General features: G+C 44.1%; 2 protein-coding genes across 2 annotated transcripts; one reads left to right on the top strand and one right to left on the bottom strand.

Moving 5' to 3' along the window:
* Nucleotides 1-63186: 63186 nt before the first annotated feature.
* LOC147596808 (homer protein homolog 1-like) lies at nucleotides 63187-141139 on the bottom strand. The gene is made up of 7 exons (XM_086769552.1): nucleotides 141023-141139; nucleotides 121723-121815; nucleotides 113676-113818; nucleotides 86078-86234; nucleotides 72452-72562; nucleotides 70694-70774; nucleotides 63187-63375 (listed from the first exon to the last, which is right to left on the bottom strand). The coding sequence occupies exons 1-7, from the start codon at nucleotides 141122-141124 to the stop codon at nucleotides 63187-63189; spliced, it is 876 nt and encodes a 291-aa protein (XP_086625678.1). The 5' UTR covers nucleotides 141125-141139.
* LOC147596809 (uncharacterized) lies at nucleotides 128159-129742 on the top strand. The gene has a single exon (XM_086769449.1). It carries the CDS (start codon nucleotides 128159-128161, stop codon nucleotides 129740-129742), a length of 1584 nt encoding a protein of 527 aa, XP_086625575.1.
* Nucleotides 141140-144179: the final 3040 nt, after the last annotated feature.

The following is a 144179-nucleotide window of genomic DNA, read 5'->3' as shown; positions in this document are numbered from 1 at the left end:
CTGTTTGAGGGGTTTTTAACCTTTGTGGCGCAATTGTTCTTTCCATAATTCGCCAGCCAAAATATTGCCAAGGACATACCTTTTGAATTTTCTCTGGAGCAATAACCAATTCAAACTGGGATAATGCATTGGTAATATCATTAAGAACTCTGCCTACCAAGGAATCACTGGGTGCTGCAATTAGGATATCATCCTGAAGCCGAAAAAGCTAAAATAAAAGAAACTTAACAGTCCATGTAACTATTAAGCAGGTATTCTTTATTACAGCGCCGGGCACACGGGGGATCACTCCTCCAAACGTGTGCAATGCGTTAAGGAACAGGTACAGTATTTATGCATCATAGACAAGCATATTCATAGAATTCCCGCGGACTTGGTTATATATTCATTAGGTTTCTGAAAAATCATTATCATAAGTTTCCTCCCACGACAGGTTATTCCCCGGTCTCTGTGTCCATCTCGTGACTGTTCTCAGGAGTCACAGTCTCCCTGGTGGTCGTTCTCTCCTCCTTATCACTATGTCCAGCTGCATGGATTCAGACCTTTGTCCTGCTTTGTTCTTGCTGCCAGGGTGGTTTCTTGCTGACTTATCTTTGCTGGCTCCCAATTTCCTTGGTTATTCCACCCTATCAGTTGCTCCTAAACTCCTCAAGCCCCCTTATCTTGGTTTCAGCCAGCGTGTCTGTACCCCCTCAGGATGTTCCCATCTAACTTATCTTAGCTCCTGCTAGAGCATTCTGGAAGTATCTCATTATGTTAAGTTTATGACTCTTTCTCTCAAGGTTAGTAGTTTATATTTTCATACCAGCATTAAATTGTTAGGCAGGGTTCCTGCTAGTATATATATTTGATAATTTTATTATTATGATTAGTGTTCTATTCTTCTGAATCTCCTCTTCAATCCATATAATGATAAATGAGGCTATTCTTATATAAGTGCCTTACTGGTGCTATAGCCTGTGCGACATACCATTGGACTATTTTTCATACCTTGCAGAAGTACCATCCAATGATACTGCCAATTAGGTTCCCCCATATTGATTGAAGGCACAGAAAACGTGAATCGTGGAGCATCCTCAGGATGTAAAGGTACAGTGAAAAAACAATTTTTTAAATCAACTATGGTAATACTCCAATCTCGAGGTATCATTGAAGGAGATGGTAACCCTTGTTGCAAAGGTCCCATATCCTCAATTACCCTATTCACTGCCTTTAAATCCTGTAAGAGTCACCATTTACCTGATTTTTTCTGTATTACAAATACAGGTGTATTCCAGGGACTGTGTGTTGGCCTTATGTGTCCAAGTCGCAATTGCTCATCAACCAATTCATTCAAATGATGCAGCTTTTCTTTTGCCAATGGCCACTGGTCAACCCAGACAGGGGTATCTGTTAGCCATGTCAACTTTTGGGTAAGCTGCTTTTCACCAGTGGCCATTACAATAAATTTTTCAACGACATTCCCCACTGAGAAAGGAGATCCCTACCCCATAAGGTAACAGGAATGGGTAAAATCAAAGGCTGCACAGTGCCCACACGATTATCTGGGCCATTAACATGTACCAATGCCTCACTCTGTCCTGGTGCAGTAACTACTCCTCCTCCTACTCCCGTTACTGTAGTTACTGCCATCCCAGCCCCCCAAGTGGATGGCCAGTCCTGTGTAGCCACTATTGTTATGTCAGCTCCAGTGTCAATTAATCTGCTAATTACAGCTTGATCACTTCCTTTTGTAACAGTGGATTGCAGCATAGGGCAGCTACTCAGTATCTGTTGAGTCCAGTATATCTCAGGGCTACCTGTTGATCCAAACCCCTGCTTCCCACGCTCTTCCCTAGAAGCAGGCGTTTCAGTGTTCTAGGCTGTCCTTAAAAGGTATCAATTGCCCCAATTTAACTCCAGATGGTATGAAACATGGCAGCTGTGGTGTCCACAACATAATTTTTATTTCCCTTGTATAGTCAGAATCAATAACGCCTGGCAATATGAAGAGTCCTTGCATTGTAGCTGATCTTCCTAACAAGAGAGCATAACATCCATTCTCTATCGGGCCATACACACGAGTCAGTACAGCTATAGGTTTAGCGTTTTCTAAATATATGGGTTGGGAAATAGACAGGTCCAGCCCTGCACTTCCTGTGGTGCCAGAGTTGAGGGTTGTGACTTGCTTATGCCCATCCACAGGTGGGGTTCCTGAGGAGTGTTCCAGGGAGCATTTGTTGTCTGTGCGCACCTCCCTGTGGCGCTCAGCTTGTGGTTTCCCTGATTATGGGCAAATTTTGAGTTATGGTATTCCATATAATATCTCCCCTTGTTACAGGCAAGTAACAGTCCCTTTGCAAATGCCCCAGCTGCCCACAACTATAACACATTCAAGTTCAGGATGCACCCAGTTGACAAGCAGAAAACACTTGAGCCATTTTCCATCCGTGCATCCCTACCACATTACACGCCTCTACCATTTGAGCCATTGAAGCACCAGGATTTGTTGCCAGTAAAGATGACAATAGCCTTTTACAGTTTTGGTTTGCATTAGCAACTGCCAGGTGTTTTAACAATATAGATCAAGCTCCTGCATGATCTACCTGGCATTCGGAAGCCTCATTCAAACAATTTACGAACTTCATATAGGGCTCTGTTGCCTCTTGTTTTATGATTGCAAAGGACTTCATTGCAGTACCACTCTCATCAGGGAGGGTTAAAAGGGCCTGTAAAGCAGCATTCTGACTCTGTACTAAAGCTTCACAGATGATTCACAACTGTGCATCATGTGGCACAAATGCACCCTCTCCCATTAATGGATCAACCCTGACAGCATACAAAGGGTCGGCTGCTGGTTCAAATTCTCAAACAATGCTTGTTCACAGTGGTCTCTCCACAATTGTTGCCACAGCATTCTTTGGGTGGGGGTAAGGATAATTTGCACCAACATATAACAATCATTAGGTAGCAACACAGTCGTATTAAAGATTGATTGATGTCGTAGTTCAGCCCCGATCAGGACCAGACCACACAGTCTCTCTCTCACTCCCCCCACCCTCCAAGAGAACAGGGAGAGATAATATATGGGAAAACAGCTCGAGGTTTGAGATAAGGACAGGGAGAAATCCTTAAAGTTACTGTCACAGGCAAAACAGACTCGACTTGGGGAAAACTATTCATTTATTACTACAAACAGAAGGATAATGAGACAGAGAACAAGATACCCTCCCCCCACCCCTCCCTCTTCCCAAGCTTAACATTATCTCTACTACCTTCCCACCCCCTGAGCAGCACGGGGGGGGGGGGAAGAGGGAATGGGGGTTGCAGTCAGTTCATCACATGTTGTTTTACACCACTGTATCATCGTCAGGGGAAGAACTCCTCACATTCCTCCCCTGCTCCATCGTGGGGTCCCTCCCACGGGCCACAGTCCTTCGTGGAACTGCTCCGGCGTGGGTCATCTCTTCCACGGGGTGCAGTCCCTCTAGAACAGCTGTCCCAGCAGGCCCTCCACAGGCCACAGCTGCCTTCAGGCATCCACCTCCCCCGGTACAGGGTCCTCCATGGGCTGCAGGTGGATCTCTGCTCCTCCGTGGACCTCCATGAGCTGCAAGGGGACAACCTGCTCCACCATGGTAGTCACCACAGGCTGCAGGGGAATCTTGACCAGGAGCCACATTACTCCTCCCCCTCCTTCACTGACCATGGCATCTGCAGCCGTTCCTCACAACAGGCTGGTAGATGTCTCTCAGGATCTTTTTTTACATCTTATTCACTTCTCATCTCTCCACTTCTTGCAGCTGGGCTGGACCGACTCAGGCCCAGTCAGCTGCCTGGCAAGAGGCCATAGGGTGAGGCCTGCAAGGCCCATGAGGCCTGCGCCTCCCCCTCTGCACCTCTGCCCCTGCTCAGCTTCTTCACATCTTCTCCCTCTCTCTTTTTTCCTGTTTTCCCCTTCTTAAATACGTTATCGCAGAGGCATTATCATGGAACATTCTGCTACCAATCGGCTCGGCCTTGCCCAGCAGCAGGTCCACCCTAGGCCCGGCCGAGTCCACTGAACAAAGGGGAGCGACTTCTAGCAGTTTCCTACAGAAGCTACCACCTTAGGCCCCCCCTCACTAACAAAACCACGACAATTGAATTAACTCCCTCCTTTACACTACGCCAGATCTCTTTCATTAGCTGTCGTAGTTCAGGCCGGATCGGGACCAGACTACGCAGTCTCTCTCACTCCCCCACCCTCTAAGAGAATAGGGGGAAATAATATAAGAAAAAACAGCTCGAGGTTTGAGATAAGGATGGGGAGAAAATCCTTAAAATTACCGTTACGGGCAAAACAGACTCAACTTGAGGAAAAATACTCATTTATTTCTAAAGCCAGCAGGAGAATGAGACAGAGAACAAAACAACCTCCCTCCACCCTTCCCTCTTCCCAAGCTTCACATTATCTCTACTACCTTCTCCCCCCCCCCCAGCAGCACAGGGGGGGAAGAGGAAATGGGGGTTGCAGTCAGTTCATCATGCATTGTTTCATGCTGCTGCTTTGTCATTGGGGGAAGAACTCGTCACATTCCTCCCCTGCTCCATTGTGGGGTCCCTCCCATGGGCCACAGTCCTTCGTGAAACCGCTCCAGCATGGGTCATCTCTTCCACAGGCTGCAGTGCCTCCAGAACAGCTGCCCCAGCGGGCCATCCATGGGCCACAGCCTCCTTCAGGCATCCACCTGCTCCAGCATGGGGTCCTCCACAGGCTGCAGGTGGATCTCTGCCCCTCCGTGGACCTCCATGGACTGCAGGGGGACAGCCTGCTCCACCATGGTCGTCACCACAGGCTGCAGGGGTATCTTGGCCAGGAGCCACATTACTCCTCCCCCTCCTTCTTCACTGACCTTGGCATCTGCAGCCGTTCCTCACAACAGGCTGGCAGACACCGCTCAGGATCCTTTTTACATCTTATTCACTTCTGATCTCCTCTCCACTTCTTGCAGCCAGACTGGGCCGAGTGGGGCCCAGTCGGCTGCCCGGCAGGAGGCCAGAGGGTGAGGCCTACAAGGCCCACAAGGCTTATGCCTCCCCCTCTCTGCTCCCACTCAGCTTCTTCACATCTTCTCTCTTTTTTTTTTCTGTTTTCCCTTTTTTAAATACATTATCGCAGAGGCATTATCACAGGACATTCAGCTACCAATTGGCTCGGCCTTGGCCAGCAGCAGGTTCACCCTAGGCCTGGCCAAGTCCACTGAACAAAGGGGAACAATTTCTAGCAGCTTCTTACAGAAAATACCACTGTAGCCCCCCACTCACTAAATAAAACCAGAACACCCATGCCTGGAAAAATTCAAGGCCAGGTTGGATGGGGCTATGAGGACCTTGATCTAGTTGAATGTCTCTGCATCTTGCAGGGTGGTTGGACTAGATTGCTGACACAGAAGTCATGGACACTGCTCACAACTTTAGCCCCCCCAAACAAAACCAGAACACTAGCCCAAATTGAAACCCTTCCCACTGAGGGGGGCCATTGGGCTGCGGTATCATAGGCATGGCCAGAGCCTTCAACAATTCTATGTCCCCTTCCATAGCAGCTTGCTTCCAAACATCTTTCCACCAATTGACTGATTCTGTTGTCATCACTGGAGCTACTAAATTAGCTGAAAAGCAACCTTTTTGCAAATTATCAGGGCAGAGTAGGAAAAAACCCAGCTTCTTTTTCAGGCCTGGATCAAAGGAATTTTCCAACTCACTATCAGTCTCAAATGGAGGAACAAATAAAATAACAGGTGCTGTCACAACCCCTTTCTGCACATTATTCTCAGCCATTACCCACCATGCCAGTAATAAACTCTAAGCCTTTGAGGCTATGCTTCCCATTGACCCCAGTTGCTTACCTCCCTCAGTTGAGGTAACAAATTAGCTGTGCAGGCTTCAAACCTGTAATTATCTAGCAACAGAATGGTTCAATCCCACCTGTTCAAGCACCACTTGTCAGTGCACAGCTATTTAGAACAAATCCACCTGCAATCACAGACCCTCCCACAAGCTAAGCAGAGAGCCCACTACTGTTCCCATTTCCGTTCTTTTATACCCATAGGTCCTCTAACCACCACCAGGTGTCCCTTATCTTCTTCCCACCACCAGGTGTCCTCGATTTTACTTCTCTTAGAAAGTCCCTTATTTTTCAATCCCAGGGCTTCTGATATTCGTTGCCCCCAACAATACCTGAGCAAATTTAAACTTTGTGATTTGACTTTATGGTTTTAGTAAACCTAACTTTGGGGTCTTGTTTGCATTATTTAGCAAGAATACTTTTTAACACAATGGGTCATTTAAAAGAAAAAAAAAAAGAATTTATCCAAGAGTGACTTTGAATTTTTTTAAATGTAGTTGGTGGACTCCCTAAACATTTTCTATTGGAAGTATATTCTCTTAGAAGTCTTATGTGTACATTACTGTACAATATAAATACATGTGGTTTTCATTGTTATCTTTTGCAGTCCTTTAGAAGCAGTTCAGAGTGCAGGTTGAAAATCACTGCCATGCAGTCACTACCTGTATTGCACCAGTTGTTGTCTCCTTTTTAACAGTCTACAATTATGGCATTTTTCCCTTTTAAGGATGCACTCCTATCAAATGCTGAGGTCCCAGGAAATCACTTGAACTTAAAGCAGGATGCAGTGTCAGAATTCTGAGTGTGTGCTCCTTGCAGTTTTTTACACACTTGGGACCTGCTTTCTCTTGCCAATACCATATTTTACTATGAAAACAATCTTCTTGTAATGAGATGAGACTGTTTAACAGATAGTACAGATTTTATTTGAAAATGATTGTACAAAATAGTTAACAGCTCAAAAATGAAAAACGAGCCTCTGCTATGGAAGTGTGTGAAATAATCTGAGAGAATAGAGAGAGTGAAACAAAGCCCTTGTGTAATTCAGCTGAATAAATACTTTTAACATAGATGAGTGTACGTGCTTGAACATATATACTGGTTACCCAGTAATTACTACACAATCTAATAAAAATCTGTTGTAGAAATTGCAGGATAGTATTCTTCATTATAAGATTATCAGTTTAATAACGTGCTTTATTAAAAGGATTTATCTACTGATTTTTAACTGTAAGTTCTGCAAATCCAAAAAACAAGTTGCCATAGAGATTTTTAGGTTGAAAACAGATATACAAAATTATATTGGCACATATGTTACAAACTATGCTTAATACACATACATCCTTATAGGCTAAATGTAATGCAATTATTTGCCTTAGGAATGAATGCTAAATCTGATATAATTATGTATTTTTATCAAGTGCCAAAAAGTGTCTTAATTTATGTACAGCAGTAGTATTAAAATGCACACTGAAATGATTTCCTTAATAACTGAAGTTTCAAGAAAAACTAATAGTAACTAATTCCTGCAGGAGATCCAGTAGTCTCTTGTATTACCTGCTTTATGAGTGAACTTGTACATAAAGTTATGACTAACTTCTTTTTTTAAGAGCAGTTCCTTCCTTATGGACACTGTAACCCATGTACAAAAATGTTGAGGCATTCTGTGTATCTGAAGTGCAGCTGAACAAGCAGTATAAAGATACTGTAGCTTCTGTATGAAAAACCAGAAGATTATTGTTTATCAAAAGTATCTCAAGCCCATCTGCATGTATGTACAAAATGGTACATATAAATCACTACAGTGCATTTAGAGTACTGTAAGTAATGTGAAGTCTGGGTTCCTGGGAGTGACAGACAACGTAACCGGATGAAGAAGCGAGCTTTTGCTCTCCATAGTCTTCTAATCCAGTATTTCGGGCCTCTCCAAGCTCTAATCTGTGTTCATTGCAAATAATATCAAAAGGTAAAAAAAGACTTGGTCATACTCTGTGTGTCCTGGCTCCAGAGTTCAAGTATCATTACCCTGGGAGCAAAGAGATTTAAGGCTTTTAAAGACACTGCTATTGCATGTTGGAATTGGTGAATACATTGATCAGAGAGCATTTGTACAGCCATTTAGCTTTTCAGATGTCCCCCCCTCCCCAAACAGATGATTCACAGCCACTCAAGTGAGAAAAGAAACCCCAGCTGAAGATAACTTTTCCTCTTCATTTCTGAAAATTCAGAGCCAGCAGTTTTGACCATGAATTCCACAGGAGACTTTCTTTGGCAAATGATTCAGTATGTGGAAAAAAATTGCCTGAAATGTTAATTTTCAGGTCATTTCTTTTTTTTTAATTTGTTCCAAAAAATCTGTTTTGGGCAGAAAGCTAAGTGCATTTTATATAATCAAGAATGTGCGATTCTTAAGCACTTGTTATATTTGCATTATAATATGTGTCCAGTTAAGTGAGTGGGGGCATTTTGAGTTGGGAGAATACTTGCTGTTAGAGTAACTTTGGAGTTCAGTTGAGACATCAAACCAGCTATAAAACCTCCCTTTCACTGCACTGAATATATCATCTGTCTGAAAAAACAATTAAATAGCTCCCTGCAGAGAAGCTTTCTATATATCAGTGTAATGTTCCAGAATGAGCAGAATTCCTATTTGCACTACAGTAGCTGAAATTCAGTAATGTGCAACTAAGATTATTTTTGTCCTCTTCTTAGTTTGAAGAAGTGCATGTCAGTATGAAAAATAACAAGTGACTACAGCATAATGAGAAATAAGAGTTGAATTCAGTATATGTTCAAGAACGTCTTTGCTTCCAGCACGATACATTTAGCAAGACATATTACAGTATCTTTTTAGAAGGTTATTTATAGTCTTACAACTTTTTAAAGTAGACATTTTCATTCTTTTTAAAAATAATATTTAACTATGCTGAACCAAGTTCGTTATACTTTATCATTTGTTTTAAGAAGCAATATTTTGTAATTTCACACTTAAAATGAGAGTTACAACTTCCTCTGCAGTGAATACTTAGAAGTAATCTCAAACTTTGTGACTAATGGCTGCAGGCAGCTACTCTTATGATATCACAGTACTAAGTTATGTCAGTACAGAAATACAAATAGCCCTGTACCATCTAGAAACTCCATGTTATATTATGGTAAAGTCAGCCTATTACAATTCTAAGAAAAATGAATTTTTGCTAGCATGACATACATGTGTTTGAGAAATACACAATCCCTGTCCTTTGTGTAGCCTGTTCCATTCACCATTCCTCTCGTGAAAGACAAACTACTATGTGGATTTTTTTTTTTTTTTAAGTGGAGTTATACATTGCTGCTGTCATGTAATAGATCACATAATGTGTTAACTTTTATAACAGAAGATTTCATGTCTTGCCATTTACATTTATAAATAGGAACAGGAAAACTTCCCTTAGCAGTAGGCTATGTAACCTAAAGGAACCTCAGCTGTTGGATCCTTCATCTTTTTTTACTGTGACTGTCCTGAAATTAAAGCTCTATCAAATATCTCAAAAGGATGTCAGTTTACCCTTGCTATTGACAGGCACTTTCTTATCCTTGTTGCCTTATTCATAAAGTTAGTGAACAATCATTTTCAAAGCACCTGTGAGCCACATTATTGCAGAGTTGTATCCATTTTTCTGTATGTATTAGTTGTCAGGTCTATATTCTTCTGTCCCAAGAAGATCAGCTCTATGAAACACTTGATACTGGCTTTCTAAGGATCTAAAAGTACACCATGGTGTTGGATACCTGGAGTATCAGGGGCACTTAGTGAACAATCCAGACCAAATGGAATTGTTATGTTTGTGAGCAGCAGGCCTCAAGGACATCACTGAAGCCGCTTGTGAGAAAGTACTGAAGCTGCCTGTGAGAAAGTAAACGAAGCAACCTTGAGAAGAAGGAAAACAGCTGGCATACGTGACTGGGGGCTGAACATGAAGCAGGGTGCAGGTGGAGAGAACTGTGCGCAAAACACACTGGGATGTATCAACAATAAATCGGCATTTGCTTGATCATATTGGTCGTGTGCAGTGTCCGTGACTTCCGCGTCAGCACCATACCATAGGGTTTTTTTGTTTGTTGTTTTTTTTTTTCTTAAACCACTTCTCTGAACCCTGAGTTACATGGTGTGGCTGTAAGCTGTCTAATAGTGTGTTCATGCAGCAATAAAAGCAATTTCAAAGTTTAGCATAATCATTTGACATTGCCTGTACCGTAAGCTGTGGTGTATCCTTGTTCTACATTTGTCTGTACTTCCAGTCACACCACACTTTAAAACCAAGTTAATTAAATAAATTTTTGTCTGTAGCACAGTGCAAAACTATGATGTAGAATGGTAATTCAGATTATACAGTTCATCTGAAACTTAGTGCTAAATTAATAGTGGTAACTGAGCAACTTTTATGTCCATTTTTTCCTATTTTACAGCTTGCATTTTTATTCCTTACAGCATACATATGGAACAGTAGCAAAATTCCAAGATGAGGAAAAATAGTGTAATCTTAAAATATAGGTGTAATTGTCCTCTTGCACAATGTTTGTCTACAGTTTACCATTGTGTTGTAATTTATCTAAATAGCTCTAGTGTAGTGCACTACAGAGTTTTCAGATGTTTGCCACGTAATCTGTCAGTGTTGCCTTGAAAATACAGGCATGACTGAGAAAAATTACTGTCCTTAATCTGTTTTATATTTGGGTGAAATCTTTAACGAGCCCTGCCGCTGTCCTGGCTCGTGCTGGGGGGAGGGGGGTTCGAACCCCAGCAGGGACTGCAGGGACTGCAGCCACAGCCCCCATAACCATAGATATGCTGGCACAAAAAAAAAAAAAAAAAAAAAAGAAGAAGCCAGTGCAGGCCCGGCATTATGAGCCTCTTCGCTGGCGCCGACAGCTCCATTTTATCCCCTGTTAACACCTTCTTCCCCGCCGTCACGGTGTGAGGAGGAGGATGAACATTTATTCGGCTTAAAAGACGCACAGTTGCAGGAGACACTAAAAAGGCTGGAAGCTCTAGAGGCTCGCCTAGAAGCACCGCCGGAAAAGTTGTCAGCCCCTTTGCCTGTACCATACCTAGGACTGCCAGCGCCCAACCTGTTCGTTCTGAACGGAGCACCAGGTGAGATCAGTCCTCTTTGGAGATCGGTTCGCACCTTTGGCGGCATTTGGGCAAGGAATGTCGGCAGGAGGGGCTGGGGACCGACAATGCCAAGGAAAAAGTGGCGGGTAAAGAGCTGCGGTCCCCAAGACCAGAAGAACGAGAAGCACTGCTTCAAAGGAACATAAATCAGTTTTAACGATTCTAACAAAAATGTTAGAGGAACAGAACTGTGCTATTAATTGGGTGTCCGCTCAAGTATCAGACGCTAACATCTCTAATATATATATACGGTGGGCACCTGGGACACCATAGGTATTAGATTATGGGACTGTGTAATGTGGAGTGAGCCTGCTGTTCAAAAGTTATTACCAGCGTGGCATGTAATGTTTGAAGCCTTAAAGAATCACACGCAGAAAGGGGATCTGACAGCACCTGTTACCCCATCCGCTCCTCCGTCCGTGGAAACAAAGACTAACAGCGAGCCGGAAAATCCCTTTGATCCAGGTCCCATTGTTACTGTTCAGTGTTGTTGGTGTGGACGTAAACTTATTCCAGCTGATCTATATTTGTGCTATTGCTTAGTGTTTGGGTGTGTGCGGTGTCGCGGGTCGACCCCGTTAGAACAAGTGATACATCTAGATTGATACTATTGCGTACAAGGCACAGTGTTAAGTTATAAGATCTTTAAATAGAAATGGACAGGCAGTGCAAACAGAGAAATTAACAGATTAGAGTCCGGAGGCAAGTAAAAAATTTTCCTGGACAGGTCTAAGCAGTCTGTGTGTGCGTATAAGCATGAAGTAAATGGTATGAAATAAGGGGTGAATACTGTCTTGGTTTTAGCAGGGATGGAGTTAATTTTCCCCTCAGAAGCTCTGGATTTTGTATGTGAAGAATGTTGATAAAAACGGTCTGAAAAACGCTCTGATGATACGAGTTGTTGTTAATGAGACCAAGGACAATGGCTTTCCAAGACTCGTTAGCGAGCAGGTGCAGGGAGCTGGGTCAAAGACAGACAGAGTATCATTCATTTGGACATCGGGTGGTGAGAAATTGTACATTGTTCATTTTGTATATATTAATGTTCTTATATCTTGTTATTATTGTAGGTTTCCTCTTAGTAAACTGCAGCATAAAGCAACGTGTGATTAACTGACCGTGGCCCCCATTCCCTCTTCCCGCCTCCCCCGCCTCCCTGTCCTGCTCCGGGTGGGGGGGAAGGAGGTGGAGATGGTGTTAAGCCTGGGAAGAGGGAAGGGAAGGGAGGAGATTGTCTTGTTCCCTTTCTCATTATCCCGCTTTGGTTTTAGCGATGGGTGAGTGGTTTTCCCCAGGTCGGGTCTGTTTTGCCTGTAGCGGTGGCTTTAAGGATCCCTCCCTATTCTTGTCTTAAACCTCAGGTTTTAGTTTTCTCCTTGTATATGCCTGGGCCCATGGCCGCCGCCAGGTGCCCCCACCCCCCGACATGGTTAACAGATACTCCTGTCTGAGTCGGCCAGTGGCTTTTAGCAAGAGAAAACCTGCAACATTTGAATGAGTTAGGTGACGGGCAATTACAACTTGGACACATACAGCCAACAGACAGTCCCTGGAATACACCTGTGTTTGTAATACAGACAAATCGTGTAAATGACAACTCTTACAGGATTTAAGGGCAGTAAATTTGGTAATTGAGGATATGGGACATTTGCAATGAGGGTTACCATCTCCTTCAGTGATACCTCGAGATTGGAATGTTATCATTATTGATTTAAAAGATTGTTTTTTCACTATACCTTTACATCCTGAAGATGCTCCACGATTCGCATTTTCTGTGCCTTCAATCAATGTGGGAGAACCCAGTCAGTGATATCACTGGACGGTACTTCCGCAAGATGTCGTAGTTCAGCCCCGATTGGGACCAGACTACGCAGTCTCTCTCTCACTCCCCCCACCCTCCGAGAGAATAGGAGGAGATGATATAGAAAAAAACGGCTCAAGATTTGAGATAAGGACGGGGAAAAATCCTTAAAGTTACCGTTATGGGCAAAACTGACTCGACTTGGGGAAAAACACTCATTTATTTCTAAAATTATCAGGAGAATGAGACAGGGAACAAGATAACCTCCCCCCACCCCTCCCTCTTCCTGGGCTTAACATTATCTCTACTACCTTCCCCTCCCGAGAAGCACGGGGGGGGGGAAAGGGAATGGGGGTCGCGGTCAGTTCATCACACGTTGTTTTATGCCGCTGTATCATCGTCGGGGGAAGAACTCCTCGCATTCCTCCTCTGCTCCAGCGTGGGGTCTCTCCCACAGGCCACAGTCCTTTGTGAAACTGCTCTGGCGTGGGTCATCTCTTCCACGGGGTGCAGTCCCTCTAGAACAGCTGTCCCAGCAGGCCCTCCACGGGCCACAGCCTCCTTCAGGCCTCCACCTGCTCTGGCGTGGGGTCCTCCACGGGCTGCAGGTGGATCTCTGCCCCTCCGTGGACCTCCATGGGCTGCAGGGGGACAACCTGCTCCACCATGGTCTTCACCACGAGCTGCAGAGGAATCTTGGCCAGGAGCCGCGTTACTCCTCCCCCTCCTTCTTCACTGACCTTGGCATCTGCAGCTGTTCCTTACAACAGGCTGGCAGACGTCTCTCAGGATCCTTTTTACATCTTATTCACTTCAACTGCTCATCTCCTCTCCACTTCTTGCAGCCAGGCCGGGCCGAGTGGGGCCCAGTCAGCTGCCCGGCGGGAGGCCAGAGGGTGAGGCCTGCAAGGCCCACGAGGCTCGCGCCTCCCCCTCTCTGCCCCAGCTCAGCTGCTTCATATCTCCTTTTTTTTTTTTCCTGTTTTCCCCTTCTTAAATAAGTTATCGCAGAGACGTTATCACAGGACATTCTGCTACCAATCGGCTCGGCCTTGGCCAGCAGTGGGTCTGCCCTAGGCCCAGCCGAGTCCACTAAACAAAGGGGAGCAACTTCTAGCAGTTTCCTACAGAAGCTGCCACCTTAGGCCACCCCTCACTAACAAAACCAGAACAGAAGGTATGAAAAATAGTCCAACCATCTGCAATGGTACGTCACACAGGCCATAGCACCAGTAAGGCGCTTGCATAGGAATAGCCTCATTTATCATTATATGGATGATATCTTGATTGCATCACCCGATGATTCTCTGGTGGACAGAGTTCTTAATGATATCACCAGTGCATTATCCTGATTTAAATTGGTTATTGCTCAAGGGAAAATTCAAAAGGTATGTCCCTGGCAGTATCTTGGCTGGCAAATTATGGAAAGAACAATTATGCCGCAAAAGTTAAAAATCCCTCAAACATTGTTTACCTTAAATGATTTGCAGAAATTGCTGGGAGCTATCAACTGGGTACGCCCAGTATTAGGCCTCTCTACTGAATTGCTTTCTCCACTATTCCAAATACTTAAAGGAGACTCAGATTTAACCTGTCCTAGGAGACTAACTCCAGAAGCACAAACAGCATTACAAACAGTTTTGCTACAGATCTCCATTCATTGGCCTAAGCAACCGATGCTGAAATTTTTAGGAGAACTAATGTTGTATCCAGCAACTCATCTAAGTTACATTCCCATAGAAAACGCCTTAACAATATTTACAGATGGATCAGGAAAAACGCACAAGACCATGATTGTGTGGAATAAAAATGGTAAGTGTCATCATGACGTACAATTGGTAGAAGGTTCAACCCAAATTGTCCGTGACTTCCGCGTCAGCAATCTAGTCCAACCACCCTGCAAGATGCAGAGACATCTTCAACTAGATCAGGGTCCTCATAGCCCCATCCAACCTGGCCTTGAATTTTTCCAGGCATGGGTGTTCTGGTTTTATTTAGTGAGCGGGGGGCTACAGTGGTATTTTCTGTAAGAAGCTGCTAGAAATTGTTCCCCTTTGTTCAGTGGACTCAGCCGGGCCTAGGGTAGACCCACTGCTGGCCAAGGCCGAGCCAATTGGTAGCAGAATGTTCCCTGATAATGCGTCTGCGATAATGTATTTAAAAAGGGGAAAAACAGAAAAAAAAAAAAAAGAAAAAAAAAAAAAAGAAAAAAAAAGACAAGATGTGAAGAAGTTGAAGCGGGGGCAGAGAGGAGGAGACATAAGCCTTGTGGGCCTTGCAGCCCTCACCCTCTGGCCTCCCGCTGGGCAGCTGGCTGGGCCCAACTAGGCCCAGCCTGGCTGCAAGAAGTGGAGAGGAGATAAGATGAGAAGAGAACCTGAGAGGTGTCTGCCTGCCTGTTGTGAAGAATTTCTTGTGAGAGGAACGGCTGCAGATGCCAAGGTCAGTGAAGATGGAGGGGGAGGAGTAATGCTGCTCCTGGCCAGAATTCCCCTGCAGCCTGTAGTGAAGACCATGGTGGAGCAGGTTGTCCCCCTGCAGCCCATGGAGGTCCATGGAGGGGCAGAGATCCACCTGCAGCCCATGGAGGACCCCATGCTGGGGCAGGTGGATGCCTGAAGGAGGCTGTGGCCTGTGGAGGGCCCGCTGAGGCAGCCGTTCTGGAGGGACTGCACCTCGTGGAAGAGATGACCCACGCTGGAGCATTTTCACAAAGGACTGTGGCCCGTGGGTGATGTGGGGTAACGTTAGAAGGGATGCACGTACGCTGGAGGGGCAGTCCATGCGACTCACCCACTGGATGCGGATGAATTCAGGGGTGCAGGGGCAGGTGCGTGGCGGGCACAGATCGATTCATGGGCGCAGGGGGCGGGTGCGTTCGCCTGCGTAGCGGGTGTACGGGTATTTAACCCTGTGTTGCGCAGCATTAAATTGAAGGCTTGGCTTGACGGTATCCGTGTGATGCCCTGCTTTCCCCGGAGCGGGGCTCCGGTACGTGCGGGGTAGGTGAGCCGGCAAGAGAAGCCGGCATTCGGTGACCCCGACGTGTGACAGGTCCGGACGGTTTTGAGCTGGGGCCGCGCGGCGGTCGTGCCTGCCTGCTGTTAAGATGGCATCCATCTCTGATACAGTGAAGGTATTAAAGGCGTTGGGTAAAGATCTGAATTGTCCGGTGCATAGGGCACCGTTGACGGAGTTCATCCTATGGATGCAGGAAAGGGGCTTGATTAGCAAGCTGGGAGAGGTGATGGACATGGCGCGGTTACAGGCGGCGGGGAAAGAGTTACTGGAAGAAGGGGGGGTCGGAACGAAGGGTGTGGCGACGCGGCTGGAGACGATAGGGATAGGTTCGGTGAAAAGACTGCTGGCTAAGGCTCGAGAGGCACGCGAAGTGTGGGTTGCGGCTTTAACTGCAATCAAAGAAGGGTGGCCCTCGGAAGGCCTTTGACACGGTCTCTCACAGTATTCTCCTAGGGAAACTGGCTGCCTGTGGACTGGGTAGGTATACCCTTCTTTGGATAAAGAATTGGCTAGGGGGCTGTGCCCAGCGGGTGGTGGTTAATGGAGTCAAGTCCAGCTGGCAGCCTGTTACAAGTGGTGTCCCCCAGGGGTCGGTACTTGGGCCCATCTTGTTCAATATCTTTATTGATGACCTAGACGAGGGGATTGAGTGTACCCTCAGTAAGTTTGCAGATGACACCAAGTTGGGTGGCGGTGTTGATCTGCCTGAGGGTAGGGAGGCCCTTCAGAGGGATCTGGATAGGCTGGATCACTGGGCTGAGCTGAATGGCATGAGGTTCAACAAGGCCAAGTGTCGGGTCCTGCACTTTGGCCACAATAACCCCATGCAGCGCTATAGGCTCGGAGCTGAGTGGCTGGAGGACTGTGAAGAGGAAAGGGACCTGGGGGTGTTGGTTGATGCTCAGCTGAACATGAGCTGACAGTGTGCCCAGGTGGCCAAGAGGGCCAACGGCATCCTGGCCTGCATTAGAAATAGTGTGGCCAGCAGGAGCAGGAAGGTAATCATCCCCCTGTATTCAGCGCTGGTGAGGCCGCACCTCGAGTATTGTGTTCAGTTTTGGGCCCCTCACTACAAGACAGACATTGAAGCCCTGGAACGTGTCCAGAGAAGGGCAACAAAGCTGGTGAGGGGTCTGGAGCACAAGTCTTATGAGGAGCGGCTGAGAGAGTTGGGATTGTTTAGTCTGGAGAAAAGGAGGCTCAGGGGAGACCTCATTGCACTCTATAACTTCCAGAAGGCAGGTTGTGATGAGCAGGGGTTTGGCCTCTTCTCCCAGGCAACAAGCAGGACCCGAGGAAATGGCCACAAGTTGTACCAGAGGAGGTTTAGATTGGACTTGAGGAAAAACTTTTTCTCTCAAAGAGTGGTAAGGCACTGGAACGGCCTGCCCAGGGAGGTGGTGGAGTCTCCGTCCCTGGCAGTGTTCAAGAGGCGCCTTGATGAGGAGCTACAGGATATGGTTTAGTAGCTGTGGCAGCAATGGTAGTGGGAAGACGGTTGGACTAGATGATCTTATAGGTCCCATCCAACCATGTGATTCTATGATTCTGATTCTATGAAGGGGAGGGGGACGAACAGGGTCGAGACGGCGCGGAGGGGACAGGGGGTGGCGCTCCGGTGGTCTGCCTGGTTCGGCCGGGAGGCTCTGATGGTGGTAGAGGGGCGATGGAATTTGGGTGTACTCCCCCGTGTATCATGCCTTCCTTGCCGGAGGAGCCTGACCCGAAAGAACAACCCCCCAAATACGAGGACACAGAAATGCCCTCTGTCTCTCCTTCTGCCCCATCGGCTCCACCGCTTGTAAATTCGCGGAGGGGCGATAGTGAGGCGGGAGCCAGTTTTGAGGTGACGCGGAGCGGGGTCCTAGCGCTTTCCCGGTGGGGAAAAGAGCCGCGGTCCCCGAGACCAAGGATAAAGTGGCGGGTGATAGAGCCGCGGTCCTCCAGACCAGAACGACGAGAAGCACTGCTTCAAAGGAAGATAAATCAGTTTTAACGAGTCTAACAAAAATGTTAGAAGAACAGAACTGTGCTATTAATAACACTGACCTGAAGAGCTTGTTGACTTGGGTGTCCGCTCACGTATCAAACGCAAACCTCTGTAGTATCTATACAGTGGGCTCCTGGAACACCATAGGTATTAGACTGTGGGACTGTGTAATGCGGGGTGACCCTGCTGTTCAAAAGTTATTACCGGTGTGGCGTGTAATGTTTGAAGCCTTGAAGAATCACACGCAGAAAGGAGATTCAACAGCACCCGTTACCCCGTCCGCTCCTTAGTCCATGGAAACAAAGACTAACAGCGAGCCGGAAAAATCCCTTTGATCCAGGTCCCATAGATCCAGAAAAGGAGCCTTCAGTCTTTGGAGCTTCCTTGTTATAGAGGTGGCGTGTTTGTGTGCGTGTGTGTATAAGCATGAAGTAAATGGTGTGAAATAAGGGATGAATACTGTCTTGGTTTTAGCAGGGATGGAGTTAATTTTCCTCTTAGAAGCTTTGGATTTTGTATGTGAAGAATGTTGATAAAAATGCTCTGATGATAAGGGTTGTTGTTAATGAGACCAAGGACACTGTCTGGCTTTCCAAGTCTCATTAATGAGCAGGTGCAGGAAACTGAGCCAAAAAAAAAAACCAAAAACAAAAGTGAAAATAAGAATCTGGAAACAGGTAATTGGGAAGGACCATTCCCTCTTATGACATGGGGGAAAGGATATGCTTGTGTCTCTACAGGAGCAGTGAACAAGTGGATCCCTGCACGATGGGTACGACCAGCGCTCCAAGCCGCCTTGTGTTCGTCGGAGTGTTAACAAGCTGTGTGGCAGCTCCATGGACATCAGTTATGGAAAGAACAAATGTGTGGGTAATTATGGTTAATGCCACAGGACAGGACATCATTTGTTTGTCTATATCATCTTCAAATAAGCCTTTCAGAACATGCTTGGTCAATCTGCCAGATCAGATAGCAGTAGGACGGCAACTCTGTGTAAAACAACAGCAGCCGCGAGTGCTGAGTGCTAAATAACAAAAGATGGAACTTTTGGGATCAGTAAAGATGGACTTCTGCCTATTTTCTTTAACTATTCAGGAGCTAATGTTACTAGAGGGGTAATGATTGTAAATGCTTTAAGACCTATACATTGCAACGATACAGCATGGTGTAATCATGTGAGCACATATCGAAATCCAGACAGCATAAAAGACCTAAACGAAGTACACACAGCTTTGAATCTGATTGCCAAGATAATATAGAGTTTTGAAAACCAGGTGAAATTATTGCTGCTTCAATCTTTGAACTTGATGTGGCAAGTGTCTAGGCATTAGCTACGCTAAATAAATTGGGCTTTTGGCTTGCTAAGTAAACACATGTAATTATATCAGTACTATTAACACTGTTAATTGATATAGGTTCTATATAGGTTCTATACGCTATACTATTTTACAAAACAGAACTGCTGTTAGCCTGCAGAGCACATATTTGACAGACCTTGTTGCATGTGCTGGCCACGCGTGCAGCAATGTCTGGTCAGGCCTTGTTGTATGTGTTGGCCATGCGTGCAGCAACGTCTAGTGGCTACTCTTTCACTGAATCTGCTGAGGATAAAACAGGGGTGACTCGGGGCGGGGAGGGGGAGAGGATCTGGAGCACACTTTATTAATAGCAGGGGACACCCTGAAGGTGCTGTATCTGTCTCCTTTCTCTGCTCTGACCCAGCTGATAATTATCCTCTTGCTCGGCGGTGGTGTTGTTGGCATAGTAGGGTTGGTAACAGAGTAGATAACAAAATCATGATTGTCAGGATTTTGATAGGCTTTGCTGCATGAATATGTTCGATTGAAAAGAAAAAAAAACACCAAACAAAAAAAAACAAAAAACCCCCCAAAAAACGAAAGAGAAAGTTAGACTGATAGAAGCTTATTACAAATAGCTGTAAGATGTTTTACTCATTCATGCTTTTATATATGTTTTTTAATTTGTATTTTGTGTGTATTGAAATGTGTGCAGATTATAATAGATAAAGCGTTGAAACAAGCCTCTTCTCATAAACAAACAAGGGGAGATGTAGGTCAGTGAAAACACACTGACCTTGGGAGGGGGATACAATCATAGTCGTTGGGAGAAAGCCATGGAATGAGAAGGGAAGCTTTAAGGTACAAAACATTGTTAGCAGAATTTATGGCTTGTTTCAACAGAGGCCTGCAAAAATTAGTCACTGGCTTTGTAGATAAGAAAGTTACTGAAGTTATTATGTTTGTAGTAGTAGAGAATATCATAATAGAAAATTAGTAGAAAATAGTGAAATTTAGGGGTTTTATATATATATATATATAAGGTGTCATTAGTAATCTTATTAGCTTGTGTAGGGCATAGCTAGGTGGTTGCTATCCTTAGCTACAAAATTGTGATACTAGGCATCATACTAGGTATAATCATTAACATTCCGTGCGTGGTCACCTGTCTATAAAAGTGATACAGAGAATAATACATCAGAACGTGCATGCCATACGATGTCAGTTCCGACTGCCCATCTCACAGGCTCGGGCTGTGGTGGCAGCCTGTCCAGCATGTCAAGCAGCAAAGCCGAACCAGGCCTTATACTACCCAGGCATTAACCCCGGGGTATGCTCCGAACCAGGTATGGCAAGTGGATATCACAGAGTACGCGCCATTTGGCTGTCTCAAATACATTCATGTTGCGGTCGACACTTGCTCCCAAGCTCTCTTCGTGTCCATTCACGACGTCCACGACACAGAAATCCATCCTATACTGGAACCGGGCTTTTGCCTGCCTAGGGGTACCTCGGGAGATAAAGACTGACAATGGACCGAATTATCGATCACGGGTATTTCGCCACTTCCTGCAGACGTGGGGAGTCCGCCATACGTTTGGCATTCCTCTGAACAGCACCGGGCAAGCGATTGTAGAACGCGCACACAAAACCCTGAAAGCACAGCTAACGTGCTTAAGAGAGGGGGGAAAGAGGGGTTCGCCGGGGGTCTTGGTCGGTGAAGCGCTTGTGGTACTGAATCATATGTCCTTCGCTGACCCCCAATCCGTTTCCCCTATCCAAAACCTTTTTTTTTCACGTCAGCTGCTGTTTGGGGGCAAGGCACTCCCAAAGGTCTGGTTCCGCCTGCCAGAAAACCCAGGCTGGGAAGGTCCCGCTGATTTGCTAACATGGGGACGAGGGTATGCTTGTATCTCCACAGGTGTGGGGACCCGATGGATCCCAGCCTGGTTGGTACAGCTGTGACTGGAGGATCAGCAGGGTAACCGAGCGGCGTGGCACTCTCCAGCTCATCCTAGTGGGATTGATCCTGATTGTGAGTCTTCCAAGGCCAGTGATAACGACTAACTTTTGGGAGCAATTCACGCATTACACCAACTCAGGTTTGCATAGCGCGTGGTCTGTTGGGCTCTTGGGAATGCCAACCGCACAGCCCTCGCCATATCTGAACTGGCGACTGCCTTAGCAGCACACGACGAAGGACTGACACAAATGAAGTTGGCATTAGATTCTGCCCTTGCGAGGCCTGGCATCGGTTGCAGCAACCTAGAGGGAGTCCTAGGTCTCCAGGGTTACTGCTGTTTGGACTTCAGCAAGAACACCTCCTCGGCCTTGGAGAAGACGCATGCCCATGCTGCCCAGTCAGTATTCAACGTCAAAGCCCTAAAGGACTGGGGTAGTTTCCAGACCTCTTCAGTTTACCTAGATGGCTAAGAAATATTGTGTCCATAGGTTTGACGATCCTAGTAGTTGCTTTGATAACGCTTTGTTTGTTTCTGTTATTGTTACCTTTCTTGCATGCTATGATTGAGGGGTCACTAGGCGACTATCCATGATCAACTATGTTATGGCGGCATCCGCCCCAGAGTACCAGCCATTAGACTAGAGTGATTTAGCATAGAGGGGGGGAATTGTGGGGCGTTAGAAGGGATGCACGTATGCTGGAGGGGCGGTCCGTGGCGACTCACGCACTGGACGCGGATGAATCCATGAGTGCAGGGGTCAGGTGTGTCCATGTACGTGGTGGGCATGGATAAGTCCATGAGTGCAGGGGGCAGGTGCGTCCACGTACGTGGTGGGCACGGATAAGTCCATGGGCGCAGGGGCAGGTGCATGGCGGGCATGGATAGATTCATGGGCGCAGGGGGCGGGTGTGTTCGCGTGCGTAGCGGGTGTACGGGTATTTAACTCTGTGTTGCGCAGCATTAAATTGAAGGCTTGGCTTGACGGTATCCGTGTGATGCCCTGCTTTCCCCGGAGCGGGGCTTCGGTGCGTGCGGGGTAGGTGAGCCGGCAAGAGAAGCCTGCAGGTGAGACCTCACAATGGAGCATAGGGAGGAATGTGAGGAGGTCTTCCCCCTGACGATGAAGCAGTGGCGTAAAACAACACGTGATGAACTGACCATAACCCCCATTCCTTCTTCCTCCTTGTGCCGCTCGGGGGAGTGAAGGTGGTAGAGATAATATTAACCCCAGGAAGAGGGAGGGGTGGGGGGAGGTTGTCTTGTTCTCTGTCTCATTCTCCTGCTTTGGTTTTAGTAATAGATGAATCCTTTTGCCCAAGCCGAGTCTGTTTTGCCTGTAACGGTAACTTTAAGGATTTCTCCTTGTCCCTATCTCAAAACTGGAGCCTTTTTTTCTTATATTATCTCTCCCTATTCTCTCGGAGGGTGGGGAGAGTGAGAGCGAGAATGCGTAGTCTGGTCCCGATCGGGGCTAAACTACAACAAAGGAGCATCAACCACCTCTCTGGGCAACCTGTTCCAGTGTTCCACCACCCTCACTGTAAAAAATTTCTTCGTTATATCTAGTCTGAATCTGCCTCTCTCTATTTTAAAAGCATTACCCCTCATCCTACCACAACAGGCCCTACTGAACAGTCTCTCCTCATCTTTCTTGTAGGGCCCCTTTAGGTACCAGAAGGCTGCTATGAAGTCTCCCCAGAGCCTCCTCTTCTCCAGGCTGAACAGCCCCAACTCTCTCAGCCTGTCCTCATAGGAGAGGTGCTCCAGCCCTCTGATCATCTTCGTGGCCCTCCTCTGGACCTTCTCCAACTGGTCCATGTCCTTCTTATGTTGGGGGCTCCAGAACTGGACACAGTACTCCAGTTGGGGTCTCACAAGAGTGGAGCAGAGGGGCAGAATCACCTCCCTCAACCTGCTGGCCACGCTCCTCTTGATGCAGCCCAGGATGTGGTTAGCTTTCTGGGCTGCAAGGGCGCATTGCCGGCTCATGTTGAGCTTCTCGTCCACCAGCACTCCCAAGTCCTTCTCCTCAGGCCTGCTCTCAATCCATTCTCCGCCCAGCCTGTATTTGTGCCTGGGATTGCCATGACCCAGGTGCAGGACCTTGCACTTGGCCTGGTTGAACTTCATGAGGTTGGCACAGGCCCACCTCTCCAGCCTGTCAAGGTCCCTCTGGATGGCATCCCTTCCCTCCAGCGTGTCGAGGGCACCACACAGCTTGGTGTTATCAGCGAACTTGTTGAGGGTGCACTCTATCCCACTGTCCATGTCACTGACAAAAATGTTGAACAGTATCGGTCCCAATACTGACCCCTGAGGAACGTCACTCGTCACCAGTCTCCACCTGGACATTGAGCTGTTGACCACCACTCTCTGAGTGCGGCCATCCAGCCAATGCCTTATCCACCGGGTGGTCCGTCCATCAAACCCATGTCTCTCCAGTTTAGAGAAAAGGATGTCGTTGTGGGACAGTGTCCAATGCCTTGCACAAGTCCAGGTAGATGATGTCTATTGCTCATCCCTTGTCCACTGATGCTGTCACCCCGTCATAGAAGGCCACCAAATTGGTCAGGCATGATCTGCCCTTGGTGAAGTCATGTTGGCTGTCACCAATCACCTCCTTGCATTCCATGTGCTTTAGCATGGCTTCCTTGAGAATCTGCTCCATGACCTTGCCAGGCACAGAGGTGAGGCTGACTGAATGGTAGTTCCCCAGGTCTTCTTCCCTTTTTAAAAAAGGGGGTTTTGTTACCCCTCTTCCAGTCATTGACTGCTACGACTTCTCAAATACAATGGACAGCAGCTTAGCAACTTCATCCGCCAGTTCCCTCAGGACCCACGGATGCATCTCATCAAGTCCCATGGACTTGTGCACCTTCAAGTTCCTCAGATGATCCCGAACTTGCTCTTCCAGTACAGTGGGCAGTTTTTCATTCTTCCAGACCCTGCTTTTGCCTTCTGCAACTTGGATGACGTGACTGGATGTGCCCTTATCTGTGAATACTGAGGCAAAAAAGTCATTAAACACCTCAGCCTTCTCCATGTTCCGGGTAACCAGGTCACTTGTTTCCTTCCAGAGAGGGCCTATATTCTCCCTGGACTTCCTTTTTTCCCTGACGTACCTGTAGAAGCCTTTCTTGTTGCCCTTGATATCCCTGGCCAGATTCAATTCCATCAGGGCTTTAGCCTGCCTTACCTGATTCCTGGTTGCTTGGACAACCTCTCCGTATTCTTCCCAGTCTACCTGTCCTTGCTTCCACCCTCTGTAGGCGTCCTTTTTGTCTTTCAGTTGGTCCAGGAGCTCCTTGCTCATCCATGCAGGCCTCCTCACCTTTTTGCCCAATTTGCTCTTCATCGGGATGCACCGTTCCTGAACTTGGAGGAGATGATCCTTGAATATCAACCAACTGTGCTGGGCCCCTCTTCCCTCCAGGGCTGTTGTCGTAGTTCAGCCCCGATCGGGACCACACTACACAGTCTCTCTCTCACTCCCCCCACCCTCCGAGAGAATAGGGAGAGATAATATAAGGAAAAACGGCTCGAGGTTTGAGATAAGGACAGGGAGAAAATCCTTAAAGTTCCCATCACAGGCAAAACAGACTCGACTTGGGGAAAACTATTCATTTATTACTACAAACAGCAGGATAATGAGACAGAGACCAAGATAACCTCCCTCCACCCCTCCCTCTTCCCAAGCTTAGCATTACCTCTACTACCTTCCCCACCCTGGAGCAGCACAGGGGGGAAGAGGGAATGGGGGTCACGGTCAGTTCATCACACATTGTTTTACGCCACTGCTTCATGGTTGGGGGAAGAACTCCTCACATTCCTCCCCTACTCCACTGCGGGGTCCCACCCATATGCCACAGTCCTTCATGAAAGTGCTCTGGCGTGGTTCTTCCACGGGGTGCAGTCCCTCCAGAACGGCTGCCTCAGTGAGCCCTCCACGGGCCACAGCCTCCTTCAGGCATCCCCCTCCCCCGATGTGGGGTCCTTCACAGGCTCCAAGTGGATCTCTGCTCCTCCGTGGACCTCCATGGGCTGCAGGGGGACAACCTGCTCCACCATGGTCGTCACCACAGGCTGCAGGGGAATCTTGGCCAGGAGCCGCCTTACTCCTCCCCCTCCTTCTTCAATGACTGCCAGTGACGGAGGAACGTACGACAAAGACTCAATATGAGTAATAAACGTAGTTCAATTTATTAGTCCCGGATGCGCATATTTATATTGCTAAGATAAAATATGCCTACTAGTCATTGCGTGATTGGCTTAAGCTCTAATGGTTACATTTGCATATCCTTCCTACTTGCAGTTAGCTAACCTGGAAAGTCCCGTACTTTTCATGTTTTCACTTTCTCAAAGTTGTTTGCGATCTTCTTCAAGGTTGCTTCGTTTACTTTCTCACAGGAAGCTGCATTACTTTCTCACAGGCGGCCTCATTATTTTCTCACAGGTGGCTTCAGTACTTTCTTACAGGCAGCTTCATTACTTTCTCACAAGCGGCTTCAGTGATGTCCTTGAGGCCTGCTGCTCACAAACATAACAATTCCATTTGGTCTGGATTGTTCACTAAGTGTCCCTGATACTCCAGGTATCCAACAAATCCCCCTTTTTGTTTTGAACAATCCAGACCCACTTATGTGCTAATAACAAACAATCAATGGCTGCTAGATTCTGCAAAAATATCATGACGCATGCTATCCATGTCTTCTAATAATCCTGATAACATGCTAGAGGTTAAATTCGTTTGCTTTTGTGCCCAACAAGCTAATTTATTTAAGTTAGCTAAAGCTTTTTGCAGTTGCTGCCCAAGGAACAAATAAAGATAATGCTATCCGCTCAGCTGTACCCAACAGGGTTAAATTGCCATCACAATGGGGAGTCAATACTTTTAGCGATCTTCTTGCTTGAGTATGATTCCATAATGTTCTCATAGGTGGAGCAAACATTATCAATTTTCCAAAATAACATGGTCCTCCTATGGCCCTTTTTGGTACTCCTGACCTTATTTTACTACAATATCAACTAGGTTCATGTAGGCCTCTACTGAATCTTGCTTTTTTTTTTTTTTCAATAAGCCAGATTGTCTGTATTGAGTTGTCAATCATTTTTTGCAAGCATGGTATGTTATGCCTAGTATGATGCCTAGTATCACAGTTCCGATTTTAACCAAGGACAGCAACCACCCAGTTATGCCACACACAAGCTTAGTTAATAAAATTACTGATCACACGTTATACATATTCATGATTACGAAGCAAAGCTAAGTTTCACTACCTTCTAGTAATTTTCTACTATAACATTTTTCTACTATTATAGATATCACAACTCCAGTAACTTTCTTACCTACAAGAGCAATGACTAGTTTTCTGCAGGCCTCTGTTGAAACAAGCCATAAATTCTGCTAACAATGTTTTGTATCTTAAAGCTTCCCTTCTCATTCCATGGCTTTCTTCCTGAGAGCATGATTGCATTCCTCCCCCAAGGTCGGTGTGCTTTCACTGATCCCATACTGGCTCAGCGAAATACCACATCTCCCCCTTCTTTGTTTATGAGAAGAGGCTTGTTTCAATGCTTTATCTATTAAAGTCTGCACACATTTTAAGACACAGAATATAGCTCAAGATACATATATAAAAGGAATGAATAAGCATCCTACAGCTATTAGTAACAAGCTTATATCAAGTCACCAAAAGATTTGTGAATATATCAAAACCATCACTTTGTTGCTGTTTTTGTACTCCTTTTTGCAAGTTTTGAATACTTTTGTGAATAGATTCCAAATGATCAGACAGATTCATGCAGCAAAGCCCATCAAAATCCTGACAACCATGATTTTGTGCTAATAATAAAAAAAATCTATTGCTGATCTATTCTGTTACTAACCCAACTATGCCAAAGACACCGCTGAGCAAGAGGATAATTATCAGCCGGGTCAGAGCAGAAAAGGGAGGCAGGCGCAGCACCTTCAGGGCGTCCCCTGTTGTAAATAAAGTGTGCTCTGGGTCCGTCCTCTCCCTTTCGCTCTGAGCCACCTCTGTTTATACCCTCAGCAGATTCCGTGAAAGAGTACTAACTAGGTGTTGCTGCATGCGTGGCCAGCACATGCAACAAAGCCTGTCAAAATATGTGCTCTATAGGCTAACAGCGGTTCTGTTTTGTAAAGTAGCATAGTATATAGAATCTACATCAGTTAACAGCATTGATAGTGCCGATGCAGTTGTATTTATTTGCTTAGCAAGCCAACAGCCCAATTTATTTAGCATAGTTAATGCCTAGGCACTTGCCACACCAGGTGCAAAGACTGAAGCAGCAATAATTTTACTTAGTTTCCAAAACTCTGTATTATCTTGGCAACCAGATTCAATGCTATGTATGCTTCCTTTAGGTCTTCTATGCTGTCTGGATTTTGATATGTGCTCACATGATTACGTCATGCTGTGTCGTTGCAATGTATAGATCTTAAAGCATTTCAAATCATTACCCCTCTAGAAACATTAGCTCTTGAATAGTTAAAAAAAAATAGACAGAAGTCCATCTTTACTGATCCCAAAAAGTTCCATCTTTTGTAGGTTTAGCACTCAGCACTTGTGGTTGCTGCTGTTTTACACAGAGTTGCCGTCCTACCGGTATCTGGCAGGTCAACCAAACATGTTCTGAAAGGCTTACCCGCAGATGATACAGACAGGGATCCACTTGTTTACTGCTCCTGTAAAGACATAAGCGTATTCCTTCCCCCATGTTATAAGAGGGAACGGTCCTTCCACTTATACAAAGCTCGACTCGGACAGGAGTATCTGTTAACCATGTCAGGGGCAGGGGGGTGGGGGCGCCTGGCGGCGGCCGTGGCCCCAGGCATATAAGAGGAAAGAAAACTAAAACCCGAGGTTTAAGACAAGAATAGGGAGGGATCCTTAAAGCCACCGCTATAAGCAAAACAGACCATCACTAAAACCAAAGCAGCATAAGGAAAAAGGGAACAAGACAACCTCCCCCCACCCCTCCCTCTTCCCAGGCTTAACACCATCTCCACCTCCCTCCCCTGCCCCCTGAGCGGGACAGGGATGGGGGGCGGGGGGGGGCGGGAAGAGGGAATGGGGGTTACAGTCAGTTAATCACGCGCCGCTTTATTGATATCAACGGTTTAACTGCTGCACCTACAGCAGCAGCCATGACTGTAGCCTTTTCTTGTTCTAACATTCGCTCAGCAGCTTCCAGCAGTTGCCCTGTACTAGATCCTTTTGGCAGCACACTAAGGGCTCTCTTAGTTTTTTCATTAGCATTATTAAAGGCAAGCATATCTAAGAACTTTGCTTTCATGTCATCATCCAGATCAGGGTGAGCCATAATTGCAGTGTGCAACCGATCAATAAATTTCCCATATGGTTCTGTGGGACCTTGCCTTACTGACGTAAAGGCAGGTCCGGACTTTTCATCGTACACCCTAGCAAGCGCTCTATAAGCCAAATCTTGGCCCAGTTGTAACACTTCAGTAGCAAATTGCGCTTGCCAATCAGATCGTGTGTAGGGTCCCGCTCCCATCAGCATTTGAATTTGCACCCCAAATAATGGATCACCCTGTTGTCAAGGCGTTGCAGCTGCCCTATCACAAGCAGTCTGCCAGTACTGAAAGAACTGCAGCTGCTGTGACGATAGCAAAAGCATCTGGACAATCATTCTAATATCATAAGGAGCTAACAACTGTGACAAAAAAATATGCTGCAACACAGACTGAGCATATGATGATTTTAGCCCATACTGAGTAACTGCACTTTTAGCTTCCTTCAATATTTTCCAGTCTAATGCTTCCCACACACTTCTCCCAGTATTATCAGTCACAACTGGAAATGCCATGGGCAAAGGCTGTCCTTCTATCACGGCATCTCGAATCACCCCTTTCCACCACGCTGTTGGATTCGGATCCCCGGCCCCTCCTGCCGGCATCCCTTGGAAAGGTGCAAAAAGACTGATCTCACCCGATGCTCCATTCGGAACGAATAGGTTGGACGCTGGCAGGTCTCGATGTGGCACAGGTGAAGGAGTTGACGAATTTTCCAGTGACCCTTCTAGGCGAACCTCTAGGGCTTCCAGCCTTTTTAGTGTCTCTTGCAGCTGTGCATCCTTCAAGACGGATGAATGTTCATCCCCCTCTTCCTCACGCCGTGGTGGCAGGGAAGAAGGTGGTAATGGGGGATAAACCGGAGCTGTTGGCGCCGGCGAAAAGGCTCGTGACTGAGCCTGCACTGGCGCAGCGTGGCGGGGTGCCTGGCGGTGGTACAGCTGATGGTGGTGAAAGGCTTTCGGAAGTTTTTCCCTCTGGTGCCCGCATATCTATAGTTATAGGGGCTGTGGCTGCATTTCCTGGAGTCCTTGCTGGGGCTCGAACCCCCCCACCCTCAGCACAAGCCGGGGCGGCGGCAGGGCTCGTTAAACCCAAGAACAGCATGCTGGTAGCGGAGGTGGACCCGTCGGCTGGAGTTAAGGCCGCAAAAGCAGTACTGGATGCAGTACTCCAGGTGGGATCTCACGAGAGCGGAGTAGAGGGGCAGAATCACCTCCCTCGACCTGCTTCTTGCAGGGGGGTTGGACTAGATGACCTTTGAAGGTCCCTTCTAACCCTAACCATTCTATGATTCTGTGATTCTAATTTTTTCTGAGAGGGACAGCTGATGTCAGTGGGGAAGGAGGAGTCAAGTTGTTCCTGGCAGAGATTCCCCTGCAGCCCATGGTGATAACCATGGTGAAGCAGGCTGTTCCCCTGCAGCCCATGGAGGCTCACGGAACAGCAGAGACCCACCTGCAGCATGTGGAGTACCCCATGCTGGGGCAGGCGGATCCCCGAAGGAGGCTGTGGTGTGTGTAGAGCCCATGCTGAGGCAACCAGTTCCTGAGCGACTGCACCCTGTGGAAATGGACTCGTGCTGGAGCAGTTCATGAAAGATTGTAGCCTGTGGGAGGGACCCCACGCTGGAGCAGGGGAGCAATGTGAGGAGTTCTTACCCCGAGGAGGAAGGAGTGGCAGAAAATAATGTGTGATGAACAGACTACAATCCCCATTCCCTATTCTCCCCTGTACCACTTGGGGAGGGGAAGGAGGTAGAGATAATTGGAAATGAAGTTAAGCCTGGGAAGAGGCAGGGGTAGGGGGAAGATGTTTTTGTTCTCTCTCATTATCCTGCTTTGGTTTTGTTAATAAAATGAAGTAGTTTTCCCCAAGTTGAGTCTGTTTTGCTCATAACAGTAACTTGAATGATCTCTCCGTGTCCTTATCTCAGACCTCAAGCTTCTTGTTATATTCTCTCTCCCCCAATTGCCTCAGAGGGTGGGGAGAGCGAGTGAGGAACTGCATAGCTTGGTCCCAAGTGGGGCTAAACTACAACAGTTACAAAAAATAATCAGCTATTAATGAATGTAGCTACAAAGACATGGTTACTATTTCTCTAAACTGTAGTATCAGGTACAAGCTAAGTGACATGCTAAAAAATCCTATATTCTTTAATTGTTTTTTCCAATAAGAGTTTTTAAATAAGATTTTACTAAGAGAGTAACATCAAGAAAAAGGTATCTTCTACCAGAGGGCCTTGCCCATCTTGTCTGATTGGGTCTCCCCATGACAGGGCAGGCAAATAATTCAGCTGCTGTATTGTCTTAGCTCTGCAACAAAAGTTGTTAATATATTTTATTATGAAGAATACTACCTCATTATGTCCAAGTTTTAGCAATGAATTCTTCACTGTAAAACCTGAATCTGGTGATCAAATCCACCTGAACTTTTGTACTATAGTAATTATAATATGTTATAATTTAAATAATTTCATCAACTGTGACTATTATAATCTATTCACAAACTTGGAGCACAAGTTTGAAGGGTGAACTTCCACCCTTCCAGAGGAGAAGCTTAAATGAGCTGACCAAGTGAAAATCTTTCTCTGTACAGACACACATGACACACTTGGTCCTGACTGGAAAATTTCTGAAGCAAAGCAGTTTTGTCAGCAACTGCCAATTTATTGAAATTAAATCACTTTGCAAAAAGCACCAGTTTTAATTACACTTCATGCATTTTGTGCATCCAACTATGGCACACGCAGTTAACAGTCCGATGGAAATTGTCATTCTTCCCTATCAACTCATTTGGCTGGGACTTCAAGATCCTCATCTGCAAGTCAGTCTAGATATAGCACAGCCCCAACAACCTGCCATTTCCCCAGGTTTCTCAAGCTCAAGGGAATTCTTGCTGTTCTTCCAGACCTCCAGGTTAGATGCAGCCTGCTGAATTTCTCCTCAGATCAATATGATCCTTGTTCCTGGGACTACTAGCTTCCAGTTGGACAGATCCAGCACAGGTCTGAAAGAACTCTTCACAATTTGGAGGATTTGGCTAACTGTAATTGCCATACTTTATTTCATTTAAGAGAGTACAGCATATAAAATCAAACTGTCTGACATGTTTGCTACTTGACCTTTCCTTTCTGTCAGCATATTCATTAAACCAGTCTTCATGCAAAAAAAGCATATAGGGCTTTTTTTTTGTTTTTATTTTCTTAACTAAGTTAATCTCTTTGATTTTTTTTCTAAGTTAACTGTTATTAACAAAACTAGTACAGCTCCATCAAAGACATCTTTCCTCCATACATATGCTAATCTTGCCTTAATTTTGTACAAAAATATGTCCTAAACTATGATGACAAATTAAGATGAATAAAATATACAATATAGAGTTATGTGTGAAAAGAGAAGAGAAATAAAAATATTATATACTTGTTTTCATAACGCAGCCTTCAGCCTTGCATACACTTTATTCCTCTCTCAAACACTGGCATTTCTGCCCTCATTGTGCTCTAATTTCTGGTTAGTCAAATGATCTCTGCAAACAAAATTTACAGTGAAGGGAACAGGACCCTGCCCTTCCTGTATGAAAGCAGAGGCAGATTTCTAATTGTATATAATGAGTTTGAATCTACATTCAGTTTTCTTTAGGTGCAAAGATGAAAGGAAGCTGTTGGCTTTTGTTATATGTGGAAACTACAACAGGGTTCCTTTAACTTACAGATCTGATGTCAAGTTTCTATGGACTTAAATACAAGAGAGACTAAAGTGTAATGCTATGGAGAAGGTCCTGAAACAGATGTGATGCAGCTGGCAGCAAATGAAGAGTGCATGCTGGCAGACATGTCCGAAGTATCACAGGTTAGATAACTCATCCTGCAACAAAACTCTGCAGAAAAGGAGTTGCTACAAAAGAAATAATTTCCCAACTGAGGAACCCTATGTATTTTAAAGTCATCATTAATTTCTATCTCAAAGATTAGCCTAAAGCCCCCAAAATAAGCTTATTTTACTTCAAAATGAGCAAATACAGTCACCAGTACCTCCATCTCAAGGATCCTGACTGTTTGCCTTGACTTACCCGCTTATGAAGACGTTCTGCTTCCTCCTGATATGCAGCAAGCTGTTGCTTCCATTGTTTTACATTGGCCGTGGACTCCAGCAGGGCTGCTGTGAGCTTAGCATTATTACCCTTGAGTGTGGCCAGTTCTGCCTCCCAATGCTTGCTGATTGTCGAACTACACAGACAGAATGAGAATGGTCAGAGCCCTCAAATCTCTTCTTTCTCTTTTTTTTCTTAAAATGTCTTATAATTTTTTTTCAAAATATCCAGGAAAAATAGAATTATGCAAAAATCCTATGACTGGCTGTCCAAATGAGAATCCAAGTGCTCAAATAATCAAAACTTTAAATTCAGAAAATATTAATCAACAATTTTTTTAATATAGATATATCATTACTGGAAAACAACCTCTACCCTCCCAGTTCAACAAGGTACACTTTTAAAATAAAATTTTAAGGATGATGAAATCCACATCAGCTTCCCAAAAGCAACAGCGTGTAATTCTAGAATACGTATATGATTAGTCACCATTTTAAAATATACATATTGAGAGTAAGTGCTTTTTAAATCTACTACTTTATAAAATATATTGTAAAAAAAGATTTGTCACCAACTTGATTAAAAAGAGCTAATGTAGTGCTTTGGAACTACAGCTTAGTTGTCTTAATGCAAATCTTATATGCCTGAAATATACTTTCTTTATTAAATACCATATTTAATGTCTACTTACAGATTCAAAAGTTTTGAATTTCAACACCATAATACTGTTAATGTGCCTTTTTTCAGTAATATCAGCAAAGAGACCAAAGATCAAGATTCATAGACATATTTTTGCTTTATTGCACAGAGGAAGCTGATGTTTGGGTCTCTTGAAGTAGCCTATAGAGGAATAATCCTTGCTTACAGTTTAGATACTCTCTGAGGAAACATAGGGCTTTTGTGACAGGTGCGCTCGACCCCCTGACCAGACTGGCGGTGGTTTGGTGCAGGCTCCAGAGGAGGTCTGAGCCATAGCCAGGCCAACTCCTCTAGTTTCAATCTGTTATCTGAAAACCCATAAAGGAGCAGAGTGGCACAGTGAGCATTGATGAATAGAATCATAGAATAGTTTGGGTTGGAAGGGACCTTCAAAGGTCATCTAGTCCAACCTCCCTGCAAGGAGCAGGGACATCCCCGACTAGATCAGGTTGCTCAAAGCCTCATCCAGCCTGGCCTTGAACGTTTCCAGGGATGGGGCATCCACCACCTCCCGGGACAACCTGTTCCAGTGTTCTACCACCCTCACTGTAAAAAAAATTTTCCTAATATCCAATCTGAATCTACCGCCCTCTATTTTAAAACCATTACCCCTAGTCCTGTCACAACAGGCCCTATTGAACAGCCTCTCCCCATCTTTCCTGTAGGCCCCCTTGAGGTACTGGAAGGCCGCTATAAGGTCTCCCCGGAGCCTCCTCTTCTCCAGGCTGAACAGCCCCAACTCTCTCAGCCTGTCCTCATAGGAGAGGTGCTCCAGCCCTCTGATCATCTTTGTGGCCCTCCTCTGGACCCTCTCCAACTGGTCCATGTCCTCCTTATGTTGGGGGCTCCAGAACTGGATGCAGTACTCCAGGTGGGATCTCACGAGAGCGGAGTAGAGGGGCAGAATCACCTCCCTCGACCTGCTGGCCACGCTTCTTTTGATGCAGCCCAGGATGCGTTTGGCTTTCTGGCCTGCGAGCGCACATGTCAGCTCATGTTGAGCTTCTTGTCCACCATATGAGCTTGGAACACCGATCATGCAATTGACACATGAATAGCTGTTGGCTTTTACAAGACTCATTTATCAAGGAATAAAGTTGTGGGTACAAGAAGTCTCATGCATATCTTTCCCCATCACATGTAATTTGTCTACGAGCCAACCACTTTATTCCATAAATATGACAGCCTAAGTGGGCCTTCTTTGAGCTCTCCTTGCTAGGTAGCATTGTTGCATGGTGGTGATGTCCCCTTGAGCTGGGATGCCCCTCAAGATTGCTCCTCGAGGTAGAGAGACCTTTCATCAACAGATCATCTTTGGTAAATGACCGATAGCGCACATAATGTTGTAGTAGGATAACTTTGATTTTGCCTTGGTAATTTTGCATACTAAATTGATGCTAGTGCAACATTACACAAACCCTGCATATATAATCCCTCGGCATAAACTGCTGACCAAGTCTGAGGCCAAATCTGGACCTAGCCACACCTAGACTCCTCTCTGAGAAGGAGTTTAGAAATCAAGGGGGTCCATTCTGAACCTCTGACTCAATGGGAGGGCCCTCCCTCCCTACTCTCTTCGTCTTCGGTATCTCTCTCTGTGAAGCTTTCTAACTCGAATATAACTCAATTTTCCTTTCTATGCTTTTCCATGCAGTAATTAATAGAGTGAACCTTGCCATTGAACTTTGTTAAGTCGCACTTTAACAATATCATATTAAAACCACTTTTGCTAATACCTTTGACAGTGATTCTTTAAGAGTCTAAATCTCCCATTTGTGACAGCTTTATTTTTTCATGGATAATTAGTCTGCCATCATACACAGACCTTATCCTTGCACTCAGTATGCAAGGGAAAAACATCTCAGACACATCAGGTGAATGTATTACTATGCGAATAGTTAATTAATGTTTACTTGTATAATGTCCACAGCATGTGAGGTGCACATCTATATGGAAAATACATATAGAAAATAATTCATTTTGTCTAATTAGCTTACTATTAAAGGCATCATTGAAAATCAATGATCTGTAACTCTGGCCAAAATGATTTTGTATATAAGTTTATGGTGAATTACAAGTAACTTGTATAATATAATCATTTATTATAATAAATATGTTTTAACATGCTTAATTTAATTATAAATTATTATTATTTTGCATGTGAGTTTATAGGTTTATTTGAACTTTCTACATATGAATACTTAAACATTCTGTCACCATTCTGCCCATCAAGTTTCTTTCGTCCGCTTCATGCATATGCAGAGTCCATCCCATAAAAGCATATTTCAAAACCATTATGATTCCTACAAAAGCTCCTTAGGTGTTCAAAGTCAACCAGTCACTGAGGAACATTCATTACCAATTCAGATCACATCTACTATTTCACTAAAACGTGATGTCTGATTCTTCCACACTCCAGTATTTCCTTCCAAGTACACCACTTAATCCTCTTGAACAGGAATACAAGTTCCTTCAAAAGAAGAATACGTGTTCTTTCAAATTGCTCTAGCATTTCATGATCTATTCAACTAATTAGAAGTTCACCACTGGAAATTTTAAATCTTAAATGACTAAACTAAAATAACGATAATCCTATTTCATAAGGAACACTGACTCACATATGAAAGAAGATGAGAATTATTTTTTGTAACAATGTCTACTCTTCTGTTTCACTGATCAGATTTACTTTTTATTTACAGTAGCACAGAAGATAAAAAAATTCCATAAAAAACATGCTAAAAAATCTAGTTAATTATCATATTCACAATTCCTCTTTGATGTTCTGATCCAGCAAACAAATATCCACACCAGCAATTTCATGCAAGTGAGTAAGCCCATAACCAATCCTGGCAGTGCCAACTTACTTTTTTTCTAATACTTTCTTGACAAATGTCGTAGTTCAGCTTCGATTGGGACCAGACTATGCAGTCTCTTTCTCATTCCCCCCACCCTCCGAGAGAATAGGGAGAGAGAATATAAGAAAAAAGGCTCGAGGTTTGAGATAAGGACAGGGAGGAAATCCTGTTATGGGATTACCGTTATGGGCAAAACAGACTCGACTTGGGGAAAACTATTCATTTATTACTAAAACCAAAGCAGGATAATGAGACAGAGAACAAGATAACCTCCCCCTACCCCTCCCTCTTCCCAGGCTTAACATTATCTCTACCTCCTTCCCCCCTTGAGCGGCACAGGGGGAATGGGGGTTATGGTCAGTACATCACACGTTGTTTTACATCACTGCTTTGTCATCAGGTGAAGAACTCCTCACATTCCTCCTCTGCTCCAGCGTGGGGTCCTACCCACAGGCTGCAGTCCTTCTTCAAACTGCTCCAGCGTGGGTCGTTTTTCCACGGGGTGCAGTCCCTTCAGAACGGCTGCCGCAGCGGGCCCTCCACGAGACACAGCCGCCTTCAGGCATCCACCTGCCCCAGCATGGGGTCCTTCACGGGCTCCAAGTGGATCTCTGCCCCTCCGTGGACCTCCATGGGCTGCAGGGGGACAACCTGCTCCACCATGGTTGTCACCACAGGCTGCAGGGGAATTCTGGCCAGGAGCCATGTTACTCCTCCCCCTCCTTCTTCACTGACCTTGGTGTCTGCAGCTGTTCCTCTCACAAGAAATTCTTCACAACAGGCAGGCAGACGCCTCTCAGGTTCTCTTCACATCTCATGTCCTCTCCACTTCTTGCAGCCGGGTTGGGCCGAGTCAGGCCCAGTCGGCCACCCAGCGGGAGGCCAGAGGGTGAGGGCCACAAGGCCCACAAGGCTTGCACATCCCCCTCTCTGCCCCTGCTCAGCATCTTCACATCTTCTCTCCTTTTTTTTTTTCTGTTTTTCCCTTTCTTTAATACGTTATCGCAGAGGCATTATCAGGGAACATTCTGCTACCAATTGACTCAGCCCTGGCCAGCAGTGGGTCTGCCCTAGGCCCGGCCGAGTCCACTAGACAAAGAGGAAACTACTTCTAGAAGCTTCTTACAGGAACTACCACCGTAGCCCCCCCCCACTAAATAAAATCAGAACAGTAGTCTACACTTATGCTGCTGAAATAACACAGCCCCCAACTACTACACCAAGATATGCAAAGCATAGAGAAGAACAGTTGCAGAAGAAGATATACCTGGCCAGAGAAGATGTGTTATAACAAAGTGAAACTGAACATTTTTCAGCATGTGCAGATTAAAAATTACAAGTAGTAAGATGTACACTGAAGCATGACCTCCACACCTCTCATTTTGACCTTGTTAACTCCTGTCAGTCCCTTCCAGTTCATACAGACATGAATATCTCTTCCCTTGATCACTATCTTGACAACAACCCCCTTCAAACCTTTACCCCTGTCTTCTGTCACAGAGGTGCCCACACTTGTCTAAGCTCGCCAACCCTCTCGGCAGCAACGCAGTTCCCACTCCACCAGCCATCCTCGCTGTGCGATGCTGTGGCACCTCGTCCTGCGCATGAAGCTCCAACCTTTGCCCCATGGCTGCCAAGTGGCCCCACATGTGCCTTTCCCTGTGCTCCAGTCCACTCCTTTTGGACCTTCACAGTGTAAGTATGTACTATCACGTCAGAGCAGAATATAGCTTTCCTAATCGTGGAAGAAATGAACTTGTTATGCTAGTGTTATTTCAGTGAAGCATGGCCAGCTTCAGCAACTCTCATGTCCCCTATAGCTGAACTCATTGGAGATCACACCATCTTTTCTTTTGAAAAGCACCTAGTGATTGATCAACAGCGATTGATCAACAGCTCCAGGAGTAAAGGTATGCCTACCTAGTTGCCAATTTAACATTATGAAATGCCTCTACAAAAACATGTCCATTTAACCAGCACTAACACAATCCTGGATACTTCAGTTTCCATCTCTTTCATTTAAGTGTTACATAGTGCCTTCATAGTGCCTTAGAGAGCCTTCATTACAGCTAACAACTAAATCCAACCAAAGCAGTTGATTTCCAAACTAAGTTCTATCATCAACTTGAAAAACATAATGGTGCTTGGAAAATAACTGGAATCTTTTGGAATATACATTTTTAGAAATAGTAGTTTCCATCTGATTGAGACAGTGTTCCTTGACGCTCACACACACAAAAAGATTTTTTTCTTTCTATATGAAAAAAATTGTCAGAAAGCACCTGAAAGCATTTTCTGTCTGGGTTAAACAATAATATATATATGTCTTCACTCCAGCTTTTTAGTATTAAAAAAAAAGAGTAACCTATATGAATTTTTATTTATTTATAATAAAAACCTTATCTAGTACAAAATTCAATTAATTTCAAAGGGTTTGAAAAAATTTGCACTTTTTTGGTAATAGCTAACTAAGAAACTTGAAGCTACCGTTAGCAACACAAATGATTCTCATGAGAATCATCATGACAAGTGACCCTCAAAATGTAGAGTTATTCTAGCTAGTGGTATTTAGGAGGACAATAAACTAAAACTAGGCACTCACACTGCATACATGAAGTGGACAGAAAAAATGCAAAGCATGTAAAAATTTTGTAACCTCTACTCTACACCATCAAAAATTACAACAGGGTAGTTTCAAAAAATATCTTCAGTAATGGTCAATGCAGAGCAAAATGTAGTTACTATACTGGCATACTAGAAAATATATTTACATACGCAAAGCAAGGAGGTAGATCTTACAGCTGTCATTTTTAAAAAACAAAAAACCCTAATATCACTAGTCCTGTGGGGTCCTTATAACAACTTCTTTTCACAAAAACATTGATAGACAATTCCAACACACAAACAGTAGGTTTAAATGAACTTGTTACAGAACACTGAAATGCAACATTGGTAATACTCCTTCAACATGCACAGAGTGCTCTTAAAAAGCACGATGTCTTGTAAAACATGTAATAAATGCACTGGTGACAACTGAAGTATAAAAATAAACACAATCATTTGAAATTATTATTTCCAGATATAGAATCATAGAATGGTTTGGGTTGGAAAGGACTCGTTCCAATCCCCCTGCAAGGAGCAGGGACACCTTCCACTAGACCAGGTCGCTCAAAGCCCCATCCAACCTGGCCTTGAATGTTCCCAGGGACGGGGCATCCACCACCTCTCTGGGCAAGCTGTTCCAGTGCCTCACCACTCTCACTGTATAAAATTCCTTCCTTATGTCCAATCTAAATCTACACTCTTCCACTTTAAAGCCATTACCCCTTGTCCTTTGACTACATGACCTCATAAAAAGTCCCTCTACAGTTTTCTTGTGGGCCCCCTTGAGGTACTGGAAGACCGCTATCAGGTCTCCCCAGAGCCTCCTCTTCTCCAGGCTGAACAGCCCCAACTCTCTCAGCCTGTCCTCATAAGAGAGGTGCTCCAGCCCTCTGATCATCTTCATGGCCTTCCTCTGGAACCCCTCCAATGGGTCCATGTCCTTCTTATGCTGGGGGCTCCAGAACTGGACACAGTACTCCAGGTGGGGTCTCACCAGAGCAGAGTAGAGGGGCAGAATCACCTCCCTTGATCTGCTGGCCACACTTCTTTTGATGCAGCCCAGGATATGGCTGGCTTTCTGGGCTGCGAACGTGCATTATTGACCTTGACAGGCTGGAGAGGTGGGCCTGTGCCAATCTCATGAAGTTCAAAAAGGCCAAGTGCAAGGTCCTGCACCTGGGTCATGGCAATCCCAGGCACAAATACAGGCTGGGCGGGGAATGGATTGAGAGCAGCCCTGAGGAGAAGGACTTGGGAGTGCTGGTGGAGGAGAAGCTCAACATGAGCAGACAATGAGCCCTTGCGGCCCAGAAGGCCAACCGCATCCTGGGTTGCATCAAGAGAAGCGTGGTCAGCAGGTCGAGGGAGGTGATTCTGCCCCTCTACTCTGCCCTGGTGAGACCCCACCTGGAGTACTGTGTCCAGTTCTGGAGCCCCCAACATAAGAAGGACATGGACCAGTTGGAGCAATTCCAGAGGACGCCACGAAGATGATAAAAGGGCTGGAGCACCTCTCCTATGAGGACAGGCTGAGAGAGTTGGGGCTGTTCAGCCTGGAGAAGAGGAGGCTCCGGGGAGACCTGATAGCGGTCTTCCAGTACCTCAAGGGGGCCTACAAGAAAGATGGGGAGAGGCTGTTCAGTAGGGCCTGTTGTGACAGGATGAGGGATAATGGTTTTAAAATAGAGGGAGGTAGATTCAGATTGGATATTAGGAAAAAATTTTTTACAATGCGAGTTGTAGAACACTGGAACAGGTTGCCCAGAGAGGTGGTGGAAGCCCCATCCCTGGAAACATTCAAGGCCAGGCTGGATGAGGCTCTGAGCAACCTGATCTAGTTGGAGATGTCCCTGCTCCTTGCAGGGGGGTTGGACTAGATGACCTTTGAAGGTCCCTTCCAACCCTAACCATTCTATGATTCTATGATTCTATCATTATCAGCTCATGTTGAGCTTCTCATCCACCAGTACCCCCAAGCCCTTCTCCTCAGGGCTGCTCTCAATCCATTCTCTACCTAGCCTGTATTTGTGCCTGGGATTGCCCCAACCCAGGTGCAGGACCTTGCACTTGGCCTGGTTGAACTTCATGAGGTTCTCACGAGCCCACCTCTCCAGCCTGTCAAGGTCCCTCTGGATGGCATCCCTCCCCTTCAGCATGTCAACTGCACCACAAAGCATGGTGTCATCGGTGAACTTGCTGAGGGTGCACTCTATCCCACTGTCCATGTCGCTGACAAAGGTGTTGAATAGGGTCAGGCTCATCACGGACCCCTGAATAATGCCACTCATCACAGGTCTCTACCTGGACATCAGGCCATTGACCACTACTCTCTGAGTGCGGCCATCCAGTCAATGCCTTATCCACTGAGTGGTCTGTCCATCAAAGCCATGCCTCTCCACTTTAGAGAGAAGGATGTCATGTGGGACAGTGTCAAAAGCTTTGCACAAGTCCAGGTAGATGATATCCGTTGCTCGTCCCTTGTCCACCAATGCTGTCACCCTGTCATAAAAGGCAGGTGGTGAAAGCCTTTGGCAGTTTTTCCCTCTGGTGCCCACATATCTATAGTTATAGGGGCTGTGGCTGCACTTCCTGGAGTCCTTGCTGGGGCTCGAACCCCCCCACCCTCAGCACCAGCCGGGGCGGCGGCAGGGCTCGTTAAACCCAAGAACAGCATGCTGGTAGCGGAGGTGGACCCGTCGGCTGGAGTTAAGGCCACAAAAGCAGATGCGGCAACTGAACGCTCGGCTTTCATGCTTATCAATGTTTCGTTAATTAGCTTCCACACGGTGGAGATCCCTTACTTATTTCATCCCACAGCTTTTTTCCTATCTTTTCCCATGTCGGGAGTTCAAAAGGATCATCAACTGTGGGGATTAATTCCCTTTTCTTTGCCCACTGCAGCAAAGCTTCTAGGATGGCCAAGTCATAACTCAGTCCTCTCATAGAGAGCATAATAATTCTAGGGCTACCTCCTTTTCCATTACTGCCGGCAGTTTCACAATTGGCGCTCCCCGATTAAGGCGCCCCTTTTACTCCCTGATTAAGTATTCACAATTGGCGCTCCCTGATTAAGGCACCCCTTTTTCCCTGATTAAGTACTCACAATTGGTGCTCCCTGATTAAGGCACCCCTTTTTCCCTGATTAAGGCACCCCTTTTTCCCTGATTACATACTCACAATTGGTGCTCCCTGATTAAGGCACCCCTTTTTTGCAGCTTGTCCTGTAGCCCTGGCAGACGGCGAACCCCTGTTTCAACGGTTCAGGCTCCGGATCGTCGCATCTGAAGGACAAATACGTAGTCGATCTTGCCCCCTGGTCACTGCTCCCAGTGCTTCTCTGCCTCCGCTGCTCCGATAGCAGTGTCTTCTAGTAAGTCCCTGTTCGGGCGCCATTTGCGAGCGACGGAGGAACGTACGACAAAGACTCAATATGAGTAATAAGCGTAGCTCGATTTATTAGTCCCGGGTGCGCATATTTATATTGCTAAGATAAAATATGCCTACTAGTCATTGCGTGATTGGCTTAAGCTCTAACGGTTACATTTGCATATCCTTCCTACTTGCAGTTAGCTAACCTGGAAAGTCCCGTACTTTTCATGTTTTCACTTTCTCAAAGTTGTTTGCGATCTTCTTCAAGGTTGCTTCGTTTACTTTCTCACAGGAAGCTGCATTACTTTCTCACAGGCGGCCTCATTATTTTCTCACAGGTGGCTTCAGTACTTTCTTACAGGCAGCTTCATTACTTTCTCACAAGCGGCTTCAGTGATGTCCTTGAGGCCTGCTGCTCACAAACATAACAATTCCATTCGGTCTGGATTGTTCACTAAGTGTCCCTGATACTCCAGGTATCTAACAACTGACCTTGGCGTCTGCAGCCGTTCCTCTCACATGAAAAGTTCTTCATAACAGGCTGGCAGACACCTCTCAGAATCTCTTAACATCATCCAGCTCATCTCCTCTCCACTTCTTGCAGCCAGGCTGGGCCGAGTCAGGCCCAGTCGGTCGCCTGGCAAGAGGCCAGAGGGTGAGGCCTGCAAGGCCCATGAGGCCTGTGCCTCCCCCTCTGCGCCTCTGCCCCTGCTCAGCTTCTTCACATCTTTTCTTCTCTTTTTTTTTTCTGTTTTCCCTGTCTTAAATACGTTATCGCAGAGGCGTTATCATGGGACATTCTGCTACCAATCGGCTCGGCCTTGGCCAGCAGCAGGTCCGCCCTAGGCCCAGCCAAGTCCACTGAACAAAGGGGAGCAACTTCTAGCAGTTTCCTACAGAAGCTACCACCTTAGGCCCCCCCCCTCACTAAACAAAACCACAACAGCTGTATTCCATGGCACTTTACCCATAAGACCCCTGAAGAGGCCAAAGTCTGTTCTCCTGAAGTCGAGGGCAGAGAGCTTGCCGAGAATTTCATTCTGTCATTCACAGAGGTTCCAGATCCTTTAAAAATAAGCAATAGTCTAGTCCTAATTTATTCACTTTCTTGCTATGTTTTCCCATGTTAGTTAAGTTACCTGTCTAGAGTAGATGAAAAACTTTTCTATTTTTCTTAAATATCACTTTTAAGGTTGTTTGTTGTTTTGGAGTTGGTTTTTTTGTTTGTTTTTTTTTTTTTTTTTAAATCTGACAGTCTGCATCCTACACCAGACACATGCAAAATAAATTAGTATTATTATGTATTGTGTTCTTTTGTTGCTTCGTCAGGGAAAGAATTCAACATACTTCACTACATTATTTGTAAAGAATCATTTTGAGTATAAGTACTATATTCTGTAATGTCTAATATTTAAGTGATGACAGATGCATTATTGAAGATGCAACTTATTGACAAGAAGCAGTCATTAAGAGGCAACTTAAGAGGCAATATTGGTTAATGTTACCTTTATTCCATTTGTTGCACTGAATTTCAAGAGTGTAATTTGTAAATCAAGTCTGCTCATGTGTGTAATCAGATTTTATTTTCATTGTAATGCTTATGTAATTAACTTACCTGTAGATATTTCTAATAATGATTCCATAAGCATGGACAATATATTACATTTAGAACTATAGAGTTAATATACTAAGTTAAAAAGCAAAGCTCCTTGCAAAGAAAAGGAGTAAACAGAAGCACCTTACTGGGAGAATGTTGCATAGTTTCAATGCTACTGGAGATGACAGTCAGTAGGGCATCCTAAACTTGATTGCACATTGCTCTTTGGTGTCGTAAGCACATTGACATACTGCTGTCAGTGCTGTAAAAAGTACAGTAATGGCTGGTTTTAACCTATAAATATACTGTAATTTAAATTTTTCCTACAAAATAAATTTATATTTAATTGTTGCCTGATACATGTACTTAAAATTTGAAATTTTAGGAGAGTTGAAGGTGAGTGGGCATGCCAGTATATTTTGGGGCAGAGCTGTTGTATGTACGTTTCTTTGCACTTACCATTCAGTTTGACTATTAATCCAAAACTCCGAGCTCTGACTGTGGTGAATCTGCAACCTGATGTTTTTTTAATTGTGATTCAGGTCTTCTATATTCTGCGGCCCAGAGCTTCAAAATTTGACAGAAGTGGTCATTTTTTCAGTTCTCAAATATGAATGCTCTGATGTACCTCTAATATGGAAAATGACCAAGCAATGAGTTTTACTCTGCTGAGTTTCTAATATTAATGTAGAGTATTATTTGAAGCTGACATCTAAGGCTATTAACTAGTAGTGCATCCATTTGGAAAGAGTAAGAAGGATGATAGCTGTTTTGGTGAGTATAGTCCACGCTCTGCAGAGATTTTATTCCAGAGACTGTCACCTATTCAGTAATTTGTTTGCCATAGACCAGCTTGATTTCTCAGATTCTTTTAGGAACACTTTTTTGATTTCTGAATTGGGAAATAGATGCTGGGGATTAGGGACACTCACTTAACATCTCCCAGCTGTGTTACTGTGGTTGCTGTATGTTTTGGATTTCATCTTACGTATATATAAATACAGCATCATAAGATGAACACTCAATAAATATACACGGCTGCAGATTGTCTTACATGAATGAAGCCAGTAAAGGATAATGACACTAACTCTTTAAAGCCTGTGGAATAAATGAGAAATAATCAAAAGAAAACCAATTAGTCATTCACTAGCTTTGTGAAATATTATTGGTAGACTTACTTAAAGATTTTTCTTCAAGTCAAGCACAATGTGCTAGTGTTTAACTCCATTATATTCAAAAAGATATATTAAACACATATTTTATTGTAAAAAACTGTACAAGTTTACTATACCTAAAAATACTCTATATTAAAAAGTATTAACAAATATTTTTTAAAAAAGTAAAAAAAACCTAAACAAAATTTTCTAGCAATACCTAAAGACTAAAAGTTTTAACTGTCTGCCTTTTACTCTTTTTTTCTTTAGTGCAGCTTTTCTGCAATGCAAGTTTATTGCTGTACATTTAATATTTTTTAATATCATGAAACAGAACTTCAAAATATGTAGACAAAGTACTGAATTCACCTTCTTGTACATGCAATGTAGCATCATACTCACAGTCTTTGTCCTTTAAAATGATTCATTTTCTATTATTATTATTAAAGGATATTTAGAATCACAGAATAGTTAGGGACCTTCAAAGGTCATCTAGTCCAACCCCCCTGCAAGGAGCAGGGACATCTTCCACTAGATCAGGTTGCTCAGAGCCTCATCCAACCTGGCCTTGAATGTTCCCAGGGATGGGGCATCCACCACATCTCTGGGCAACCTGTTCCAGTGTTCTACCATCTTCAGTGTAAAAAAAATTTCTTCCTTATATTCAGTCTGAATCTACCGCTATTTTAAAACCATTACCTCTCACCCTATCAAAACAGGCCCTTTAGCAGGGTTTCTCCCCATCTTTCTTATAAGCCCCCTTTAGGTACTGGAAGACCGCTATCAGGTCTCCCCGGAGCCTCCTCTTCTCCAGGCTGAACAGCCCCAACTCTCTCAGCCTGTCCTCATAGGAGAGGTGCTCCAGCCCTCTGATCATCTTCATGGCCCTCCTCTGGACTCGGTCCAACAGGTCTACCTCTTTCTTATGTTGGGAGCTCCAGAGCTGGACACAGTACTCCAGGTGGGGTCTCACCAGGGCAGAGTAGAGGGGCAGAATCACCTCCCTCGACCTGCTGGCCACACTCCTTTTGATGCAGCTCAGGATATGGCAGGTTTTCTGGGCTGCGAGCGTGCATTATCAGCTCACGTTGAGCTTCTCATCCACCAGTACCCCCAAGCCCTTCTCCTCAGGGCTGCTCTCAATCCATTCTCTACCTAGCCTGTATTTGTGCCTGGGATTGCCATGACCCAGGTGCAGGACCTTGCACTTGACCTGGTTGAACTTCATGAGGTTCTCACGAGCCCACCTCTCCAGCCTGTCAAGGTCCCTCTGGATGGCTTCCCTCCCCTCCAGCATGTCGACCGCACCACACAGCATGGTGTCATCAGTGAACTTGCTGAGGGTGCGCTCTATCCCACTGTCCATGTCACCGACAAAGATGTTGAACAGGGCCGGGCCCAACACGGACCCCTGAGGGACGCCACTCGTCACTGGTCTCCACTTGGACATTGAGCCGTTGACCACCACTCTCTGAGTGTGGCCATCCAGTCAATGCCTTATCCACTGAGTGGTCTGTCCATCAAACCCATGCCTCTCCAGTTTAGAGAGAAGGATGTCATGTGGGACAGTGTCAAATGCCTTGCAGAAGTCCAGGTAGATTGTCAGTTGCTTGTCCCTTATTCACCAACGCTGTAACCCCGTCATAGAAGGCCACCAAATTGGTCAGGCACGATCTGCCCTTCGTGAAGCCATGTTGGCTGTCACCAACCACCTCCTTGCTCTCCATGTGCCTTAGCATTGTTTCCAGAAGGATCTGCTCCATGACCTTGCCAGGCACAGTGGTGAGGCTGACCGGCCTGTAGTTCCCCGGGTCTCCTTTGTTTCCCTTTTTAAAAATGAGGGTTATGTTTTCCCTTTTCCAGTCAGTGGGAACCTCATCGGACTGACACAACTTCTCAAATACGATGGCCAGCGGCTTGACAACTTCATCCGCCAGTTCCCTCAGGACCTGTGGATGCATCTCATTGGGTTCCATGGATTTGTGCACCTTCGGGTTCCTTAGATGGTCCTGAACCTGCTCCTCTCCTACAGTGGGTGATTCTTCATTCTACCAGTCCCTCCCTTTGCCTTCTGCGACTTGGGCAGTGAGGCTAGAACACATGCCAGTGAAGACTGAGGCCAAAAAGTCATTGAGTACCTCAGCCTTCTCCATGTCCTGGGGAACCAGGTCACCAGTTTCCTTCTGGAGAGGGCCTACATTCTCCCTGGACTTGCTTTTGTTCCCAATGTACCTATAGAAGCTTTTCTTGTTGTCCTTGATGTCCCTGATCAGATTTAATTCCTTCAGGGCTTTAGCCTTCCTTACCTGATGCCTGGTCACTTGGACAGTCTTTCTGTATTCCTCCCAGGCTACTCGTCCTTGCTTCCACCCTCTGCAGGCATCCTTCTTGTGTTCGAGTTTGTCCAGAAGCTCCTTGTTCATCCATGCAGGCCTCCTGGCGTTTCAGCCTGACGTTCTCTTTGTTGGGATGCATTGATCCTGAGCTTGGAGGAGGTGATTCTTGAATATCATCCAACTTTCCTGGGCCCCTCTTCCCTCCAGGGCTTTATCCCATGGTACTCTGCCAAGCAGATCCCTGAAGAGGCCAAAATCTGCTCTCCTGAACTCCAGGGCAGAGAGCTTGCTGTGTGCCCTCCTCACTGCCCCAAGGATCTTGAACTCCACCATCTCATGGTTACTGCAGCCAAGGCTGCCCTTGAGCTCCACTTTCCCCAACAGCCCCTCCTTGTGGGTGAGAACAAGGTCCACCATAGCACCTCTCCTCATTGGCTCCTCTGTCACTTGGAGAAGGAAGTTATCATCATTCCAGGAACCTCCTGGATTGCTTATGCCCTGCTGTGTTGTCCCTCCAACAGATATCGGGATGGTTGAAGCCCCCATGAGGACCAGGGCTTGTGCACATGAGGCTGCTCCTATCTGACTGCAGAGGGCCTCATCCGCTCAGTCCTTCTGGTCAGGTGGTCTGTAGCAGACCCCCCACTATAATGTCCTCTTTCCCTGCCCTCCCTTTAATCCTGACCCATAAACTCTCTGCCAGCTCCTCATCCATCCCCAGGTGGAGCTCCATGCACTCCAGCTGGCTGTTGACATTGAGGGCAACACCCTCTCCTCATCTCCTCTGCCTGTCCTTCCTAAAGAGCCTGTATCATTCCATTGCAATACTCCAGTCATAGGAGTCCTCCCACCACGTCTCCGTGATGCCAATATAGTTGCAGCCCTGCAGGCGTGCACACATCTCTAACTCTTCTTGTTTGTTCCCCATGCTACACACATTAGCATAGAGGCACTTAAGCTGGGACCTTTTTGAAGCCGACTTGCTGGCTTGGAGCAGCTGGCATTCCTTTGAGCTGCATTCTAAGTGCTCTCATACTTACCTGCGATCCTTCCCCGGGTTCTGGGCACATGTTCCTGGCACTGGCACCATACTGACAGTAGTGGGATGAATTGTGCTTCTCCTCCCCAGGCAATGTTAGTTTAAAGCCCTCTTTACCAGCTTGGCAAGCCTTTGGCTGAAGACAGTCTTCCCCTTCTCTGTCAGTTGGGCCCCATTAGCCCCCAGTAGACCAGGTTTCTCAAAATGAGTCCCGTGGTCTAATCAGTCAAACCCCTGGCTGTGGCACCATTCCTGTAGCCATTCGTTGACTTGTCAGATTCGACTGGCCCTTTCAGGCCCCTTCCCTTTGACCAGGAGGATTGATGAAAAGACTACCTGCGCCCAGAGTCCTTAACTGTTGCTCCCAGGGCTCTGTAATCCTTCTTGATGCTCCTCATGCTGCTCTTGGCTGTATCACTGGCACCCACATGAAACAGCAGCAGCTGATAATAGTCTGTGGGCAGTACTATGTTTGGTTGTCTCTTGGTAACATCCCTGATACAAGCCCCCAGTAAGCAGCACACCTCTCTAGAGAGCGCATCAGCTCAGCAAATGGGTGCCTCCATACCTCTCAGAAGGGAGTCACCCACTACTATCACCCATCGTCTCTTCTTGGTAGCACTGGTCATTATATGAGCAGGCCAGGCTGCCTTGCTCAACTCCAGCATCTCTCCTGATGTGCTGGGTCTTACTTCTTCAGCCTGCAGAGCAGCAAAGTGGTTTTGCAAGGGCACCTCAGGTTTCAGGGGAAGGCTCTTCCTCCTGCTTCCTCTTCCTCCTCCTCTTGCCTTTGCAAGCTTCCGCTCTTTAGCATCATTGTCCCCGCTCCCTTCTGCATGTGCCAGTGGGGAACTTTTTGGCTGTTTGGTCAGGGGCTGTGGTTCCAGTGCAAACTGCACTTGGAACCAGCTATTTAAGTCCTTCTCAGCCTCCCTGATGCTACACAGCCTTCTCATGGCCTCCTGCAGCTCAGCCACCTGCTGCAGGAGGTCCTCCACCTGGGCACACCTCTTGCAGGCAGGACTGCTGCCTGTCCCTGCCCCAGGAGAAAGGTCCAGGCACTTCCTGCAGTCCGAGGTCTGCACTGCAGCCTCTCCCATCAGCAGCTCCCTTTGCATGGATGCATCAGCCACCACTGAGGTAGATGGTGCAGACCCCCCAGCCAGAGCTGCAGCCTTTGCCCTCAGGCGAGTGCCTGCCATTCTGCCTTGAGAGTCAGGTAGGACCAGTGCCTTTGGCCAGTGCTGAGGTGCGTGTGCACTTCTCGGTTTCCTCTGAGATTCCCCGGTTTGAAAGAAAGGTACTTCTAAAATATCTGAGTTCTTCATATACAATCTAGTTTGGTTTTTTTAAAATATTATATTGTAAGTAGTGGAGAAGTCACATGTTTTTGATTTGTGCTTTTCCATTATCTTTTTTAAGTGATTGCAAGTGGAGGCCTGTTTTCTCCATGTAATAGTATAGCTATCATGATGCTTCATATGGAGTTGATTAATAAATCATCTGTTACATTGTTTAAATTGTGCAGTTTGAGCATGCATTGATGATTTTGTACACTAAGAGCTCACGTTCCTGCCGAAATTTAATGGGATCAAAATAATGTACTGAAGAAGATAAATTATAGTTAATATAAATGGTTTGTATGAAATGCATGATTCTTCATTTTTTTTCTTATTCCTGTGACTTTCAAACAGTAATATACAGAGGGAGTGTGATGCAAATTAGAGAAGTTTAAGGTAAAGGAATGACATAATCAATTATGTTTGAAAGACCATGAATGTGCTTGGCCTTATATAAGCAACATGGGGTATAGTGAGATGTCTCAGAGAAGTCTGCTGCCTTCTGTGATGAGTACTTCTTGTCCTGCCTACTGCCACTATCTGAACAAATTATTTCCACCCTCTCTGCAACAGCCTTTTTTGTGTCGCATCATCCCCCACCCGACCCTGCCTTGCTCTGTCACTCATCTTTAAATTAAACCACACTGAGTGGGTCAGCCCAGCACAGGCCATGTTGGACTGGGCTGCACTGTTGGGTTGCCTTTGCAAGGTCTGGTCATTCGTCCACTTCTTCCAGTGCTCATGGTCAGTAGATAGGATCAAGAAAAGCTGCATGCTAGAAAGTGACACTCACAGCATGTCTACTCTCATTTAATCCTTTCCTGGAAAAGATGGGAGAAGGGAAGATTGCAGGACTTCTCCTCAGTCAAAGGTAGCATTAGTTAAACATGCTTGATTATAGAATCACAGAATCATTAGGGTTGGAAGGGACCTTCAAAGGTCATCTAGTCCAACCCCCCTGCAAGGAGCAGGGACATCTCCACTAGATCAGGTTGCTCAGAGCCTCATCCAACCTGGCCTTGAACGTTTCCAGGGATGGGGCTTCCACCACCTCTCTGGGCAACCTGTTCCAGTGTTCCACCACCCTCAGTGTAAAATGTTTTTTCCAGATGTCTAATCTGAATCTACCTCCCTCTATTTTAAAACCATTACCCCTCGTCCTATCACAACAGGCCCTGCTAAAGAGTTTCTCCCAGTCTTTCCTATAAGCCCCCTTGAGGTACTGGAAGGCCGCTATAAGGTCTCCCTGGAGCCTCCTCTTCTCCTCATCCATCCCCAGGTGGAGCTCCATGCACTCCAGCTGGCTGTTGACATTGAGGGCAACACCCTCTCCTCATCTCCCCTGCCTGTCCTTCCTAAAGAGCCTGTATCCTTCCCTTGCAATACTCCAGTCATAGGAGCCATCCCACCATGTCTCCATTATACCAATAAGATCATAGCCCTGCAGGCATGGGTGCACATGCCTCTAACTCCCCTTGTTTATTCCACATGCTCCATGTATTTGTACAGAGGCATTTAAGTCGGGCCTCCAGTGAAGCCGACTTGCTGGCTGGAGCGGCTGGAATTCCTTTGTGCTGCTCTTCAGGTGCTCTCCTGCTGACCTGTGATCCTTCTCCAGGCTCTGGGCATCTATTGGTGGCACTGTCATCAAACTGGTAAGAGTGGGATGGACTGAGGTTCCCTTCCCCCAGCAGCTTTAGTTGAAAGCTCTCTTCATCAGTTTGGCAAAGCCTATGGCCGATGACGCTATTCCCCTTTGTTGGAGATTAAAATAAATGTACTTATAGAATGTTAGAAGTAATTGTGTGACTGCTTAGGGGTAAGCTAAATTAGAATCAAGTGTGGTTGAACTGTAGCTTGCTTATAGCTTAGCACGAGTAGGCCTTGTTTAAAACTTAGCATAAGTGAATTTTAAATGAACTCTGTTCCTTAGCATGGATGACTATGCAGAGGAGGTAACAAAGGAGTATGGGACATCCTAATCTACAAGATAAGGGAAACCAAACCCATGACTCAAGGAAAAAGATCACCTTCAAAATAGGTAGCAGAGAACTGACAAAGACCTTGATAACTGAGGGGCCTTGGAGGCTGACTCAAGCCAGGAGACAAGGAAATTAGTGACCACCTGCAAACTTTGAAGATAAAGGAGATGGCCTGACTAGAGATAAGGAGAGGACCCAATGAGGAGTGAGATCTCAGCCCTGAAATACCATCAGACTAACTGTTGGTGGACAGCATGTGAAGAGTGCATGGGGGGGTTTGGACTTAGATTGTAAAGGGTATAATTGCCCAGGAGTTTCTGTGTTGGGGGTCCCTCGCGGGAGGGGCCCAGCTTGAGCTGAAATAAACCAACTCTGTAACAGAAGCTAGAATCTGAACTCTTCACAGTTGGGGCTAAGTCTGGATCCAGCCACATCTAGGCTCCTTCCTGGGAAGGAGTTCAGAAAGCAAGGAGGTCCAGTCTGAATCCTGTGACTCGGTGAAAGGGTCGTCTTGGACTCTCCTTTAACATCCTTCTCTGAAAGACGGACCCCATCAGCCCCTAGTAGACCAGGTTTCTCAAAGCGAGTCCCATTGTCTAAGTGTTATATGACATAAAATGCTTAATCACTATAATTTTAGAATAATATGATTTTTGAAAATTAAATATCAACATGAAGTGATTCTTGCTAACTGTAAAACTGTAGTCACATAGGTTAAATTTTATATGAAATCTATTTATCCTTAGAGGGAAGAAGGAGTTTTAGAATTGTTAAGAAAATAGAACATCTCGTTTGTTAGAAGTTAGCCTAGCATGTCTGGGGTAATTAAGAAAGGTGGTAGAACAAAGGTAGGCCTCGAAAACCAGATGTGAAAATAGGCCCTGAGCCAACACTTCGGAGCCAGGAAATCAAGGAGCAACACGACCTGCTCTCAAGACTGTATATGGAGATTTTAAGGAGGGGACCCAGACCCCAGAAAACCCTTGACTCAAAAGACTGAGCATGCACAAGTGGGTGGGGAATATTATAATGATTTCTAGGAAAACTGATGATTATGTATTAGTATTCTGGGAATTATTAATGATTATGTATGAAATCACTAAATATATTCTGTTTGGATTTTCAGACCAGCATGCACGCTAGGTGGAAGGATCCCCCATGCATCTGGTGCCGCAATAAAGAATGCCTGTTTCTTAATGCTGATACAGGGAATTAACGGTCTGCTAAATATTGCTTGATTCAGGAGACTAACTGTCTGCTAGAGAATGCCTAACAATCCTGTTTGCCTTGAAACTCACTTAAGCTTATCAGGGACTGGTATGTGTCAAGAAACTGGTATTTGTCAAGGACTAATATGTCTAGCAAAGGACGGAATGTTAGTTCCACCGCAAATTCGGAATGTTAGTTCCACCACAAATTTGGTCAGAAGTCGGGAAACTGCTGAAATCACCAAGTGAAAGGAGAGCATGGGTGAATGACTGAAGTTCATCTAGAGGAAGATAAGACCCCTGAAGAAGTGAACAACCACCAGAGACAGATCTGAAATGCTAACGCAAGTAGGTTTTTTTAATAACCCTGCCTCACTTATGCATATGTATGTCTGTATTGTGCAATCCTATGAATATGTATACCTGCACCATATAAATTTTTGGTAAAATGTGCTGTCGGTGTGCGTGCTTTTGGAGGAGTGATCCCTCACACACCCGGCGTGAATAAACATGCCTGCTTTATAACTCTTTCCGAGTTGTAGAGTTTGATCCGCGCGTCAATTTGGCAACCCAGGTGGGACCCTCTCTGCTCGACCGCAGGACCGGCTGAGAGGGGGACGTCTTTGGCGCGCCCTGAGCCTTCCTCGGAAGAACTCCCTCCCTTGCCCGATCACTGCGGGAGTAGACAAGGACCATCATCAGCGGACCAGGTATGTCAGAGAAGGGGTACCTGTAAGTCGTGAGGAGACGTCCTACGCGAGGGAAAGGAGCTGTTGCTCACCCCCGTGTAGTCCGGACCGGGGGGGACTTTGCGGGAATCCCTGAGGGCAGTACGTGGGTCCCTGTGGTGAATTGGGTGCTTCTCACTGGAGTGTGGGAGCCCTGTGTGGGATAGCTATCGTTCATCTGTTGTAACCCATGGGAATTGGAATTTATATCATTGCAGCTGTAATTGATTTATGATAGTCGTTATAGGCTGTCTACTTAAGAAGATTTGTGTGTTCGGTACCGCGGGTTATGGGATGAGTGTTTTATTGTGTTGTTAACGTTTTATGTTGCTGTCTGAAGTAAGCTGGGTGAGTGTTTGGGTGAGTGAGAGACAGTCTGACTGCGGAGCGAGTGTGGAGTCCTGATCCGCAGTTCCGTGTTCTCTGTGAGGAGAGCGGCCGGAGACAGAGGAAGCGTATGATAGACTTTGAGACTGTGTTAGTCGAACCGATTGTTAACCCCTTATTGTCCTGTACATGTGCATAAGGATTTTTCATGCAACCCAATGTATATTTTTGAATGCTTTGGTTGTAAACAGAATGCTGAGGTACGGTTTGGGGACGATTTTTTGATTTTTGGTGTGGTGAATGTCAAGGGAACTGGTCTGACTGGGATAGGATTGAGCGTTCAGGCCAGCTTAAGCAGGTACTCGGTGGGAACTTAAAAGGTGTAAGGAATCAGTAAGAATGCCACTGGTATATGGGAGGAAGTGTAGAGCAGAGTAGTGCCGGGTTTATTTGGTGTGGAGCATGGACGAGTGCCTGCCCACTGTTGCTTGTTTGTTCGCACTAAGTGTTTGAAGTGTCATAAGTACGTTATTTCTTTTAACGGGAGACAGGAATTTCGTCTCGACAATTGTCTTGAATTGAGGTGTATTAGCTGTGGGGCGAGTACGCCCTTGCATCTTTGGCCTTGGATAAGGTATTATTGTTGTCAATTTAATCAGGTTGTATTCTTTGGCTGAAGAATAAGCAGAGTGTCTGTTACGGGAGGCAAACAAAGCGGCGGAGCAGTGAAAAGGAGCCCTCTGGGCTGCATTTTAGCTCACTGGAAGGAGATAGGAGAGCCGCAGGGGGAAGTGTAAACAAAAAGACTTTATTAAAGTATTGCAATTAATGGTGGCCTTTGTATAAATTAGATGATGAGGAGAAATGGTCCTTTAACGGAATAATATACCTTGTTGCAATTGATGTCGTTTTTGAGGAAAGAAGGGAAATGGGATGAGGTCTCGTATGCGGACACGTTTTTTTCACCCTCTGAAATCATCCCGAACATCAAACGGACTGTGGATTAGCACCCCCACAGGACCCAATATTGATGGCTTCAGAGAAGAAAAGGAAAGAGGTGTTGCTCGGCATGCAGCACAGGGCAGAGATGTACAAAGTTGGGGAAAATAAGGGGTCCCGGGATGGGAGACCTGCCGGAGCATTATAAACCACCGGTAGGAGCACAACAAGGAGGAAATGAAGGTTCCGATTCGGAAGCCCCTCCAGATAGTCCAGTATCCTCTCGCACCCGAAGTAAGAAAGAACAGATAGTGGTGCAGGCACCCCTCAGGGAGGGGGTGGGGCCAGAGGGAGGCGACACACTCCTCTGGACCCAGGGTCGGAAATAGGAGTACAGCAGTTAGTGTCTCTATTTATAGGACAGTCAGCAAGTAATATTCGAAGGAAGCTGCAGAAATTAAGACTGACAGAGAGCAGAAATTTGGAGACTCTGTTAGATGAAGCTTGAAGAGTGTTTAGCAATAGAGAAGAGGAGGATCGGAGGAAGGATAAATAGATGCTGGTAGCAGCATTACAAGAGAGTAAGGGATCTAGATGTGTGGGAGACCTTTGGAAAGGGACCAGTGTGCATGGTGTAAACAAAGGGGACATTGGAAAAGTGAATGTCCAAAGAGAAAAGGGAATGAAAGAATACAGGCCCACATCAAAGAAGATTGACGGGGACCTGGGGAATCCACCCTAGCAGATCCACTGGTTATATTGAAGCTAGGGAAACAACAACAGAATATAGAATTTCTAGTTGATACCGGGTGTCCTGGTTTTGTCAGGGATAGAGTTAATTTTCCTCTCAGTAGCTGGTGTGTTTTGGATTTGGTGTGTGAAGAATGTTGATAAACACCCTGATGATACCAGTTGTTGTGAAGGAGACCAAGGACACTGTCCTGCTTTCCAAGTCTCGCTAATGTGCAGATGCAGGAAGCTGGGAGAGAGAGAGACAGAATAATTGACCCAAACTGGCCAAAGAGAGTATTCCATGCCATAAATGTCATGCTCAGTATATAAGTGGGGACTGGCCAAGGCCTTCCTGGCATCCATCTTTCTCCCTCATTTGCTGGCATCATTCCCTCTACCTTGCTGGCTCCCTTTTGCTCCTTTGCTTGCTGCTCAGTTTTGTTTCCGTGATCACTGCTCAGGACGGGCTGTATCGATCATTGGGACATTGGGTGGTGAGAAAACATACATTGCTCATTTTGTATATTTTAATATCCTTATATTCTGTTATTATTGTAGTTTTCCCTTGTTATTTTAGTAAATTATCTTCTTGTCTTCATATCAACCCCCTTCCTTCCCAGTTCTCTCCCCCATCCCGCTGGGGAGGGGGAGGGTGAGCGAGAAACTGTGTGGTAATTCAGGCTAAACCATCACACCGGGTTTTAAACCAAGTTTTAACATGAATGGCTATGGATGATGACTTTGTAATGGTAAGGGGAGCTACTGGCCAAAGTGAGAAGGCGTACTTTTTGAAACCTCTTAAATTTAAATTGGGAAAACAATTGGGAATACACAAATTTTTATATATGCCTAACTCGCCAGAACCCCTATTAGAGCGAGACCTATTACCATTACCCCTCGTCCTATCACAACAGGCCCTGCTAAAGAGTTTCTCCCAGTCTTTCCTATAAGCCCCCTTTAGGTACTGGAAGACCGCTATCAGGTCTCCCCAGAGCCTCCTCTTCTCCAGGCTGAACAGCCCCAACTCTCTCAGCCTGTCCTCATAGGAGAGGTGCTCCAGCCCTTTTATCATCTTCGTGGCCCTCCTCTGGACCCTCTCCAACAGATGCATGTCCTTTTTGTGTTGGGGGCTCCAGAACTGGACACAGTACTCCAGGTGGGGTCTCACCAGAGCAGAGTAGAGGGGCAGAATCACCTCCCTCGACCTGCTGGCCACGCTCCTCTTGATGCAGCCCAGGATGTGGTTGGCCTTCTGGGCCGCAAGGGCGCATTGCCTGCTCATGTTAAGCTTCTCATCCACCATCACTCCCAAGTCCTTCTCCTCAGGGCTGCTCTCAATCCATTCTCCGCCCAGCCTGTATTTGTGCCTGGGATTGCCATGACCCAGGTGCAGGACCTTGAACTTGGCCTGGTTGAACTTCATGAGGTTGGCACGGGCCCACCTCTCCAGCCTGTCAAGGTCCCTCTGGATGGCATCCCTTCCCTCCAGCGTGTCGACAGCACCACACAGCTTGGTGTCAGCGGTGAACTTGCTGAGGGTGCACTCTATCCCACTGTCCATGTCACCGACAAAGATGTTGAACAGGGCTGGGCCCAACACTGACCCCTGAGGAACACCACTCATGACCAGTCTCCACTTGGACATCGAGCCGTTGACCACCACTCTCTGAGTGCGGCCATCCAGCCAACTCCTTACCCACGAGTGGTCCATCCATCAAACCCATGTCTCTCCAGTTTAGAGAGAAGGATGTCATGTGGGACAGTGTCAAATGCCTTGCAGAAGTCCAGGTAGATTGTCAGTTGCTTGTCCCTTATTCACCAACGCTGTAACCCCGTCATAGAAGGCCACCAAATTGGTCAAGCACGATCTGCCCTTCGTGAAGCCATGTTGGCTGTCACCAACCACCTCCTTGCTCTCCATCTGTCTTAGCATTGTTTCCAGGAGAATCTGCTCCATGACCTTGCCAGGCACAGAGATGAGGCTGACCTGCCTGTTCAGGAAAGTTTGTCACTTTTCAAAAAGAATCTGTCTATTCAGGCCACATTTCCAGGGAAAGCATTAGCTGCAGGCTGCCTACCATGACATGGTTTGCTTAGCTTTGTATACAACCTAACATCTATTACATCTGAAACACACTTAAATACTCAAAAGCAGTTACAGTCCCAAGTCAATACTTTGTTCTGTTTCACTTGGCCTGGTTGAACTTCATGAGGTTGGCACGGGCCCACCTCTCCAGCCTGTCAAGGTCCCTCTGGATGGCATCCCTCCCTTCCAGCGTGTCAACGGCACCACACAACTCCTTATCCACCGAGTGGTCTGTCCATCAAACCTATGTCTCTCTAGTGTAGAGAGACATCCCCTGCATGCAAATCAGCAAGTGTGCAGAATGCTCTGGAGCAAAAGGGCTACATAACAAACCGGCAGCTTCTGAACAAAGGACAACAAACCCTCTGGTGATGCCTCTGGGACAGACACCAAACGCAGACACAGTTGGGCTGAATTCCACACAGCTAGCAGGGTGTAGCAGTGAGGCTGAGCTGTAGGGACTTTGGTGCAGGATGCTCACACTAGATCAGTCGTTCACTGAACTAGTTAACACTAGTTCAGTCGCTCAACTACACATTACTATTCTGACTCCTTTCACTAAGTGAAAGTCGAAGAGAGAGCTGTGCCTTTCACTGCTTTTTAAGTCTTATTTCTGATTCCCGAGATACACTGCTGGAGTTATAAAAAAGAACTGTATATTCAGATGCAGACAAAGTAGATTTAATTTTCACATTTCCATTCATGGTTAAGTGCTGTGATATCTTTCTTGTAGGGAAGTACAAGATCATTTTGCTTCCTGTTCCCTTTGTTTTGTTTAGAGAAAATTCCTGTAATCATTTAACAAAATACAGTCCAAACTCAGAGAATTTCAAAGGTCTTGTTCCCTCTCTGAAAATTTAAGCTTGCAAATATATGCATGACCGTATTTAATTTAACTCAAAAGGGGGAAATCCATACATGCAGATTACACTTAAACATACCTTGTCAGTGTAGGTCTTCCCTGTCCCCTTAGCATCTGGATGCACGTATTGTTTGTGAAGGTCCATGTAAGGCAATTGTTTTGACAAGTCTACATTTTCCCAAAAAAAAATCTAAAACACCTTTGATGGTTACTACTCCTTCCCATGCCTGCATTTGAAAATGACACAAACTGTCAGATGTATTGTTGCAGCTGAGCTTTGCTTGTGCAAGACCAGACAATGAGGAGGAAAGTGGGTATAAATTACACTTGTGTTTCTTTGGTCCCAGGATGAACTGCCAACAGTGCAGAAGCAGTACGGGCAGCTACAAGTCCCTGAGAGTTTGTGGCAGGCAAGCTACGAGACCCCGTATGGTGTGAGAACCCATACTATCTAGAGATATTGCAGTTCTTTTGATATAAACATTTGCACCTGCTTTCCGGCTATGTTGCATGGCCAAAACAGTGGAGATGAGCTGAACTGACTCCAGGATCTAACACAAAACTCTGTTCATCATTCCCAAACATTTAACATAATGGAGAAAATTAATCCTACTTATCTGAGGTAAGTGGAGTATAACAAGGAACTAATGCTACTAAACAAAAATAGAGATTATAAAAAAACCCCAAACAATTATTCTGTGATATGTTCTCTGCTTAGCACCATTCAGATGTAGTGCACATATGCAGTATTATTAAGAAAATATAAACAAGACAATTTGAACATTTCTTTGCAGAGTCAGGTCCATTCCATGAAAAAAAATCAGTGTATAGCTGATGCACTTAACTGGCATGTCCAGTTACTGAGACTGAACTACATGCATTTGGATGGAGTTTCTTGACGGTTGATTATGGGTGTTGCTTTTTTTTTTTAATTGTCTTTTGACATTCGGACCTAATCTCTAATCAGATTTATATTTGGCCTCAAGATCCAAGATTTCTGTAATCAATTAAATTAAGTGCTTTTATCGACATCCACAGTTCTGCAGAGACTTAAGATCTGCAACAGCTTTCCATTCCTCTTTCCATGTGATATTTCTGAAAAAGGATTTGTTTTTGCCTTTGAAATGAACCTCCTAATGAATATGGTGTTCAGAGCGCACTGTTCAGTAGCCACTTCAGTACAGAATATAAATGATAAAACAAATTGAGGTTTAGCCCCTTATTGAAGATAAACATGAATTTAGTCCCTAATTGGTAGAAAAATGAGCAGAAATAAGAAACCTTCCACAACTGACAACTGAAAAGACACATCCCAAAATATTCATCTTTAATTGACGCATTGTTCATTCTTGCAGGGTTTTCTTTAAAGGAATTATCCTGGGAATGCCACTGATAGCATTAAACAATATTTATTTGTGTTACATCTGGTTTAGCCCTTTATATATTTATTATACCTGAAAATGTATTTTCTTAGAGACCTTATAACAGTATTTCTGCATTGTCTGTTCATTTTGTTCTCCTCTTTCTTGGATATATTAGCTAGGAAAAAGATTTCCCAGTCTGTAACAGACAGATTAATTTGCATCTTTTACTTTGTCCACATAGAAAAATTCAATTTCTGGATCATTGAGGCATATGGATTATGAACAAGACACTCCAAAAACTAACTATCCAGATGGGGATATACTTACAAAAATCTTTTATGTCAAAGTCAGGATTTCACAACATAACATGTTAATGCAAAATCCAGTAGCACCTGAAAGATTAAGGTGGCTGCTGCTATCACTTGCACATACTTGAAAAAGATTTAAGAAAAAAAAGAGTAAAAGTACATTCTCCAGAGAACAGTACATGTATTTAAAAATAAAAAGTATATTTTTTATTTTTCTTTTGTGTGGTTTTTTTTGTTGAGTATTTCTGATATTTTTTTAGGTTATTCTTTTTTTTTTTACAAGATTGTAGTTGCCATATATAGAAGTTATATATTATGTGACTGCTCTCCCCTCCTGTGTTCACAGTCATGTTTTCAGGTTATAGTACTCAACACTGTTTTCTGGTATACATAGTATCATCAAAGACAGATACAATGCATAATACCTGTCTCTGGGAAAAGTAATGTTTCAAACAGGCAAACTTTTATCTTAAAACACAAGTGGAGAGGCTCCAGTAGGTATAACCACCTAAGTATGAACTTTAGATTGCAATTTTTAAACACTCACCTACTGTAAATAAACATGAAAAATACTCTTAGCAATAGGATTTTATTTATATGTGCACGTATGTCCACCTTATGCCATATTTATGTTTGACAACTATTTGGGAATTCAAAGATGCAGCCCTCAGTAATTGTATTATTTTAAAAAAGGAAAGGAAGCATATCTACTGAGAAAAGAAATTCTCAAATATCAATTTCAAATTTAAAATTTAATTTCAATAAGAAAATATTAAAAATGTGCACATCTAAATTTTTCCATGTTCTGTACATACAAATGTGTGTATGTATACATAGAAATGCTAATGTACCACACACATTCACAAAATTTAAGTGGAAATTTTTCTGTCCACTGTTTTCCCACATGTAAATGACATCATATCTTTAAAAATGTCAATACTAATATAATTTAAAATAATATTACAGTTATTCCATCATCAACTTTCTGTGGTTTTATTCTTTCTTCATCCTTATGTCCACTGAGCATTAACAGGGCAGATTCTCCTTGCACTTCCACAGATGTTATGTCAACTGAATGTTGCTGACATCACATCAAGGACACATCTGGTTTATAGCAGTGCAAGTGACAACAGAATCAGGCCCAAACATCCCCAGGTAAATTAAAAACTGATCATATCTGCTCACCTGGACCTGATGAAGATATACACACCACCGTCTAAAATCCACCGAATGAAAAACATGTAGCTCACCACAAAGTTTTCAACCGGTAGCATGCTGAACCAAGCTCCCTCCCACCCCTTTAATAAATAAAATAGTTGGGAAAATACTCTAAAAATATGGAGAAAACTTAAACATTGTGTACGTTACATACAGTATAATACATGACGGTTTAGCATTTGACCTAAACCATTTTCCTGACTAGTCAGAGGACACCTGATAAATTACTGGTAAAGAAAAAACCCCAGTATTTTAGAAATAAAACATGTATTTCTGATATAAATGAGAACCTGTGTGTGTTATATGGTATATACACAGTACACACATAAAAACAAACTTATCTTTTCTAGTTTTGAATAGCAGTTTCTAAGTGGAGAAAATTGTGTTGTAGAAATTTAATAAGTGACTAGATTTCATGTTTAACATTCAAATTAATTTGAGAAGCAAACAAAGGTCAATGCATCTTTTGACTTTGTAGGCTGACACTCATTCATACATTTTAAAAAAGCCCTCTTCAACATTACAAGCAATTTATGGCAAGAATATACTTTGATGCAAGACACATGACACAACTTACCTTTCAAAGATGTGTTTGTTTTTTTAAAATAAATCTATTATATAAAGAAATGCATGTTTGTCAAAAGTCTGTTAAAATTACATCAAAACAACTTTAAAACTTGCTCACTGAGGATAATTGAATTAGATTTCCTGGTTTTAAACATTTAGTTAACAGTTCAGAATATTGCCTGGTGCAGTTTCAATAAAGATATGATATGAAACGAAGATCGATAAAAGAGTAAACGTCTCCATTTCAAATTGTTATGACAACAAAGCTTTTAGAAACAGTTTTCTTGGCTGGACAAGTTCAGTGTACGAGTAATCCCTTGCGATAGCTCTATGCCCTTAATGCAATCTGTAATAAACAATACTCCCCATAAGCCATTATTCACAAAACCTGAAATTCATGTGACATTCTAAAAAAGTCTCCTGCAGAACAGGTTAACAGTTAATTGACCATAGATAGTTGATATATGTATCATGGCCAGAAAACAAACAACTGGCTATTTCTTGTTATCTGTGCATGTCAAAGTTTACATTTAAAATTCTCAGGGGTTTTTTGCCTTTTTTTCCCTGGGGGATTCACCTGCCATCATTGGTTGGCTTCAAAATATAGTTAAGCGGAAGATAGTAACTCACTGTAATTACATGGAATTCATATGAAAATGTAAACCTTACATTGGACGATATTGTAGAACACCAGAGTAAGCTCCATAAAGAAATATGATGTATTCCTCTGTGTGTGTGTGTATATATAAAAACAAAATAACCAACCAACTGAAAAACCCCAAAAGGCAGAACTTTATACAAGCAGTTATAGTAACTTTGCTTCAATTAAAGATGCCACTTTCTCTCACTCCTGGCAAGAATAAATTGGTAACGGCACTGCTCCTCCACAGTGGAAAGTATCCTGAGAAATTATTAAGAGCAACAAAATACAGGGCTGTCATTGCTAAGTTCTTGCACAAAACACAGCAATTAAATATCTTAAATAAAACAGCAGATAACCTATATTGTATCTATTACAAAAAAGGGGATGTGACCTGGGACACTGCTAATTCTTCCATCACTGTTAATTAGGAAAGGATTGTGTTTAGTTACTGTTAGTATCTTTCAAGTTATCTATGAACAATAATGTACAAGGAGGTAATTTGTAATTCAAGTTTGGTTTTTTTTCTTCAACTAGCTACAAGCTGAGTTCTAAATTTTACATTGAAATATGACTCATTTAAAACAAGCCCTCTCAGAGGAGCATTTTCTAATTTTGTGCAGCTTTGATGCAGAGCCCAACACAGTCCTATGAAGAGAGATAGTGCATCTTTAAGCTAATTGCCACTGAAATTCCATTTTCTTCAGCTGCATTCTATTAGCTTAGCCAAGTTATCTCGTAACTCTGTTAGTTCAAATATTTTTCCATCAAGAGTTTCTAAAAGTGTCTTCAAGTTATTGCGAAAAGCTTCTTGCTCATTCTGACTTTTCTCCAGACGTTGTTCTAGATCAGACAGCTGGCCTTCCAGGTCTTTGTTTCGAATTTCTACTTCCTTCAGAGAAAATACATAACATGTTAATGTGTGTCTGCAAACAGAAAGCAGTCTAACCTCCTGCTGGTATTCGTTTGCTTTTTTTGTCAACTGGTTTTTGAAACAATTTGTGATCCTTTACCATTTCTACTAAGACAAAACCAGAACCCAAATTCTTATTAGGATTGCATATGTACTATAATTTTCTCCATTTTTTTACAGTAATTCATCTGAAGGACAGAAACTTTTGGACAGGGATAAAATTTAGTCAGTGAACAATGGATGTGATATTCAGGTAAGTTATCGCTTCTATCATTCAGAAATATGCCACCTACTGAAAACAGATTCTCAAAGGTTTACTTAAGTTCAAGTATTCCCTTACTTAGACTATATGAATTGCTCAAGTACACAGTCCCCATTAAATGAGCTCATATAGAAGCTCATCCAGAGTATTGCTTTATGGATGGAGGAGTACTACCTTACTCCTGTCCCACATTATAGGCCTTTTCACCCTGAAAATTAAGACAGAAACATAAACTAGCAAGACTGATGTCAAAGTGAAATTGGTTGAAAAAAATTTAAACCAGCAATTGCAAGCTGAATGTCTTGTCTCGTTGCACTGTGCCCTGGAGCTCCCATCTGCAAGCTCTGTAGTAGTGCAGCTGTGGGAGCAGGGAAAGCACGCGAGCCACCAGTGCTGTACAGACAAGCTGTTCCTGTACAGCGAGTGGAAAGATGAAGCAACAGCACGTTACACATAGCTGAGGGGATCTGACCCTGAGCAAGCTCAGCTCTCGTTCACAAGGAAGAGAAGCCCCCTCGTGCCAGCCAGTGGGAGGGGAACACTGTCTGTTGGGACCCCTCACAGCTCTGGCTTGCGCGTGATGAGAGGGAGGTCACAGCTGCTCTGCTTTGTGCAAACTGGATGCCCTCTCTTTTATCAAATTACTAATGTAGCAGTCACATGGGTCTGAAATAGCATATTGTTATTTGTTTCATTCATTGCACATCTCATAAATTCATGCTGAATTTAATAATTTCAGTTATGAAAAACACTCTCAAAGGCAGCACAGTGTATTTATTACACCATACACCCTGTGCAGCCGTTCTCTGGAAAAGTGCATAGTGAATTCATATTTACATACATTAACATTTTTTAAACACCATTTACCTTTACAGTGGCTTTGTGTCACAAAGCTTTAACGGGCCTGCTCTGAGTTTTTACAACTAGTTTCATACAGCCCTAAGGTGGGCAATTTGGCAGTAGTCATTCCTCCCAACACAAGCTTTCTTTCTGCCCTCCCACTCTCCCACTGTTTTTGTTATGATTCTCCTGTCTCCCTCAAAGCTAATGAATACATTCATGTTTACATTGGCAAGATCTCAGCTAACCATAAGAAACAATCTGAGCCATACAGAATATGGATTTGGTCAGTCAAGAATAACAGGTATAAAATGGCAGCTTTGTGTCTGTGGCCTTTCCATCTGTGAGGAGTGTGATGGCAGTATCGATTGGCCACTGCACCCCTGGCCAGAGGAGGGATGGGATGATGTGGCCAAAGCTCAGTGTCAGTGTCCTGGTTTCAGCAGGGATGGAGTTAATTTTCTTCTCAGTAGCTGGTGTGTTTTGGATTTTGTGTGTGAAGAATGTTGATAAAAACATTCTGATGATACGAGTTGTTGTGAATGAGACCAAGGACACTGTCTGGCTTTCCAAGTCTCGTTAAGGTCTCGTTAACGTGCAGATGCAGGAAGCTGGGCGAAAGACAGACAGAATAATTGATCCAAACTGGCCAAAGAGAGTATTCCATGCCATAAACGTCATGCTCAGTATATAAGTGGGGGTTGCCCATGGGAGGGGGCATCATTTTCAGTTATTCCTTTCCTTGTTGGGTATCCGTTTGGGCACCCTTGGCATTCTTTTCTTCTCTCTTGCTTGCTGGCATCGTTCCCTCTACCTTGCTAGCTTGCTCTCCCCCTTTGCTTGCTGCTCGGTGTTGTTCCTGTGATCGCTGCTCAGGACGGGCTGCGTCGGTCATTCGGACATCGGGTGGTGAGAAATTGTACATTGGTCATTTTGTATATTTTGTATATATTAATATCCTTATATCCTGTTAGCTTTGTAGTTTTTAGTATTTTCAGTAAACTGTTTTTATCTCAACCCACGAGTTTTCCTTTCTTCCCAATTTCTCTCCCCTGTCCCACTAGGTAGGGGGAGGGTGAATAAGAAACTGTGTGGTGATCCGGGCTAAACCACCACAGTCAGCTGCCAGCCTCTGCAGAGGGGCAGAGCTCTGGGACCCTCAGCGGCAGTGCAGGTGGAGAAGGCAGAGCCTCAGGGACTTGATCTCCTAATAGCTGTGGTTCCTTGTGCAACCAAGGGTTACATCCAAGTTGAACTGGAATGCCTCCCTTACTTCTTGTTTCTAAATGAGCAAGTTAAAAATTACAGTTTTGGCCACTGGTCTTGAACAGCACAGCTGAGAGCAGGAATTACCCCTTGCTGCCAGGACCAAGAGAAGAATTTGTTTAATCTGTTTAACACTGAATAATATAGTTCCCAAAGCATTAAAGGAAGCTAACTGAAAAGAGTATTTGTAGAAACAATATAAATTAAAATACATAACATGCTTATGTAAGGATTAACTACCCCACCGTTGCTACAAACAAGCAAGCTAACTGATTATAACCCAGTCCATACACTCTGTAGACTCTCCTTCATTGACTCTACTCCTGCACTCCAAACAGTACAGACAAGTACTACCCAGTGTAATGACTGCATGGGTTCAAGACCCTCTGAGACAGAGTGACTCCAGTACAGGAAGAAAAGGGAAATTCAGGGTCCTCTCAGCTCTGCAGGGATGACAGTCCTTTCTTTAGCTCACACAAAACCAATATGCTGCTTTTCAACGTTTGTTCCCACTTCCTGCTTCTCCTGTCCCTGCTCCTCTTCTACTCACCAAATATGTGTGCTCTAGGAAGTCTCCTTGCCACTGCTCTTACCATAGAGAAAATTATTTTTTGTAAGTAGGCAAGCCAGTGTTGAAAGGGATTGCTTTGGAACAAATCCATGGATATGTATATGGTTTTATTTAATGACATCTGGGCCTGAAGAGCAGCCCATTGTCCTGTATCTAGCACTGAACATCATCTTTCAGGCCCTCCTCAGATGCTCTTAAACTGAGGAATTGTTCTGCTGTGAGCTGTTAGGTGGGAGCACCCAGGTAAAATCAAAAGCTTTACGTTAGATGTAGGAACTTCTATCCATATTCAGCATGAGGTGTTTCCCTTTAACTCTCCATTGCTAGTCCTTGCCCTGTATCTCTTCAAACCAGAAGAGTTCCCTTCTTTTGTTTAAACTTCCAGCTTGTGTACTTTATTTATATTCCATTCTTGATATCTCTTTCCTATTCCATATACATTTAGCTTCCCTAAACACTTCCCTCAGATATACTTTCTCCCATATTTCCTTCTGTTTCATTTTCCCTAACCTGTGCTTAACATATTTAATGACTTATGGGAAGTAGAACTAACTGAAATATGCCATGAGTTTTTAATTTCTGGAAAACACTTCTTCCCAAATTTTACATTTGATCCTTACACATATATACCCTAGATTAGTATTACTGATTTTTGCAATAGTATCGCATTACAAGTTCATGTCCAGCTCATGTGCAGTTTCCTATTACAAGTCAGTGTACCTCAAAACTGTTACTTTTTGATGGGAAGAAATGGAGAGGTGTCCATGTGATATAATCTATTCCCCTAGTTGTGTCATTTAACTTTATTTGAAATTAATCTAATCTAACAATAAACTAACTCTTCTGATACATTCAGGCCCTTCACAAGGTTTATTTTCCACTGTTTTTTCAAGTTTTTCTTACAGCGGATGCAATAATTTGTCATACATTGTTTTGTTTTAGAAAAGAAATACATTATTAACAAGTTATGTTTTTTGTTTGCACTGTAATAATCTTTTGTGGAATTCAGTGCAAGGATCTGAATAAAATATTCAAACCATACACAACAGCTATATTTAGGTATCAGCCACAGTAATAAAGATATTCTGACTTACTGTGAGAGTCACACTGATCATGACTCATTGATATGTCTTCTCTACATTGCTAATGAAATTTTTGTTCTTCAGCCTTCAGCATCCCCACAATGGAAGGGTCCTTCAAGAGATTGGGCAAGGTGGACAAGCTGTTTATTTTTCTCTGTCTCCACGGTGGCTATACCAAAAGCACACCGATGCCCTTTTGGGTCTTTGAAATTATTAAGTAACAAGGGCCTCGATACTTACCCTTCACAGTGATAACATACTGCTCTTCACTGGAATTTGCCAATGATGGATTTCTAATTCATTCCCTGATATGAGTGTTTCAGAAATATAATAAACCTTGAAATAATAATTTATTTGCATTTATTTTCATACATGCTATATTAAAAATTGCAAACACAAGAGGGAAAAAATAAACCAGAAGAAAAAGAGAGAGACCAACAGATACGGACCCTGGAGATAATCACCCTGAAAACAGATATTGAGTCAACTAAGTGAATAGATGTGAGATGGTTAGTCTGGAACTACAGAAGAAAACACCATTTCACTGACGTCACAGATGTAGGGTGAAGTAGCTCAAAGAAAGCCAGTATTATCAAAGCAGGAAGATTAGAGCAAAACAAAGATCTTTTAGATGGGCTGCATCAGGTCAGTAATAAGCTTTAAGCTGAAGAAAGGCCACTTTTAACTTGGATCCTAAGACAGCTTTACATTTATTTGAATAGAATCATACAGAACCATTTTCAGAAACTGATCACCTACAATGTGACATATGGAAATTGTTCTGGTTTTGTTAGTGGGGGGGGCCTAAGGTGGTAGCCTCTGTAGGAAACTGCTAGAAGTCGCTCCCCTTTGTTCAGTGGACTCGGCCGGGCCTAGGGCGGACCCGCTGCTGGCCAAGGCCAAGCCAATTGGTAGCAGAATGTCCCGTGATAACGCCTCTGCGATAACGTATTTAAGTAGGGGAAAACAGGAAAAAAAGGGGAGAAGATGTGAAGCAGCTGAGCGGGGGGCAGAGAGGGGGAGGCGCAGGCCTCATGGGCCTTGCAGGCCTCACCCTCTGGCCTCCTGCCGGGCAGCCGACTGGGCCCAACTCGGCCCGGCCTGGCTGCAAGAAGTGGAGAGGAGATGAGAAGTGAATAAGATGTAAAAAGGATCCTGAGAGACGTCTGCCAGCCTGTTGTGAGGAACGGCTGCAGACGCCAAGGTCAGTGAAGAAGGAGGGGGAGGAGTAACATGGCTCCTGGCCAAGATTCCTCTGCAACTCGTGGTGAAGACCATGGTGGAGCGGGTTGTTCCCCTGCAGCCCATGGAGGTCCACGGAGGGGCAGAGATCCACCTGCAGCCCGTGGAGGACCCCACGCCAGAGCAGGTGGAGGCCTGAAGGAGGCTGTGGCCCGTGGACGGCCCGCTGGGACAGCTGTTCTAGAGGGACTGCACCCCGTGGAAGAGATGACCCACGCCGGAGCAGTTTCACGAAGGACTGTGGCCCGTGGGAGGGACCCCACGCTGGAGCAGAGGAGGAATGCGAGGAGTTCTTCCCCTGACGATGATACAGCAGCGTAAAACAACGCGTGATGAACTGACCGCGACCCCCATTCCCCTTTTTCCCCCCCCGTGCTGCTCGGGAGGGGAAGGTAGTAGAGATAATGTTAAGCCCGGGAAGAGGGAGGGGTGGGGGGAGGTTATCTTGTTCCCTGTCTCATTCTCCTGCTAATTTTAGAAATAAATGAATAGTTTTCCCCAAGTCGAGTCTGTTTTGCCTGTGACGGTAACTTTAAGGATTTCTCCCCGTCCTTATCTCAAACCTTGAGCCGTTTTTTCTTATATCATCTCCCCCTATTCTCTCGGAGGGTGGGGGGAGCGAGAGAGAGACTGCGTAGTCCGGTCCCAATCGGGGCTGAACTACGACAGAAATATATACATAATATATCCATTTAGTTACTAAAGAGATAAATATACCAAAAGGAAGCTACTGATTTTATAAAGTATAATTTTTAATAAAACCTTAGCATTTTCTAATTCTAAAACATCTTTAATCTCTTACTAGTCTCTCATAATTCTAAGGATAGCTCTTTATTACTTTTCATGTGATCTTCCACTGAAATTATTGCATATGCTACTGCTAGAACAATTTACAACTTTCATTATAATCTTCCTTTTGAATCTCTCAGGTAAGTTCCTTTTCAGGTGAAAACTCCCATGCTTTGTCTAAAGCCAGCAACAATTTTTGGAATAGTGGAATAGGCAAACTCAGGTGTATTCAAAACAGTCTTTAAAGAAACACTGTAATAACATACTTTTTCCAAATAATTTGGCTTAAGAATGGGGAAAAAAGAATAAACTCATTTTGTTCTTATGTGTTTTATTCTACAGGTTAAAATGAGATTAAAGGAAGTTCCATTTCATGTAATGCATTTCAAATGATATCTGCTTAACAATTTTTAAGCTGTAGATAGTCTGTCAGGGCTTGTTTTCAGCGTGATTTAGGTCAAGCCACAGAACACCTTTCAGCACTTTGAATTTGGAGCTATTTAATGTCTGAGTTTCTAGTCTTATTAAAACTCTGAAGTCTGCATTCAGAGTTTAAACCCAACTGAGCTTTGGGTCAGCCTCATTCAGAAGACAGATTTCACGGCGGAGGCATGTCTGTGCTGGCTGGTCAGCCCAGCGACAGAAGAACAGGAGCTCAGATATAGCAAGTGAGGGTATACTGAGGGCATACTACTTCCAGTAGGCTGAGGTATCTGGCTTTACTCACAGTAAAGAAACAACCCAGAAAAAACAATAAAAACACAATGATTCTAATTCCAAGAAAACGTCAGAGTGTGTTTTTGAAGTCTGTACTACACAAGAACGCTTTAATCTTTACTTTCTCAAAGCACGTTTAAAAGCTGAATAAAAACTCATCCCAACATGATGATACACAGCCTGATGGTTCAGTGGCACACAAGACCTATGGGAAGACACTGCAGTGAAAATGAGACCGGAATTGCCTATAATATGTATCAATGAAGCACATTTGCTACCCCGAGTATATTCTGTGGACTTGTAAATGAAATTTGGGTCTGTTCCCTCAGGAAAAAATAACAACTTACAGCAGGTAGAAATTTTGATATAAATTCCCAAGGAACATCTCAACCCACCACTTCGCAACACAATGTAACTTACATATTTATCTGGCACCTTCAGTGAATAGCACAAGTTGCTGATGTGAACTGCTCACTTGATGATCATTTTTCCCTTCTGTCTAAATTAAGATGATGCACTATAGCTCACCTGTAACTTCTGGGCCAAAGAATCCCTCTGTGCCTGAAGCCCTCTGGCACTGTCGATTTCTTCTTTCAATCTTTCTATTTCCTAAGGGAGAAGAAACAACCTCACTAGCAACACATTACCTGGCTTGGCCTCAGTGCAGGTAAGCTGACTGCTGCTGCTTCTCCTGAGCAAGGCATTGCAATGATATCAAAACTGGCAGTAAGCTACTGCCCATCATAGCACATGAAGTTTAAGCTCTGCTCCCAATATTCCTGAATCACAGTCCCAAAACAGCAATTCTATTGTGAATAAGCAACAATACAGATAAGCGTTTTCTTTACTATAAAAGTCCAAGTCTTTCCCACACAAAAGGTCTGAAGTAATGTTTTCCTAGAAAATTAAGAGTCCTTGTAATTAGAGAAACAATTTTATACTTTAAATTCTATTATAATCTATCCTCCATTTTCTCAAGAGAAAAATCCAATTTTCATCTGTGAGCTGCTTATGATGTCACTAGCAGCAGGGCTGAGCATCAAAAAGTTGCCTGCTTTGACTATTGATTTCTGTAAAAAGAGAGTCTAAAATAAATGGTATCTTTAATTTAGCAAGAAGAAAGTAATAATGTATAAAATAACAAATATAGATAAAATAATGAATGGAAGAGAAACCTTTTCTTAGCTTACTTTCAGGAGACAAGAATAGAAACAGTTAATGAAACTAAAATATATCAAACTTAAAACTAATAAATACTTAACTACTTATGCCCAGAAAGGCATAGTCACCTCCCAGAACTCCTTTCAGAAAGATCTCTTTGCATCCAACAGCTCAGCATAATTCAAAAGTGCATGGGCACCAAAATGGGAAACATTACCAACTAATCTCTTAAGTATGAGGGAGTTTGGAAAAGGCTTTCTTCCATTTTAGGAGGATATTCTGTAACTACTGTGCCTCTCATGCATCCTCCTCGGAAACACCTAACAGCAGCCCCACTGGAGGCAAGACTCTGCAAGATATACTGCCCCTTCGAACATGCACACCAGTGCCCACTGTGTCTGTCACAGAGGGCTCAAGGCATTTGGTCTTACATGGGGCAAACAATCCTTCATATGCGGCTCCTTCCACCTCCTTTTTCCCATCCATAAAGGGGCGATTCTCAATCATTCTGTGGCACAAATCTGCTTTCCTCTAGGACCTGTGCCAGCACAGGTGTTACTCCAATTCCTTGTATTTTCCTGCTGCTGATTCAGCCCAAGGCAGATGGCACAATAAATATCATCAAGTTACAGGCATGCATTTAAGGAAAGGGCTGATCTTAGGGATCATAAAAGTCAGCTATATTAACATAGCCTGAAAAACAGATTGACCTGAAAAAGCCATTGATCTATTACTTGCTCCAAATACTACTCTCCAGAAAAAGGAAAGCATGCTTATGATTGCTTCCCTTCTTAGTGAATTTGGACTGCATCAGTGTGATGACTGCTCTGTAGAAACTACATATGCCTCAATGCAGACTTACTTTTGCAAAGAGAGATGCTTGGTAAAAGCAAACATGAAAAAATTATACTTTTTTTTTGGTTGTTCAGATACCCAGCTCTATATTGGACTGATGTAATAATATACATGGAAAAATATTAATAATTTCAAAGAAGCTGAAAAATTGATTTTACTTTCTAACATCTATAGGAAATAATACAGTATTTACCAGCTATCACAAGATTTATATTGAAAGTCTTTAGAAATGATGTAACAGAAAAGCCAAGAATAAATGTTAGCAAATACCTCTTCTTTTTTCTTCAGCGTAGACGCTAACTCCTGTATTGTCTGGTTTAATTCTGTTTTATGTGTATGGACTGCATTGGCTTGACTGCTCACACACTCTAGCTCAGTCACCTGTTGAAATAAGTAGAAGCAACACATACAGAATTAATTGCAACAAATTCAAGGTACTATTAATTCTTTGCATAAATAGCTGCATTTGAAATATACCCTTAGTTCTGGGTGACTTATGTTGATTAAAATGGTGAAGGTGTTCTTATGAAGTTAGCATAAAAGTCCTTAAAAAAATGTTTTGCACAAAATGGTTGCTATGACTTCTAATGTTTACTGTAATATCTTGGAAACAATAAATTTAGTATGTATCATACTTACTAATTATTTAAAATTTTATGAAAGAAGCTGAATTACCATTTCAGAAACAGTAGTCTAGATGATTAAACACAGATTTGTCTATCTAACTTCTCCATCTGACACTTTTTAATGTTGCACTATCTTAATCAGCTAAGTCACAATGCTCACCTACTTCCTAGCAAGCCAATTAACATTTCACAGCCTCCATTTCTGACTCAGCATCAACAATGTAATAGCAGACACTCAGCCACCAAAGTACAGCTGCCAACTTCTTACTTCCTCTACCTTCAGATCTCATCTCTCAGTCACTGTTGGAGGGATAGCCCATAGACTGAGAGAATTATACAAGAAGTGTACTAAAATTGATGCTTTGAGCTTCAGCCATGCATTATTATTTGCAAATGATAGTACTAATACTAACTTCAGGCAACATCCCTTTCTCTGCAATTTAATTAGCAAATATTTTTTCCAGCTATCTGGCCAGCTCATTGTCCTGGTTTTGGCTAATTTTCCTCTCAGTAGCCAATGTGTTCTGGATTTCATATGTGAAGAATTTTTAAAAACACCCTGATGATATGAGTTGTTGCTAATGAAACCAAGGACACTGTCTGGCTTTCCAGGTCTCTCTAATGTGCAGCTGCAGGAAGCTGGGAGGGATATAGCCAGAATACTTGACCCAAACTGTCCAAAGAGAGTATTCCATGCCATAAACATCATGCTCAGTCTATAAGTGGGGGCTGCCTGGGGAGGGACATCTCCCTCTCACTCCTTTGCTTGCTGCTTGGTTTCGTTTCTGTGATTGCTGCTTGGGACAGGCTGCATCGGTCATTGGGATATCGGGTAGTGAGAAATCATGTACTGTTAATTTTGTATATTTTAATATCCTTATATTCTGTCATTACTGTCATATTCCTTTGCTATTCCAGTAAACTGTCTTCATCTCAAGCCATGAGTTTTCCTTTCTTCCCAATTCTCTCTCCCATCCTGCTGGAGAGGGAGAGGGTGAATGAGAAACTGTGTGGTGACTCGGGCTAAACCACCACAGTCTTTTCGGCGCCCAACATGGAGCTCAAAGGAGCCTCACTAGATCAGTCGGGAGACTGTCAGACTTTAATCTGAGGATCCAAGGTTCGAGCTCCCGGTCAGTTCCGAAGGACTGAGATAAGGACAGGTTTGAACACAGTGTGATGAAAACAGATTTGTTACAAGCATTCATTATGTCGGTTTGGTCATCACTGCTCACAATGTTGTTTTACTTGCTCTCAGAGTTGTTTTTAGAGCTGCATTGGGCAGCATCCTACTTGCCGTATATGATCTTTGCCGGTGTTTATATACGATTTATCCATTCTGTGTGTTGGATCAAAAGTATTGCTCTGCTGTGCTATGTGTCACTGGCTGGTTTGGTGAGATCACCGGTAATGTTTCGTACTTGTATTCCATGGTGGCAGGAGGCATGCAGAGCGAAGTGGCAGCAGTAGCTCCATCTGAGTATTTCAGGAGCCATCTTGTGGGTGTTATTTGGAATTATACCTCTTGTTTTGGTCCGGGAAGCCAGGCCGCGCGAGGGACATCTGTTTACAGCTTCCCTCACTTGGCCAAGCTAATTTCAACAGCTTTCGAGAATTTTGAATACCCTTGGGATACTCCAACCACCGTGTTCATGTTGGCAGGTCTCTTACAGCTATCTCAGATCTTGATCTCAATTAAGTTTAAACAATTATTTAGGAATACTGTTGTTGACGCGGAAGAAACGGACACTGCTGACGACCAATATGATCAAGCAAATGCCGATTTATTGTTGATACATCCCGGTTAATATAGCCCTTCTAATTCCGTATCATGAGCAAGCTCTCTACTAATTGGTTAACTATATCATGCACGCGCTCCTAGCTAAAATATGATTCGTTAAGTCTCTTTGTTCACGCGCACGGCTCTCTCCACCTGCACCCTGCTTCACGTTCAGCCCCCAGTCACGTATGCCAGCTGTTTTCCTTCTTCTCAAGGTTGCTTCGTTTACTTTCTCACAGGAAGCTTCATTACTTTCTCACAGGCGGCTTCAGTGATGTCCTTGAGGCCTGCTGCTCACAAACATAACAATTCCATTCAGTCTGGATTGTTCACTAAGTGCCCCTGGTACTCCAGGTATCCAACATACTGTGGCTGCCATAACCCTGGCAACAGGCACTGCGCATACTCCAGTCTCCACCACAGACACTGTGGATACTCCAATTCCCACTACAGATGCTGTGATCACTTCAGCCCACATGACAGGCACCGTGGCTACCCCAATCCCTGCTATGGGCACTGCAAATGCTTCAACACCTACAACGGACACTGCGGCTATTCCAAACCCCGGCTAGCAGTACCACAGATAAAACAAAAAAACAACCTGCGCCAGTATCAGTTTCCCATGTACAGAAGAAATACACAAAAAGATCAGTTTGCATAGTGAAAGATGATGAGGAACCAGGGACACCATGAGAACAGGGAGAGGCAGAAGCAGAGGTAGTCACCCGATCCCTATCCCTGAGTGAGCTGCGAGATATGCGAAAGGATTTCAGCCGTAATCAAGCAGAGCAACTTGTCACCTGGTTGCTCTGATGCTGGGACAGTGGGGCCAGTAGCCTGGAATTAGAAGGTAGGGAAGCCAGGCAGCTGGGATCCCTGTCTAGGGAAGCAGCCATTGACAGGGCGATTGGAAGAGAGACAGAAGTCCACAGCCTCTGGAGGTGACTCCTGTCAGGTGTGAAGGACAGGTATTTCTTCAAGGAAGATATGATATGCCACCCAAGCAAGTGGACCACCATGGAGAGAGGTATCCAGTTTCTGAGGGAATTAGCTGTTCGGGAGCTGATTTATGGTAACCTGGATGACGCGTGGACATCGGTAGATCCAGATGAAATCATGGAATCATAGAATAGTTTGGGTTGGAAGGGACCTTTAAAGGTCATTTAGTCCAACCCCCCTGCAAGGAGCAGGGACATATTCAACTAGATCAGGTTCCCCAGAGCCCTGATCAACCTGGCCTTGAATGTTTCCAGGGATGGGGCATCCATCACCTCTCTGGGCAACCTGTTCCAGTGTTCCACCATCTTCACTGTAAAAATTTCTTCCTTACATCTAGTCTAAATCTACTGCCCTCTATTTTAAAACCATTTCCCTGCTGAAGAGTTTCTCCCCATCTTTCTTATAAGCCCCCTTTAGGTATTGGAAGGTCTCCTCGGAGCCTTCTCTTCTCCAGGTTGAACAGCCCCAACTCCCTCAGCCTTTCCTCATAGGAGACGTGCTCCAGCCCTCTGATCATCTTCGTGGCCCTCCTCTGGACCTTCTCCAACTGGTCCATGTCCTTCTTATGTTGGGGGCTCCAGAAATGGACACAGTACTCCAGGTGGGGTCTCACCAGGGCAGAGTAGAGGGGCAGAATCACCTCCCTCGACCTGCTGGCCACACTTCTTCTGATGCAGCCCAGGATGCGTTTGGCTTTCTGTACTGCAAGCGGACATTGATGGCTCATGTTGAGCTTCTCGTCCACCAGTACCCACTCAAGTCCTTCTCCTCAGGGCTGCTCTCATTCTCCATCCAGCCTGTATTTATGCTTGGGATTGCCCCGACCCATGTGCAAGGACCTCACACTTTCAATTGTTGAACTTCATGAGGTTTGCACAGGCCCACCTCTCCAGCTTGTCAAGGTCCCTCTGGATGGCATCTCTCCCTTCCAGCGTGTCGACGGCACCACACAGCTTGGTGCCGTCAGCAAACTTCCTGAGGGTGCACTCTATCCCACTATCCACGTCGCCGACAAAGATGTTGAACAGGGCCAGGCCCAATATTGACCCCTGAGGGACGCCACTTGTCACCGGTCTCCACTTGGACACTGAGCCATTGACTGCAACTCCTTGAGTGCGGCCATCCAGCCAATTCCTTATCCAGCAAGTGATTCATCCTTCAAATCCATGTCTTTCCAGTTTAGAGAGAAGGATGTCGTGCGGGACAGTGTCCAATGCCTTGCACAAATCCAGGTAGATGACATCAATTGCTCTTCCCTTGTCTACCGATGCTGTAACCCCATCACAGAAGGCCACCAAATTAGTCAGGCACAATTTGCCCTTGGTGAAGCCATGTTGGCTGTCACCAATCACCTCCTTGCTCTCCATGTGCCTTAGCATGGTTTCCAGGAGAATCTGCTCTATGACCTTGCCAGGCACAGAGGTGAGGCTGACCAGCCTGTAGTTCCCCGGGTCTTCCCTTGTTTCCCTTTTTAAAAATGGGGGCTATGTTCCCCCTCCTCCAGTCATCGAGGACCTCACCAGACCACCATGACTTCTCAAATACAATGGCCAGTGGCTTGGCAACTTCATCTGCCAGTTCCCTCAGGACCCGCGGATGGATCTCATCAGGTCCCATGGACTTGTGCACCTTCAAGTTCCTCAGATGGTCCCGAATCTGCTCTTCTGCTACAGTGGGTGATTCTTCATTCTCCCAGACCCTGCTTTTGCCTTCCGCAACTTGGGTGACCTGGCTAGAGCCCTTATTGGTGAAGACTGAGGCAAAAAAGTCATTAAGCACCTCAGCCTTCTCCATGTCCCAGGTAACCAGGTCACCCTTTTCCTTCCAGAGAGGGCCCACATTCTCCCTGGTCTTCCTTTTATCCCTGACATATCTATAGAATATTTTCTTGTTGCCCTTGGTGTCCCTGGCCAGATTCAATTCCGTCAGGGCTTTAGCCTTCCTTACCTAATCCCTGGCCACTCAGATAAGATCTCTGTAATCTTCCCATGCTACCTGTCCTGGCTTCCACTCTCTGTAGGCATCCTTTTTGCCTTTCAGTTGGTCCAGGAGCTCCTTGTTCATCCATGCAGGCCTCCTGGCGTTTCAGCCTGACGTTCTCTTCGTTGGGATGCATTGATCCTGAGCTTGGAGGAGTTGATGCTTGAATATCATCCAACTTTCCTGGGCCCCTCTTCCCTCCAGGGCTGTATCCCATGGCACTTTGCCCATCAGATCCCTGAAGAGGCCAAAATCTGCTCTCCTGAACTCCAGGGCAGAGAGCTTGCTGTGTGCCTTCCTTGCTGCCCTAAGGATCTTGGGGAGACACCACTGGGTACTTGATGTACAATTTCTACATAATCTCAGGTGAGATGGATTCCAATTTGAGGAACATTTTTTTGATCACTTGCAGATATATGTTTATACTCAGTTTAACAGATAAATAACACGATACTGTGACTTAACATTGCTTGCTACCACATATACCATAACCAACAGTCTCCAGATCTGCCATTTAAACAGACCTTTTTCTATTTGTGTAACAGAGAAGTATCTGACTTGCAGTTTCTCTTTAAATGGGGCACTATTTCAATTTGAAAAATCAGTCTCTAGCACGCAGGTTAGAACACCTCTTGTATCACACACTATGGATAACAGATTGAGATTGATTTTTTTTTTACACAATCTGCATACATTTGGCTAGAGTTAGCCAAGTCTATATTTTTCTAAAAGCAATTCCAATAGAGGGCAGTACTCTCGATGAACTATCCTGTCGCAATCTACGGGCATGCCCAGCGAGCCATAGGCAGAGATCATTTCTATATTCTATGAAATATCAGCAAACCCCGAGATCATAGATTACAGAAACATTTCATAAAGGCATGTAAAAGGTGATCAAAAGAGCTTAGTGTAGATGATCCCATGTTATAAGATTTTGTGCTCCTCAACAATACAAAATAATTGCAAGAAATTTACTAAGCAAATGTTATTGTGCTGGTTTTGTGTAGCTGTGGGGGGCTACAGTGGCAGCTTCTGGGAGAAGCTGCTAGAACTTTCCCCTTTGTCCGGTGGACTCAGCCAGGTTTAGGGTGGACCCGCTGCTGGCCAGTGCTGAGCTAATTTGTGACAGTGATAACATATTTAAGAAGGGGAAAATAAAAAAAAAAGAAGAAGAAGAAGCAGAAGTGTGGGCAGAGAGGGGGAGGTGCGAGCCTCCCACCAGGCAGCTGTCTGGACCCGACTCGGCCCGGCCCAGCCGAGAGAAGTGAAGAGAGGATATGTGAAGAGAACATGAGAGGTGTCTGCCTGAATCTGATTGTTGCCGAGGCAACAGCTTCGGAGCCGGCACGATCCGCAGCGGAGCGGCACGGTGCGGCGCAGCGCAGCGAGGGGATTCCCGAAACGGGAAAGCTCAGGAGGAGCCGAGAGAGGCACCGCAAGCCCTCAGGAGCCCGCAGCTCGCACGAAAGCGGCTGACGAGACCTGGGCGGAGCCAGGGAACACTGGCGGTCCGGCCCCTCTCCACGTATAAAGCAGACCCTAGAGAGCACTAGCGACTAGGGTGTGGTGTGGTAGTTTGTGAAGGGAGGGCGCTGACCCAGGGCATTTGCTGTACCTGACTCTCAAGGCAACATGGCAAACACTTGCCTGAGAGCAAAGGTTCCAGCTCCAGCTGGGAGGTCTGCACCAGCTACACCCGCGGTGGTTGATGCCTCTGTGCAGACAGAGCAGCTGAAGGGAGAGGCTGCAGTGCAGACCTCGGGCTGCAGGCAGTGCCTGGACCCTACTCCTGGGGCAGGGACAGGCAGCAGCCCTGCCTGCAGAAGGTGTGCCCAGGTGGAGGAGCTCCTGCAGCAGGTGGCTGAGCTGCAGGAGGCTGTCAGGAGGCTGTGTGACATCAGGGAGGCTGAGAGGGAGCTGGATAGTTGGTTTCAGGCACAGTCTGCACTGGAACCGCAGCACCCTGTCAATCAACCAAACCCCCCCCCCCACTGACACACAAGGTAAGTAAGCAGGGAAAAGATACTGAGGAATGGAAGCTCGCAAAGGCAAGGGGCAGCAGGAGGAAGCAGCTTCCCCTGAACCCTGAGGTGCCCCTGTAGAACCGCTTTGCTGCTCTGCAGGCCAGAGAAGTAAGATCCAGCACCTCAGGAGAGGCACTGGAGCTGAGCAAGGTAGCCCGACTGGCTCACGTGACAACCAGTGCTACCAAGAAAAGGAGATGCGTGGTAGTAGTGGGTGACTCCCTCCTGAGAAGTACAGAGGCACCCATCTGCCGACCTGATGTGCTGTCTCCTGGGGGCTTGTATCAGGGATGTCACTAAGAGAGTAACAAACCTCATATGGCCCACAGACTGCTATCCGTTGCTGGTGTTTCATGTGGGTGCCAGTGACACAGCTGGGAGCTGCCTGAGAAGCATCAAGAGGGATTTCAGGGCTCTGGGAGCAACAGTCAAGGACTCTGGGGCGCAGGTGGTTTTTTCATCAATCCTCCTGGTTGAAGGGAAGGGGCCTGAAAGGGCCGGTTGAATTTGGCAAGTCAACACATGGTTTAAGGAGTGGTGCTACAGCCAGGGCTTTGGGTATTTAGACCATGGGACTTGCTTTGAGAAGCCTGGTGTACTAGGGGTGGACGGAGTGCACTTAACTGAGAAGAAGAGCATCCTTGGCCAAAGACTTGCCAGGCTCATCAGGAGGGCTTTAAACTAGTGTTGCTGGGGGAGGGGGAGCACAGTCCAGCCCACTGCTGTCAGTATGGCGCCAGTGCCAGCACCAAGTGCCCAGAAGCCGGGGAAAGATCACAGGTAAGTGCAAGTGAACCTAAACTGTGGACCAAAAGAACTCCTATTGCTCCAGCCAGCAAGTTGGCTTTGTCGGGGGCCCAGCTTAAGTGTCCATAGACCAATGCACGTAGCATGGGGAACAAACAGGAAGAGCCAGAGATGCATGCACACGAGCAGGGCTATGACCTTGTTGGCATCATGGAGATGTGGTGGGATGGCTCCTATGACTGGAGCGTTGGGATGGAGGAGTATAGGTTTTTTAGGAAGGACAGGCAGGGGAGATGAGGAGGGGGTGTTGCTCTCTATGTCAGCAGCCAGCTGGAGTGCATGGAGCTCTGCCTGGGGATGGAGGAGGAGCTGACAGAGCTTATGGGTCAGGATTAGAAGGGCGGGGACAGGGGACGTTAAGGTGGGGGTGTGTTACAGGCTGCCTGGCCAGGAGGACAGAGCAGACGAGGCTCTCTATAGGCAGATAGGGGCAACCTCGCAGTTGCAAGCCCTGGTCCTCATGGGGGGCTTCAACCACCTTGACATCTGTTGGAGAGACAACATGGCAGGGCACAGAAAGTCCAGGAGGTTCCTGGAATGTGTGGATGATAACTTCCTCCTGCAGGTGATAGAGGAGCCAACGAGGAGGGGTGCCATGCTGGACCTTGTTCTCGCCAACAGGGAGGGGCTGGTGGGGGATGTGAAACTCAAGGGCAGCCTTGGCTGCAGTGACCATGACACGGTGGAGTTCAAGATCCACGGGGCAGTGAGGAAGCTACGCAGCAAGCTCTCTGCCCTGGACTTCAGGAGGGCAGACTTTGGCCTCTTCACGGACCAGATGGGCAAAGTGCCATGGGATACAGCACTTGAGGGAAGGGGGGCCCAGGACAGTTGGCCTATATTCAAGGAGCACCTCCTTCAAGCTCAGCAGCAATGCATCCAGATGAAGAGCAAGTTGGGTAAAAAGGCCAGTAGGCCTGCGTGGATGAGCAAGGAGCTGCTGGACCAACTGAAAGTAAAGAAGGAAGCCTATAGAGGGTGGAAGCAAGGACAGGTAGCCTGGGAGGATTACAGAGAGGCTGTGTGAGTGGCCAGGGATCAGGTGAGGCAAGCTAAAGCCCTGATAGAACTGAATCTGGCCAGGGACCTCAAGGGCAACAAGAAAAGCTTCTACAGGTATGTTGGGGACAAAAGGAGGTCCAGGGAGAATGTGGGCCCTCTCCATAAGGAAACGGGTGACCTGGTTACCTGGGACATGGAGAAGGCTGAGATGTTTAATGACTTTTTTGCTTCAGTCTTCACCAATAAGGGCTCTTGTCTCACCACCCAAGCTGTGGAAGGCGCAAGCAGGGACTGGGAGAATGAAGAACTGCCCACTGTACTGGAAGAGCAGATTCGGGACCATCTGAGGAACTTGAAGGTGCACAGGTCCATGGGACCTGATGAGATCCATCCGCAGGTCCTGAGGGAACTGGCAGAGGAAGTTGCCAAGCCACTGGCCATTGTATTTGAGAAGTCATGGTGGTCTGGTGAGGTCCTCGATGACTGGAGGAGGGGGAACATAGCCCCCATTTTTAAAAAGGGAAACAAGGGAAGACCCGGGGAACTACAGGCTGGTCAGCCTCACCTCTGTGCCTGGCAAGGTCATGGAGCAGATTCTCCTGGAAACCATGCTAAGGCACGTGGAATACAAGGAGGTGATTGGTAACAGCCAACATGGATTCACTAAGGGCAAATTGTGCCTGACCAATTTGGTGGCCTTCCATGATGGGATAATAGCATTGGTGGACAGGGGAAGAGCAATGGATATCATCTACCTGGACTTGTGCAAGGCATTTGACACTGTCCCACATGACATCCTTCTCTCTAAACTGGAGAGACATGGGTTTGATGGACGGACCACTCGGTGGATAGGGAACTGGCTGGATGGCCATATGCAGAGAGTGGTGGTCAACGGTTCGATGTCCAAGTGGAGACCGGTGATGAGTGGTGTCCCTCAGGGGTCAGTGTTGGGCCTAGTCCTGTTCAAAATCTTTGTCGGTGATATGGACAGTGGGATAGAGTGCACCCACAGCAAGTTCACTGATGACACCATGCTGTGTGGTGCTGTCGACATGCTGGAGGGGAGGGATGCTATCCAGAGGGGCCTTGACAGGCTGGAGAGGTGGGCCCGTGCGAACCTCATGAAGTTCAACCAGGCCAAGTGCAAGGTCCTGCACGTGGGTTGGGGCAAACCCAGGCACAAATATAGGCTGGATGGAGAATGGATTGAGAGCAGCCCTGAGGAGAAGGACTTGGGAGTGCTGGTGGATGAGAAGCTTAACATGAGCAGGCAATGCTCCCTTGAGGCCCAGAAGGCCAACCGCATCCTGGGATACATCAAGAGGAGTGTGGCCAGCAAGTCAAGGGAGGTGATTCTCCCCCTCTACTCTGCCCTGGTGAGACCCCACCTGGAGTACTGCATCCATTTCTGGAGCCCCCAACACAAGAAGGACATGCATCTGTTGGAGAGGGTCCAGAGGAGGGCCACAAAGATGATCAGAGGGCTGGAGCACCTCTCCTATGAGGACAGGCTGAGAGAGTTGGGGCTGTTCAGCCTGGAGAAGAGGAGGCTCCGGGGAGACCTGATAGCAGTCTTCCAGTACCTCAAGGGGGCCTACAAGAAAGATGGGGAGAGGCTGTTCAGTAGGGCCTGTTGTGACAGGACAAGGGGTAATGGTTTTAAAATAGAGGGGGTTAGATTTAGATTGGATATTAGGAAAACATTTTTTTACACTGAGGGTTGTAGAACACTGGAACAGGTTGCCCAGAGAGGTGGTGGAAGCCCCATCCCTGGAAACGTTCAAGGCCAGGTTGGTTGAGGCTCTGAGCAACCTGATCTAGTCAGGGATGTCCCTGCTTCTTGCAGGGGGGTTGGACTAGATGACCTTTGAAGGTCCCTTCTAACCCTAACCATTCTATGATTCTGTGATTCTAATTTTTTCTGAGAGGGACAGCTGATGTCAGTGGGGAAGGAGGAGTCAAGTTGTTCCTGGCAGAGATTCCCCTGCAGCCCATGGTGATAACCATGGTGAAGCAGGCTGTTCCCCTGCAGCCCATGGAGGCTCACGGAACAGCAGAGACCCACCTGCAGCATGTGGAGTACCCCATGCTGGGGCAGGCGGATCCCCGAAGGAGGCTGTGGTGTGTGTAGAGCCCATGCTGAGGCAACCAGTTCCTGAGCGACTGCACCCTGTGGAAATGGACTCGTGCTGGAGCAGTTCATGAAAGATTGTAGCCTGTGGGAGGGACCCCACGCTGGAGCAGGGGAGCAATGTGAGGAGTTCTTACCCCGAGGAGGAAGGAGTGGCAGAAAATAATGTGTGATGAACAGACTACAATCCCCATTCCCTATTCTCCCCTGTACCACTTGGGGAGGGGAAGGAGGTAGAGATAATTGGAAATGAAGTTAAGCCTGGGAAGAGGCAGGGGTAGGGGGAAGATGTTTTTGTTCTCTCTCATTATCCTGCTTTGGTTTTGTTAATAAAATGAAGTAGTTTTCCCCAAGTTGAGTCTGTTTTGCTCATAACAGTAACTTGAATGATCTCTCCGTGTCCTTATCTCAGACCTCAAGCTTCTTGTTATATTCTCTCTCCCCCAGTTGCCTCAGAGGGTGGGGAGAGCGAGTGAGGAACTGCATAGCTTGGTCCCAAGTGGGGCTAAACTACAACAGTTACAAAAAATAATCAGCTATTAATGAATGTAGCTACAAAGACATGGTTACTATTTCTCTAAACTGTAGTATCAGGTACAAGCTAAGTGACATGCTAAAAAATCCTATATTCTTTAATTGTTTTTTCCAATAAGAGTTTTTAAATAAGATTTTACTAAGAGAGTAACATCAAGAAAAAGGTATCTTCTACCAGAGGGCCTTGCCCATCTTGTCTGATTGGGTCTCCCCATGACAGGGCAGGCAAATAATTCAGCTGCTGTATTGTCTTAGCTCTGCAACAAAAGTTGTTAATATATTTTATTATGAAGAATACTACCTCATTATGTCCAAGTTTTAGCAATGAATTCTTCACTGTAAAACCTGAATCTGGTGATCAAATCCACCTGAACTTTTGTACTATAGTAATTATAATATGTTATAATTTAAATAATTTCATCAACTGTGACTATTATAATCTATTCACAAACTTGGAGCACAAGTTTGAAGGGTGAACTTCCACCCTTCCAGAGGAGAAGCTTAAATGAGCTGACCAAGTGAAAATCTTTCTCTGTACAGACACACATGACACACTTGGTCCTGACTGGAAAATTTCTGAAGCAAAGCAGTTTTGTCAGCAACTGCCAATTTATTGAAATTAAATCACTTTGCAAAAAGCACCAGTTTTAATTACACTTCATGCATTTTGTGCATCCAACTATGGCACACGCAGTTAACAGTCCGATGGAAATTGTCATTCTTCCCTATCAACTCATTTGGCTGGGACTTCAAGATCCTCATCTGCAAGTCAGTCTAGATATAGCACAGCCCCAACAACCTGCCATTTCCCCAGGTTTCTCAAGCTCAAGGGAATTCTTGCTGTTCTTCCAGACCTCCAGGTTAGATGCAGCCTGCTGAATTTCTCCTCAGATCAATATGATCCTTGTTCCTGGGACTACTAGCTTCCAGTTGGACAGATCCAGCACAGGTCTGAAAGAACTCTTCACAATTTGGAGGATTTGGCTAACTGTAATTGCCATACTTTATTTCATTTAAGAGAGTACAGCATATAAAATCAAACTGTCTGACATGTTTGCTACTTGACCTTTCCTTTCTGTCAGCATATTCATTAAACCAGTCTTCATGCAAAAAAAGCATATAGGGCTTTTTTTTTGTTTTTATTTTCTTAACTAAGTTAATCTCTTTGATTTTTTTTCTAAGTTAACTGTTATTAACAAAACTAGTACAGCTCCATCAAAGACATCTTTCCTCCATACATATGCTAATCTTGCCTTAATTTTGTACAAAAATATGTCCTAAACTATGATGACAAATTAAGATGAATAAAATATACAATATAGAGTTATGTGTGAAAAGAGAAGAGAAATAAAAATATTATATACTTGTTTTCATAACGCAGCCTTCAGCCTTGCATACACTTTATTCCTCTCTCAAACACTGGCATTTCTGCCCTCATTGTGCTCTAATTTCTGGTTAGTCAAATGATCTCTGCAAACAAAATTTACAGTGAAGGGAACAGGACCCTGCCCTTCCTGTATGAAAGCAGAGGCAGATTTCTAATTGTATATAATGAGTTTGAATCTACATTCAGTTTTCTTTAGGTGCAAAGATGAAAGGAAGCTGTTGGCTTTTGTTATATGTGGAAACTACAACAGGGTTCCTTTAACTTACAGATCTGATGTCAAGTTTCTATGGACTTAAATACAAGAGAGACTAAAGTGTAATGCTATGGAGAAGGTCCTGAAACAGATGTGATGCAGCTGGCAGCAAATGAAGAGTGCATGCTGGCAGACATGTCCGAAGTATCACAGGTTAGATAACTCATCCTGCAACAAAACTCTGCAGAAAAGGAGTTGCTACAAAAGAAATAATTTCCCAACTGAGGAACCCTATGTATTTTAAAGTCATCATTAATTTCTATCTCAAAGATTAGCCTAAAGCCCCCAAAATAAGCTTATTTTACTTCAAAATGAGCAAATACAGTCACCAGTACCTCCATCTCAAGGATCCTGACTGTTTGCCTTGACTTACCCGCTTATGAAGACGTTCTGCTTCCTCCTGATATGCAGCAAGCTGTTGCTTCCATTGTTTTACATTGGCCGTGGACTCCAGCAGGGCTGCTGTGAGCTTAGCATTATTACCCTTGAGTGTGGCCAGTTCTGCCTCCCAATGCTTGCTGATTGTCGAACTACACAGACAGAATGAGAATGGTCAGAGCCCTCAAATCTCTTCTTTCTCTTTTTTTTCTTAAAATGTCTTATAATTTTTTTTCAAAATATCCAGGAAAAATAGAATTATGCAAAAATCCTATGACTGGCTGTCCAAATGAGAATCCAAGTGCTCAAATAATCAAAACTTTAAATTCAGAAAATATTAATCAACAATTTTTTTAATATAGATATATCATTACTGGAAAACAACCTCTACCCTCCCAGTTCAACAAGGTACACTTTTAAAATAAAATTTTAAGGATGATGAAATCCACATCAGCTTCCCAAAAGCAACAGCGTGTAATTCTAGAATACGTATATGATTAGTCACCATTTTAAAATATACATATTGAGAGTAAGTGCTTTTTAAATCTACTACTTTATAAAATATATTGTAAAAAAAGATTTGTCACCAACTTGATTAAAAAGAGCTAATGTAGTGCTTTGGAACTACAGCTTAGTTGTCTTAATGCAAATCTTATATGCCTGAAATATACTTTCTTTATTAAATACCATATTTAATGTCTACTTACAGATTCAAAAGTTTTGAATTTCAACACCATAATACTGTTAATGTGCCTTTTTTCAGTAATATCAGCAAAGAGACCAAAGATCAAGATTCATAGACATATTTTTGCTTTATTGCACAGAGGAAGCTGATGTTTGGGTCTCTTGAAGTAGCCTATAGAGGAATAATCCTTGCTTACAGTTTAGATACTCTCTGAGGAAACATAGGGCTTTTGTGACAGGTGCGCTCGACCCCCTGACCAGACTGGCGGTGGTTTGGTGCAGGCTCCAGAGGAGGTCTGAGCCATAGCCAGGCCAACTCCTCTAGTTTCAATCTGTTATCTGAAAACCCATAAAGGAGCAGAGTGGCACAGTGAGCATTGATGAATAGAATCATAGAATAGTTTGGGTTGGAAGGGACCTTCAAAGGTCATCTAGTCCAACCTCCCTGCAAGGAGCAGGGACATCCCCGACTAGATCAGGTTGCTCAAAGCCTCATCCAGCCTGGCCTTGAACGTTTCCAGGGATGGGGCATCCACCACCTCCCGGGACAACCTGTTCCAGTGTTCTACCACCCTCACTGTAAAAAAAATTTTCCTAATATCCAATCTGAATCTACCGCCCTCTATTTTAAAACCATTACCCCTAGTCCTGTCACAACAGGCCCTATTGAACAGCCTCTCCCCATCTTTCCTGTAGGCCCCCTTGAGGTACTGGAAGGCCGCTATAAGGTCTCCCCGGAGCCTCCTCTTCTCCAGGCTGAACAGCCCCAACTCTCTCAGCCTGTCCTCATAGGAGAGGTGCTCCAGCCCTCTGATCATCTTTGTGGCCCTCCTCTGGACCCTCTCCAACTGGTCCATGTCCTCCTTATGTTGGGGGCTCCAGAACTGGATGCAGTACTCCAGGTGGGATCTCACGAGAGCGGAGTAGAGGGGCAGAATCACCTCCCTCGACCTGCTGGCCACGCTTCTTTTGATGCAGCCCAGGATGCGTTTGGCTTTCTGGCCTGCGAGCGCACATGTCAGCTCATGTTGAGCTTCTTGTCCACCATATGAGCTTGGAACACCGATCATGCAATTGACACATGAATAGCTGTTGGCTTTTACAAGACTCATTTATCAAGGAATAAAGTTGTGGGTACAAGAAGTCTCATGCATATCTTTCCCCATCACATGTAATTTGTCTACGAGCCAACCACTTTATTCCATAAATATGACAGCCTAAGTGGGCCTTCTTTGAGCTCTCCTTGCTAGGTAGCATTGTTGCATGGTGGTGATGTCCCCTTGAGCTGGGATGCCCCTCAAGATTGCTCCTCGAGGTAGAGAGACCTTTCATCAACAGATCATCTTTGGTAAATGACCGATAGCGCACATAATGTTGTAGTAGGATAACTTTGATTTTGCCTTGGTAATTTTGCATACTAAATTGATGCTAGTGCAACATTACACAAACCCTGCATATATAATCCCTCGGCATAAACTGCTGACCAAGTCTGAGGCCAAATCTGGACCTAGCCACACCTAGACTCCTCTCTGAGAAGGAGTTTAGAAATCAAGGGGGTCCATTCTGAACCTCTGACTCAATGGGAGGGCCCTCCCTCCCTACTCTCTTCGTCTTCGGTATCTCTCTCTGTGAAGCTTTCTAACTCGAATATAACTCAATTTTCCTTTCTATGCTTTTCCATGCAGTAATTAATAGAGTGAACCTTGCCATTGAACTTTGTTAAGTCGCACTTTAACAATATCATATTAAAACCACTTTTGCTAATACCTTTGACAGTGATTCTTTAAGAGTCTAAATCTCCCATTTGTGACAGCTTTATTTTTTCATGGATAATTAGTCTGCCATCATACACAGACCTTATCCTTGCACTCAGTATGCAAGGGAAAAACATCTCAGACACATCAGGTGAATGTATTACTATGCGAATAGTTAATTAATGTTTACTTGTATAATGTCCACAGCATGTGAGGTGCACATCTATATGGAAAATACATATAGAAAATAATTCATTTTGTCTAATTAGCTTACTATTAAAGGCATCATTGAAAATCAATGATCTGTAACTCTGGCCAAAATGATTTTGTATATAAGTTTATGGTGAATTACAAGTAACTTGTATAATATAATCATTTATTATAATAAATATGTTTTAACATGCTTAATTTAATTATAAATTATTATTATTTTGCATGTGAGTTTATAGGTTTATTTGAACTTTCTACATATGAATACTTAAACATTCTGTCACCATTCTGCCCATCAAGTTTCTTTCGTCCGCTTCATGCATATGCAGAGTCCATCCCATAAAAGCATATTTCAAAACCATTATGATTCCTACAAAAGCTCCTTAGGTGTTCAAAGTCAACCAGTCACTGAGGAACATTCATTACCAATTCAGATCACATCTACTATTTCACTAAAACGTGATGTCTGATTCTTCCACACTCCAGTATTTCCTTCCAAGTACACCACTTAATCCTCTTGAACAGGAATACAAGTTCCTTCAAAAGAAGAATACGTGTTCTTTCAAATTGCTCTAGCATTTCATGATCTATTCAACTAATTAGAAGTTCACCACTGGAAATTTTAAATCTTAAATGACTAAACTAAAATAACGATAATCCTATTTCATAAGGAACACTGACTCACATATGAAAGAAGATGAGAATTATTTTTTGTAACAATGTCTACTCTTCTGTTTCACTGATCAGATTTACTTTTTATTTACAGTAGCACAGAAGATAAAAAAATTCCATAAAAAACATGCTAAAAAATCTAGTTAATTATCATATTCACAATTCCTCTTTGATGTTCTGATCCAGCAAACAAATATCCACACCAGCAATTTCATGCAAGTGAGTAAGCCCATAACCAATCCTGGCAGTGCCAACTTACTTTTTTTCTAATACTTTCTTGACAAATGTCGTAGTTCAGCTTCGATTGGGACCAGACTATGCAGTCTCTTTCTCATTCCCCCCACCCTCCGAGAGAATAGGGAGAGAGAATATAAGAAAAAAGGCTCGAGGTTTGAGATAAGGACAGGGAGGAAATCCTGTTATGGGATTACCGTTATGGGCAAAACAGACTCGACTTGGGGAAAACTATTCATTTATTACTAAAACCAAAGCAGGATAATGAGACAGAGAACAAGATAACCTCCCCCTACCCCTCCCTCTTCCCAGGCTTAACATTATCTCTACCTCCTTCCCCCCTTGAGCGGCACAGGGGGAATGGGGGTTATGGTCAGTACATCACACGTTGTTTTACATCACTGCTTTGTCATCAGGTGAAGAACTCCTCACATTCCTCCTCTGCTCCAGCGTGGGGTCCTACCCACAGGCTGCAGTCCTTCTTCAAACTGCTCCAGCGTGGGTCGTTTTTCCACGGGGTGCAGTCCCTTCAGAACGGCTGCCGCAGCGGGCCCTCCACGAGACACAGCCGCCTTCAGGCATCCACCTGCCCCAGCATGGGGTCCTTCACGGGCTCCAAGTGGATCTCTGCCCCTCCGTGGACCTCCATGGGCTGCAGGGGGACAACCTGCTCCACCATGGTTGTCACCACAGGCTGCAGGGGAATTCTGGCCAGGAGCCATGTTACTCCTCCCCCTCCTTCTTCACTGACCTTGGTGTCTGCAGCTGTTCCTCTCACAAGAAATTCTTCACAACAGGCAGGCAGACGCCTCTCAGGTTCTCTTCACATCTCATGTCCTCTCCACTTCTTGCAGCCGGGTTGGGCCGAGTCAGGCCCAGTCGGCCACCCAGCGGGAGGCCAGAGGGTGAGGGCCACAAGGCCCACAAGGCTTGCACATCCCCCTCTCTGCCCCTGCTCAGCATCTTCACATCTTCTCTCCTTTTTTTTTTTCTGTTTTTCCCTTTCTTTAATACGTTATCGCAGAGGCATTATCAGGGAACATTCTGCTACCAATTGACTCAGCCCTGGCCAGCAGTGGGTCTGCCCTAGGCCCGGCCGAGTCCACTAGACAAAGAGGAAACTACTTCTAGAAGCTTCTTACAGGAACTACCACCGTAGCCCCCCCCCACTAAATAAAATCAGAACAGTAGTCTACACTTATGCTGCTGAAATAACACAGCCCCCAACTACTACACCAAGATATGCAAAGCATAGAGAAGAACAGTTGCAGAAGAAGATATACCTGGCCAGAGAAGATGTGTTATAACAAAGTGAAACTGAACATTTTTCAGCATGTGCAGATTAAAAATTACAAGTAGTAAGATGTACACTGAAGCATGACCTCCACACCTCTCATTTTGACCTTGTTAACTCCTGTCAGTCCCTTCCAGTTCATACAGACATGAATATCTCTTCCCTTGATCACTATCTTGACAACAACCCCCTTCAAACCTTTACCCCTGTCTTCTGTCACAGAGGTGCCCACACTTGTCTAAGCTCGCCAACCCTCTCGGCAGCAACGCAGTTCCCACTCCACCAGCCATCCTCGCTGTGCGATGCTGTGGCACCTCGTCCTGCGCATGAAGCTCCAACCTTTGCCCCATGGCTGCCAAGTGGCCCCACATGTGCCTTTCCCTGTGCTCCAGTCCACTCCTTTTGGACCTTCACAGTGTAAGTATGTACTATCACGTCAGAGCAGAATATAGCTTTCCTAATCGTGGAAGAAATGAACTTGTTATGCTAGTGTTATTTCAGTGAAGCATGGCCAGCTTCAGCAACTCTCATGTCCCCTATAGCTGAACTCATTGGAGATCACACCATCTTTTCTTTTGAAAAGCACCTAGTGATTGATCAACAGCGATTGATCAACAGCTCCAGGAGTAAAGGTATGCCTACCTAGTTGCCAATTTAACATTATGAAATGCCTCTACAAAAACATGTCCATTTAACCAGCACTAACACAATCCTGGATACTTCAGTTTCCATCTCTTTCATTTAAGTGTTACATAGTGCCTTCATAGTGCCTTAGAGAGCCTTCATTACAGCTAACAACTAAATCCAACCAAAGCAGTTGATTTCCAAACTAAGTTCTATCATCAACTTGAAAAACATAATGGTGCTTGGAAAATAACTGGAATCTTTTGGAATATACATTTTTAGAAATAGTAGTTTCCATCTGATTGAGACAGTGTTCCTTGACGCTCACACACACAAAAAGATTTTTTTCTTTCTATATGAAAAAAATTGTCAGAAAGCACCTGAAAGCATTTTCTGTCTGGGTTAAACAATAATATATATATGTCTTCACTCCAGCTTTTTAGTATTAAAAAAAAAGAGTAACCTATATGAATTTTTATTTATTTATAATAAAAACCTTATCTAGTACAAAATTCAATTAATTTCAAAGGGTTTGAAAAAATTTGCACTTTTTTGGTAATAGCTAACTAAGAAACTTGAAGCTACCGTTAGCAACACAAATGATTCTCATGAGAATCATCATGACAAGTGACCCTCAAAATGTAGAGTTATTCTAGCTAGTGGTATTTAGGAGGACAATAAACTAAAACTAGGCACTCACACTGCATACATGAAGTGGACAGAAAAAATGCAAAGCATGTAAAAATTTTGTAACCTCTACTCTACACCATCAAAAATTACAACAGGGTAGTTTCAAAAAATATCTTCAGTAATGGTCAATGCAGAGCAAAATGTAGTTACTATACTGGCATACTAGAAAATATATTTACATACGCAAAGCAAGGAGGTAGATCTTACAGCTGTCATTTTTAAAAAACAAAAAACCCTAATATCACTAGTCCTGTGGGGTCCTTATAACAACTTCTTTTCACAAAAACATTGATAGACAATTCCAACACACAAACAGTAGGTTTAAATGAACTTGTTACAGAACACTGAAATGCAACATTGGTAATACTCCTTCAACATGCACAGAGTGCTCTTAAAAAGCACGATGTCTTGTAAAACATGTAATAAATGCACTGGTGACAACTGAAGTATAAAAATAAACACAATCATTTGAAATTATTATTTCCAGATATAGAATCATAGAATGGTTTGGGTTGGAAAGGACTCGTTCCAATCCCCCTGCAAGGAGCAGGGACACCTTCCACTAGACCAGGTCGCTCAAAGCCCCATCCAACCTGGCCTTGAATGTTCCCAGGGACGGGGCATCCACCACCTCTCTGGGCAAGCTGTTCCAGTGCCTCACCACTCTCACTGTATAAAATTCCTTCCTTATGTCCAATCTAAATCTACACTCTTCCACTTTAAAGCCATTACCCCTTGTCCTTTGACTACATGACCTCATAAAAAGTCCCTCTACAGTTTTCTTGTGGGCCCCCTTGAGGTACTGGAAGACCGCTATCAGGTCTCCCCAGAGCCTCCTCTTCTCCAGGCTGAACAGCCCCAACTCTCTCAGCCTGTCCTCATAAGAGAGGTGCTCCAGCCCTCTGATCATCTTCATGGCCTTCCTCTGGAACCCCTCCAATGGGTCCATGTCCTTCTTATGCTGGGGGCTCCAGAACTGGACACAGTACTCCAGGTGGGGTCTCACCAGAGCAGAGTAGAGGGGCAGAATCACCTCCCTTGATCTGCTGGCCACACTTCTTTTGATGCAGCCCAGGATATGGCTGGCTTTCTGGGCTGCGAACGTGCATTATTGACCTTGACAGGCTGGAGAGGTGGGCCTGTGCCAATCTCATGAAGTTCAAAAAGGCCAAGTGCAAGGTCCTGCACCTGGGTCATGGCAATCCCAGGCACAAATACAGGCTGGGCGGGGAATGGATTGAGAGCAGCCCTGAGGAGAAGGACTTGGGAGTGCTGGTGGAGGAGAAGCTCAACATGAGCAGACAATGAGCCCTTGCGGCCCAGAAGGCCAACCGCATCCTGGGTTGCATCAAGAGAAGCGTGGTCAGCAGGTCGAGGGAGGTGATTCTGCCCCTCTACTCTGCCCTGGTGAGACCCCACCTGGAGTACTGTGTCCAGTTCTGGAGCCCCCAACATAAGAAGGACATGGACCAGTTGGAGCAATTCCAGAGGACGCCACGAAGATGATAAAAGGGCTGGAGCACCTCTCCTATGAGGACAGGCTGAGAGAGTTGGGGCTGTTCAGCCTGGAGAAGAGGAGGCTCCGGGGAGACCTGATAGCGGTCTTCCAGTACCTCAAGGGGGCCTACAAGAAAGATGGGGAGAGGCTGTTCAGTAGGGCCTGTTGTGACAGGATGAGGGATAATGGTTTTAAAATAGAGGGAGGTAGATTCAGATTGGATATTAGGAAAAAATTTTTTACAATGCGAGTTGTAGAACACTGGAACAGGTTGCCCAGAGAGGTGGTGGAAGCCCCATCCCTGGAAACATTCAAGGCCAGGCTGGATGAGGCTCTGAGCAACCTGATCTAGTTGGAGATGTCCCTGCTCCTTGCAGGGGGGTTGGACTAGATGACCTTTGAAGGTCCCTTCCAACCCTAACCATTCTATGATTCTATGATTCTATCATTATCAGCTCATGTTGAGCTTCTCATCCACCAGTACCCCCAAGCCCTTCTCCTCAGGGCTGCTCTCAATCCATTCTCTACCTAGCCTGTATTTGTGCCTGGGATTGCCCCAACCCAGGTGCAGGACCTTGCACTTGGCCTGGTTGAACTTCATGAGGTTCTCACGAGCCCACCTCTCCAGCCTGTCAAGGTCCCTCTGGATGGCATCCCTCCCCTTCAGCATGTCAACTGCACCACAAAGCATGGTGTCATCGGTGAACTTGCTGAGGGTGCACTCTATCCCACTGTCCATGTCGCTGACAAAGGTGTTGAATAGGGTCAGGCTCATCACGGACCCCTGAATAATGCCACTCATCACAGGTCTCTACCTGGACATCAGGCCATTGACCACTACTCTCTGAGTGCGGCCATCCAGTCAATGCCTTATCCACTGAGTGGTCTGTCCATCAAAGCCATGCCTCTCCACTTTAGAGAGAAGGATGTCATGTGGGACAGTGTCAAAAGCTTTGCACAAGTCCAGGTAGATGATATCCGTTGCTCGTCCCTTGTCCACCAATGCTGTCACCCTGTCATAAAAGGCAGGTGGTGAAAGCCTTTGGCAGTTTTTCCCTCTGGTGCCCACATATCTATAGTTATAGGGGCTGTGGCTGCACTTCCTGGAGTCCTTGCTGGGGCTCGAACCCCCCCACCCTCAGCACCAGCCGGGGCGGCGGCAGGGCTCGTTAAACCCAAGAACAGCATGCTGGTAGCGGAGGTGGACCCGTCGGCTGGAGTTAAGGCCACAAAAGCAGATGCGGCAACTGAACGCTCGGCTTTCATGCTTATCAATGTTTCGTTAATTAGCTTCCACACGGTGGAGATCCCTTACTTATTTCATCCCACAGCTTTTTTCCTATCTTTTCCCATGTCGGGAGTTCAAAAGGATCATCAACTGTGGGGATTAATTCCCTTTTCTTTGCCCACTGCAGCAAAGCTTCTAGGATGGCCAAGTCATAACTCAGTCCTCTCATAGAGAGCATAATAATTCTAGGGCTACCTCCTTTTCCATTACTGCCGGCAGTTTCACAATTGGCGCTCCCCGATTAAGGCGCCCCTTTTACTCCCTGATTAAGTATTCACAATTGGCGCTCCCTGATTAAGGCACCCCTTTTTCCCTGATTAAGTACTCACAATTGGTGCTCCCTGATTAAGGCACCCCTTTTTCCCTGATTAAGGCACCCCTTTTTCCCTGATTACATACTCACAATTGGTGCTCCCTGATTAAGGCACCCCTTTTTTGCAGCTTGTCCTGTAGCCCTGGCAGACGGCGAACCCCTGTTTCAACGGTTCAGGCTCCGGATCGTCGCATCTGAAGGACAAATACGTAGTCGATCTTGCCCCCTGGTCACTGCTCCCAGTGCTTCTCTGCCTCCGCTGCTCCGATAGCAGTGTCTTCTAGTAAGTCCCTGTTCGGGCGCCATTTGCGAGCGACGGAGGAACGTACGACAAAGACTCAATATGAGTAATAAGCGTAGCTCGATTTATTAGTCCCGGGTGCGCATATTTATATTGCTAAGATAAAATATGCCTACTAGTCATTGCGTGATTGGCTTAAGCTCTAACGGTTACATTTGCATATCCTTCCTACTTGCAGTTAGCTAACCTGGAAAGTCCCGTACTTTTCATGTTTTCACTTTCTCAAAGTTGTTTGCGATCTTCTTCAAGGTTGCTTCGTTTACTTTCTCACAGGAAGCTGCATTACTTTCTCACAGGCGGCCTCATTATTTTCTCACAGGTGGCTTCAGTACTTTCTTACAGGCAGCTTCATTACTTTCTCACAAGCGGCTTCAGTGATGTCCTTGAGGCCTGCTGCTCACAAACATAACAATTCCATTCGGTCTGGATTGTTCACTAAGTGTCCCTGATACTCCAGGTATCTAACAACTGACCTTGGCGTCTGCAGCCGTTCCTCTCACATGAAAAGTTCTTCATAACAGGCTGGCAGACACCTCTCAGAATCTCTTAACATCATCCAGCTCATCTCCTCTCCACTTCTTGCAGCCAGGCTGGGCCGAGTCAGGCCCAGTCGGTCGCCTGGCAAGAGGCCAGAGGGTGAGGCCTGCAAGGCCCATGAGGCCTGTGCCTCCCCCTCTGCGCCTCTGCCCCTGCTCAGCTTCTTCACATCTTTTCTTCTCTTTTTTTTTTCTGTTTTCCCTGTCTTAAATACGTTATCGCAGAGGCGTTATCATGGGACATTCTGCTACCAATCGGCTCGGCCTTGGCCAGCAGCAGGTCCGCCCTAGGCCCAGCCAAGTCCACTGAACAAAGGGGAGCAACTTCTAGCAGTTTCCTACAGAAGCTACCACCTTAGGCCCCCCCCCTCACTAAACAAAACCACAACAGCTGTATTCCATGGCACTTTACCCATAAGACCCCTGAAGAGGCCAAAGTCTGTTCTCCTGAAGTCGAGGGCAGAGAGCTTGCCGAGAATTTCATTCTGTCATTCACAGAGGTTCCAGATCCTTTAAAAATAAGCAATAGTCTAGTCCTAATTTATTCACTTTCTTGCTATGTTTTCCCATGTTAGTTAAGTTACCTGTCTAGAGTAGATGAAAAACTTTTCTATTTTTCTTAAATATCACTTTTAAGGTTGTTTGTTGTTTTGGAGTTGGTTTTTTTGTTTGTTTTTTTTTTTTTTTTTAAATCTGACAGTCTGCATCCTACACCAGACACATGCAAAATAAATTAGTATTATTATGTATTGTGTTCTTTTGTTGCTTCGTCAGGGAAAGAATTCAACATACTTCACTACATTATTTGTAAAGAATCATTTTGAGTATAAGTACTATATTCTGTAATGTCTAATATTTAAGTGATGACAGATGCATTATTGAAGATGCAACTTATTGACAAGAAGCAGTCATTAAGAGGCAACTTAAGAGGCAATATTGGTTAATGTTACCTTTATTCCATTTGTTGCACTGAATTTCAAGAGTGTAATTTGTAAATCAAGTCTGCTCATGTGTGTAATCAGATTTTATTTTCATTGTAATGCTTATGTAATTAACTTACCTGTAGATATTTCTAATAATGATTCCATAAGCATGGACAATATATTACATTTAGAACTATAGAGTTAATATACTAAGTTAAAAAGCAAAGCTCCTTGCAAAGAAAAGGAGTAAACAGAAGCACCTTACTGGGAGAATGTTGCATAGTTTCAATGCTACTGGAGATGACAGTCAGTAGGGCATCCTAAACTTGATTGCACATTGCTCTTTGGTGTCGTAAGCACATTGACATACTGCTGTCAGTGCTGTAAAAAGTACAGTAATGGCTGGTTTTAACCTATAAATATACTGTAATTTAAATTTTTCCTACAAAATAAATTTATATTTAATTGTTGCCTGATACATGTACTTAAAATTTGAAATTTTAGGAGAGTTGAAGGTGAGTGGGCATGCCAGTATATTTTGGGGCAGAGCTGTTGTATGTACGTTTCTTTGCACTTACCATTCAGTTTGACTATTAATCCAAAACTCCGAGCTCTGACTGTGGTGAATCTGCAACCTGATGTTTTTTTAATTGTGATTCAGGTCTTCTATATTCTGCGGCCCAGAGCTTCAAAATTTGACAGAAGTGGTCATTTTTTCAGTTCTCAAATATGAATGCTCTGATGTACCTCTAATATGGAAAATGACCAAGCAATGAGTTTTACTCTGCTGAGTTTCTAATATTAATGTAGAGTATTATTTGAAGCTGACATCTAAGGCTATTAACTAGTAGTGCATCCATTTGGAAAGAGTAAGAAGGATGATAGCTGTTTTGGTGAGTATAGTCCACGCTCTGCAGAGATTTTATTCCAGAGACTGTCACCTATTCAGTAATTTGTTTGCCATAGACCAGCTTGATTTCTCAGATTCTTTTAGGAACACTTTTTTGATTTCTGAATTGGGAAATAGATGCTGGGGATTAGGGACACTCACTTAACATCTCCCAGCTGTGTTACTGTGGTTGCTGTATGTTTTGGATTTCATCTTACGTATATATAAATACAGCATCATAAGATGAACACTCAATAAATATACACGGCTGCAGATTGTCTTACATGAATGAAGCCAGTAAAGGATAATGACACTAACTCTTTAAAGCCTGTGGAATAAATGAGAAATAATCAAAAGAAAACCAATTAGTCATTCACTAGCTTTGTGAAATATTATTGGTAGACTTACTTAAAGATTTTTCTTCAAGTCAAGCACAATGTGCTAGTGTTTAACTCCATTATATTCAAAAAGATATATTAAACACATATTTTATTGTAAAAAACTGTACAAGTTTACTATACCTAAAAATACTCTATATTAAAAAGTATTAACAAATATTTTTTAAAAAAGTAAAAAAAACCTAAACAAAATTTTCTAGCAATACCTAAAGACTAAAAGTTTTAACTGTCTGCCTTTTACTCTTTTTTTCTTTAGTGCAGCTTTTCTGCAATGCAAGTTTATTGCTGTACATTTAATATTTTTTAATATCATGAAACAGAACTTCAAAATATGTAGACAAAGTACTGAATTCACCTTCTTGTACATGCAATGTAGCATCATACTCACAGTCTTTGTCCTTTAAAATGATTCATTTTCTATTATTATTATTAAAGGATATTTAGAATCACAGAATAGTTAGGGACCTTTAAAGGTCATCTAGTCCAACCCCCCTGCAAGGAGCAGGGACATCTTCCACTAGATCAGGTTGCTCAGAGCCTCATCCAACCTGGCCTTGAATGTTCCCAGGGATGGGGCATCCACCACATCTCTGGGCAACCTGTTCCAGTGTTCTACCATCTTCAGTGTAAAAAAAATTTCTTCCTTATATTCAGTCTGAATCTACCGCTATTTTAAAACCATTACCTCTCACCCTATCAAAACAGGCCCTTTAGCAGGGTTTCTCCCCATCTTTCTTATAAGCCCCCTTTAGGTACTGGAAGACCGCTATCAGGTCTCCCCGGAGCCTCCTCTTCTCCAGGCTGAACAGCCCCAACTCTCTCAGCCTGTCCTCATAGGAGAGGTGCTCCAGCCCTCTGATCATCTTCATGGCCCTCCTCTGGACTCGGTCCAACAGGTCTACCTCTTTCTTATGTTGGGAGCTCCAGAGCTGGACACAGTACTCCAGGTGGGGTCTCACCAGGGCAGAGTAGAGGGGCAGAATCACCTCCCTCGACCTGCTGGCCACACTCCTTTTGATGCAGCTCAGGATATGGCAGGTTTTCTGGGCTGCGAGCGTGCATTATCAGCTCACGTTGAGCTTCTCATCCACCAGTACCCCCAAGCCCTTCTCCTCAGGGCTGCTCTCAATCCATTCTCTACCTAGCCTGTATTTGTGCCATGACCCAGGTGCAGGACCTTGCACTTGACCTGGTTGAACTTCATGAGGTTCTCACGAGCCCACCTCTCCAGCCTGTCAAGGTCCCTCTGGATGGCTTCCCTCCCCTCCAGCATGTCGACCGCACCACACAGCATGGTGTCATCAGTGAACTTGCTGAGGGTGCGCTCTATCCCACTGTCCATGTCACCGACAAAGATGTTGAACAGGGCCGGGCCCAACACGGACCCCTGAGGGACGCCACTCGTCACTGGTCTCCACTTGGACATTGAGCCGTTGACCACCACTCTCTGAGTGTGGCCATCCAGTCAATGCCTTATCCACTGAGTGGTCTGTCCATCAAACCCATGCCTCTCCAGTTTAGAGAGAAGGATGTCATGTGGGACAGTGTCAAATGCCTTGCAGAAGTCCAGGTAGATTGTCAGTTGCTTGTCCCTTATTCACCAACGCTGTAACCCCGTCATAGAAGGCCACCAAATTGGTCAGGCACGATCTGCCCTTCGTGAAGCCATGTTGGCTGTCACCAACCACCTCCTTGCTCTCCATGTGCCTTAGCATTGTTTCCAGAAGGATCTGCTCCATGACCTTGCCAGGCACAGTGGTGAGGCTGACCGGCCTGTAGTTCCCCGGGTCTCCTTTGTTTCCCTTTTTAAAAATGAGGGTTATGTTTTCCCTTTTCCAGTCAGTGGGAACCTCATCGGACTGACACAACTTCTCAAATACGATGGCCAGCGGCTTGACAACTTCATCCGCCAGTTCCCTCAGGACCTGTGGATGCATCTCATTGGGTTCCATGGATTTGTGCACCTTCGGGTTCCTTAGATGGTCCTGAACCTGCTCCTCTCCTACAGTGGGTGATTCTTCATTCTACCAGTCCCTCCCTTTGCCTTCTGCGACTTGGGCAGTGAGGCTAGAACACATGCCAGTGAAGACTGAGGCCAAAAAGTCATTGAGTACCTCAGCCTTCTCCATGTCCTGGGGAACCAGGTCACCAGTTTCCTTCTGGAGAGGGCCTACATTCTCCCTGGACTTGCTTTTGTTCCCAATGTACCTATAGAAGCTTTTCTTGTTGTCCTTGATGTCCCTGATCAGATTTAATTCCTTCAGGGCTTTAGCCTTCCTTACCTGATGCCTGGTCACTTGGACAGTCTTTCTGTATTCCTCCCAGGCTACTCGTCCTTGCTTCCACCCTCTGCAGGCATCCTTCTTGTGTTCGAGTTTGTCCAGAAGCTCCTTGTTCATCCATGCAGGCCTCCTGGCGTTTCAGCCTGACGTTCTCTTTGTTGGGATGCATTGATCCTGAGCTTGGAGGAGGTGATTCTTGAATATCATCCAACTTTCCTGGGCCCCTCTTCCCTCCAGGGCTTTATCCCATGGTACTCTGCCAAGCAGATCCCTGAAGAGGCCAAAATCTGCTCTCCTGAACTCCAGGGCAGAGAGCTTGCTGTGTGCCCTCCTCACTGCCCCAAGGATCTTGAACTCCACCATCTCATGGTTACTGCAGCCAAGGCTGCCCTTGAGCTCCACTTTCCCCAACAGCCCCTCCTTGTGGGTGAGAACAAGGTCCACCATAGCACCTCTCCTCATTGGCTCCTCTGTCACTTGGAGAAGGAAGTTATCATCATTCCAGGAACCTCCTGGATTGCTTATGCCCTGCTGTGTTGTCCCTCCAACAGATATCGGGATGGTTGAAGCCCCCATGAGGACCAGGGCTTGTGCACATGAGGCTGCTCCTATCTGACTGCAGAGGGCCTCATCCGCTCAGTCCTTCTGGTCAGGTGGTCTGTAGCAGACCCCCCACTATAATGTCCTCTTTCCCTGCCCTCCCTTTAATCCTGACCCATAAACTCTCTGCCAGCTCCTCATCCATCCCCAGGTGGAGCTCCATGCACTCCAGCTGGCTGTTGACATTGAGGGCAACACCCTCTCCTCATCTCCTCTGCCTGTCCTTCCTAAAGAGCCTGTATCATTCCATTGCAATACTCCAGTCATAGGAGTCCTCCCACCACGTCTCCGTGATGCCAATATAGTTGCAGCCCTGCAGGCGTGCACACATCTCTAACTCTTCTTGTTTGTTCCCCATGCTACACACATTAGCATAGAGGCACTTAAGCTGGGACCTTTTTGAAGCCGACTTGCTGGCTTGGAGCAGCTGGCATTCCTTTGAGCTGCATTCTAAGTGCTCTCATACTTACCTGCGATCCTTCCCCGGGTTCTGGGCACATGTTCCTGGCACTGGCACCATACTGACAGTAGTGGGATGAATTGTGCTTCTCCTCCCCAGGCAATGTTAGTTTAAAGCCCTCTTTACCAGCTTGGCAAGCCTTTGGCTGAAGACAGTCTTCCCCTTCTCTGTCAGTTGGGCCCCATTAGCCCCCAGTAGACCAGGTTTCTCAAAATGAGTCCCGTGGTCTAATCAGTCAAACCCCTGGCTGTGGCACCATTCCTGTAGCCATTCGTTGACTTGTCAGATTCGACTGGCCCTTTCAGGCCCCTTCCCTTTGACCAGGAGGATTGATGAAAAGACTACCTGCGCCCAGAGTCCTTAACTGTTGCTCCCAGGGCTCTGTAATCCTTCTTGATGCTCCTCATGCTGCTCTTGGCTGTATCACTGGCACCCACATGAAACAGCAGCAGCTGATAATAGTCTGTGGGCAGTACTATGTTTGGTTGTCTCTTGGTAACATCCCTGATACAAGCCCCCAGTAAGCAGCACACCTCTCTAGAGAGCGCATCAGCTCAGCAAATGGGTGCCTCCATACCTCTCAGAAGGGAGTCACCCACTACTATCACCCATCGTCTCTTCTTGGTAGCACTGGTCATTATATGAGCAGGCCAGGCTGCCTTGCTCAACTCCAGCATCTCTCCTGATGTGCTGGGTCTTACTTCTTCAGCCTGCAGAGCAGCAAAGTGGTTTTGCAAGGGCACCTCAGGTTTCAGGGGAAGGCTCTTCCTCCTGCTTCCTCTTCCTCCTCCTCTTGCCTTTGCAAGCTTCCGCTCTTTAGCATCATTGTCCCCGCTCCCTTCTGCATGTGCCAGTGGGGAACTTTTTGGCTGTTTGGTCAGGGGCTGTGGTTCCAGTGCAAACTGCACTTGGAACCAGCTATTTAAGTCCTTCTCAGCCTCCCTGATGCTACACAGCCTTCTCATGGCCTCCTGCAGCTCAGCCACCTGCTGCAGGAGGTCCTCCACCTGGGCACACCTCTTGCAGGCAGGACTGCTGCCTGTCCCTGCCCCAGGAGAAAGGTCCAGGCACTTCCTGCAGTCCGAGGTCTGCACTGCAGCCTCTCCCATCAGCAGCTCCCTTTGCATGGATGCATCAGCCACCACTGAGGTAGATGGTGCAGACCCCCCAGCCAGAGCTGCAGCCTTTGCCCTCAGGCGAGTGCCTGCCATTCTGCCTTGAGAGTCAGGTAGGACCAGTGCCTTTGGCCAGTGCTGAGGTGCGTGTGCACTTCTCGGTTTCCTCTGAGATTCCCCGGTTTGAAAGAAAGGTACTTCTAAAATATCTGAGTTCTTCATATACAATCTAGTTTGGTTTTTTTAAAATATTATATTGTAAGTAGTGGAGAAGTCACATGTTTTTGATTTGTGCTTTTCCATTATCTTTTTTAAGTGATTGCAAGTGGAGGCCTGTTTTCTCCATGTAATAGTATAGCTATCATGATGCTTCATATGGAGTTGATTAATAAATCATCTGTTACATTGTTTAAATTGTGCAGTTTGAGCATGCATTGATGATTTTGTACACTAAGAGCTCACGTTCCTGCCGAAATTTAATGGGATCAAAATAATGTACTGAAGAAGATAAATTATAGTTAATATAAATGGTTTGTATGAAATGCATGATTCTTCATTTTTTTTCTTATTCCTGTGACTTTCAAACAGTAATATACAGAGGGAGTGTGATGCAAATTAGAGAAGTTTAAGGTAAAGGAATGACATAATCAATTATGTTTGAAAGACCATGAATGTGCTTGGCCTTATATAAGCAACATGGGGTATAGTGAGATGTCTCAGAGAAGTCTGCTGCCTTCTGTGATGAGTACTTCTTGTCCTGCCTACTGCCACTATCTGAACAAATTATTTCCACCCTCTCTGCAACAGCCTTTTTTGTGTCGCATCATCCCCCACCCGACCCTGCCTTGCTCTGTCACTCATCTTTAAATTAAACCACACTGAGTGGGTCAGCCCAGCACAGGCCATGTTGGACTGGGCTGCACTGTTGGGTTGCCTTTGCAAGGTCTGGTCATTCGTCCACTTCTTCCAGTGCTCATGGTCAGTAGATAGGATCAAGAAAAGCTGCATGCTAGAAAGTGACACTCACAGCATGTCTACTCTCATTTAATCCTTTCCTGGAAAAGATGGGAGAAGGGAAGATTGCAGGACTTCTCCTCAGTCAAAGGTAGCATTAGTTAAACATGCTTGATTATAGAATCACAGAATCATTAGGGTTGGAAGGGACCTTCAAAGGTCATCTAGTCCAACCCCCCTGCAAGGAGCAGGGACATCTCCACTAGATCAGGTTGCTCAGAGCCTCATCCAACCTGGCCTTGAACGTTTCCAGGGATGGGGCTTCCACCACCTCTCTGGGCAACCTGTTCCAGTGTTCCACCACCCTCAGTGTAAAATGTTTTTTCCAGATGTCTAATCTGAATCTACCTCCCTCTATTTTAAAACCATTACCCCTCGTCCTATCACAACAGGCCCTGCTAAAGAGTTTCTCCCAGTCTTTCCTATAAGCCCCCTTGAGGTACTGGAAGGCCGCTATAAGGTCTCCCTGGAGCCTCCTCTTCTCCTCATCCATCCCCAGGTGGAGCTCCATGCACTCCAGCTGGCTGTTGACATTGAGGGCAACACCCTCTCCTCATCTCCCCTGCCTGTCCTTCCTAAAGAGCCTGTATCCTTCCCTTGCAATACTCCAGTCATAGGAGCCATCCCACCATGTCTCCATTATACCAATAAGATCATAGCCCTGCAGGCATGGGTGCACATGCCTCTAACTCCCCTTGTTTATTCCACATGCTCCATGTATTTGTACAGAGGCATTTAAGTCGGGCCTCCAGTGAAGCCGACTTGCTGGCTGGAGCGGCTGGAATTCCTTTGTGCTGCTCTTCAGGTGCTCTCCTGCTGACCTGTGATCCTTCTCCAGGCTCTGGGCATCTATTGGTGGCACTGTCATCAAACTGGTAAGAGTGGGATGGACTGAGGTTCCCTTCCCCCAGCAGCTTTAGTTGAAAGCTCTCTTCATCAGTTTGGCAAAGCCTATGGCCGATGACGCTATTCCCCTTTGTTGGAGATTAAAATAAATGTACTTATAGAATGTTAGAAGTAATTGTGTGACTGCTTAGGGGTAAGCTAAATTAGAATCAAGTGTGGTTGAACTGTAGCTTGCTTATAGCTTAGCACGAGTAGGCCTTGTTTAAAACTTAGCATAAGTGAATTTTAAATGAACTCTGTTCCTTAGCATGGATGACTATGCAGAGGAGGTAACAAAGGAGTATGGGACATCCTAATCTACAAGATAAGGGAAACCAAACCCATGACTCAAGGAAAAAGATCACCTTCAAAATAGGTAGCAGAGAACTGACAAAGACCTTGATAACTGAGGGGCCTTGGAGGCTGACTCAAGCCAGGAGACAAGGAAATTAGTGACCACCTGCAAACTTTGAAGATAAAGGAGATGGCCTGACTAGAGATAAGGAGAGGACCCAATGAGGAGTGAGATCTCAGCCCTGAAATACCATCAGACTAACTGTTGGTGGACAGCATGTGAAGAGTGCATGGGGGGGTTTGGACTTAGATTGTAAAGGGTATAATTGCCCAGGAGTTTCTGTGTTGGGGGTCCCTCGCGGGAGGGGCCCAGCTTGAGCTGAAATAAACCAACTCTGTAACAGAAGCTAGAATCTGAACTCTTCACAGTTGGGGCTAAGTCTGGATCCAGCCACATCTAGGCTCCTTCCTGGGAAGGAGTTCAGAAAGCAAGGAGGTCCAGTCTGAATCCTGTGACTCGGTGAAAGGGTCGTCTTGGACTCTCCTTTAACATCCTTCTCTGAAAGACGGACCCCATCAGCCCCTAGTAGACCAGGTTTCTCAAAGCGAGTCCCATTGTCTAAGTGTTATATGACATAAAATGCTTAATCACTATAATTTTAGAATAATATGATTTTTGAAAATTAAATATCAACATGAAGTGATTCTTGCTAACTGTAAAACTGTAGTCACATAGGTTAAATTTTATATGAAATCTATTTATCCTTAGAGGGAAGAAGGAGTTTTAGAATTGTTAAGAAAATAGAACATCTCGTTTGTTAGAAGTTAGCCTAGCATGTCTGGGGTAATTAAGAAAGGTGGTAGAACAAAGGTAGGCCTCGAAAACCAGATGTGAAAATAGGCCCTGAGCCAACACTTCGGAGCCAGGAAATCAAGGAGCAACACGACCTGCTCTCAAGACTGTATATGGAGATTTTAAGGAGGGGACCCAGACCCCAGAAAACCCTTGACTCAAAAGACTGAGCATGCACAAGTGGGTGGGGAATATTATAATGATTTCTAGGAAAACTGATGATTATGTATTAGTATTCTGGGAATTATTAATGATTATGTATGAAATCACTAAATATATTCTGTTTGGATTTTCAGACCAGCATGCACGCTAGGTGGAAGGATCCCCCATGCATCTGGTGCCGCAATAAAGAATGCCTGTTTCTTAATGCTGATACAGGGAATTAACGGTCTGCTAAATATTGCTTGATTCAGGAGACTAACTGTCTGCTAGAGAATGCCTAACAATCCTGTTTGCCTTGAAACTCACTTAAGCTTATCAGGGACTGGTATGTGTCAAGAAACTGGTATTTGTCAAGGACTAATATGTCTAGCAAAGGACGGAATGTTAGTTCCACCGCAAATTCGGAATGTTAGTTCCACCACAAATTTGGTCAGAAGTCGGGAAACTGCTGAAATCACCAAGTGAAAGGAGAGCATGGGTGAATGACTGAAGTTCATCTAGAGGAAGATAAGACCCCTGAAGAAGTGAACAACCACCAGAGACAGATCTGAAATGCTAACGCAAGTAGGTTTTTTTAATAACCCTGCCTCACTTATGCATATGTATGTCTGTATTGTGCAATCCTATGAATATGTATACCTGCACCATATAAATTTTTGGTAAAATGTGCTGTCGGTGTGCGTGCTTTTGGAGGAGTGATCCCTCACACACCCGGCGTGAATAAACATGCCTGCTTTATAACTCTTTCCGAGTTGTAGAGTTTGATCCGCGCGTCAATTTGGCAACCCAGGTGGGACCCTCTCTGCTCGACCGCAGGACCGGCTGAGAGGGGGACGTCTTTGGCGCGCCCTGAGCCTTCCTCGGAAGAACTCCCTCCCTTGCCCGATCACTGCGGGAGTAGACAAGGACCATCATCAGCGGACCAGGTATGTCAGAGAAGGGGTACCTGTAAGTCGTGAGGAGACGTCCTACGCGAGGGAAAGGAGCTGTTGCTCACCCCCGTGTAGTCCGGACCGGGGGGGACTTTGCGGGAATCCCTGAGGGCAGTACGTGGGTCCCTGTGGTGAATTGGGTGCTTCTCACTGGAGTGTGGGAGCCCTGTGTGGGATAGCTATCGTTCATCTGTTGTAACCCATGGGAATTGGAATTTATATCATTGCAGCTGTAATTGATTTATGATAGTCGTTATAGGCTGTCTACTTAAGAAGATTTGTGTGTCCGGTACCGCGGGTTATGGGATGAGTGTTTTATTGTGTTGTTAACGTTTTATGTTGCTGTCTGAAGTAAGCTGGGTGAGTGTTTGGGTGAGTGAGAGACAGTCTGACTGCGGAGCGAGTGTGGAGTCCTGATCCGCAGTTCCGTGTTCTCTGTGAGGAGAGCGGCCGGAGACAGAGGAAGCGTATGATAGACTTTGAGACTGTGTTAGTCGAACCGATTGTTAACCCCTTATTGTCCTGTACATGTGCATAAGGATTTTTCATGCAACCCAATGTATATTTTTGAATGCTTTGGTTGTAAACAGAATGCTGAGGTACGGTTTGGGGACGATTTTTTGATTTTTGGTGTGGTGAATGTCAAGGGAACTGGTCTGACTGGGATAGGATTGAGCGTTCAGGCCAGCTTAAGCAGGTACTCGGTGGGAACTTAAAAGGTGTAAGGAATCAGTAAGAATGCCACTGGTATATGGGAGGAAGTGTAGAGCAGAGTAGTGCCGGGTTTATTTGGTGTGGAGCATGGACGAGTGCCTGCCCACTGTTGCTTGTTTGTTCGCACTAAGTGTTTGAAGTGTCATAAGTACGTTATTTCTTTTAACGGGAGACAGGAATTTCGTCTCGACAATTGTCTTGAATTGAGGTGTATTAGCTGTGGGGCGAGTACGCCCTTGCATCTTTGGCCTTGGATAAGGTATTATTGTTGTCAATTTAATCAGGTTGTATTCTTTGGCTGAAGAATAAGCAGAGTGTCTGTTACGGGAGGCAAACAAAGCGGCGGAGCAGTGAAAAGGAGCCCTCTGGGCTGCATTTTAGCTCACTGGAAGGAGATAGGAGAGCCGCAGGGGGAAGTGTAAACAAAAAGACTTTATTAAAGTATTGCAATTAATGGTGGCCTTTGTATAAATTAGATGATGAGGAGAAATGGTCCTTTAACGGAATAATATACCTTGTTGCAATTGATGTCGTTTTTGAGGAAAGAAGGGAAATGGGATGAGGTCTCGTATGCGGACACGTTTTTTTCACCCTCTGAAATCATCCCGAACATCAAACGGACTGTGGATTAGCACCCCCACAGGACCCAATATTGATGGCTTCAGAGAAGAAAAGGAAAGAGGTGTTGCTCGGCATGCAGCACAGGGCAGAGATGTACAAAGTTGGGGAAAATAAGGGGTCCCGGGATGGGAGACCTGCCGGAGCATTATAAACCACCGGTAGGAGCACAACAAGGAGGAAATGAAGGTTCCGATTCGGAAGCCCCTCCAGATAGTCCAGTATCCTCTCGCACCCGAAGTAAGAAAGAACAGATAGTGGTGCAGGCACCCCTCAGGGAGGGGGTGGGGCCAGAGGGAGGCGACACACTCCTCTGGACCCAGGGTCGGAAATAGGAGTACAGCAGTTAGTGTCTCTATTTATAGGACAGTCAGCAAGTAATATTCGAAGGAAGCTGCAGAAATTAAGACTGACAGAGAGCAGAAATTTGGAGACTCTGTTAGATGAAGCTTGAAGAGTGTTTAGCAATAGAGAAGAGGAGGATCGGAGGAAGGATAAATAGATGCTGGTAGCAGCATTACAAGAGAGTAAGGGATCTAGATGTGTGGGAGACCTTTGGAAAGGGACCAGTGTGCATGGTGTAAACAAAGGGGACATTGGAAAAGTGAATGTCCAAAGAGAAAAGGGAATGAAAGAATACAGGCCCACATCAAAGAAGATTGACGGGGACCTGGGGAATCCACCCTAGCAGATCCACTGGTTATATTGAAGCTAGGGAAACAACAACAGAATATAGAATTTCTAGTTGATACCGGGTGTCCTGGTTTTGTCAGGGATAGAGTTAATTTTCCTCTCAGTAGCTGGTGTGTTTTGGATTTGGTGTGTGAAGAATGTTGATAAACACCCTGATGATACCAGTTGTTGTGAAGGAGACCAAGGACACTGTCCTGCTTTCCAAGTCTCGCTAATGTGCAGATGCAGGAAGCTGGGAGAGAGAGAGACAGAATAATTGACCCAAACTGGCCAAAGAGAGTATTCCATGCCATAAACATCATGCTCAGTATATAAGTGGGGACTGGCCAAGGCCTTCCTGGCATCCATCTTTCTCCCTCATTTGCTGGCATCATTCCCTCTACCTTGCTGGCTCCCTTTTGCTCCTTTGCTTGCTGCTCAGTTTTGTTTCCGTGATCACTGCTCAGGACGGGCTGTATCGATCATTGGGACATTGGGTGGTGAGAAAACATACATTGCTCATTTTGTATATTTTAATATCCTTATATTCTGTTATTATTGTAGTTTTCCCTTGTTATTTTAGTAAATTATCTTCTTGTCTTCATATCAACCCCCTTCCTTCCCAGTTCTCTCCCCCATCCCGCTGGGGAGGGGGAGGGTGAGCGAGAAACTGTGTGGTAATTCAGGCTAAACCATCACACCGGGTTTTAAACCAAGTTTTAACATGAATGGCTATGGATGATGACTTTGTAATGGTAAGGGGAGCTACTGGCCAAAGTGAGAAGGCGTACTTTTTGAAACCTCTTAAATTTAAATTGGGAAAACAATTGGGAATACACAAATTTTTATATATGCCTAACTCGCCAGAACCCCTATTAGAGCGAGACCTATTGGAACAACTAAAGGCAGAAATAAAATTTGAAAAAGGAAAAGTGGAACTCCGAGTGGGAAATGACCAGCCAATTGAACTTTTGAGTTTGGCCCTCATAGATACGGATACTCCTGTTAACTCAGGAATACCTGAGGAAGTCCAGAACCAAGTATATCCAGGGGTGTGGGCCTCAGAAATACCAGGAAAAGCAAAAAACGTTTCCCCAGTAGTAGTCAGACTCAAACCAGGGGCGCGGCCTGTAAGAATCAGGCAATACCCCCTCAGAACAGGGGATAGGGAAAGAATTCAACCAATAATCAACTGGTTTATCAAACATAGGCTGTTAACAGAGTGTGAGTCGGAGCATAACACTCCCATTCTACCAGTCAAAAGGTCAGATGGTAGTTACCGAATAGTACAAGATCTCAGAGCTATTAATAAAATCATTGAAGATCTGTATCCTGTCGTAGCAAACCCATACACATTATTAACTAAATTGGCACTTGAATTGGCCTGGTTTACCGTATTGGACCTGAAAGATGCCTTCTTTTGCCTACCCTTGAGCCCAGAGAGCCAGTTGCTGTTTGCATTTGAATGGGAAAACCCTGATTCTGGAAGAAGGACACAACTGACATGGACTGTGTTACCACAGGGGTTTAAGAATAGCCCCACTCTTTTTGGAAACCAATTAGCTAAAGACTTGGAACAGTGGGAGTGACCACATGGAAATTGAATAATATTACAATATGTAGATGATCTGTTGATAGCCACTGAAACGAAAGAACTGTGTATAATATGGACAGTCCGTCTGCTAAATTTCCTTGGACTTAATGGCTATCTAGTCTCTCCACAGAAAGCACAAGTGGCTCAGCAGCAGGTGACCTACCTCGGATACGAGATAACTGCTGGCCAAAGGACCCTAGGAACAGCAAGAAAGGAGGCCATCTGTGAGACTCCTCGACCACAGACAGCTCGCCTATGGATATATAACTATGGACTCTTGGTAAGGCCACTCTATGAACTGTTGACATCTAATCCAAAGGACCTCACCTGGAATGGAGAGGCAGAAAAAGCATTCCAGCAACTGAAAAGGAAGCTAATGGATGCCCCTGCCTTGGGGTTACCAGATACTACTAAGCCATTCTGGCTGTTCTCCCACGAGAAACAGGGAATAGCCCTGGGAATCCTAGCCCAAAACTTGGGGCCATATAGAAGGGCAGTGGCGTACTTCTCCAAACAACTTGATGAAGTAAGTAAAGGTTGGCCTAGCTGCCTAAGGGCGATAGCAGCATTGGTGCTAAATATCCAAGAAGCACATAAATTGGCATTAGGCCAAAAGATGACAGTGTTGATATCTCATACTGTATCCACAGTATTAGAGATAAAAGGAGGGCACTGGCTCTCACCACAAAGGTTCCTTAAATACCAGGCCGTTCACTCTTTAACACATTGGTGTTAAGGAGTTTGATTCCCGATTTCGGTGCATAAGTAGACAAACCCTTGGCTGTGGTACCAGTCCTGTAACCATTTGTTGATTTGCCAGATTCGACTGGCCCTTTCAAACACCTTCCCTTTGACCGGGAGGACTGATGAAAAAACTACCTGTGCTCCAGAGTCCTTTACCGCCACTCCCAGGGCTCTGTAATCCTTCCTGATAGTCTTCACACTGCTCCTGGCTGCATCACTGGTGCCAACGTGAAACAACAGCAGCAGATAATAGTCAGTGGACTGTACAAGGCTTGGTAGTCTCTTGGTGTGACATCCCTGATACGAGCCCCCAGTAAGCAGCACACCTGTCTAGAGAGTGCGTCAGGTCGGCAAATGGGTGCCTCCATACCTCTCAGAAGAGAGTCACCCACTACTCTCACCTGTCACCTTTTCTTGGTTGTGCTGGTTGTTATACAGGGAGCAGGTCGGGCTGCCTTACTCAGCTCCAGCATCTCTCCTGATGTGATGGGTCTTTCCTCCTCAGTCTGCAGAGCATTGGAGCTCTGTTCGGCAAGGGCACCTCAGGCTTTGGGGGAAGTCTCTTCCTCCTGCTGGTCCTTGCCTTTGCAAGCTTCCATTCTTCTGCATTATTGTCCCCTCTCCCTTCTGTGTGTGCCAGCGGGGGAGTTTTTGGTTGTTTGGCCGTGAGCTGTGGACTGTGCTTGGAACCAGCTATTTAAGTCCTTCTCAGCCTCCCTGATGCTACACAGCCTTCTCATTGCCTCCTGCAGCTCAGCCACCTGCTGCAGGAGGTCCTCCACCTGGGCACACCTTCTGCAGGCAGGACTGCTGCCTGTCCCTGCCCCAGGAGAAAGGTCCAGGCACTTCCTGCAGTCCGAGGTCTGCACTGCAGCCTCTCCCATCAGCAGCTCCCTCTGCATGGATGCATCAGCCACCACTGAGGTAGATGGTGCAGACCCCCCAGCCAGAGCTGCAGCCTTTGCCCTCGGACAAGTGCTCACCATTTTGCCTTGAGGGTCAGGTAGGACCAGTGCAGATGGTCACAGAACAGTGCCTGGTTGCAGGGTTATGTATACTTCAGGTCTCCGTCTCGCCCAGGGGAACTGTCCCTCTTTCGAAGAGGAGGCACGCTCCCTGCGCGCCCTTCTGCGCAAACTAAACTGCCCTGCCCTGCCGCACCCTGTTCGCCCGCCCTAGTCGCTGGCGCTCCCTAAGGGCTTCCTTTTTACGTGTGTAGGGGGCTTGGCCGCCGTTTCTTCTGGCCCCGTCCAGGCCTCGTCAGCTGCTGTCGCGTGAGCTGTGGGCTCCTGGTGCCTCTCTCGGCTCCCCCTGAGGTTCCCCGGTTCAGGAAATGCCCCTGTGCACCACGCTAGGGCGCTCCACTGCAGATCGTGCTGGCACCGGAGCTGTTGCCTAAGCATCTGAATATGTTTAACAGTATTATTCTCTTACAAAAAAAATTAGAAGTCTTGAACAATTCCAATTCCATCTCTGCTCATTCTGACTTATTTGCATGACATATCTGACATCCTAGTGTTCCCCAACCTTTGATCAAGAGCTCTCAAACTCTATTTAAACTGATTCAGACTATGTTTTAACAAAATAAATCTAGTATTTCTAGGTTTGCTCTAAGTTTATTAAATATTTAAGTTACTCTCCATGGTCTCAGTACATAATGTGTTTTATTGAGTGTTCTATTTACAATAATTTCTAATAGGTGAGATATACTCATCTTAACTCATCATTTATATCATTAAATTAAGTCCTAGTTTTCTTAAAGAAGAGAGTACAGTATTCCTAGTGCAATGAATTATAAATCAGTCTGAAGCAGAACTACACTTCTCTCATGTTTCAAAAAAAGTTTAAAAATGTTTTCAACTGTCAGAGAACTGTTCAATTAAAGGCTGCTTTAAATTTTATAATTCTAAGTGTTGCAAGAGTCCCTTTTCTTCCAACAACTCATCAGTGAAAGGCTGACATCCAATCCTATCAGTCATTTAAATAAAATGTGTGCAAAAATAATTTAATTGGAATATTCTAAGAAGCAATTAACTTTACTAAGATCTCAAACATTTAAATAATGCCTCCTGTTAAAGGGACACCTGCACTAACCAGTGTTCAAGGGCCCACATTCAGCTGATTAAACTATAAAATAAAATCCCCCTAAAATCTTATTCAAAGAGATTTCCACATTTTTTTTTTTGAAAATAAAGATTATACTGCAAATCTGAAAGCCAATCCTTTTTTTTTTTAATTACATAATTTAATTCTTTGCTATGTGGAAGCCACAACATGGAAAAAGGTCCCTTTAACGAGGAAGGAGATCGGTATCACTTAATCAGGATGTGGGAATGGAATCTGTACCTATGGGTAAATGGCAATGTGTTCTGGGTTGGTTCAGCCCTTGGTTCTGAGTTCTGCGTCACTTCCGGCATCACTCTCTCGTCATCTGTCCCATTAACACTTTCCGGCATTAAAGGAGACTGAATATCCCCTCCAGCTGATTCCTTAAGTAAAACAAACAAATTGCACATTAGAATTACCAAGTGACCTGCTCAGGAAGGCTATGTGTATATAAGCACTAACATTACTTCTTAAATGAGATATGAACTTTAGGCAGTATTAATGTGAGGCTTAACAGATTTCCAGTATCTCTCATGGTCATATTTCATCATGTCAATTTAATTTAGAAGTGTATTACCATAGGATTCACACTATTTTGCACAAAACACAACTGACCAATGATTTATTTGCAAGAATCCAGCCTCCTGCTTATTACAGACCTCTCTCTTACCTGATATTATATTCAGCCCTCAGCCACCTACACAACAGGTGACTATTGATACCCAGGATTCTTATCTCTTACTTTGTATTCTAATACAGTGAAACAAACAATTCTGATATTTGTTTCAAAATCTAGCTTTCATTTTGTATATTAACTAAAGTGAGCAGTGGAAGGGTCATTTGTGGTGCATTCATGGTTTCACCTATGAGCCATCTGTAAAGAAAACTTGTTCAGCACAGTCCTTGCAAAACTTTCATAGACACATTAGTCTGGCCTGGCTCTTGCTAGTCATGGTATTATCTGGAAGGAGAATACTCCAGTTATACCTTATACCCAGGCAGTTACTGCTACGCAACCGGACACCTGAAAAACTTATTGGTTGTCTTCCTAGCAGAATGCACTGGTGCAATTTTAATCAGCCTTCATCACGCCAACACGTATGTTTATGCTTTGGCCAACAAACACTATTTTCCAATTTCTAGTCACTGAAAAGTACTGCCTTTTTAAAAAACAAAGTACACTGTGTAGCCCACATCCTAAGTTAGAACATTATAGGCTTTTCAGTGCCTGTATGTGGTTTAATTTTAATATTTTCTTTCCTATTATATACTTTTTCAAGTAATGATTTTTGCAGGAGATAAGCAAGTCATATAAGCTAAGTAGCTCATCTCAATTCTAAAGTGTCTTAGTAGGCTTTTAGTAATCAAGTGGTAACATTTAACTCTAAGATAGAAGAGTTTCATGAATAGAGTTCAATGGATGCTATGGAAGGGTGGCTGTACAGCAGAGGAATGGTTGAATTACAGTATTTCCAAAAGCTAAGCACCTCCTATGGCCACACAGCCTTTTACCATCTGCATGGGGAAGAGATAAAACTGCTGTTTAATGTTATTAAACTGAAGCACAAACACAGTCTCTGGAAGGCCAGCAGTTCCTCTTCCCAGCTCTTTGATACTGTGTAGAAAGTTGAAGAACAACAATCTCAGAATAAATTGCAAAGTATCTGAAGATGGTCATGATCTTACAAGATCAGGGTCAAGCCAATATTGAATCTGATCCTATATCTATAAGAAATATTGCCCTTGACTTTGAGACTTGACCAGATGGAAAAACTTAGTTATTTTAAAGAAAGTAAGATCTGTCCATCATCATCACCTTCCACAAAGCACTGATGTCACTTAACCAAAAATATTGTCATTCAACGTTTTCATTACACTTTATATTAAGCATTTGCAGCATAACAATTTACAAAATTTTGCTTTTATTCTACTGTATTTCTCACATATTGAGACACATATTGCACTATACAACTTGAATTAGTAGGTGATACGAAGTTATATTAAAACATTTTAATAATAACTTCAAGTTCTATTATATTTATCATTCATCAAGTTATACAATGCACATGCACAAGTGTCTCCATTCTGCATCTTCTTATTAAATTCCTACTGATTAAAAAGAAGAAAATAATTAGCTTACACTGATTTATTACACAAATATAAACTGTTACTTATAATATAAATGTAAATTATTTATTTTATGAATGGAAATTGTTACCTACCTCAGGAAGAATCCTCTTATTTTATACTATTATCTTAAGTGTTAATACTTTAGAAGTCAAAATTAAATCTTGATTTTTACAGAACAATTTTACTGAACTGAAATGGAATTGAAATTAAGTGTCAAAGAAGAGCAGAGTTGGCAAAATAATCAGGCACATTAATTATTTTATACAAATTATGTGGTTTTGTATATTATTATCCTCTGATTTGATAAACAGTTTCCACTGCCATTAAATGAATGGCATTATGAATCCAAGAATTTCTTTTATTTCCTCCTCTTCCCAACCTACACTAGATGTTCTAAAAACATATACCACATCCCACAAAATCTGACTTGCTTGTATCTTTAGGCTAAAATTCCTACAACACTATTATTAGATACATAAAACCAGAGCTTTATTAAAATATTTTAAGTATGAATGCATAAAAATTATTTAATCAGAAGAAAAAAAATGTACAAGCTCTATCTAGGCTTATTTTTCAGTAAAGTACTTTCATAGACATCTAATTTGAATGAAATTCAAGTGACAAAAATTAATGCAGACAAACATCACAGTCTATGTAATATCTAAAGGTTCACTCTCTGCAAATTCATGAGTCTGATCTGTATGTACAAGAGAAGCATTAGATTCTAGTATGTATTTCTTCCACCAATACAGGTTATTCAGTGCTTTCACACACTCACAACTATCCCTGCCTGGTAAATAATTATGAAGCTGACTATGAATAAAGCACCAAATATAACAGAAAAAACCCCACCTACACAGAACAAAATTAAGTTTACAAATAATATATTCACATTTTATATTATTTAGAGAGAATAAAAGCATTCTGGAAACATTTTTGTGAGACGTTCATAAGTAATGAAGTTTTTATTCAGTATCATTATAGCTTCACACATCCACTTCAAAATTTTACAGAGTTGGTCAGCTGAAAGAGATTTTTTTCACCCCTCCCTCCTAGCTGGAAGAACAGGTTAACTAAGATCCAACTGTGTAGACCCTAAATGGAAAAAAAAAACCCACAGTGCTTAAATTGAAAGCCTTCCTGTAAACCAATGACATATTTTAAGGCCTGATATTTCCCACTCACAACAGCTACAAATAGATATTTCATACATTTGAGAAGAAAGGATTAATGGCTCTCTTGTGGTATAAAACCATTATTATATAATATATAGGTTTTTGGAGGATATTGAACTTTAAGTCACTCACCAGTCCTGGACTTACACATGGACTGAGGATTATAATTTTTCAACGTGACAAGTAAATGTGAGAGTCTGCTATTTAAGAGTTTTTCAGAGATCTGCGCTGTCTAAAGGAGCCCTGGCCCTGCTAATAAGTATCCAGGACTGGTGATGCCAAGCAGTATAAAAATGACAGTTGCCTACAATATACAAATTAAGTTTAATAGAGGGGAATTCATCAAAAGATGCCTTAAATTTCAAAATGTTATAAACAAAATGCATGCACTCACAGACGAGTCTCTGAAGTAAAACAAGCAGACTTCATAGCACAGATCAAGCCACCTTTTAATCGTGACTAAATATGGAATAGAAGAAAAGAAGGAATAGGTGATTCTAAAACCATGAACAAACCAAACCAATTCCAGATTTTTTTAAATTAAGTATTATACTGTTTTCTCATTAAGTATTCCATACACTTCCCCGGCATCACTGTTCTTCATAGAGCTCTGTTCAGTACCGACTGAAAATGGCATAAGGCTGCCCGCTACTGATTCAGATACCATAATATCTGAAACATTTGTTTCAGTATAGAAATTCACACAATATCCCAGAAAGTCACTTTTTTCCACAAGGTTTGGAAGTAAATTGTGTACTTCTACAAAGAAAAAGCCAACAGATTATAAAAACATGACGATTTTGACAAAATCAACTAATTCCTTGCACTATAAAAATGTTGTGATACTAAAACTTTTCAGGCAATAGCTATTCCTAATAGTATAGGAGGGTCTCAGAATCACAGAATAAAGAGTTGCATGTTTTTATTTGACTATTTTAATTTACTCGCCACACAATTTCAGAAAGTAACAGAGATCTTAATCTGAAATAATCGGGGTCGCAAGAAATATCTGAAGACAGATTCTTGCTTAGAGGGGAAAAAAAAACCCAAACGAAAAACCAACACCCCACCACTGAGGTTCAGACTCCAGTTGGTTGTGAAACTGATGAGTTGAGGGTGCAAACCCCACAATCTGCACTATTTGGTTCTGTACTTGAACCTAATTAACATTAGTTTAAAAAAGAAAGGAAAAAAAAGGGAGGGAAAAACACAGTTTTCAGCCTATTGATTCATGCCGCTCAGTGAACTCCAGATCAAAGTGTTGCTCTTTCAGTGCATAGGCAAGCCTGTAACTGAAAATAGACCATGGGTGGCTTGTCACTGTAAGATACATGGGTTTATGACATGAGCAAAATAATTCCCTATATTAAAAGATGAGTCTGGGAAATAGGAGGTGGTACAACAGTGGAGCCAATATTTTAGATTTATAAGAGATAAGATAAGAGCCTTGTAACGCCTTATTACCTAAACCTGAGTTAAAGGGACACCAGATGTGCACAGGTGGTCTTAGAAGTACCAAAATAGATAACTTCTTTCTAGTCCACTTCAGACTGAAGCCTCCAGACAGACCAGATATAAATAAAGTGTGTATTATTATATTAATTCATCTTAATACAGATGGGTAAAAAGTTTTCCGACACAGAAATAATGCTTTCCTCTTTATTTGAAGAAAGCACTGTGCACTCAGTGGGACTTACACATAACAAAGCAGCATCTCTCTTGTAATTTGTTGGTCCAGGCCATTGTCCTTCTCTGGACAAGTTAAGTTATTTTTACAGTCAAGGTAAATGGTGATTTTATGTATTACTTGATATTCTGGGAAATTAAAGCAAAGGCTGCTGGTAAATAGGGAGAGAATAGGTAGTATTAAAGAAACAGTAAGAATGCAGAGTTTAAATTTAGCAGCAGGATAGCTTAGGGACAAAGGAACTCCTGCTATTAAGTAATTGTCAATTGGGTTATGTATTGTTTTCTTTCTACTATGTGTTTCACAAAAAACCCCAGAAAGAAACAAGCAAGCAAAAAAACAGTTGTCAAAGAATACATGCCATCAGATGAAATGGCATATCCAAAAAAAACCTCAGCATGGAACTACTACTTCCTGGCCGCTGAGGCACTTTTCTGGTGGAAATATCTAGCCAAATAGTACCAACACTTTGCTAAAACTCGTAACACCTTAGAGAAATAGCCTAACTTGAGTGGACTTATACAAGATTGTTCTTAAGCTTTAACACAGCTAACTTTGGGGAGTACTTGAACTATAAATACATATTCTATTTATGAGATATTTCTGTTGTTATCTCTTGTTTTCTATTTCTCCTTAGATTCATGTCAAGTTTCTGCAGGACATTCCGAATTGAAACTCACACATATTGGTAATATTTGCAGGGTTACATAAAACAATGCTGAACAGAAAATATCTTGTGCAGAGTTTTGTTACACTAGTTGTGGAGATATTTTAATAAAGAGTCAACCTGTAGGGACATATTGACTGCAGAAAAAAGCACATATACTTTTATCTTTTTAATCTTCTAGAATCGTGTAGCAGAGAGGGTGGGCAATGTACCATATATGTTAATTTAATTAACTGGTAAATAATAAGGGCATTTTTTTAAAGCAGTATCAAGAGAAATGTAATGCATTTTATCTAAGTTTTACATCTACATTTTCCAGTTTTGATATGCAGTATCTTCCTACTTATTATTAATTGAATGCAGAATAATATCTGCAAGTCCAAAACAGCAGAGGGATTGACACTTATAGCTAACTGAACTACTGTTATAGAGCTCACTACTCACACCTCCCAATGCCTTTCCAGTCAATGCTTCCTAAAAAAGCCAGGTTCCTATGAAGTCTTGACTGGCCACTGAAAATATCTCTCCTTTCTCTTACTCTCTCTCTCTGCATAGGATCACTATGCAAAAAGGAAAGAGCTGCAAAATGATTGAGAAAGGCAACACTGGAATTACATGCCTTGTAGTTACTTTTTGGCAGATGATCAAAATGACAGGAAATGCTCCTTTAAATGTTTCTAGGGTCCCACCTTCCCTCCCCACTACCAAGCATCCATCTTCCCTCCAGTCATAAATCTCTTCAAATAAGCCCCAGCACTACAGAAGTGCTGCAGTCTGTTGTGAAGTCATTGCTTCTCATCTGCTCCAAACTCCCTTCTTTCTGGTGAACTAATAAGAAGCATTAAGTATGTGAAAACTATTATGCTGATGTGTCAGCACATGCACTAACTGTATCTTTTGGAATAATATGCTAACTTATCAACACAGCTAAAAGCCAAGAGATGAAAAATAAGGCCTGAATATGAAATTATTCTTAAGTGTGCAGTAAATAAATCCCAGCTCTCAATGTGCATTATAGAATTGCTCAAGGTAACATTTCTATAACTGCCTATGGTATAAAAATTTTAGGCTTCAAGTATAAAGGGAAATTTGTACTGGATAATGGACAATATTAATAGCTCATATAGATTAAGAGAAAGCTTTAACCCTGGGCAATTGCTAGACAAAAGCATCTTGTCTCTGAATGAGTAGTTCAAATTTATGTCCCAATCAAATAAGTCACTCCATTCAACAGTGTCAGATTTAACTTCTGAGTGCAGACTATTTATCATTATGTCAAAAGAGAAGCAGAGTAATTGTTTTGCCTATAATATTGAGTAACTAGAGGCATGGCTAAAGCACTTCACTATTTCTAAAGTCCAAGTGCATACTAGATTACAATACTGAAATACCTACTTCCATTATTATGTATTTATTAATAAAAATTGTCAGAAGTTTAGAGACAGTCAAGAAAACTAATTTTAAAAGACTGCCTTATTTTTCTCCTGTTACAGTAGAGCAAGCAGTTTCCCTTTAATAGCAAAATTAAACCTAGCACTTGGGCAAAATGCCTACTAGGAAAACAATGTGAGGTTGATTCCTTGTGTATTCTCGTGGTTTCCACTGACTTCTCTTGGAAGGAGCAATAAACCTATTCGTATAGCATGTTGCAAATTGCCTGCCATCCTTGTTCCATCAAAGATCAGGAACATATTGCAGCGCAAAGCACTCAAGAGATGCACTGATTCAATGAATGAAGATGCACTCCCCAGAAAACAAACCAAACCAAACCAAAAACCCCTCAGCTGCATTAATCCTACTCAACTCAGGAACCCCTGCTGTAGTTTTAAAGCTGCTTCATCCTCCAAGAGAAAGAATTAGTTTTGTCTTCACTATTGCTTAAAATAAAGCAAATAGCTACACACACAGAGCCAGAAACACTGGAGGAGAGGGGCATAAAATCCTCATGCAATTTCTCTTTTCAAAGCAAATGCAAAGTATCCATTTTCAAGTGAATTAATTTTAGGCATGACTAATGTATATATGACTATATTAATTTATCCTCCTGTTAGGTCTATATTAACCCAGTTCATGTTTTGAGATGTCTTTTATAAACTATTCTTTTACAACATGGCTAACTGTGATAAAACTCCAGAATCCACATGTGAATCCGTCATCTTCCTTCAACACATTTCACAAGTGAATACTACAACGGGAGGAAATAAGTAAAAATGGTTTGCTGTTTTAACTTCAATGTTGGTTGTAATGATTTTTCTATAAAGTCCTTTACAGTGCATCGCCTGAAGTTTCATAGATACAATAAGAAAAATAACATAAAAGGTCTTTACTGTAGATTTAATTACATAACTGCTCACCATCTTTACTCATAACATATTTTCTAGGGAAAGCTCAAAGAAAGGGGTGGGAATAAACAAAATGCCAATTTTATATGAAAGCAAGCCCCCTTGACACTTCTGCAATGTATATTAAATGCATTCTTAGACTTCTTGACACTTCTAGCTGACTGTTGAGAGGATTCAAGGAAACCATGAAGTACCCTGTTCATTTTTAATACAACATGTGTGTATAAGATACAGTAAGTAGCACAGACTATGAAGTACTAGGCTTGAATCAGGCAATAAGACTCACTTGAGAGGGTGTACTTGTTAGCTCCATCTTTTCTTGGGATTTTTCCTTTGCTAGTCGTGCAGCTTCTTTGAATTCCTGAAATTTTTCCGCAAACTGAAGGTACATATGTTTAAAAAAAAAGAAAAGAGAAAGAGTAGGAGTGAAGTAGTTATGTTATATGCAGAACAGAATGCTGTACTTAACATTTTACAAAGTCAAATTCTGTCATTAGAATTACTTAAATTTTTCTCCTTATTAGATACTCATTTAAAAGAGTTACACAGTGACATACCTTTCAGACATTATATACTCTGTTTATATGACAGGAAAATCATGATGCAACAAAGTTTAATTTGTTGCTAAAAGTGTTAAAAAGCCACCTCATATATGGTTATTAATAGTGATAAGCTGCCTTGCACAACTGCTTTCAGATTCAGTTTTTACTATCTTCCTGACAACGAACGATCTGGTACTGAGGCCTACTGTGGTCACTATTAGCCTAGAGCCTTCAATGGGCTTCATTCTTTCATGACTGAAACAATACTAATTTATTCCCAAATTTTAACAGTATTTATAATTTCAGTAGCTAATTAAGAAAGTAGCAGTGGAAATAATAAGTCAAGTTCAGTTTTTCTTTGTTCATTGACATAAACCAAGTTAAAGAACAAATTCATTGAACTAAACACACATACATACTGAACAGTAAATTCAAGAATTTCACAATGAACTGCCAGAGGAAGCTTGATTTCTCTGCTACACATATCTCTTCCAGAAAGTACCTAAAGCAGCAATTTAGAAATACATGCACCCTTAAACTTGATAGATTAAATCAATTTATTAAAAATAGGGCCTAGATTCTCCAGTGTCCTGGTTTTGGCAGGGATGGAGTTAACTTTTCCTCTCAGTAACTGGTATGTTTTGGATTTTGTGTGTGAAGAATGTTGATAAAACACCCTGATGATACCAGTTGTTGTGAAGGAGACCAAGGACACTGTCCTGCTTTCCAAGTCTCACTAATTTGCAGATGCAGGAAGCTGGGAGAAAGACAGACAGGATAGTTGACCCAAACTGGCCAAAGAGAGTATTCCATGCCATAAACGTCATGCTCATGGGGGCAGGCGAGGGTGGGTATCTGCCTTCCTGGCATCCATCTTTCCTGCTCGTTTTGCTGGCATCGTTCCCTCTACCTTGCTGGCTCCCTTTTGCTCCTTTGCTTGCTGCTCGGTTTTGTTTCCGTGATCGCTGCTCGGGACGGGCTGTATCGGTCATTGGGACATCGGGTGGTGAGAAAACACATATTGTTCACTTTGTATATTTTTAATATCGTTATATTCTGCTATTATTGTAGTTTTCCCTTTTTATTTTAGTAAATTATCTTTATCTCAACCCATGAGTTCTCCTTCCTTCCCAATTCTCTCCCCCATCCCCTGGGGAGCGGGAGGGGGAGCGAGAAACTGTGTGGTGATTCGGGCTAAACCATCACATCCAGTTACAGAAAAATTTGTCTTCCTAGAATTGTAGAATCATAGAATAGTTCGGGTTGGAAGGGACCTTTAAAGGTCATCTAGTCCAACCTCCTTGCAAGAAGCAGGGACATCTCCAACTAGATCAGGTTGCTCAGAGCCTCATCCAACCTGGCCTTGAATGTTTCCAGGGATGGAGCATCCACCACCTCTCTGGGCAACCTGTTCCAGTGTTCCACCACCCTCAGTGTAAAATTGTTTTCCTAATACCTAATCTAAATCTACCTCCCTCTATTTTAAAACCATTATCCCTCATCCTGTCACAACAGGCCCTACTAAACAGCCTTTCCCCATCTTTCTTGTAGGCCCCCTTGAGGTACTGGAAGATCGCTATCAGGTCTCCCCGGAGCCTCCTCTTCTCCAGGCTGAACAGCCCCAACTCTCTCAGCCTGTCCTCATAAGAGAGGTGCTCCAGCCCTCTGATCATCTTCATGGCCCTCCTCTGGACCTTCTCCAACTGGTCCATGTCCTTCTTATGTTGGGGGCTCCAGAAATGGACACAGTACTCCAGGTGGGGTCTCACCAGGGCAGAGTAGAGGGGCAGAATCACCTCCCTTGACCTGCTGGCCACACTCCTCTTGATGCAGCCCAGGATGCGGTTGGCCTTCTGTGCTGCAAGCACACATTGTCTGCTCATGTTGAGCTTCTCGTCCACCAGTACCCCCAAGTCCTTCTCCTCAGGGCTGCTCTCAATCCATTCTCCACCCAGCCTATATTTGTGCCTGGGATTGCCACGACTCAGGTGCAGGACCTTGCACTTGGCCTGGTTGAACTTCATGAGGTTCTCATGGGCCCAACTCTCCAGCCTGTCAAGGTCCCTCTGGATGACATCCCTCCCCTCCAGCCTGTTGACCACACCACACAGCTTGGTGTTGTCAGCGACCTTGCTGAGTGTGCACTCTATCCCACTGTCCATGTCGCCGACAAAGATGTTGAACACTGACCCCTGAGGAATGCCACTCGTCACCGGACTCCACCTGGACATTGAGCCGTTGACCACCACTCTCTGCATATGGCCATCCAGCCAGTTCCCTATCCACTGAGTCAATCAAACCCATGCCTCTCCAGTTTAGAGAGAAGGATGTCATGCGGGACAGTGTCAAATGCCTTGCACAAGTCCAGGTAGATGATATCCGTTGCTCATCCCTTGTCTGCTGATGCTGTAACCCCATCATAGAAGGCCACCAAATTGGTCAGGAACGATCTGTCCTTTGTGAAGCCATGTTGGCTGTCACCAACCACCTCCTTGCTCTCCATGTGCCTTAGCATGGTGTAAGGGTCAGTCAGAAAATCAGTATTGTCTCAACCTTGTCATCAAGGACTTCCAGGTGGACTATGGACTTGATCTGGCCTAAAAGTTATGCTCACAACTTGACATGAGTTGCTGTGAGCAGCCTGCCTGAGATGCGTTTTTTTTTTTTTCCTCCCAGGAACAGAATGGAACTGTTATGGACAAGGCTGACTCTGGCCGAACAACAAAATGTACAACATCCTTGAAACGGCGGACAGAGTGGCGCAGAGGTGCCACGGCTCATCCCTGTTGTCAAAACTGGCAGAGATAACCGTGCAGCTGCTATCAAGGAGGATGAATCACAACTGCTTTCTCAAAAACAGCGGTGCCGTTTAGCAAAGTAACTAATGTCAAACAATATCCCCTTCCCCTGGGAGCAAAAGAAGGTATCAGACCTGTTTTGCAGGAGCTGCAGGAGCAAGGGGTTGTGATAAATACACATTCTCCTTTTAACTCTCTGGTGTGGCCAGTGCGAAAACCTAATGGAAAGTGGCGACTCACAGTGGATTTTAGGAGATTGAACGCCAACACGGAACCTTTGACTGCCGCAGTGCCCAATTTAGCGGAATTGGTAACAATAATTCAGGAGAAAGCTCACCCAATTATGGCAACTATAGATGTTAAAGACATGTTTTTTATGGTACCTTTGCAACCAGAGGACAGAGACCATTTTGCCTTTACGTGGGAAGGGCAACAATATACTTTCACCCGGCTACCCCAGGGGTATAAGCACTCTCCTACATTGGCTCATCATGCTTTGGCCCAAGAATTGGAAAAAATACCAAAACCTGAAGCTGTAGATGTTTACCAATATATTGATGACATCCTTGTGGGGGGGAAAGAAATAAAGGAGGTGGAAGCAACCCACCAGAATATAATTTCTCACTTGGAGAATTTGGGTTTGCAAATTCCTCCCGAAAAGGTCCAAAAGCCATCACAAGAAGTAAAGTTTTTGGGAATTTGGTGCAAAGCGGGAATGACGTGTATCCTACCGGACACCCTCACTTCTTTAGATCAGATTAAAATGCCTGAGTCAAAAAAGGATTTACAACATGCTTTAGGACTATTGGTGTTCTGGAGAAAACATATTCCGGACTTCTCCATTATTGCTAGACCTCTTTATGATTTGCTGAGGAAAGGGGTCAAATGGGAATGGACCCCATCTCAGGAAGAAGCTATGCAATTGTTAATTTTTGAAGCAACGGCTCACCAGGCTCTCGGTCCTATCCACCCTACAGACCCTTTTCAGGTGGAATGGGGATTTGCCATATCAGGATTATCAGTACATATATGGCAACAGGGCCCTGAGGGTCCAACTCGGCCTGTGGGATTTTATTCTCGCAGCTTTAAAGATGCCGAGAGGAGATACACTGCTTGGGAGAAAGGTTTGTTTGTGGTTAGCCTGGCTCTCATAGAAGTAGAGAAAATTGCACGCCAACAACCAATTGTACTGAGAGGCCCATTTAAAGTGATAAAGGCAGTTACCAGCGGGACCCCTCCCCCTGACGGGTTGGCCCAGAAAGCCTCAGTACGAAAATGGTATGCCCAGATTGAACACTACTATAACATTTTCTCAGTGACTGAAGGAGCTTTAAAACACCTGGCTATACAAGAAACAGAAAGCTTGGATGGCAGCCAAGATAAACCTTCCTCTGTCATCCAAGTGGCTCCTCCTTTCTCCCCCGACCAAGCAGTGAGTGCCTGGTTTACCGATGCTTCTGCAAAGAGAGAAGGGAAAGTATGGAAATATTGAGCAGTAGCACTCCACACCTCCTCTGATGAACAAATTATTACAGAGGGAGCAGGCAGCGCCCAAGTAGGAGAGTTAATTGCAGTGTGGAGTGTTTTCCAGCGTGAAGCTCAAGCCACTTCTCCTGTCCACATTTATACTGATTCCTACGCTGTGTTTAAGGGTTGTACTGAATGACTGCCTTTTTGGGAGCAAAATGAATGGGAGGTTAACAGAATCCCAGTGTGGCAAAAGGAAAAATGGCAAGATATCTTAAACATTGCTAAACAGGGGAACTTTGCCGTGGGATGGGTAGCTTCTCATCAGGCAGATGGGGACTCAGCGGGTAAATGGAATAACAGAGCAGATGAGTTAGCAAGGCTAGCCCCTGTACAAAAGGACCAAGTCACAGAAGATTGGGAACGCCTGCTAGAATGGTTGCATGTAAAGCGTAAACACACAGGAGCTAAGGATCTGTATCGTGAAGCCCTTGCTCGAGGCTGGCCTGTCACCAGAGCAACATGCGAAACTTGCATATCTGCCTGTGAGCAATGTCGTAGGCGACTGGAAAGACACCCTTTAGAAGATGATCCCCTGCATCTAAGAGAGGGTAAAGGTTTGTGGGATGCGTGGCAGGTAGATTATATTGGACCCTTTAAGAAATCAGGAGGGAAACATTTTGTGTTGGTGGGAGTGGAAATAATATCAGGACTAGTCCAAGCAGAAGCCTTTAACAGGGCTACGGGAGAAAGTACTGTGAAAGCATTGCGACAATGGTTTGGAACTTTTCCAAAACCACAAGAAATACAGTCTGATAATGGTTCCCACTTCACTGCCAGAATAGTACAGGATTGGGCACGAAGTGAAGGGATTAAATGGATTTTTCACACTCCTTATTACCTACAAGCTAATGGTATTGTAGAAAGAACCAATGGTTTGCTGAAACGACTTTTGAAACCACAGGAAGGCAATTGGGATGCTCGCCTGTGGGAAGCTGTCGAAGGTGTAAATGACAGATGGGGGGTAAATGGATGCCCTAAAATCACTGCCTTCTGTCCAAAAGCCCCTACTTTAATCCCCTCTTTAAAAGGACCGAATGACTCTAAAAATCCAGCTCATTTCCCAGGACAACCTGTTTTAGTGGAGCTTCCCACTGTGGGAACAGTACCATTGGTCCTAAAAACCCCACTAATTGCATATGCGTGGGTAGCCTCTGATGCCCTGGGAAAGGAACATCAGATAAATACCCGTTGGATAGTACCATCATTTTAACTGTGCCTCAAGGAGGCAAGCTCTGTTATTTTATCTTGCAGAAGAACTCCGAGGGACAACAGAGAGTGGGAAAAGCTGCACATGGATGATAATTTGGAAGCATAAATTCTAAAAATGACCAATTTTTTAATTGGACTTGTGATTGGGCTTACAATATTTTCCTGCATCTTACCACTAACCTGTAATCAAAAGAACACCGAATGGCCATGGTCTCACGCCTACCTTAGGTTTACAGGAAGCATGGGACCACCTTTTAAACGGTTGGACTTAAGCTTGGCCACTGTGGTTAAGCATGAAATGGAAATGTACTCAGAGCATGAGTGGGGCTGGGACAGAGACAGCAGGGCTCCCCTCTTGATGGGAACAATTGGAGAAAAAATTCAAATAGGTTGCCGAATGGTCAATGGATCTATCCATGAAAAAGCAACCCAAATTATTGTAAGAAGAACTAATGAATCTGTACTCACAAAGAGTCTCTGTGCCCTTGAAAAGGAAAAATTGGAATGCTGGAGTAATTTTACACTAACCCAACCTGTCTTTGTAATCTGTCTCTGGAATAACCAGAAAGGTGACGTGGCACTCACATTCAAATTTAAAATGGCCATTATTGAGCCAACAACAACTACTCCTCCCAGCCCCAACATGACAACAAACACAGCACCACTTACCACTGAACGAGTTATTGTACTGAACCCGAAAATTTTCGAGATTGGACCATATGTAATCAGAAATATGGGCCAGCAACAGATGTTATTCAATCCATCACGGTCCCTCAAACAAGTTGAATTGTCAATGCAAAATAATGCTTCAGAAATTCAGCCAGCTTGCTCACCTTTCCTAAAAACCTCTTATGAGGGATGGACAACCTGGCTGCAAAAACGGACCCCTTCTGAGAAACGAATAAAGAGAGACCTAACTGGTGTTCTGGGAACAGGATTGGGAGTTCTAAATAGTATTGATTCAGAGGTATTGATGAACAAATTGGCTACCACAACTAGTGACCTGACTAAATTGCAATGTCCTTTACGATCTTCCCTATTGGCTTTGGGAACTAATCAATGGATGTTATCGAATATATTACCAAAATGGGAGAAGGTGAATGAAAAAGACCATGAATTGGTTATAGATGCACTCAGTGTGGTTCAAAACAACCTCTCCCTGGCTCTCAGTTGTATCCAAGCTCAATTGTGGATGCAATCAGTAGCCGCATCAATTATAAGAGAAGATGAAGGCACTTTCCCCACTGAAATTCGGAAAATAGTTTGGGACAGTGCCACTGACTTCGAAAGGAAATTTCAGTCCTGGTGGTATCTGGTTAATTTTACCTATAACCCCATCAACAGCATGGCCACAGCTTTTGTGTTAACCATACACAATGCTTCGGTAGATACAATATACCCAATCATTGCGCTAGGACTGAGCCACAACGGAACTGTACTCTATCCTCTAGAGCATAGAGTATGGGCCCGGAAAAATGGGGATAAATGGCAAAGTATTGATGTTGATGCATGTATTGTGCGGGAACAACAAGGATTCATTTGTGAAAGCAATACCATCAGAGCCCAAGACATTTGTCTTGACACTGAACAAAACATTTGCCATTTCGAGATTCATCCTGACAAAAACCCTGAGACAATACTTGTATATATTGGCAAAGGTTGTCCATGCTTACGGACTGTTTGCGATTCCATAGCTGTAGGTGATGTAGTTGTAGATACTAGGAACCACTCAAATTTTTGTGTTTGTAATTTTACTAAAATCACTGGATGTGACTTTTCTTACTTAGCACCAGTGACCTCTCACAAACTCTTGCAATCTAATTACACACTGATTCATGAGCTGCTACCTGCACCAATTGGAATGAATCTCACTTTGGTAAAAAAATTATTACAACACCAGGATTTGATCAAGATCCTGGGAAAGATCAGGGAAAACAGACAAAAAACCTTAGTAACGGTTCATCATGATGTGGATGAAATACACCGTGTTTTGGAAAGGGTAGAAAAAGATGCAGAACATAGATGGTGGGACATAGTTTTTGGGTGGTCACCTACTGCAACAGGCATCTTGAACAAATTGTGTCACCCCATTATTGTTCTCTTAATACTGGTCTTAATAAGTTTTGTTTTATCAGCAATACTGTATGTCAAAATTTGGAAAATGATGAATCAGTTGACACATTTGACTTCTGTACTTAATGCACACAGTCTGCTAAAATCTTACTGAAAAGATTCTCATTCATCTCTTCATATTAAGGGCAGATTGTACTTAGTTTAGTAAATTTGAATTAATTTTGTAAAGCAACCTGCATTTCGAGGTTAAAAAATCTAGATGTTTTTATTTAAACTTAATTCAATATTCTTACAGAATCGCACTGGAGGTCAAGCTGAATTTTTTGTTTTAAATTATAATTCTTATTTCGCTCTGCAGATTTGTGTTAAACTTATGACTGCACTATAAAAGTTACTAAGGGAAACTGGGGACTTTAATAGCTGATGATTGGGACTTTCAGAGGCAGGGAAAATTTGGGATGTAGTTTAAGGCTCCATGGTAATATTAACCAGATATTTTTATTAAGTCAAGAGTTGTGAATGTGTAGTTCAAGTACTGTATATTCAGAATGGTTCCTCTGTGGGTAACAAAAATTTGAATTATAATGATAAAATTATCAACAAATAGCTAATTGCATATTTACACAAATCCAAAGAATACTTACATATTGGATATGAAGGTTAATACTCTGTAGAATGACTACTCTTGGCTAAGAGAACTTTGTATGCTTTTGGATACAAATGTATGCATAGTCTCTACAGTAGAATCACTAGTGATCTGAAGAGTAGACTGGTAAGTTGTCTGCTTTTTTTTCCTACTCTAGCTGTGTATGATCGAATGCGAGCAGACCAGAAAAAATTTGGTAAGGCAGCATGGGCAGCAGCAGTAGAACGTATGGAAAAGCTTCAGTATGCATTTTCTAAGGAGACTTTACAGTTGATGCGTGCTAAAGAAATCTGTTTGGAGCAGAAGAAACATGCACTGAAGGAGGAGGTAATTTTTCATATCAATAAATAGAAAAATAAAACATGCAGAAAAAATCAAACCTTGAAGAATGTTAATATGGGTGGGGGTTTTTTGTTTTTTTTTATGATTTTTTTTTTTTTTTTTTTTTTGCTTTGGGAATATAGTAGCCCTAAGTAGGCAGAGTTGGATGTGACAAAAGTGACTGGGAATCCCATATTGGAGAAGGGTTGCAGTCTTATAATAAAGAAAATATTTGGCGATTCTCCTTTTAAGCTTAAGAAGTGAGGACCTTCCTGCTGTACTTGGTTATATAAATTTGCCTCCACCGAGCAGGAAAGGGAGACATATGGGAGGAAATAATATACTTGTTTCTCTTGCACTTAATAATTCCCTCTTCTCCAAATCTAAAGCCATCTTGCTGACTGATTATTTTATTTTATTTTATTTATTTTTTTAAGATGGACAATAAAAATGTCCTTGTTTCTGTAGTTTTCACTTAGTATGTTACTCGGGCACTTTTTTGTTTCCTAAAATGTGTTCACACTGTAAATATCTAGAAAGCTACTACATTTTCCAAGTTATTGTATGCAAATCACCTGTCTCTTTCTCACCTGAGCAGTAATAAAATGGATTTCTCTATGTATAATATTTTTTAAAAACTTCTATGGATAATTGCCTGTGCAGGAACAGCATCTTCTGATTTTGGTTTCAATACAGAGTTTTCCAAATACTGTGTTGGTTTAGTTTGAGAAGATGGAGATAAGCACAAAAATTTACAACCTTGATAAAGTCTATGTAAGCTGGAGTTAAGGGCAGGCTGTTGGAAGGAGCACTGTTGGATCAGAGTGCAGGACATTCGTTAGTGTAGCACAGCAAGGATCAGTCTCAGAATTGTTCTTTGTGTTTATTAGTGATTATCTCTGTCTTGATGTGAGTGTATCTTTTGGTTTAAAACTTGAGGAGCCGTATTGGATATCATGTCGCCCCTGACTCTTGACAGGCCTACAGAGACCTAGCACCACCTGTTCCTCTACCTTCCACTTGTATTAGCAAGTATCTGTAGCATTATGAAGATTTGGGGCCAAAATTTCCCAAAGCCACTAAAGTCATACCTCTGCTAGACACGCTACAGCCTCTCTTCTGCTCTGTGCACCTATTTGGTATAGCAGATACTTGGTCTGCCAACCAGCTGTACTGGGTGCATACACTTTAGGGAGACTCAGTCCTTCTGTTTGGAGAGAATAGATATTTGTGAAGTAAAAGAAACTCTGCTAGAAAGTAATGTGCAAAGTCTCATTAAAGGATTATATTGATTGTGAAGTTATTTGCTTGGAATTACCTGTAGTTTTTAGGGAAGAACAGCTGTTCTGCTGCTATTTGATTCTTTTGAGTCTTCATGGATGTTATTTAGTGGATAAAATAATATAAAATTGCTGAAGTGGGCAGACTTTAAGAAGAGTCCTCTTTTTAATACTTCACTTAACTTTTTTGTCATTGTCACAAGCTCTTATAAAATTAAACCAAATAAATGTATTTGCTTTTTTCGTGTATAGGTTGTTTGAAGACTACTCCAGTCACACATCAAAAACTGCTTGCAAAAGCTGTCCATGTCAATGACAATGTCTTTTAAACAGTGATAGCATCTTCTAAATTTTAATAAAATTATAATTTTAATATTTAGATTTATATAGGTAAAGTAGAAATTCTAATATATTACTAATGTATCTCTATATGTGGAAGGAGGGTAATTGCAAGTATAGTGTGATAAGGGATTTAAGCAATTCAGGTACAGTAGGAGGAGCTGCAAACGGGCTGTAACTTCACAGATGTAGATACTTTGAATTTGAGCAGCATCTGAAAAGTCTGAATTGAAGAGAAAATTAGGTTAGTTATCTTTTTATTTATTTATTTTTATGTTAGCCCTATGGTTATCTGTATTTAAAGAAAATTAAAAGAAATGACAAATTATATATTGCACTTTTTTATTTTGCTGATTTGTACCTCTTAAGTTCCATCTGTTGTTGTTCTGAAATTTGTTTAATGGGAATGATAACTTTCCTTTTGAGGTAGACTAGAGTGCTTTCGTGGGTTGGTTGTCAAGTCTTGTCCTCATGACATTAAACGGAAACATTAAATCACAGTGAGAACCCTTAGTAATTCTCTAATTATGTAAAATAGTTTGGACAAATGGAAGTGAGTGACTGGATACTTAAATTCCAAGAAGTCTCATCTTGCATATATAGGATTCAGAAACTAATTTTCTCTTCCTTCCTTTTAGAAGCATATAGTTCAGTTCTAAAGATACACTTCAAAAACTATTTTTAATTTACACTATAAATGTTCTGATATTTTCATTAAAAAAATGATATTCCAAAGTACTGCTCAGATTTTTTAAGAAAGCTTTTTCATAGCTGCATAATTCTAAGAGTACTTCCCCTTCCTGTACCATTAAGCATGAATCAAAGATATATTTGCTTCCAAAGATTTTGAGTATTTAAGCATATCTTGAATTTCACACCTGTCATTTTACTTTTAGAATCATAGAATGGTTAGGGTTGGAAGGGACTTTAAAGGTCATCTAGTCCAACCTCCTTGCAAGAAGCAGGGACATCCCCAACTAGATCAGGTTGCTCAGAGCCTCATCCAACCAGGCCTTGAATGTTTCCAGGGATGGGGCATCCACCACCTCTCTGGGCAACCTGTTCCAGTGCTCTACCACCCTCACTGTAAAAAATATTTTCCTAATATCTAATCTAAATCTACCTCCCTCTATTATGAAACCATTACCCCTAGTCCTGTCACAACAGGCCCTACTAAACAGTCTCTCCCCATCTTTCCTGTAGGCCCCCTTGAGGTACTGGAAGACCGCTATCAGGTCTCCCCGGAGCCTCCTCTTCTGCAGGCTGAACAGCCCCAACTCTCTCAGCCTGGCCTCATAGGAGAGGTGCTCCAGCCCTCTGATCATCTTCGTGGCCCTCCTCTGGACCCTCTCCAGCTGGTCCATGTCCTTCTTATGTTGGGGGCTCCAGAAATGGACACAGTACTCCAGGTGGGGTCTCACCAGGGCAGAGTAGAGGGGCAGAATCACCTCCCTCGACCTGCTGGCCACACTCCTCTTGATGCAGCCCAGGATGCGGTTGGCCTTCTGGGCCGCAAGGGCGCATTGTCTGCTCATGTTGACCTTCTCGTTCACCAGCACTCCCAAGTCCTTCTTCTCAGGCCTGCTCTCCATCCATTCTCTGCCCAGCCTGTATTTGTGCCTGGGATTGCCATGACCCAGGTGCAGGACCTTGCACTTGGCCTGGTTGAACTTCATGTGGTTGGCACGGGCCCACCTCTCCAGCCTGTCAAGGTCCCTCTGGATGGCATCCATCCCGTCCAGCCTGTTAACCACACCACACAGCTTGGTGTCATCAGCAAACTTGCTGAGGGTGCACTCTATGCCACTGTCCATGTCGCCGACAAAGATGTTGAACAGGGCTGGGCCCAACATGGACCCCTGAGGGACGCCACTCATCCCCGGTCTCCACCTGGACATTGAGCCTTTGACCACCACTCTCTGAGTGCAGCCATCCAGCCAGTTCCCTATCCACTGAGTGGTCCGTCAATCAAACCCATGCCTCTCCAGTTTAGAGAGAAGGATGTCGTGCGGGACAGTGTCCAATGCCTTGCACAAATCCAGGTAGATGATGTCCGTTGCTCATCCCTTGTCCACCGATGCTGTAACCCCATCACAGAAGGCCACCAAGTTGGTCAGGCACGATCTGTCCTTTGTGAAGCCATGTTGGCTGTCACCAATCACCTCCTTGCTCTCCATGTGCCTCAGCATGGTTTCCAGGAGAATCTGCTCCATGACCTTGCCAGGCACAGAGGTGAGGCTGACCAGCCTGTGGTTGCCTGGGTTTTGCTTGTTTCCCTTATTTAAAAATGGGGGCTATGGTCCCCCTCTTCCAGTCATTGAGGACCTCACCAGACCGCCACGATTTCTCAAATACGATGGCCAGCAGCTTGACAACTTCCTCCGCCAGTTCCCTCAGGACCCGCGGATGCATCTCAACTTAGCACTACACTAATTGCTATAGCAGTGAAGCATTCCTTTTTGCTTGCTACTGCTTTTATACAGAACATGATCTTCTTATGATCAGCTTCTAAATCTCTCCAGCAGCAGTATACAAAGAAATTGCTTTGCACTGCATGTATTTAGAAGGGATGAAGGCTACCTTTGTGTGACACAATCTCTTAAACTATGTTCAGTCAGAACTTCACTTGGTATCCAAGATCTATGTGGTGGTTTAGCCCGGATCACCACAGTTTCTTACTCACCCTCCCCCTACCCAGTGGGACGGGGGAGAGAAATTGGGAAGAAAGGAAAACTCGTGGGTTGAGATAAAAACAGTTTACTAAAAATACTAAAAACTACAAAGCTAACAGGATATAAGGATATTAATATATAGAAAATATACAAAATGAACAATGTACAATTTCTCACCACCCGATGTCCGAGTGACCGACGCAGCCCGTCCTGAGCAGCGATCACAGGAACGACACCGAGCAGCAAGCAAAGTGGGGGGAGAGCAAGCTAGCAAGGTAGAGGGAACGATGCCAGCAAGCAAGAGAGAAGAAAAAGATGCCAAGGGTGCCCGCATGGATACCCAACAAGAATGCCAAAAAGAATGCCCGACAAGAATGTCCGAACAGAAAAGGATGCCCCCTCCCATGGGCAACCCCCACTTATATACTGAGCATGACGTTTATGGCATGGAATACTCTCTTTGGCCAGTTTGGATCAATTAGTCTGTCTGTCTTTCGCCCAGCTTCCCGCATCTGCACGTTAATGAGACTTTAACGAGACTTAGAAAGCCAGACAGTGTCCTTGGTCTCATTAACAACTCGTATCATCAGAATGTTTTTATCAACTTTCTTCACACACGAAATCCAAAACACACCGGCTACTGAGAAGAAAATTAACTCCATCCCTGCTGAAACCAGGACAATCTAAAAAACCCTTATTGTCTTTAATCTACTTCTCCTGGTAGGCTATTAGTATTTGAGGAGGTATCATTTCTCTCCACTGGTATCGTATTGAGAAGAGGGGCTAAGGAAACTTTAATAGATATGGCATTTATTAATTATTGCTGTGCATACTAATACAAATGGCGCTTTATGCTTTGCTAACTAACTGTTGTAAAAACTACCCGAGGGGGGAGAAGTCTTGCATTCCCCAACCGAGGGGCCTTGCTTTGTGCTTTGAACTCTTTATCTGAAATGAGAAGTCCTGCACCTCCCGCAGAAGGACAGTCCTGATAAGAACCAAGGGGCCTCCTTCAGGAGCCAGCTAAAACTGGCCAAATGACCTCTTGAAACTAATTGTAATACCTAAATGACCTCTTAGAACTAATTTTAATACGGAACGGGAATAATTCATGCATATGTATAGGCGTGGTTTTTTTAACTTCATGAATATGTAACACTTGATTGTATAAAATTCAAAATAAATTGCCACGCCAGGCGCGCACGATTTTGGCGGGACTACCCCCCGTGCTGCCCGGCGCCGAATAAACATACCTACTTTACAATCTTACAGATTGTGGAGTCTGCTTTCCGCACGTCAGTATTTTTCAGCTGTCAGGTTATTTAAAAGCATATGTTTCCTGAATATAGAAGGAAACAAAATATACCATCCTGAAACTCTAATTCAGCATCAAAATGGTCTCAGAACAGATTATAAAATTGGTAACAGATCACCAGAACTGAATGATACTCATTTAAGAGTTGTAGATAGACCTCAAAATCTGATAGACAACCTATTATTTAAATCAGCTTTAGGACCTGATGATTGATAAGTGAGAAAACACAATTCTGAGGTTTAGAATGGCTGAAGACATACAAGGCAGTAAATATGATCTTCTGTATCACAGTGGTCAAAATTGTAAACAAAATGTATACATAATGAACAGACAGATAAATATATAACATTCTAAGAAAAAGCCAACAAGGCTGAAGTTAAAGGAAATTTTCACAAACTTACTAGAATTCCTTGAGGCAGTCAGGTGATAGATAATAGCAATCTCTTGACAAAATTCCTAAATAAGAAAGATGAGATCTCATGCTATGAAAGGAAGTGTTCTCTGGAGGATTTAAGGAAAAGATGGAAAACTTGTGGAGGGATACTACAAGAGGATCTCATAAGTACCTGTGATGGTCCTTTTGGCATTTAGCATTGTGTTGGTTTTATTTAGTGAGGGGGGGGCTACGGTGGTAGCTTCTGTAAGAAGCTGAGAGAAGTTGTTTCCTCTTTGTCTGGTGTACTTGGCCAGGCCTAGGGCAGACCCACTGCTGGCCAGGGCTGAGGCAATTGGTAGCAGAATGTTCCCTGATAACACCTCTGCGATAACGTATTTAAGAAAGGGAAAAACAGAAAAAAAAAAAGAGAAGATGTGAAGATGCTGAGCGGGGAGGCGCAAGCCTTGTGGGCCTTGCAGGCCTCACCCTCTGGCCTCCCGCCGGGCAGCCGTCTGGGCTCGACTTGGCCCGGCCCGGCTGCAAGAAGTGGAGAGGAGATGAGATGTGAAGAGAACCTGAGAGGCGTCTGCCTGAGCCGATTGTGAAGAATTTCTTGTGAGAGGAACGGCTGCAGACGCCAAGGTCAGTGAAGAAGGAGCGGGAGGAGTAATGCTGATCCTGGCAGAAATTCTCCTGCAGCCCGTGGTGAAGACTATGGTGAAGCAGGCTGTCCCCCTGCAGCCCATGGAGGTCCACGGAGGGGCAGAGATCCACCTGCAGCCCATGGAGGACCCCACGTCGGGGAAGGCGGATGCCTGAAGGAGGCTGTGGCCTGTGGAGGGCCCGCACTGAGGCAGCTGTTCTGGAGGAACTGCACCTCGTGGAAAAACGACCCATGTCGGAGCAGTTTGAAGAAGGACTGTAGCCCATGGGAGGGACCCCACGCTGGAGCAAGGGAGGGATGTGGGGAGTTCTTCCCCCAAGGAGGAAGGAGCGGCATAAAGCGACATGTGATGAACTGACCATAACCCCCATTTCCTCTTCCCTCCTGTGCCGCTTGGGGTGAGGGGAAGGAGGTAGAGATAATGTTAAGCCCGGGAAGAGGGAGGGGTGGGGGGAGGTTATCTTGTTCTCTGTCTCATTATCCTGCTTTGGTTTTAATAATAAACAAGTAGTTTTCCCCAAGTCGAGTCTGTTTTGCCCGTAATGGTAACTTTAAGGACCTCTCCCTGTCCTTATCTCAGACTTTGAGCTTTTTTTTTCTTCTTATATTATCTCCTCCTATTCTCTCGGAGGGTGGGGGGAGTGAGAGAGAGACTGAGTAGTCTGGTCCTGAGCGGGGCTAAACTATGACAGCATACTCTGATTTGGAATAAACAGAGTCAACTAATTCAAAGGGATAAAACAGACAGCAGTCCTGACAAGGAATATTTCTTCCCATACAGCAGGATACTATCAAAAGCACATATTTGTGTTCTGGAAGATAAATTAGCCTCAGTTTTCTCTGAGTATCATGGGACGTTCTTTTCCTCCTACTACAGCAGCCAGAGGGACTGTGCTAGGAAATCATGATCCTGTGAAAGGAATATTCTTCAATATAGGAATAATCTTTTAGGTATCACTGACTTCTGCCTGACTCCTGATGGAACAATCTTGAGGTGAATTTGTGGTCTGACATATTGAGAATAGGTGTAATGAAGATAAACAACTGTTTAATTAATTTTCCTCTATACTCCTTGAGTGTGAAGTTGATTAGAGTGCCTTTATTTTTATACTGGATAGTCTCGCTCCACTAATTCTTACAGTCACAATAATCATCCAGAAAGAGGTTTCACTCTACCCTAGTACTCAGTTTAGGAGGACAAAGGCACACGAACCAAAAAGGAATAGTCCAAAAGTCAAACACTTGATATATGCTTTGGAAATCATCTACTTGTTTAGAGTGACACAGCTAAGCAGACAATGATCTGAGAATAACCAGTTTATTTGAAGACATTACTTTTATCATCCCTGCTCTGACTATTTGCTTCATTAACCTGTTGATATCAGTCACAGACTAGACTAAGATTTTTGTGGTTGCAGGCTGTCTTTTGCTCCCTGGAACTTGAAACATTTCATTGGGGCCCAGGGACACCACTGCAAAACAAATTACATACAACAGGGCTGTTCACTTAGGGACTTTGATAAACCGAGTACAGAATAAATTTTTCCAGCAACTTCTAGAAGCAACCTGTTTCTCCACAAATCCATTAATATAGTTTATTTGATAGCACTATTACTAATATCCAGTAGTACCTTGAGCCCTAAATTAGATTTCATGTCCTATAATGCTAGGTGTACCAAAGAGCACTCTGGTAAACCTGACTACAATGCCAGTGCACAGAAGTGAGAGTTAGTAATCTGAGCAGAGACACAAGACAAGACAAGATAAGATAGATGTGATTTCTCTGAAGCTACACAGCAGATCCAGGGTTTCCAATTCAGCTTTTCTGATTCCAAGACCAATATATCTGCCAAGTCCAGTGACTGAATAGACTACAATCTAAACAAAAGTTTCTTTTTCCCTGATCAAATATGTTTGCTAATTTTACAGTAATACAAAAAGTTTCACCTTTATGAATTTTAGTAGCAATGATCAGCAATTTTATTTCACATGAAAATCGCAATTTGATAATTAAAATATAATACAAGGGAAACAGTTTGCTGAAAAGATCCTGAAGATTCATCACCGTAAGCTTCTGAAAAGGTCTGTGACTTGGCATTTTTCTCAACAGATCTGTGTATTCTTCATAAATCACAACAATCTGAGTAACCGCTAATCAAACGTACTTAAGACAAAATATCTACTGTAGCCTTTCAGATTATTTTTTTCAAAAGCAATATAAAGTTTTAAGCCAAGGGCATACTGAAAGCTCTTAGACATCAGTTTGAGGGCAGAGAAAGAATGGGATTGAAACAACTGTAAGAAGGAAGTAAGTATCACTTGGGGAGAGCAAGGAAAGAGTGAAGGAAAGGACAGATGAAAAAAAAATATTTTCACTGGCAAGGACAACCCAGTGTTTAAAGGCAGGCAAAGACAGGCTATGCATGACTACAGCATGATGCTTTGCCTCCAAAGCAGCATTCCATGATTAAGGAAAACAAGCTAGTATACGAGAGAGGTAAACTAAATTAGGATTTATGCTAAATCCTTTGAAATATTAACAAAGGTTATTATCATGTTGGTAAACAAGTGCCTCTAGGACATACACACCAATTTAAATACATTACAAAGTTCCCAAGTTCACTGAAGCAATGACACATGCACAAATGCACATGCATATATTCAATATTAATATCACTCAATTTCCTGGGTTTGTGTTGCTTCATAGAAATGAAAGCTATCGGATTATGAAAGGAAAAAATCTTACAAGCGTATCACACTGTCCAAACAAAGCAGATGTACTGGTTCTCTTTTCAGTGGTTTTCTGACAGGCCCATGCTTATCCTTGGATAGTGACAATTACTTTCTCAAAAGGGCCAGTATGATTTTTTTTTTGTTTATTTAGGGGTTTTTTAATAACAAGCCAACCATTATTCCTTACTCAAATATGTATTATACATTCCTTTTTATTGCATTTGGGTTTCCAGATCTCTTGTATATTTCAAACACAAAAATTCTCTGCTTAATGTAGAAACATGTTTTTAAACTGAATATGGAATTTCTCATCTGGAGAAAAACAACATCAACTTTTACAGGTTCCTGGACTCATCTACCAGAGTAGTATCAATAACAACAGGAATTGTAGAAAGGGTGCTCACAGGAACCATACCATCACTTTGAGAAAAAGGAGTTACTGCTTTCCTTGGATTAAGGTGGACTTCCCTCTTGCACAAGTAGACTAGAAAAAAAACCTCATAGGGCATTGAGTTTCTTCAGTAAAAATTTCAACTTTTGTATTCCAACAAGAAAACACAGTTTTCTTTTACATTGAATAGTTTTCCCACTAACTTTACTTTAAGCCTGCACATGTTGAAATATCTGTTATTTGATGCACTACACAGCAGAAAGGTGAAAGTGAACATGGCCTAAAAGACAAAAATGCATCCGAAGACTACCAACAATTTTTTTCTAGGAGATCTAAACACAGAAGAAACACTACATGGTCTACTCCTTCAAAGTCTATCATGAATAACTGTAACGGAAGAACAACTTTAAAGAAGAGAAACCTAACAAGCGAATACCTAGAAAGCATTAACAGCATACAGTGTGACAGCTTAAATCTCCCTCCTTTCCTCAATAAGTTGAAATAAAATTCATAGGCAACAAAGTGTTAGAACAATATTGTCTTGTCTTTTTACATTATAAGGATGTATACTGAACATTTTTTGTAAACTGTTTTTAAATAACAACAGTAGTGAGCACTGAGTCAAGATACAACCAGCAGGAATCAAATACTCTTAAATTGCTTGACTGGCCAAATAGTTGTCATTGATCATACTTACTTTTGAAAGGTGATGTTCAGATGAAAATCCCAAGCCATAAACTGTATTTGCCCTGCTGTCTGCCCATTGGCCAAACTTCTGGGATGTTTTAGTAAATGTCATGTTGGGGGTGACAGTGCTATTTATTATTGCCTGAAAAAAAGTAATACTTGTAAAAAAGAGGTTCTGTGGTTTTGATTTTTTTTAAAAGGCTACTCAATAATTCAAAATGCCAGTATTATGGACAAGTATCTGTGTACACTGATTGAGAGAAACTTGCAACCTGGGAACAGTTTTCTTCTAATTCAATCACAGCTAAAATTACAAAAGCATACATTCTTTAAAAGGAGCAAAAGGGAGGGGCACCTGTTTGCAACTGCAAGCAGTCATTTAATAGTTAGCAAGTCCACAAAAAAAAAAGTCCTTTAAAGCATCCACATAGGCTAATGAGATCAGAATAGAAGAACTAGTGGAGTCTTTTTGTTTCACAAGTGTATTTCTTTGTCCCCTAAAGCAATGCCTCTCAAGATCCACTGTAAGCTCCACAGTTGCATTCCCTCCATTGCATATGCAATCCCCACTGGAAAACATGAAATAAAACAAGAAGCACAACTTATTTTTAAGTTTCTGTATTGCAAGAATCTGTTTGTCCTTTATACACACACAAACATGACTAACAGTGGCAGGGTCATACACCAACTACAGAAGAAGAGCTACTCTTAAGAACAGATTTTTCTTCTCTAGTTCTTGTTACGTTGCGTTGGTTTTGTTTAGTGGGGGGGGGGGCTACGGTGGCAGCTTCTGCTAGAAGTTGTTTCCCCTTTGTTCGGTGGACTCGGCCGGGCCTAGGGCGGACCCGCCGATGGCCAGGGCTCAGTCAATTGGTAGCAGAATGCTCCCTGATAACGCCTCTGCGATAACGTATTTAACTAGAGCCTGGAGAACCATCTCCAGCATTAATTGTCCACAAAACTTCTCCTCATGTTTTCATATAGGAGAAGGTGGTCAGTGAAGTCACTGGTAATTCAGTCATCCTCCTTTCTTTAGGCATGTGGTTAGGGGCCCAAATAAAGCCAGCAGTCTTGCACTTAGGCCAAGGCCTCCAACTGACCTCATGGGAAACAGCTGTCTATGCCATGTAGGACAGAAGAGAACATGAGACAGCAGGTGGACTTCTTAGAAAGGAGGTGTTCTGGAGCTCTGTTTTTCTTGTATGCTTCTTGTCTTCTTGTGTACTGTTAGTGCTTAGAAGCCCTCTTTTTTAAATAACCTGGTGGAAGCCCAGAACAGAGCTGTGCAAGTTCATTTAATGCTCAATCTCTCTTGGTGTGGAAGCCATCGACAGTAACATGTTTGAAATTAATTATCCTGGGGACAGTGTAGAAAAGAGTCTTCCTCCCAACTCAAGCTTTAGCTATGTTGTCTCCTTGCTTAAGCCCTAGTTCCATCCATTGCTTGATTAATTTGAACTTGTATCACAGATTTGAGAGCGCAGGTAATTTCGTCACAGATGTAACTTCCTCAGTGCAGAAGAGGACTCTGAGGACAGGGACTTATGACCTCCAAGCAACAGGCAAGTTTAAAGCCTGCAAGACTGGCACTCACTGCAGTGACAGTGGCATATCTGGTTGCAAATTAACCCAGTATAAAATCCTGCAAAAACCAAACAGTTTTCAGCTGAGACTGCTCACTGCTTCAGCTGACCACGTGGGCTGGCTGCACAAGAGAGAACCCAGAACAGGCTTCCTGGACTAATTGTTCACGCATCATATTATGGACTTGTCTAGCTGTATGCTGGACATTTTGTCCAGAAGAATACTATAACAGACAGTATCAAAAGCTTTGCTAAAATAATTTTAAAAATCCACCTACAAATCTACTGGCTTCCCTTGGTCAACTAGATGGGTGATGTTGTCATAAAAGGAAATTCAGTTAGTTAAACGGGACTTTCCTGTCGTGAACCTGTGCTGGCTATGACCAATGACTGAGTTGTCTCTCGAGTGTTGTCATGATTTCAGCAGGGATGGAGATAATTTTCCTCTCAGTAGCCAGTGTGTTTTGTCTTTCAGATGTGAAGAATGTGGATAAACACACTGATGATATGAGTAGTTGCTAATGAGACCAAGGACACTGTCCAGCTTTCCAAGTCTCGCTAATGTGCAGATGCAGGAAGCTGGGAGAGAGACAGACAGAATAATTGACCCAAACTGGCCAAAGAGAGTATTCCATGCCATAAACGTCACGCTCAGTATATAAGTGGGGGTTGTCCGAGGAGGGGCATTCCCATTTATTGCTGTTGCACCTGAAAATGGAATGTAGTGATATTGTACTCCTAAAACAGACCAGGTAGCTTGTAGCATATTGTCCTGGTTTTATTTAGTGAGGGGGGCTACGGTGGTAGCTTCTGTAAGAAGCTGCTAGAAGTTGTTTCCCCTTTGTTCAGTGGACTCGGCTGGGCCTAGGGTGGACTCGCTGCTGGCCAGGGCTGAGCCAATTGGTAGCAGAATGTTCCCTGATAACACCTCTGCGATAACATATTTAAGAAGGGGAAAAACAGAAAAAAAAAAAAAAAAAAAGCAAAGAAGCTGGAGCAGGGGCAGAGAGGGAGAGACGTGAGCCTTGTGGGCCTTGCAGGCCTCACCCTCTGGCCTCCTGCCAGGCGGCCATCCGGGCCCAACTCAGCCCAGCTGCAAGAAGTGGAGAGGACATGAGATGTGAAGAGAACCTGAGAGGTGTCTGCCTGAGCCAATTGTGAAGAATTTCTTGTGAGAAGAATGGCTGCAGATGCCAAGGTCAGTGAAGAAGGAGGGGGAGGAGTAATGCTGCTCCTGGCCAAGATTCCCCTGCAGCCTGTGGTGAAGACCATGGTGAAGCAGGCTGTCCCCATGCAGTCTGTGGAGGCCCACAGAGGAGCAGAGATCCACCTGCAGCCCATGGAGGACCCCACGTCAGGGCAAGTGGATGCCTGAAGGAGGCTGTGGCTCGTGGAGGGCCTGCACTGGGGGAGCCGTTCCTGAGGGACTGCACTCTGTGGAAGAGATGACCCACGCCAGAGCAGTTCATGAAGGATTGTAGCCCGTGGGAGGGACCTCACACTGGAGCAGGGGAGGAACGTGAGGAGTTCTTCCCCTGAGGAGAAAGGAGCGACGTAAAGCGACACGTGATGAACTGACCATAA

Source organism: Chlamydotis macqueenii, chromosome W (assembly GCF_036417535.1).
Source record: "Chlamydotis macqueenii isolate bChlMac1 chromosome W, bChlMac1.mat, whole genome shotgun sequence".
NCBI classification, from domain to species: domain Eukaryota; kingdom Metazoa; phylum Chordata; class Aves; order Otidiformes; family Otididae; genus Chlamydotis; species Chlamydotis macqueenii.
The sequence above is the reverse complement of the archived record's forward strand: the minus strand, read 5'-3'. Positions and strand labels throughout refer to the sequence as shown.

Bases quoted from the DNA above. Each gene is read 5' to 3' on its own strand.
- LOC147596809 (XM_086769449.1), top strand. From the start codon at position 128,159: ATGACAACAAACACAGCACCACTTACCACTGAACGAGTTATTGTACTG.
- LOC147596808 (XM_086769552.1), bottom strand. From the start codon at position 141,124: ATGACATTTACTAAAACATCCCAGAAGTTTGGCCAATGGGCAGACAGC. The intron at 121,816-141,022 runs GTAAGTATGATC...ATGTACCTTCAG, and splicing joins CTGAACATCACCTTTCAAAA to TTTGCGGAAAAATTTCAGGA. The intron at 86,235-113,675 runs GTACAGATTCCA...CTGTCTGTGTAG, and splicing joins ACATTGCCATTTACCCATAG to TTCGACAATCAGCAAGCATT.